The 144,179-nt window shown below is 36.4% G+C and overlaps 2 protein-coding genes and 1 pseudogene across 5 annotated transcripts; 2 read left to right on the forward strand and 1 right to left on the reverse strand.

The window, feature by feature from the left end:
* Positions 1-4,523: 4,523 nt before the first annotated feature.
* On the reverse strand, positions 4,524-80,667 carry LOC138239382 (uncharacterized; annotated as a pseudogene).
* Positions 80,668-87,493: 6,826 nt separating this feature from the next.
* Positions 87,494-124,366, forward strand: LOC102693827 (dynein regulatory complex protein 11). Of its 3 annotated transcripts, XM_015354089.2 has the most exons (19): positions 87,494-87,673; positions 88,629-88,956; positions 90,900-91,019; positions 96,553-96,744; positions 98,966-99,037; positions 110,259-110,464; positions 111,323-111,407; positions 112,019-112,150; positions 112,840-112,915; positions 115,271-115,377; positions 116,296-116,382; positions 116,931-116,992; positions 117,410-117,492; positions 120,337-120,444; positions 120,981-121,180; positions 121,429-121,515; positions 121,634-121,811; positions 123,152-123,390; positions 123,715-124,366. In XM_015354089.2, exons 1-19 carry the CDS (start codon positions 87,663-87,665, stop codon positions 123,832-123,834), a joined length of 2,493 nt encoding a protein of 830 aa, XP_015209575.2. In that variant the 5' UTR covers positions 87,494-87,662; the 3' UTR covers positions 123,835-124,366. The 3 variants fall into 3 exon arrangements, with proteins under 3 accessions (XP_015209575.2, XP_015209577.2, XP_015209578.2); XM_015354091.2 differs by lacking the exon at positions 98,966-99,037; XM_015354092.2 differs by lacking the exons at positions 96,553-96,744; positions 98,966-99,037.
* A 2,852-nt stretch (positions 124,367-127,218) lies between these two features.
* asb10 (ankyrin repeat and SOCS box containing 10) lies at positions 127,219-141,631 on the forward strand. 2 transcript variants are annotated; one of them, XM_015354126.2, is made up of 5 exons: positions 127,219-127,668; positions 134,453-134,720; positions 135,131-135,635; positions 138,315-138,428; positions 140,235-141,630. In XM_015354126.2, exons 1-5 carry the CDS (start codon positions 127,350-127,352, stop codon positions 140,418-140,420), a joined length of 1,392 nt encoding a protein of 463 aa, XP_015209612.1. In that variant the 5' UTR covers positions 127,219-127,349; the 3' UTR covers positions 140,421-141,630. The 2 variants fall into 2 exon arrangements, with proteins under 2 accessions (XP_015209612.1, XP_015209613.1); XM_015354127.2 differs by lacking the exon at positions 127,219-127,668 and adding an exon at positions 132,781-133,164 and having other exon boundaries at positions 140,235-141,631.
* Positions 141,632-144,179: the final 2,548 nt, after the last annotated feature.

Genomic DNA, 144,179 nt, shown 5'->3' on the forward strand with positions numbered 1-144,179 from the left:
GTGTGCACATCATTAGCAAATGATATAAATAGTATCTGTCGAGGAACATGGACGCTTACCAGAGAAACATATTTATCCAATGTATGCACAAAACTGCAAAGCAGTGTCATGGGAGAAGCATAAGCAAGCCAGATGGAACATTGATGTGTTTACTGAGCTCTGACCTTCCCCAAAATGTCAACAAATGGTACAAATGAAGGTGTGCAGGTGGTCTACTGGCAAATGGAATTCAAACTTGCATGTATACATAGTTTATATGATATTTTACAATTCAGAATGGATGAGCCATGACATTTGCCTATGAACATTTGAATCCCTAGTGGTCATTCTAACTGAATTCTATGATCTTCCAATTCCATGGCTCTAAAGTCAAAGGAAAAATTTAACTGTATTGTTCAATGGTTTAACATTAATATAATCCTCACAAAGAGGCTGTAAAACATAGTATTAAATCTAAATTAGTGTATTTAATTTTATTATTGTATGTGTTAGAGATTATTTTAATTTGTTGATTAATAAAAAAAATTATATTCTCATATTATTAAAGGTGGATTAATGAATATACTAATATAAGTTAAACTATTATGAAAATTTTAAAAACATTTTACAAACAAGTAAAACACTGAATACCATTTAGTCATGATCACGATATGAACAGTATATCCATTGCTCTTTCTCACAAAACAGCCATTTAAAATGTCCCATTCAAGCTGTGTTCATAAGTTTGAAAGAGGCCATTATTTTGTTTTTGTGTTTGTGCCCTGTGAAGAACTGGCGTCCGTCTGGGATGCATCCCTGCCTTGCAACTGTTGCTTGCCAAGAGTCTCTGGTTCCCCTACTGCATGTACTGGATGCAGTGGTTGGATTATGGATGAATTGACCCCAAGGCCCTTTACTGAAGTTCTCCACCCACCTAGACATTGAACAAGAAGCCAGTATGCACCATTACCCTCACTATAGAACAGATCAGACAGATAAGTAAGAAATTGTTTTACCAAATAAAATAAGAGGAACCTTAGGAAGACTAGATTGTATACATTTAGAGTAGGGTTTAGCCAGGACACAAAAGTCACACCCCTGCTCTTTGGAAAAATACTGTAGGAGTTTTGTGAATTCATCACAATTTATCAATTGTAGCAGAAACTACGAGGTGATTCTTTTATGGCTATTAGAAAATCAATCGATCAGTGACGCACACACACAGATTTAATACACCAGATACATTTATTAATACTTAAATTGTGCATATAAAACATATAACAGTCTGCCTGGATACAGATGGCATACTGTGAGGGTTATCAAAATGCAAAGTAATCATGAAGAGATGCAAAACACAAAGAGATACAAAGAATATACTTCAGTATACTGTACCATTCGTGTATACTTTTTAATTAGTCCAGCCTAATGCATATCACTTCTACAGTAGATACTCAAAAGTAAATACTGTACATTACTCATATGAATTAAATTTATATCAACTTGTGTTGAGGTAACATTTTAATCCTCGAGATTTGGGTTTCCCGGCACAGACACCAAAGACCAGCTGGCAGCCTCTGTTGCGACAACGTCCAGTTGTAGTCCTTTCGGTGTCCTCTTACTCCCGACCAACCAGTCCTGGTGCAGCCTGGAGTTACAAGAAGTTAGGAAGAGGAAAGATTTCTGCTGTCAGCCATGCAAGATAGTGTGTCTCTCTCAGGGACTGTCTAGTTAGCGTTGAGTGTAACTAGGAATTCTTTGTGCACAGGAGTGTCACTCTTTAGGGGGGAGAAACTTGGTTTGCTTCCAGTGTAGCACTACTTCTGAATAAAAATTATTCGTTTTATGATTGGTCGAAAGTTTAGCGGGCATTGAGACCCACATGGGGTTACCATGTCCTGCAGGTCCTTGATTGGTTGGGCAAGGTAAGAGATGAGTAACAATGACCTCTAACATTTAGGACTGCAATCCAGATGTTCCCAAGAATCTCATAGACAGAAGGGCGCCGCTAATGGCCATTGATCATTGTGACAGATGGATCTCTGTCACTGTCCACAGACGGTACTGTACATGACACGAATTATCCAACTTAAGTTACACACATTCATGCATCCACTTTCCATGAGGATGCACACTCAGGGCTAGGCTCGAAGTTTCCCATTAAATACATGCAAAACATTACCACATTCTATTTCAAAATCAGTTCCTGTTATCTGTAGGGACACAAACACAAACTCTGAAGGTCTATCATTATGATTCTGTTTATTTGTACTTAGCTGTGTGAGAGAGCGCTCTGTCTGCTTGTTTGTCGTCTTTTTTCGTGTTGCAGTCTGACTTTCGGGTATGGTGGCCTCATTGGTCCAAACCCGATACCCGTTTTCAGATTGGTTTGTAGCGTCAATGCTGCGTGGTGCATGCGTACCATCACTTTTGCACCTAAGTGCAATTGTGGCTGAGCCATCATTCTGTTTTAAAAGGACTCACTTGGGCACCCCTCCTACCTTCCCTGTGACAATCATGATAGCCAGGCATGGCTGGGCGCATCCCCATTTGGGAGCTGCTCTTTATTAGAGAGAAAACACTAAATCATAAACTACATGGATAGTCTCTTTCTGGCTGGACCACAGAGATGAGGAAGAGAGATGGGGCCTCATTTAGGAAAGCACAGCAACACTTAATTCTGTTATATTATAAGCATTAATAATCCTGTTATAAGCATTGCCGCTACAATACCATGAGTTCTAATGACCAAGAAGTCAGTTTAGTGTCTCATCTGAAGGATTAATGAGAAAGATGTCATCATCCATCATTCTGGGGCATTGGTCTGTAAATTATAGCTCAGAATGGCACACATTTTACAACCTCCGTGGTTCAACTTTGAGCTATAAGAGTTTTTACTCTCCAACAGAAAATACTAAATTGGGACTTAGTCCAAAGGTTCAAAATCTAAAACAAACTAACTTTTGACAAATTTAGTGCATTTCTTGAGAAACAAATCCACAAAAGTGGAAGCCATGTTGTTGAAGCTGAAATGCAAGATTCTTGGCTCAATTAACTAGTAACAACCAAATGGACAATATAGGCCAAATGGCCTCCCCTCATTTTGTAACCTTTCTTTTGTACTTATGAAATGTGTTAAAAGATGAATGTTTTGAATGTGGGTGGTTTGGAGGAGTCTGCCTACACTCTTTCTGTCTCCCCTGCGAGTCGTTGTACTGTAAGTTTCAAAGTAGTTGTAACCTGAGACGATTTGGCAATTCTGAAATGAGTAAATACTGTATGAGGAAAATAGTCATTCTAAATCTTCTAAAAAAGAAAGCTCTGAACCTGGTAAATCATCAAACATGTTTGGTTCTGCTGTAAATTTGAGTTTAATACTATATTAAAGTTAGAATTGATTGATTCTAATATAACTAGGATTTCTAAATATAGATAAAGTAATTATCTTACTAAACACTAAGATACTATGTATCTTACTAAACACTAAAATGTGTTATAACTGCCAGACACATCAGTCCTTGGCCTCCCTCTATGCCATGAAGTGATTTAACACAGCCCCTAGCCAGTTCCTCATAATCTGACATACACTATAGCCCATAGCACTTAATTCAGATAGAACTTTGAGTTTTGTTTGCTCTGCACTGCCTGTCAGGGATCTCTGTTTTTGCTGGAGCTATCGTACTGCATCCTTAGATTTATATTATGGAAATGGTGGGTTCTAGGACAAATTCTACACAAATTGTAATTAGAATTTGTAAATTAAGAAACTATCAATACAAAATCCCTTTTATTCCCCTGAGAATTTCATTTAAATTATAAATATAGAAAGATCCATTGTTAGTAAAACACTGTCATGAAGTTAAAATACATATTTGCAGCAGAAAATTGCCATGTAGATTATAGCTCATCCTCACTCTGGACATTAATGAAAAGATTTCCATCGTCATCTTCATTTTGTACCACATCCATAGCTGAGGCTTTGGGCAATGATAATTCACAAGAATGGCTGTCCTTTTGTCTTCCAATTGATTGGATATTAGTCCAAATTGTAAGACCTTTACCTTGAAGTGAAGTACACCACTTACTACAAGAAATATCACTTGTAGTTTCAGTTGGCTTAGTGCTTTTTTGGTTCTCCACCTTACTTGCTGTGTATTGAGTTGGTTGCATTTGCAGGTGTCTTGTGCTATTGTGGAGGGCGCTGAACTTCAGTGGAGGTTAAGTTGAATCCCTTCTCCTTCCAAAGTAACTTGGATTCCTCTTATTGAAAAGTACTTTTTTAATACAAAGATTGATGATAATGATGATCACTTTGAAAACTTTTTTTTCTTTCCAGGTAAATACTGTGAGTGGACTATTACTGTATAACACCACTGTAGTGCACAAAATACAGGGTATCTAATGTCTCCCTTCCAGCATCAAAATAAACAGTACTTCTTCATCCTAGTGTTAATCCCGCATCAGCAGGGTCCACTTGTCGGCACGCCCGTCTCCATTTGGCGTGGTCATAGGTGTCTTCCGGGGCGACATACACTTTCCACATGTCTTCAGTCATCCAATCCATCCACCGCTTCCTGGGCCTGCGGGCTCAGTCGCATCGCTGTCCATGCCACCATGTGCTCGCCACTTCTCATCACATGTCCATACAATCGCAGTCTTCCTTCTAGCATTTTCTCCGTTATTGGTCCCACTCCCATGCGTCGACAGACATCGTCATTGAGGACGTGGTCAAATCTTGTTAGGGCAAGACACCACCAGGTCATCCTCATCATGCCTGGAAGCTGCTGGCCAGCATTCCGATCCATACAGGGCGACAGGACGGACAACGGTCTTGTAAACTTTGGCTTTGAGTCAGTTTGCCATCTGGCGATCGCAGAGAACGCCAGTGACCTGGCACCACTTCATCCACACCGCGTTGCCTCGGCCCTGGCGTCTGGGAGGGTGTTGCCGTCGCTGCTGATGATGGAGCTGAGGTATTTAAACTGCGGCACTTCCTTGAGGTCTTCACCGTTGATGCTGATAGTTCCATCAGTTTGAGGGCCACACTCGATGTACTCGGTCTTCTTGGTGTTCAGCCGCATTCCATGCTCTTCCAGTCAGATCTTCAATCTCTGCATTTGGTGTTGGAGCTCTTGGCATTCTTCATCCGTCAAGAAGACATCGTCGGCGTAGAGCAGCAACCACGGGTAAGGTGGCTGGAGGTCGGCCGTCTCTGTGTCCATGCAGAGCGCAAAGAGCAGGAGTGAAAGGGCTGATCCTTGGTGAACACCGACGTTTATGGCGAAAGGCAGTGAAGTGCCCACCGGGCCTTGGACGACGCTGGTGACATTGTGGTAAAGCAGCTGGACCCATTGGACGTAGGCCTCGGGGACGTTGTGTGATCACAAGGCATGCCAGATGAGCTCATGTGGGATCCGATCGAACGCTTTCTCCAAATCAAAATAAACACAGCACAATGCCATTAAAATTGGGATTTTTTTCATTGGCCTCATGACCTTCAATCATTTCCTAAACACACAGACCTAAATCAACCCTGTAGTTCCATTCCCTCAATTATACAATATCTGTTTTTTTTTTTCAAAACGTTTGAGTGATGGTTTCTACTCCACTTACAGGAAATTTCTAATCTAAATGTGGTGCCTTGCAAAAGCAATCAGACCCTTCCTATGGTAATGCCTTTACTGAAAATAGAAAAGGATGCATAAACCTTTTTAAAATATTAAAATCAAAACTTGAATGATCATACTGAAGCTTTCTGAGGGCAAGATATATTCCAGTAAATGTCAGCAAAAACTAAACAGAACAAAATTAATTATGTTGAATTCATAAATATTCAGACCCATGAACTCACTATTTGGTGGAAACACCTTTCATGGCAGTTAAACTACAGCCACAAATGTGTTGGATAAGGCTCTAGCAACTTTGTACACTTTGTATTGGCTTAGTGCATGTCTTGCCAATACGTTTTGGCATAATTGCTCAAGCCATGTCACGTTGCTTGGGGTCACTTATGGACAGCAGTTTTCAAGAATTTCCACAGATTCTTAAAAAAGTTCAAGTCAGGATTTTGACTGGGTCTCTCAAGGAAATTAATTCTTAAGCAACTCTGGTGTAGCTTTGACCTTGTGGTTTGGTTTATAATCCTTCTGTACTGATAAATTGTTGTCTCACTTTCAGGTTTGAAGCAAGTTTTTGTTTAAGCTTTGCCAGTACTATGCTCCATCTACAGTACAGTATGTTTTCATGATTCTTTACAACCTCCCAGCCTCTGATGATGAGAAGCAGAACTATAACATAATCCTGCCACCACAATGCTTGACAGTAGGGATGGTGTGGACTGTTTGATGCACTACTGTACAGTAAATTGGGATTATGTTGGATGTAGCAATTTATTTTTCAACTGAAAAGTACTCATTTTCTCTTGTCTGATTACAAATGTTTTTGCCACATGTGCAGTATAATCTAGGTGATTTATTAAGTCCCCATGCAGGATGTGAGATGTTCTTATTCAATTCCATACAATCCTTTGTGATTGACTGGGATAATGTTCACCCATGAACATTTTCTCTCATCTCAGACAATGGAATCTAATTAATTCAAAATTGCTCTGAGCCTCACATTGGCATTTCTGACCAGAACCAGTTTTCTTCTTGTCCAGCTCCTCACTTTAGATTTGATTAGATTACATTAACTTTATTGTCCATTAAATTTGTCTCAGGTTTCCCAATTAGAGATCATACAATTAATTAAAATATACCACATACCACTCATTAGCAACCATAAAAGAACACATACCAAAAGACATAAAAAGCATACATTAACAGATAAAATCAAATCATAACGCAGATAGCTGGTACAAACAAATAAAATATCATGAACAGCTTGTGTTCAGTACTTGTATGAAGTATGGGATAAAGGACTTTTTCTAACAGCTCTGGGGACATGAAACGTGGCTTGCCAATCACCTTCCCAGCAAAAGTAACTATTCTAGAAAGCTTGTTTCTGCACTTCATACACAGGTTCCCATACTATACTGCTATATTAAAAGATAAAACAATTTCTACCACGCTGTTCTATGCCACCTTAAGAATGTACTTGTTAATGCCAAATTATTTTAATCCTTAATTAAAAGAAGCACTGACTGGCCTTCTTAATGATACTCACATTTTTTGGGTTCAAAAGTAAGTGTCTTATAAATAAATGTTCCTAAATATAAAAAAATGTTCCACTCTGTCCACCTGCTGATTATTAAGTGTGACAGGATTGAAATTACAGTTTTCTTCAATAGTTAGTTGTGAAATAAGTTAATTTTTGTTTGGCGCATTCATTTCCAAATTACTTGTCTGGGACAAGTTTTGAAACTGTACATTCACCCGGTCAAAATATGCATCCTTGTATACTGTATGTGATTATATTTCATCAGAAAGCCTAAAAGAGCCATATCTTCTGCATCTTTGATCAGTTTATCATTAGCACTATAAACAGTTCTCATTTATATAAACTGAAAAAAGCTACGGCAACAAAAAACAGCCCTGAGGTGCCCCTGTACTTAAATCCAATTAGTCTGAGTATACTCCATTAAAACAAAACCCTCTGAGGATGATCCAAAAGAAAATCTTTAATCCAAAGAATAAGACTGCCAATCACATTAAGCATAAGAAGTCTTTCTAAAAGAATGTCAATTTGCATAGTTTTAAAAGGTGAGCTGGAACATATGCAAATGTCTTTGGATGTTGAGGTTCTTTGCTATTCCATCAACTACAGTAAGAGTCATATCCTCGGTCACCCTATATGCCTGATAGGACAGTAAGGGATTAAGTTGGTCTCTTTCAGTGTGGATGTAAGCTGGTTGATAAGCACCCTATCCATGCACTTGGCTAGAAGTTGAGTGAGGGCTACTGCTCTAAAGTCCTTAAAAAGTGTTGAAACTGTAAGCCCAGGTAATGCTGTTGATGTTTTTCATAAGTTTAGAACAATGCAAACATTAATCTGACTCTGAAGCTGAGCAAGAACAGCTTTAAGCTGATAAAAACACAATTTGAGCACTCTACCTCTTAAGCCGTCAGGCCCTGGTACTTAATTAGGTTTAATTTTAGAGAGGCAAATTTCTACCTCCCTCTCAGATAACTGAATGGGATCAAAACTTAATGTTTGATTACAAATATTATTGCATTATATCCTTGAATCTCTCACAATAAATCTTACTTAATTCATTGACAAAGTTTTCATAATCTAAAATGTTTACATTCTGCTTCTTCCTCTCTCTGCCTATCATTGTATTAAGCCCTTCCAGTGCTTGCCTTGCATTACCTGTGTAGAACCTTTTCCTGTATCCTTAAACTCTACCCTAGCTCTGAAAACTTTACATCTAAATTCCCTCTTTTTGCTTTACCACATCCACCCCTTTCAGAAATTCAACTTTCTTATCTTTCAGATACTTCTACAGCTCTTTTGAGAGCCATGGTTTATTATTAGGGAACATTTTAACAGTCTTAGTTGGAATAACTGCAGATAACTTCTTAAAGGTGTCTGTCAGTTTATGGGGATCACAGTCCAACTAACAAACTTTGGGTGTTCTGCCAATTGGTAAAGCACGGAATCAGGATTCTGTAAAATGGCTTCGGCAGCTTCCTACTTATTTGGTCCCAGTACATAAGCAAGAAAAATAGTAATTCAACTCAAGTGGGAGATAAAATGGTCTATGGAATTGCATTGCCCAGACATTATCAATAAAAATACCAAATCCTCCTCCGATGGATTTCTGTGAAGATATTCTGTCCTGGTATGCCCGAACAACAATGTAGCCTTCAACATTGACATTTGCATTGTCCTCATTATGTCTAATCTCAGTAAAATAAATCACATTGCTCTGATGGAAAAGATCATCAAATTTCAGATGTGCTCTCATCTTATCCATTTTATTAATCAAAGATCTAACATTTGAACAGGTTATGTCTCCTCAACTGATTTCTCAAAACTCTTCTCTTTGATCTCTTTTTTAAAGTTTTTTTTTTTAAAGTTTTAAAGTTTTACTTGCTTTTTGCACTTGCTTTTTGGACGATTTAAGACAAGGCTGGGATTTAGTTCAACAGCATCTATTTTGTCTCTTGAGTACAGAATAAATGTTTGCTGGTACAAACTGACACCATTGTCCCTGAAAGTTCTCAAAAAACTGTATAAATGAAAACAAACAATTTTGATACAAATTGTTCATACTTGTATCAAGAACATCAAAATTATATTAAACACAAACACACTCAGCACAAAAAACATTGTACTGTAAAGAGCAGCAGAGCCGCACCCCTGCCATCGCAAATTACAGTTCACTCCCACCATTCAACCTGCAAAGGTCTGGAGGGATAGTCTGATTTAGGCAGTATGCGGTTGTCTACAACTTCTAAATGATAAGCCTTTTTGAAATGTTTCATATGCTTATCTCCTGATGTGCAGCCTTTAACCTTAATTGTTTTGAAAGCATCTTCTTCATGGTTGAATCTATGGAAATTAATTTTGAAATGGAATGTGTATGGAAGATACACAAGAGAAATACCATGCAGCACCTAATACAGTACTGCAGGTCAACAAAGAATTTTAAAATCATTCCTCTAAGAGAATGGTAGCCAGTACATGTTTTCAATCACAGGGGAGGAGAAATATATTTGGATTTTTTAGACTTCACCAGAACTTGAACAACACATTTCTGTACATACTGTAGTTTCCCAATAAATTTATTGGATGATCAAGCTAGCACAGCATTGTAATAGTCTAGCAGAGAAAAGATTAAAAGTGAACAATTTTTTATCAATGAAGAGTGTAATTTTGCGACTTGAAGGGAAGAACCAATTAACATCATCTCAGACTTATTCTTGTTTAGTTGTGGATAGACAACTGTATATCTTCAACACATTTGATTAGTACTGAACAAGCAATTTCAGGATTAGGTGATGTTATTCAGGTAGATCTGAGCATCATCAACATAACAGTGGAACTCACCACTATATTTTCTGATAACCTGGCCTAATGGCAACATACTGTATAAATATCGAAAAGGTAAGGGCCAAGGACTGAGCCCTGAGAGTCTCCAGAGATGACAGTGACAGGATCTGTTTTAAAGTCACCAAGGCTAACAAATTGTTGTCTGTAAAAAAGGTAAGACTTAAAGCACTGCAGTATATGATTGTTATGACCCACATAATGTTCCAGTCCGTTAATCAGAATGGTATGATTTACATATAGCTGAAAGTTCTAATAGTATGAGAAGGGAGGGAAAGCCAGCATCTGCAGAGATAAGAAAGTCATTAAAAACTTTCACCAAGGCTGTTACAGTACTTTGGTTCGCCCTAAACCCTGATTGAAAGATTTCAACAAGAAATTAGACATGAGTAACCAATTGGGACGCTACCACATGTTCTGATAGGTTTGCTAAAAATGGTAGTTTTCAAATAGGCCTAAAATTTGAAAATTAATATTGATTAAGGCAAGTTTTTTTTCAAGAGGGGAATGCTTTCATCCCTTTTCGACTGTGGATGAATTAATGAAGTAAATAGGAATACGTTTATTATAGTACAAATAATAGAAGACAGTACTGAGAAATACAGAACTTCATAAATGGAGGATTTACATCTAGATGAGATAATTATGTGCTCCTAAATTAATTATGGTTTGCCTAAGTTAATGTTTTGAATCCATGCATTCCATTTTCTTTGATATTATCTATTTTATTTGGTTTTGAAAGCGTGATGTAGGTTGTGTATATAACAAATACTGTATGAATTGCTGTTTACACTATGAGAAGAGTACGTTCTGATGCTGGCACAAGATAAACATACATGAAGTCCAGACAAGACATTTTGCAAATGAAATAAAAACTTCTTCCTGCCAGTAGATATATGGTTAGTCTATTAATTATTTGAAAAAAAAGTCAGTAGTCATTGAAAAACGAGGTTGTAATTTAGTAGAACCATTTATGTCTGTGTATTTTTATTTTAATTGTATTGCACATTGTCCATTTGGGAATGGCAAAACAGATATAAGAGCTTGCTTATAGATCCCTAGTGTTTCTCAGTAGTGAAAATATCAATAATTAAAATGTTTATACAGTCTTTCCAGGACTGGATGGGGTTGCTTCATAAATAAATGTAAAGGTGAGGAAAATGGGTTCCTTTGTCTATGCCTGGTAAACTTTCTTCTTTTTAAGTGAAATGCATATATATAATAGACACCTCAGAGCACATTTTACTGACAATTCCTCTTCACAGGCAGCTGACAACAATCAGGTTATTGATGTCATTAACAACATTAATCCCAAACAGAGCTTTTGGACTCTCACCTCTGGCCCTTTTTCCACCAGTTGATTATTTCATTAACCCAGTAAACACAGGTCCAACCTCACCCAAGGAGAAATTCAGGTGCTCCAGACTCTCCGCAACAGAGATGATATTGTCATCAAACCAGGGGACAAAGGAGGCATTGTTGTGGTGTGGCGTAAGGACCTATATATCTTTGAAGACTCTAGACAACTAACTGACACTTCTGCCTACTTCCCTCTCCAACGGGACCCTACCACTTACTACCAAAAGGAAGTGGTTTCCACTGTAGTGGCAATGCTTGTTAATAAGACAGAATTAAGCATTGGTATGCGGTCCTAAATGAGGCCCCATCTCACCCTCCATCTTCACAGAGAAAGTATTCATGCAGGCTGATTTAAGATGTTTTCTTTTGATAAGGGACAGCTCCCAGACGGGGATGCACTTAGCTAAGCCTGGCTATCATGATAAATGGTCATCCATTGGCGCCTATCAGTCTAGGGAGTGCAGAATGGACATCTGGACTGCATTCTTAAGTGTCAAGAGTAAGTGACTTATATCTCACCTTGACCAACCAATCAGGGACTGGCAGGGCGTGGTAATACCACGTGGGTCTCCAATGCCCGCCAAACTCTCAACCAATCAGCACACATCTGGGTCTTGATCAAAAAGGGAGCGCAAGCTCAGTTCTGGGCTCTCCTTGGCCATTTTCGCGCATCCTCAGAGACAATCACGTGACAACTGCTGTTGTCTGCAAAGGGACTTGGACTTTGTTCTAAGCGTGAGGCCGAGGATCCCGTACGTACTCAGAATTCTACCAACATGAATGCTCCTCTTGATCAACGGCAGCCTACAGTTGGACCCTCGTCGACAACCTAAATAGCTTATTCAGAAGCAGCGCTGGACCGGGAACGAACCAGCTTCTTCCCAGGCAAAAGAGTGACTTGTGAGGACTCGCGGTCACACTCTGTGCATAGAGACTTTCTACTAGCCAGCCGGACTGCTGGTAGATCCCCTCGGAGCAACAACTGCCCTGCGTGTCGCAGTCAGATTCCTCCGCCCGTCCTACTCCGAGCTACACCTCGATTGGTTGGCCGGTAGCCAGAGGACGCCGTGACAACGCCCATTGGACAACCGCTGGAACAGAGGCTGCAACAGAGCCTGTCAGCTGGTTTGGTGTTCGTGCCGGGAAATTCCAAATCCATACACAGTGGATAAGTAAACCCCATGTTCTACATTGCGTCTCGAGAATTCAATTGTACCTCAACACAAGTTGTTATCAATTTAATTCATGAGTAATGTATTTACTTCCGAGTTTAGAGTAACAGTGGGTAATAACACTGATTAGCGACTTGGTAACCGAACATTATATATATTGACATGTATTCTCTGTTGTGTATCTCTTTGTGTTTGCATCTCTTCGAGATTATATACCTTGTATATTGATAACCCTCACAGTAAGGTCCGCCGCTCGTATCCAGGCAGACTAGTATATGCTTGGTGCACAGTTTATATTAATAAATGTATCTCGTGTATTGAACCCGTGTGTGTGCGTTGTTAGTTGTTCTGACGATTGATTTTCTAAAAGCCCCAACGAACAACCTCGTGATTACTGCTACAATTAATAATTGTCTCAGTAAACCCATCAAACCACTACACCACCATCTCCCTTCTTATCAGCAGTAAGGAGCTCCCCCAGGAGGCGAACTGGTTCATCATTGGACATCCGCAGGTATCTCAATTTTACCTTCTCCACAAAATCCACAAACCGGACACCCCTGGATGCCCCATCGTATTATCATGCAACTGTCCAACTACTTACATCTGGGCCTTTCTCGACAGCCTCATGAGACCGCTGGTTGAAGGTCTTCTCTCATACATCAAGGACACCAACCACACGCTCCAACTTTTTAATGATTTCCAATTTCAGGGCCCCGAATGCTACATTTTTTCTATGGACATCATATCTCTTTACACAGTTATTCCCCATAATGAAGGCCTTACAGCCCTCAAGCACACGCTGGACAAATGCATGGATTCATACAGCTATTTCCTGTATAGCTCATTTCACCGCAAACACACTAAAAACTCTCTCCCTTTTTCACAGTTCCTTCAGCTACGACGATTATGCAGCAACGACATCGACTTCCAGAAGCAAGCCCTCAAAATGTACTCCTTTTTCATCAACAGAGGATACCCCAGCAGTGTTATTGATAGGGCCCTTGCCGAGCCAAAAACACCCCTCGGACCATCAACTCAATCAGGAACTCCTGCCGTAACAACCGCATTCCTTTGGTGCTTCCCTACCGCCCCAACACACGTCCTATCCCCAGGACTATTAACGACAACTTTTCCATCCTACAGGATGATCCCTCCATTGGGGCCCTCTTTTCTGACCGCCCCATCATCTCATATCGCCGACCACCTAATCTGCGCAACCTTCTTGTTCACAGCTCCCTTGACTGCCCTCAGCAACCATCCACACCAGGCACTTTCCCTTGCAACAGAGCTTCCTGTATCACCTGCAAGTACACATCTAACACCAAACTCATTCAAGGCCCCTCAGGACAATTCCGGATCACCCAGATGGCATCTTGTACCTCCAGCAACCTTATTTACTCTATCTCTTGCAGTAAATGTCCAGCCATCTACATTGGAGAAACAGGAAGGAGACTTGGAGACCGCTTCAGAGAACATGTTAGGGCTGTGAAGATCAAAGATCTCTCCAAGCCCATTGTTTCACATTTCGCCTCTGATGGCCATGACCACTCTAATCTCTCCGTCTCTGTTCTCAAAGACAGTTTTCTGAACTCATACAGTACATCAGAAAGACTACAGAAACCAAAATTATCCTGCAGCTAGGATCACACCTTCCCCCTTCTCTTAACAACAGACTACTTTCGTTCTAAATTTTCTCCGTTCATTGGAGGTTTCATTTCACACCTCTCTACGCCTATTCTGTCTTCACACCTCTTGATTGGCCTCTCTTTCTGTCCACTGCACCCGCCTCTCGCTCCTCCTGTCTTCCAGCCTTTGTTCTCCCCCTACATTACCTTTGCTTACTGCCTTGTCTTTCTCACACCTGAAGAAGCCTCCATGGCCGAAACGTTATGTTTTTTCTTCTTTTTTTTTCAGCATGGAACAAACCTATTACTTGTTCCTATATAATAGACGTGCTATTGAACCCAAGGTATATCTCCTTAAAAACATTTGGTGTGAATACACAGTGCTTAATTTCCCTGAAGTGAGGTTAGGAAGGTCGATGTCAAATAATTAAAAAAAAATCAGTAGCCTTTGGGCGTGTGTCGGAAATTGGTTTACTGTGTTGTTAGAGGGAATCCCCCTGCATTAAGTAGCTAACATATGCTCTAAAAAACAAAACATATACAGTACAAAAATCATGCTGTGGGATAGTCTGCAGGTAAGACTGAATAATTGTAACAAACTTTCCAGTTTCTTATTTTAACACACATCTCCCTTCTGCGTTGTGAATAGTCTGCACTTTTTCAATTACAACTACAGAATATACTTTTAAATATTGGAAGAATTGTTCTTCAAGTATATTGTTAAAAATACTGGAAATGCTCAAATGAAAAAAAAATCCAAACATAGCATTTTGTTAAAATCATACACTTAAGATATAGAAGAAAAAGAATGCCACTCAGTGTTAATAAGTGTCCAACAGGAACAATGAAAAAAGCAGGGCACGCACTCTCGACGTTATTAACTATGATTCAATCAACTATATTTATTATGATTTATTAAATGCTGCCAATATTCATGCCAAATAAGCCTCCATCAGCACATACACGCTTACCTCTTATAACAACTAATAACTTTTAAATAACAATACAACAATTTGCTAATAACATACTATCCATTAATCCATTTTCTAACTGCTTGATCCAATTCAGGGTTGTGGAGGAGCCGGAGTATATCAAGAGAAGCATCAAATGCAAGACAGATTTTCCACAAGCCAATTACTGTAACTCACCAGTATGTTTTTCATATATTGTTCAAGGTATCCCATTAACTTTTTCTTTTAATAGTTTGTTTCACAATAACATTTGTGTACTATAAATGAAACAGAAATGGATACTGGAAAATGTCTTGAGATGTCTGCAGTGTGTTTTCAAGCAACCTAATTTTATGTATTTTATTGAGAGGATGTCTGTCTCCTTAAAAACCCATTATCTGTGCCGCTGTTTTGACCATAATGTAGAAGTACATATTATAGCTAAATGTAATTCAATATTGCAGTCCCTGTTTAAGATTCTAATAAATAATAAATAAAGTGCAAATTTAGAAGGTATATCTGTATAAAATAACAAAACACCTGATTTATAAATGATTTCAAGCAGATCATTTTATTTATAGATTTTTTAAAATGTTTGTTTTTCGGAATACAATTGGAAAGGTATCTCTTGTTCTCCTTGATTTTCTCTTTCCTATTTTCCCCCAAACAATAGGTCCATTAAATATTTTCTAAACATTCATAGGTCATTTGAAGCTTTTTGTCCACTTAATTATTTAACGACAACTAACATATGAAATAGTGTCATTAACTGCTGGTTATCGAGCAAATAATACATCTACTGTACAGTACATTTGTCAAGGCATAGGGTCACTTTACGTTATGTTCACTTTTTGAGAACTTTGTGAAAAGTGAATTGATGCATGTTTTTCTCTTGACTGTTAGGCCCTCTTTGTTTTTGTTATACTGTTCCTGTCAAATAAAACAAATCTTGGTTATATTTCCAACCTCTTCAAATTGATCTAAGATTGATCCAAGCAGGGCTTGTTACTGTAAACTAATTCACAAATTTAAATGAAGGCTGTAAATTGGCAAGATACACCCTGGATGGGACACCAGTCCATTGCAGAATACATACAATATAAACATGCACACACTCACACCAGGGCCAGTTTTCCCAAAAGTCAATTAATTACTTTACTGGTATATCTTTGGACTGTGAGAGGAAGCCAGATTACTTTGAGGAAATCCACACAAACACAGGGAGAACATACAAACCTCATACAGATAGTACCCCAGGTCCAGAACTGAGCCCGTGGTCCCAGAGCTGTGAGGCAGCAATGCAAAATACAACCTATGAAATGTTACATAAAACAATACCTGTAAAGTCATTAGATTCTAATAACTGCAAAAAGTGATGAACACCCCCAAACAAAGATGCGTGAAAATTTAATCTCATTACCATGTTTCTTAAAGTCAATACTAATGTGTTTATTGGACATTTACCAAGTATGTCTGCCACAAGATATAATATCATTTTGACAGCACATGTACATCCCACTTATCAGATGTGGCTCATGTTGTTATGGAAGCTGAGCCCATTTTTGATAAGGGGATTTTTGACCTCCTGCTGTGTCCTGAATTACACTGGGCAAGCTGGTATTTTCTGCATATACAGTATATGGACATTACTCAATGCATCTTAGCTCCTGGCAATGCATGTTCCACTATTTCATAATTGAATGAAATATTGCTAGACCAATTTGTAATGATTCAAACCAGGTAATAAATACTGTACTTGGGACAGTTTTTCTTAAACAGGAGCTCTAATACATAAGAACTTCAGAGCAGTTATAATGGAGAGGAGACCATTTGACACTTCTAACCTGTTTTGATAGTAAATAGTAAATGATATCATTTTATCTAGCCATTTCTTGAAAGAAACCAGGATATCAGGGTTACAACTCTTTGAAGTGTTTCCTGTTTCTTGGTTTCAAATGCATGTCAAAACAGTTTCCCTGGATTATGCTCCGTTGTTGATTTTAAAGACAGTTTGAATATTTGTATCAGATCCCTTTCTAGTCCTCTCTGATCAAGACTACAGGGGTTTAGTTTCTTTAGCCTGTCAGTGTAGGAAATGCCCAAAATGTACAGTATGTCTTCTTTGGAGAAATTCTAGATCATCAATATACCCAATCTATATTGTAAACCAATATTGTTTACTACCTTCTGTTCATACAAAACCCTACACTTGTCTGCATTAGACTTCATTTGCCAGGTGTTTTACCTTGAATTACATTTATTCTGTTTTAATTTCATTTTCTGCATCTACAATGTTTGCTAGTCTACCTACTGTAGTTTGTTATCTTCTGCAAGTATGTCTTGATAGTTCATATAAATTAAGAAGAGTCATCCTAATACAGATCCCTGTAGTATTCCTCTTACTGCATTAGCTGATTTTGAATAAGCAAACCTTTTCTATACTCTCTGTTTTCTCTTTAATAAACAGTTCTCAATCCAAACCCTCATATTTAACTGAATATCTGCAATTTGAGAATTAATCATTAAAAAGAACTTTTTCAAAATGTTCATATTTTCATATGCCTTGTGTGTATCCATTACTGTTGCTGCTTGTTCAGTGAACTCTAACAAGCTGGTTAGACAAGACCTACCTTTCCTAAATCAATGTCGACTATTTCTCAGAATATTATTTCCGTATAGATAATCCACTAGTTTAGTTCTAATATTTGTTTCTACAGTGTTACATATAATTGAAGTGAGATTTATTGGCTTATAATTACTTAATTTAGTTTTTTCATGCTTTTTAGGATGAGTACTATATTAGCAATTTTTTCGTCTCTGTGCACTGTCCCTGTTTTAAGTGACTGTTGGAAGAATTGTATCAGTGATTTCTGAATTTCATCTCTTGTTTCCTTGAGTGCAATTGGCAAGATACCAATTACCATGCAGGTCCTGTGGATTTATTGATCTTGAGTGCTTCTTGTACCAGAACCACTTCTGCCTTTTCTATGGCTACACTATTCAATACAGAACTTTGACTTTCTGCTGCCTGAGGTATGTTGTTGAAACTTCCTTAGTGAACAGAGTGAAATACTAATTTAGTACATCAGCCATTTCTCTTTCATTGTCTAGAATTTTCCCCTTTTTTATCCTGGGTATATTTCACTTCATCATTGCTGCTTCATTTGCTGTTGAAGTAATGAAAGAACATTTTATTATTAGTTTTAGCCTCCATTGCAATGTGCATTTCAATTTCTCTATTTGCCTTCCTAAAATCTTTTTTTTTTAATCAGTGCTTGCAACTCATTGTGTTCTTTTTTTAACTGGATCCTGTTGTTTTTTATTGATAATTTTCTAAATTGTTTTCTTTTCCTTGCTGTTGTCTTAATTTATTTGCTTAACCATTTGGTGCCATTTTGATATTTTAGGATAGATGTTCAGATTCAAGGTAGATTATTGCATTAAGACGATTTGTAATAATCTTTCTGTTGTCTTGACCAGACAATAACCCTAGCAGCTTAGGCCTCTGTGTAAAGCACTAGGAATACCATTGTAAGGGATGGCACCATATTGCAAGTCAGTAACACAGACCAGGAGATCACAAACTGGGTCCATTCTCAACCTCCATAATGATATATGGTCCAACACAGCTCCTTTCATGCTTCTTGCTCCATGTAGAGGAACCTTTTTGGTTTTGCATAAATTTATGCAATGGAAAAATTAATTTCAAAATCAACATCTGCATTTGGTGGTCTACCCCTAAAATTATAACTCTAGAATGTTTTTTTTTTTTAATGAGTCTAACCAATGTAGATTCAGAGACTCTTGATCCTTTAGCACAATTTCCATAATTTAAATACTCTTTTTGATATACTGTACTGAGCTATACCTCTCACTCCTTTGTCTTTCATGTCTCGCTGAGACAGTGTGTATCTGTTAATGTTACATTCTTCTCTATTTTCCTCTCCAAGCTGACTCGGATTAGCTCAGATTGGTTAAGATTCACAACTGTACAATATTAAATAGATTGCAGGATAAATGTTCAAATATTTTCATTCCGATTAATATTGTAAATTGTGCTGGAGATGTCATAACCTTGGAAAAGTGGACGGTCTTGTTTCTTTTATGGTCTGAAAGAAAGTAATGTATCTTTCTTTGTTTCTGAAATAATACAATTCTATAATGGGGTATCATATTTTAGGGAAGTTCTAAGTGTTGATATGTTAATTGATGCGTTAAAGAATACTTTGGTTTTCTGCAAAATAATAGTGGAAGGATTAGTGAGTTGGGGTTATTGTTGGTTATTATGAAAGCCTCTGTATTGTTTTTTGCTGAAATAACATTTCATTTTTTTGTGTGTGTTTCCCTTTACTTATGCATTTTGTATGTTTTTTGTACATTATTTTTTCTTTGTTGCTGCATATGTAAACACCAGGGTCAGTGTATACCTGACTATTGTTCTCTTCTCTAAGTGCACTGAGAAGCTCAATAATGTTGTTTTCAAAATCATGTTGAGAGTAATATCAGATGGTGGGTCATTCTTCTCAAGGTAGATGCATTTAGGACAAGGATGTGGGCTGACTGAATTTTAATGAAAATGGGTCTGACGTGCAGGTGTTAGAGAAATACATTGAGATGCTTTTGATTCTGCCAATGACATGCTACAGTATATATAGAAGCAAAATACTTTACGAGAAAACTAAATTCTTCTGTGAGAACAATTAACAGAGATTTCTCAAGAGATTACTCAAGAATTCCTCCAATGTGTATTTAAATTAATTCACCTTTAGAATCATAAATACCCAAGGTTAATTCCCCAGGATTGCTGCAAATTCTTTCTTAGATTAGGATTGACATCACTAGGCTTCTTTTGAAAAAAGGAAGGCATTAGCATTCCATATCTTTCCCAGTCTAAGAGACATTACCCTTTCTGCTTTGGCAGCTCTGCTGAGGAAATGATGATGAATAGAATTCAAAGAAAGTCACTTCTTTATATAAAATGGTAGTTAAAACCTAGGACACAATGTGCTTCTTTAATTGCAAAGTTGGGAGGTAACATCACATTTGTATGCATAAATCCACCCATTTTCTAATCACTTTATCCAATTCAGGGTCGCAGTGGAACTGGAGCCTGTTCCAGCAAGCATCAGTTGCAAGGGAGGATACACACTGGATGGGACACCAGTTGTATGCATACAGTAAAGCAAAATATTTTAAATGGAGAGAATATAGAGGTTTACCATCTATAAGAAGCTACAGTACAAAACAAAGGGACCATTGTAAGCAGATGTCTTTGGGTAGGAATTATACCATTTAATTCCTTAATTTGTTTCCGGTTGAGGGGGAATGAAGGTGCATCTGACTGCTGCTCCTCTCACCATTTTCTAGTTTTCTTGTTTTTATTTTCTTAATATGTTTTTTTCTTTCTTTGTCACATTGAACTTGAACTTGAACTTGAACTTTATTGCCATATGTAACCGGTACTGGTACAATGGAATTCTTACTCACAGAAAGTCTCTCGATTGTAAAACAAGTGTAAAAAACAAAACAAAGTGCAAACAGTGCATCAAGACAATGTACAAACAAACAATAGACAATGTGCAAGTAAACATGTAGACAGTTTGAATGTAAACAATACAGACGTGTAAACAATGACTGGAGATGTGCAATAGATAAGAAATCATAAAGAGGTAGATGGTGATGGTGTAGGTGTGGTCCGGGGGGGATGGCTAAATGTGTTGGCCAGTCTCACTGCTTGTGGATAGAAGCTATTGAAGAATCTAGTGGTAAGTGTCCGTATGCTCTTATATCTCTTGCCTGAGGGCAGTGGGGTGAAGAGCTCATGCCCGGGGTGGTGACTGTCCTCTGTGATGGCCAGAATTCTACCACGGCAGCGGTTCTCATAGAGCTGTTTAATCTCGGTGAGACTGCAGCCGATGATCTTCTGGGCCATATTGACCATTCTCTGCAGTGCCTTTCTTTCTCACGAAGAGGTGTTGCCATACCACACGGTGATCCCGTTGGTGAGGACGCTCTCGATAGTGCAGCGGTAGAAGTTCACCAACACATGCATTGGCATCCCCCATCGCTTGAGGCACCTCAAGAAATAAAGGCGCTGCTGAGCCTTCTTCATGATAGAGTCAGTGTTCACAGTCCAGGTTAGATCTTTAGAGATGTGAATTCCCAAAAACCTAAAGCTGGTGACTGTTTCCACTTCCGTTCCATCAATACTGAGTGGGCTGTGAGTGTGTGGCCTGTGTCTCCGAAAGTCCACTATTAGCTCTTTCGTTTTCTTTATGTTCAAGTCCAGGTTATTGCTATGACACCACCTAAGCAGCTGTACAACTTCATCCCTGTAAGTGGACTCGTCATCATCACTGATCAGTCCTATTATAGTGGTGTCATCGGCAAACTTGATGATGCGGTTGTTGCTGTGTCTTGCTGTGCAGTCGTGAGTAAATAGGAAGTACAACCTTGGACTCAGACAGCAGCCTTGTGGGGTTCCAGTGCTCAGGGTGAGTGGTGTTGATGTTTTATTGCCTATCCGCACCACCTGTGGTCTCTCGATAAGAAAGTCCAGCAGCCAGTTGCAGACAGAGTTGCACAGACCTAATCCCCTGAGCTTTGTCACCAGTTGACTGGGTATGATGGAATTGAATGCTGAACTGTAGTCCACAAACAGCATTCTCACATACGAGTTCTTAGTGTCCAGGTGTTCCAAGGCTATATGCAGAGCCAGGGAGACAGCATCATCCACTGATCTGTTGTTCTGGTAGGCGAACTGCAGGGGGTCCAGGGACTCTGTGATGGAGGAGTTGATGTGTGACAACACCAGCTTCTCCAGGCATTTCATCACCACAGATGTTAATGCTACTGGGCGGTTACAATATCTTTTCATTCACCACTGACTGTAGCCATTTATTTTTCAGCTTTTTGTGCTGTTGAACTGAGGACTCTTCAAAACCACCTGCTGCTCCCCTGATCCAGGACTTCTTTCCTGTTTTTTTTTGTCACAGCATCCTAGATTCCACCAAAATACTCATAAGTGCCACGATCGCTCCTCCTCCTCTTAAGGGCCCTCCAGCTCTTCCTTGTTTGTCTTATTCCCTGCACCTGCCCCTTGTTCCAGTCTCCTTCCTGTCCCTTTGAAAGCCAGACGCAGTCGCCAATTGTGGCTCTGCATCTGATTTCCACATCATGCGAGCCCAGGACCTGGTTGCTCTTGGCTCCATTATGCTTTTAGCTTCCTGCTCCTGCTCCTGTTCCCCCTGCTGGTCCCGACCCGGAACCTGTTTTTAATCCCTTGTTTTGGATGGATTACCCGGCCATGGACTTTTGCTTGTTTTTTTGGATTCTCCCTTGGACTTATTCTTTGGATTGTTTGCCAGGGCCACACCTCCCCGAATAACCAGCACTGCATTTACATGTCCCCCTGTTTTCATCCCCGTATTCCTGCATGACTTTTTCCCCACTGTTTCCTCACAATTCTGGATTGTGTTGTCCACATAGGGTCCGAAAAGAACTGTTCGTTACAATAAGGTTCTCCTCACTGCTACTTATACATCTTAATATCTACATACTGTATTGATACTGCAGTGATATTGGGACCTTGTGTCTACTGAACTATATCCACTGCAGCTCTGGTCGCCATTTTCTTTCTTCATCCACTAGAGAAGTTACTGTCCTGGTTTATTGGCATTAGGTTACTAAATCATCCCTCTCCGCTGTTGACCTGAACAACCTACTCTCCCTTCCATGCCTGGATCATAGTGTGCTTTCCAACAAATCTCTTGGCTCACTGAGACCAACAGGAGCAAGAATACTCAACACCTGATCTGTGAACATCAACAAGGCTGTTGTACTAAATAGCCTCATCACCAAAAAAAAACATTTTCTTGTGCTTGACTGAGACCTGGCACAGACATAACAAAGGTCTCTTGTTTAACATAATTGTCCCTCCAGGTTAATGTTTGTTTGATCAATCTTGGCCTTCTGGTCATGAGGGATATAATTGTTATTTTTAATCTCCTTTACTGTGAAAGTTAGTGTCTTGTTTTAAATGTTTCTGTCCCCCATTCTGTTATTATTGTATTAATACAATAGTTAAGCGATTAAGCAGAAGTGGGAAATCCAAAAACCAAAACCAAAGAGTCGACACTGCGAGAGTCCAGACAAGGAAGAACAGGTACTAAGGAGGAACAGGCTGAAGGTGAGCTCAGAAGAGATCCTAATACCAAGCAATGTTTCCAGGTAAACTGGGGGTTTAAATAGTGAAGGAAGGGGGTGTGTAAGGGAAATTGGATAATGAGGGCTTAATTGAGACTAACTGCAGCCGTAACAGTTTTTAGCCCAACTCATCACCTTCCCTGAGCTCTTTCTATTTCAGACTCAAAACCTTCTTATAAGAAGGGCTTTTATTTCACTCTTTTCTGTGTCTGCCCCTTTGCTTTCCTTCTGTATTCTAGACCCTTGTTGTAACTATTTAATTCTTCTATATTATTAATGGTACTGTAATAATAATTCCAATACAGCCTCAAATTAACCATTAACTCCACCATGCTCAAAGAGATATTCAGTGTCTTCAAAATGTTTTATACCCTTCTCTAGACCTGGACTCCATGGTCCACATAGTTGACCTCACAGACAGAGTTATATGCATTTTGAAAACATGTGAACCACTATTACTGTTGCGACAGAGGTCATTCAACAAATTGTGTGACTTGTCAAAGTAATTTTGTTGACCTGAACTAATTTACTTTAGCCATAGCAAAGGGGTGTACAGTATAGCTGTGATTTTAATTTTATGGTTTTACTTTGCAGTTATTTAATATGCATATATTTACTTCCTTTCAACCATTATTGTACTGTTCAAGCATTCACTTTAAAAAATTTATTCATATCATATATTGCAACTCAGAAAAGTGGGCTGTCATTGGATGGGGGTGAATACTTTTTTAAGTTATTGTACATAGGGATTTCTGATTGTAATGTGCTAGGTCTATTTGTTTTTATGAAAGCAAAACTTTACAGGATAAACCTAATTTTGCTACACCTTGCCTTTATTTTGAATGTGGATTTGTGTTTTTGAGGTTTACAGTATCTATACTGTGAATGCCCTTTGGGTGTACCGTGTACAGCTTTAAAGGGTTGATAATAGTTGTGTAGCATGGCTGACACAGCCCCATCCTTAAAGTAAACCCATAATACAATATGTATTATGTATTATGTATTATGTAATATGTGCCTCAAGCGATAGGGGATGCCAATACATGTGTTGGTGAACTTCTATCGCTGCACCATCGATAGTGTCCTCACCAACGGGATCACCATGCAGAGAATGGTCAATATGGCCCAGAAGATCATCGGCTGCAGTCTCACCGAGATTAAACAGCTCTATGAGAACCGCTGCCGTGGTAGAATTCTGGCCATCACAGAGGACAGTCACCACCCCGGGCATGAGCTCTTCACCCCACTGCCCTCAGGCAAGAGATATAAGAGCATACGGACACTTACCACTAGATTCTTCAATAGCTTCTATCCACAAGCAGTGAGACTGGCCAACACATTTAGCCATCCCCCCCGGACCACACCTACACCATCACCATCTACCTCTTTATGATTTCTTATCTATTGCACATCTCCAGTCATTGTTTACACGTCTGTATTGTTTACATTCAAACTGTCTACATGTTTACTTGCACATTGTCTATTGTTTGTTTGTATATTGTCTTGATGCACTGTTTGCACTTTGTTTTGTTTTTTACACTTGTTTTACAGTCGAGAGACTTTCTGTAAGTAAGAATTCCATCGTACCAGTACCGGTTACATATGGCAATAGAGTTCAAGTTCAAGTTCAAGTTCAAGTCATTCTGGTATTACTAATAAACAGTAAAATCTACTATATATATATCCAAAAATATATTTTGTGTTCAATCCAGCAATTTCAAGTAATTCTAAGAAATGGAACATATAAAGTTTTATTTTAAGGCCTCATATTGGCTTCAGCAAAATATCTGATATTATTATTATTATAACATTTTGGAGAGCTCAGTGTTTCTCAGAGTTCATGCACTTATTGCCTCAAATGAAAATGCACTATTAAAATTTACACTCTATAATTTAAAATGAATAAAATTCAGCTTGCCAGCCCACTTTAAACCTTTTGCAATCATTAATGATTTTCCTAGTCTAATCATAAGACTTTTGAGTTAAACATAAAGAATATATTTGTCCTTGTACATTTAAATGTGTACATGGAATGACCCAAAAATAAAATGGATATAATATTGTACTTATCATACCTGACTGTGACTTGTTCACCAAAAATAATGGCCAGTCAGATCATAGAAAGATGCAGGATGCCAAAGATAAACTAGAGCAAAATGTTACTGGTTCACAAAAAATACCATACCTCTCTGCCACCTAGGTGTAGCGGCGAGGCTTATTAATAAAAAAGAATTAAGTGTTCTGAGCCTTCCCAAATGAGGCCCCATTTCTCTGTTCATCTCTGTGGTGCAGCCACAGAGAAACTATTCATGCAGGCTGATTTAAGGGTTCCTTTGATAAAGGACAGCTCCCAAAGGGGGATGCACTTAGCTGAGCCTGGCTATCATGATCAATGGTCATCCATTGGCGCCTATCTATCTAGGGACTGCATTCCTAAGTGTCAGGAGTAAGTGACTCATATCTCACCTTGATCAACCAATCAGGGACTGGTAGGGCCGAGTAACCCACGTGGGACTCTGATGCCCATGGAACTTTCAGCCAATCAACGAGCTGAAGTTCCTCCAGGTAAAAATAGGCAACACAGAGAGCCTGGAAGATTCAGTAAGATTCAGAACGGATTCAGGAGAATTCTGTGGACAATTCTAAAGGGAATTCAAAGGAGAATTCCAGGCCAGGACGGCCCAGGAGCAGAAGGCTCCCAAGGGCAGAACATTCTCGCAGCGCGCCTCCTGACCATCCTGAGACTCAGCCCGGACAACCACGGAACGGCCAGTGTGTCCGAGTGCCAGAACTTTCCTTTGTTCTAAGAGTCTAGAGCGGAGGTTGCCAGAGAGTAACCAGAGGATCCACCCGAGGTTAGCACCAGCAGCAGGCCTCGTGAACAGGTCGGAACTGTGGACAGCTGAATCACTATTCAGAACTAGCGCTTCATCAGGAACGAACCGGTCCTCTTCCTGACTTGCTAGGACCCACAGTCATCTTTTCTCCTGTACACAAACTTTGCTAGTTAAAGCCAACACTAACTAGCCGGTCAGTGAGCATCAGCAGCGCACCGTCGCAAGCCGCACAGCACAGCCTGGCACCAAGCCAGAGAGCGCGGATTGGACAGCAACAGCCTGCAACTGTTCCTTTGAGTCCGCAGGAGATCTGAATCCCCAAAGATTGGATGAGTATTCAACTTCACTGCATTACTGCTCGAGAATTCAATTGTTATCCCAACCAGTTGATATCAATTTAATTCCTAAGAGTTATGTACTTGTTTTGAGTATCTAATGTAGAAGTTATAACCAAGTTCATGTACGAAACGGTCTAAATGAATGATATACCGAAGGTATGTTCTCTTGATATATGTAACTCTTTGTAACTGACTGAATATATACCTTTTGTATTCTGATAACCCTCTCGATAAGATCTGTTAGGTTAACATGCATATTCTATGTATTAATAAATGTATCCTCATGTATTAGTACCTGTGTGTGTGCGTTGTTTGAGTTATGTCGCATGGTTGGATTCTAAAGCCATCAAAAGAATCAACTTTGTGATTTACTGCTACAATTAATAATTGTTCCAGTAAATGCCCAAACCCTACAGAACTGGTGCCTTCAGAGAGCCACTACATTTAATTTTGCTATGGTAACATTACATATTTGGCATCCCTGGGCCGGCTATGATTACATAGGTCAGGCTAAATACTTAAAGTCCCATGCCAGGTCCCACCTGACAAACAGGCAAATCCCATTTATCACAAGACAAGACTGTGGATCCACAACAGATAACATGTTAACAAACAACACATAAATAATTCACAATAAACAATTAAAATTCAAAATGGTAGGTCACACAAGCCATGTGACAAGGACAATAACATAGCTTTTCATCACGACAATCACAAATGTAAATTGTTTGACTGTAAAGCAAAAACATAACACTTTACTTAATTATACCACTTTTTAAGGGAACCTTAGTGTTCTCAGATTTTAGCTAATGACTATACCTGAACAGCAAAATTGCAATACTCTTTTTTTTGTTTCCTTTTGTTTCCAGAATTATGATAATAAATTACTTTTGTTAAATCCCAATAAAGGCTAAAACTTAAATTATCTATGAAATTACAGATCTGTGTTCAGACTTTTAATGCTCCATGGCTTATATGAAGTTTGAGCAGTGTGCAGTACCAGTAATCAAATACTGTGAAATTCCTTTGTTTTTCATAAATCAAGGTGAAGCGATTCCCTTTCAGCCAGGGCTCATACAGTACAATAAAATAACTCCTATTACCAGAGGTTATATTGTGGAGCTGTAACGGTGTGCAAACTGAAGCAGAGGTAAATTTCTTACTCAAAAGACAAGAGAGAGAAATATGCATGGCTCTATAGTCAAAACGGTGTGTTGTTTCACTCTTTTCTTTTTGGTTTGGTCTTTACTTCACGACTACTAGAGAACAAATACAATACTGCATTGATATAATTTGGTCACCTCCTTTGAAGGACCCGGATGCTCTCCAGATATCAAGGTACATCGCATGCCAACAGGATGTGGGCAATAGGATGAAGTTATGAAGACTTGGGGATAAGAAGGAGAATTTAGGAAAAAGTGTTTGCATGGAGTAACTTAGAAAATACCTTACTAGTCATTGAAAGATGCTTTTGATACACTGCAAAGTAATCACTCTGTAAATACTAAATATTTACATTAGCTATATACTGTTGATGCTTGTATAGCTTGAAATGAGTAAAAATAGGTTTCCCCGCATAAACCAATGATCCACTTTTTTGTTTTAACTGCCTAACTATCTTAATAATGTTTTACTGGGGATATCAAATTATTGTGCCCACAGGGCTGAGGGTTACATATTTAAAGTGACAAAATGAATCAGAAGGACTAAATTGTAATTATATAACCCCTCACTGCAGGGACTTGTATGACTGTCATTCAGCTGAATTGTACCCTTACATTGTCTATTTGTACAACACCGTAATCATATTTGTTTTTTTTAATTAATTAAAATTGAAGGCTACAGTATAATAATGCCTTTTAAGATAGGATTTAAAAGTGCTGACTGACTTGCAAGATCTGCTGTGGTCTAGTAGATGATTCCACAGTTCCAGAGACATGTACTTAGAACTTAAAAAAAATTCAACAACAATGTTAATGAACAAATGATATGTAGGTGTATAGGGAGTTTGTTTCCACCATGTTTATTATTCCTCTATAACTATGTGTGCAAGTGAGACTGCTAACCTTCCCTAGAGATGAATTCTTATCTTTTCTAGGACTGGCAATGAGTGGATGCTTTGAGAATGTAACTGTACTGTACATGCAGGAGGTGTTGCCTACTCCTGGCATTGCAATAAACATCCATTTGGGCATAACAACATATTGTTTCCTCTTGAGCAAAACTTCAATTTACACCAGAAGAACACACAGCACTTACAAGTTCTATAATATGTATTTCTCTAGGTAAACACTGGTCTCTGAACCACAGAAATAAATTTCCTTCCTGGAATTGTCTATCCACTTGTCTCATAGGTGTTGGCAGACAGCTGCCGAATCACCTCACAATAATATGTCTGCTTCAGTTAAAGCAGGGACATTAATGTGAAGGGCAGAACCTGATGATACAGGCTAAACAGAAACTGAAAAACACTGCAACAGTTTGTACCTCAGTAGTACCACAAAGAGAAATGGAAGGATCTCTTTTGAGGAGAATTAGATAAGGGGGACCAGGATTCGGCTTGCTGACTCCTCGAGAAAACTGGAGGAATGGGCTTCAAATGCTTATAATAACTTATTATAATGATTTGAACTGCAGCTCTTTATTCTTGCACTAGAAATTTAGAAAGCATAGCTTCTGATTTTTCTCATATTTACAGTTTGTGTTGTGAACAAAACATAATACAGTGTGAATCTTTAGATTTTCTTACAGATACACATTCTATTCCAGAAGTATATTACTCAAGTCTTTATGTCGTGTCGTAGCCAAGTTTATAGAGTTATATCATTAACTTAACATGGAGGTCCTACACATGCGAATCTCTTGTCTTAGGATTCCTACATCCTGTTTTACTGTAATCTTTGTCTGAAAAATTGAGAAACTGTGAAACCCTGGTGTAAAAACCTTCCCAACTTGGCCCCTAATCTGCTTTTGTGTCACTGGATTCCCCTGTAAACCTAATTTTAAAGAATGGGAGACGGATACTGAGCATTTCACTTCTAACTTCAACCTTCAAACTTACAGGAGAGTCAGCTTGCTTTTCCCTTTAAACCTGTGGAAAACATTAACATTTTCCCTAGTTTAACTAAAATCCTTAACTATTGTAACCTTAGTGACTTTCCCATTAGACTTGTGTACTGAACTACAGTTGCAGTTGCTGTCTTGTACAAAAGCCAACAATTTTCTCTCCCTAACTTCTCTCTAATCCACACACTCTCCACAAACTATCACAGATGGCCAAGAGACAGTCACATTCATCTAATCAATTAAAAGTTTTCTCTTTTTGTTAGTCACACAGCAAGTTAGTGTACACAGCAACTTTGGATTTTAAAATAAATAGTATTACTCAAATATTTTTTCCACATAGACAGCACTTCAGAAAAGAAAAGCAGCTTTTAGTCCTGTTTTCTTTTTATATGTATTTTATTATACTGTGTAGTGTGCTCTCTGAAGGCACCAGTTCTGTAGGGTTTGGGCATGTACTGGGACAATTATTAATTGTAGCAGTAAATCACAAAATTATTCTTTTGATGGCCTTAGAATCCAACCATGCGATATAACTCAAACAACGCACACACACAGTTACTAATACACAAGGATACATTTATTAATACATAGAATATGCATGTAAACCTAACAGATCTTATCGAGAGGGTTATCAGAATACAAAAGGTATATATTCAGTCAGTTACAAAGAGTTACATATATCAAGAGAACATACGTTCGGTATATCATTCATTTAGACCGTTTCGTACATGAACTTGGTTATAACTTCTACATTAGATACTCAAAACAAGTACATAACTCTTAGGAATTAAATTGATATCAACTTGTTGGGATAACAATTGAATTCTCGAGCTGTAATGCATTGAAGTTGCAGACGGTGTGCTGCTTCTGCTCCTGGGCCGTCCTGCCCTGGAATTGTCTCGCACCCCTGGAATTCTCCTTAGAGATTCTCCTTTTCAGAAAAGTCCACAAAATTCTCTGTGTTGCCTGTTTTTACCTGGAGGAACTTCAGCTCGTTGATTGGCTGAAAGTTCCATGGGCATCAGAGTCCCACGTGGGTTACTCGGCCCTACCAGTCCCTGATTGGTTGATCAAGGTGAGATATGAGTCACTTACTCCTGACACTTAGGAATGCTGTCCAGATGTCCATCTGGCACTCCCTAGACAGATAGGCGCCAATGGATTACCACTGATCATGATAGCCAGGTTTAGCTAAGTGCATCCCCATTTGGGAGCTGTCTCTTATCAAAAGAAAACATCCTTAAATCAGCCTGCATGAATAGCTTCTCTGTGGCTGCACCACAGAGATGAACAGAGAGATGGGGCCTCATTTGGGAAAGCTCAGCAACACTTAATTCTTTCTTATTGATAGGCCTTCCCGCTACAACTGTATTATTAGTGCAGAGTGGAGGTGTGGTCTGATCACTGGAAGGATTTAAACCCTCCTCTGTCTCTCTTCAGTGATCCAGCATTGTTGTGTACAACACTCCACTCCTGAGCCTCCTTCCAGCCTCCACCCGGAGCCCTTCCTGTTCCTGGTTTACAGTTCTCTCAGGCTTCACTAGGGACCCCTGTCCACGGCTGTGCTGTCCCGAGGCTACAGGCTGCTGAGTGCAGAATAAAGGCCAGGATCCCGATTCAAACTTCAACTCAGCCCCTCAGCCTGGTTTCTGGTGTGCCTAGGAAAGCCTGCCCTGACAGTGCACAATGCCCCCAGAGAGCATGCATATTGTTTAGCCCTGCATTGGCAAGCATCCTGGATGACTGCCTGAATGTGAGTATCCTGCTAGGCCCACAGATAAACCCCCAGCCTTGTACTATGCTCCAGAACACAGAACAAGGCACAGCTCTGCTGTGCTACCCTGGTGGCACCCCCTTTTACTGCACTTGCTTCCCCGACACTCCTGCCCTGTATATTTCAGTCCCTCAGCCCATCTGCTGGCATTCCAGGTATTTCCAGAGGGCTGTCCACTGCCATATGAATCCAGACCAAACCTGACGAGTCCTACACCCCATGGGGCCCTTGAGCCCAGACCCTGAACACAAGAAATCCAGTTCCTGGCTGGTAGCGCCTGGTTGTAACATATTCATTGTGTGACACATACAGGGGTGGTCTACTGTAACAGCAATCTTTTGGCAGGTTTAGTTCTAGCTAAACGTCTTGTGTTTCCTCATTATATAGTCCAGCAGTAAAGTTAGTAACTAGATCCAAAACAAGTCTCTACAAAGTATTTTTCTACGCAATCCTTAACGCTTAAAGTGGCTTTCCCAAATAAACCATTTGCCCTGTTACATTGCATTAATTTAATTTACTGTACATTGCTAGTTTTTAGCAGCATCATGTTACACCATTGCAAGTGATGTACAGTGCCTTGCGAAAGTATTCGGCCCCCTTGAACTTTTCAACCTTTTGCCACATTTCAGGCTTCAAACATAAAGATATAATTTTTTTATTTTATGTGAAGAATCACCAACAAGTGGGACACAATTGTGAAGTGGAACGAAATCTATTGGATTTTTGAAACTTTTTTAACTAATAAAAAAATGAAAAGTGGGGCGTGCAAAATTATTCGGCCCCCTTGCGTTAATACTTTGTAGAGCCACCTTTTGCTGCGATTACAGCTGCAAGTCGCTTGGGGTATGTCTCTATCAGTTTTGCACATCGAGAGACTGAAATTCTTGCCCATTCTTCCTTGCAAAACAGCTCGAGCTCAGTGAGGTTGGATGGAGAGCGTTTGTGAACAGCAGTTTTCAGCTCTTTCCACAGATTCTCGATTGGATTCAGGTCTGGACTTTGACTTGGCCATTCAAACACCTGGATACGTTTATTTGTGAACCATTCCTTTGTAGATTTTGCTGTATGTTTGGGATCATTGTCTTGTTGGAAGATAAATCTCCGTCCCAGTTTCAGGTCTTTTGCAGACTCCAACAGGTTTTCATCCAGAATGGTCCTGTATTTGGCTGCATCCATCTTCCCCTCAATTTTAACCATCTTCCCTGTCCCTGCTGAAGAAAAGCAGGCCCAAACCATGATGCTGCCACCACCATGTTTGACAGTGGGGATGGTGTGTTGAGGGTGATGAGCTGTGTTGCTTTTACGCCAAACATATCGTTTTGCATTGTGGCCAAAAAGTTCGATTTTGGTTTCATCTGACCAGAGCACCTTCTTCCACATGTTTGGGGTGTCTCCCAGGTGGCTTGTGGCAAACTTTAGACGAGACTTTTTATGGATATCTTTGAGAAATGGCTTTCTTCTTGCCACTCTTCCATTAAGGCCAGATTTGTGCAGTGTAAGACTGATTGTTGTCCTATGGACAGACTCTCCCACCTCAGCTGTAGTTCTCTGCAGTTCATCCAGAGTGATCATGGGCCTCTTGGCTGCATCTCTGATCAGTCTTCTCCTTGTCTGAGCTGAAAGTTTAGAGGGACGGCCAGGTCTTGGTAGATTTGCAGTGGTCTGATACTCCTTCCATTTCAAGATGATCGCTTGCACAGTGCTCCTTGGGATGTTTGAAGCTTGGGAAATCTTTTTGTATCCAAATCCGGCTTTAAACTTCTCCACAACAGTATTACGGACCTGCCTGGTGTGTTCCTTGGTCTTCATGATGCTCTCTGCGCTTTCAACAGAACCTTGAGACTATCACAGAGCAGGTGCATTTATACAGAGACTTGATTACACACAGGTGGATTCTATTTATCACCATCAGTCATTTAGGACAACATTGGATCATTCAGAGATCCTCGCTGAACTTCTGGAGTGAGTTTGCTGCACTGAAAGTAAAGGGGCCGAATAATTTTGCACACCCCACTTTTCATTTTTTTATTAGTTAAAAAAGTTTCAAAAATCCAATAGATTTCGTTCCACTTCACAATTGTGTCCCACTTGTTGGTGATTCTTCACATAAAATAAAAAATTTATATCTTTATGTTTGAAGCCTGAAATGTGGCAAAAGGTTGAAAAGTTCAAGGGGGCCGAATACTTTCGCAAGGCACTGTATGTTACAAGTGAATTAAACTTCCCCATAAAGCATAAAGTTTTTTATTACATATAATAAAATGACTAGACATTGAATTATAATATATTATAAGATATACACTTTTGTATTCATGAGACAGTCCAGTTTGCTCAGTGTGTAAAAAATAAATACGAGGGGGCATTCTCTTTACAGCATAAGTATGAACTGAGTCAAAGACATAAAACAGACAGTGAAAAGCTATACAGAGACATGGTTCTTGAAACAGCCAGCAGATTTAAATATTTTCACAATTTAAACCCCAAGAATGAATCAAAGTGGGTAATATCACCAGCATAGCTCTAAAAGTTAAACTGTTTTGAAAAGTTGCACATGTAGCAAGTTAATTTCAAGTTAGAATTTTGTCTTGTTGGTGTGAGTGTGATGGGCTAGGCTAGCACTCTGTTCACCAATCGACTGAGCAAGACTTGGAGTAGAGATACTTAGTAAGTACTCTGCTGGTTCAATCTGGGAAGGTGTGGGGTAGACACCTCACTTGTTGATAACACTTGTTGATCCCGTTGATAAAACTTGTAGATAAAACTCAGTTGTGCGGCAACTATCCTTCCTTTGCAAAAGATGAGAACAGAGAACTGCACCAATAAACTCATTTTTATGTTAATTTTCAGGATTACGTTAAACAATTTAATGATTTAAATAATTATTGTTAACTTCTCTATTTATCATTTTTACAGTATATGGCATTGTGTCTATTCCTAAGGGATTTGCCTAATTACCAGGAAAGGGAGGTATTTACCCTGGATTGTAAGTGAATGAAATGTAATAAATGACTTTGTCAATTGTTGTTATTGTTGTTATTTTAAAGCATATTGTTACTGTGTGCAGCATAGGAACCACATAAATTAAAGCTCAATTTCACATTCAAATAATTTCCACCTGACTCATTCATTTATGAATCTGTAGAACTCTGATAGATCACTGCGATATTTTTTTAGCATCTTTATGGAAGTCATGGTGTATGCTACACTTTACAAGCACTTGGGGAAATCAGTTCTCTGGCTGTGTTTCTAATAGACTTTCCATGCTGGACAAAGTTCACAGAGAGGTATTTACACAGTATTTCCATCATAGGCCTAGGATTATTTATGCTTACAAAATAGGATTTTCACTAATTTTTGAATTCTACTCTCTTTGCCCTCCTGAATACAAATAAGGGAATCTTAAGCTCACATTTAAGGGGATAGTAAAATACAGATCTCAAGTGAACAAAAGTGTATACAGTCTGCAAATAATAAGAAAATGTTGTTGCAAAAAATTGATTCGCAGAAAATACCAATGATGTGAATATAATGAAACAAAAATCATTATCAAGGTCCATGTGTGTTGAATTACTTAGTCATTACTTTCCAAAAGGTGCATTCAATCAAAGCACAAAGCTTTACATTTGTTGTATCTGTTACAGCGATGCAGTTTGTATAATTTACACTTTAATACACATACTGTTGTAGTGGTTTTGATGGGTTTACTGAGACAATTATTAATTGTAGCAGTAATCACAAGGTTGTTCGTCGGGGCTTTTAGAAAATCAATCGTCAGAACAACTAACAACGCACACACACGGGTTCAATACACGGGATACATTTATTAATATAACTGTGCAACAAACATATACTAGTCTGCCTGGATACGAGCGGCAGACCTTACGGTGAGGGTTATCAATATACAAGGTATATAATCTCGAAGAGATGCAAACACAAAGAGATACACAACAGAATATATGTCAATATATATCGTTCGGTTACCAAATCGCTAATCAGTGTTATTACCCACTGTTACTCTAAACTCGGAAGTAAATACATTACTCATGAATTAAATTGATAACAACTTGTGTTGAGGTACAATTGAATTCTCGAGACGCAATGTAGAACATGGGGTTTACTTATCCACTGTGTTGGGATTTGGAATTCCCGGCACGAACACCAAACCAGCTGACAGGCTCTGTTGCAGCCTCTGTTGCAGCGGTTGTCCAATGGGCGTTGTGACGGCGTCCTCTGGCTAACGGCCAACCAGTCGAGGTGCAGCTCAGAGTAGGACGAGCGGAGGAATCTAACTGCGGCGCGCAGGGCAGTCGTTGCTCCGAGGGGATCTACCAGCAGTCCGGCTGGCTAGTAGAAAGTCTCTATGCACAGAGTGTGACCGCGAGTCCTCACAAGTCACTCTTTTGCCTGGGAAGAAACTGGTTCGTTCCCGGTCCAGCGCTGCTTCTGAATAAGCTATTCAGGTTGTCGACGAGGGTCCAACTGTAGGCTGCCGTTGATCAAGCGGAGCATTCACGTTGGTAGAATTCTGAGTACGTACGGGTTCCTCGGCCACGCGCTTTGAACAAAGTCCAAGTCCTTTTGCAGACAACAGCAGTTGTCACGTGATTGTCTCTGAGGATGCGCGAAAATGGCCAAGGAGAGCCCAGAACTGAGCTTGCGCTCCCTTTTTGATCAAGACCCAGATGTGTGCTGATTGGTTGAGAGTTTGGCGGGCATTGGAGACCCACGTGGTATTACCACGCCCTGCCAGTCCCTGATTGGTTGGTCAAGGTGAGATATAAGTCACTTACTCTTGACACTTAGGAATGCAGTCCAGATGTCCATTCGGCACTCCCTAGACTGATAGGCGCCAATAGATGACCATTGATCATGATAGCCAGGCTCAGCTAATTGCATCCCCGTCTGGGAGCTTGTTTCTTATCACAAGAAAACACTCTTAAATCAGCTTGCATGAATTCTTTCTCTGTGGCTGCACCACAGAGATGGAGGGTGAGATGGGGCCTCTTTTAGGAGCATACCAACGCTTAATTCTGTCTTATTAACAAGCATTGCCGCTACACTGTAATACATTGTGCTATTTTTTATGTATTGTCTGTATGATTGTGTATATGATTACACAGCCCATCATTTAGAAAATGGTTTGGAATATTTCAATGTCGGATTTAGCACTCTCTGAAAAAGACACAGAAAGCAAACACCAGCCTGTCACATAGAGTAGCCTAACATAAAATGATCAAATGATCATGTCATTCAATGTATAGATTACACACTGTGCATGAAAATGAGATATATTCTGTATAATATATATATGCCTTAATCATGTGATATTAATGGGGTGCTTTGTGTGTAGTTATGTTCTTGCATGCTATATTGAATTTAAAATATAAGAAAGGGTAGAAATGAGAGGAGGCAATTCATCCCATCTAGCTCCTACAGTATATCTAGATTGGGTACTCATAGCAAGTGATATATTTCTGTATATACAGATAAATATACTATCTTTGAAGTTTCCATTTTTTCAGAAAAAAACACCAAATATAAGCTTGCATTGTGTTCTAAATGTAGTGCTTGCAATAAAATCTACAGTATATTTTTGCTTTTTACTTTTTCACACACAGCAAATACTGTACATCCCTTTTGTTGCTCAAGTTGTTGTTCTCTTATCTCTGCCTATAAAGCAACCAGATTTAAATGATGTCTGTCTCTCTATGTCTAAATTAGAAGTTTTACTGAATGACAGAAGTTGATTGGAAGATGGGATCATTGAGTGAGAGGTCTCTTATAAATGAGGATCTCTGAGTTAATTGGATGTTCAGCCCCAGGTAAGAGACATATAATTTACATGACCTTTTCCGGGAACTGATATATTAGGTGAAGATGCACAAATTAATTATTAATGATCAGATATGTTGTTTGAAAAATATTGATACATTTCTGTGTCCATTAAGCTCATTATCTAAAGTACAAGGTCATTATTCTACTTATCTTTAGGTAAAACTGCAAAATAATGTATATATTCTAATATTATTTCTTGAACTTTACAGTAGTCACGCCAACAGGGGAGAGGTTTATAACAAACCTGAACATTTTTCAGTTTTGTTGTTCAATGTTCCTTAACTAGAGATAATGAAGGACAGAATCAGTAAGCCAAAATATAAACTTACAGTATTGCAAAGCATCCAAAACTGCAGTTTAATTGGATCATGAGCAAAATTTCACAGAGGACGGTTATGAATAAGTTTCACTTTATTCAGCCCTACAAGTTAACAGGAGAAATCATTTACAGTAAGTATTTTCAGCCAAACACAAAGATTATGGCCAAACCACATGACCAATTACTGTACCTTGTCATGAACAGTTTTATCCTGGATATGATATAACATGATCCATGAAAGAGGGTGGAAAAAAGTAATAATCTGAACAATAACAATTAAGTTCCGACAGCTTTGTTGCTAGGCACCTTAAAAAGAGGTCATGCAAAGTGTTATACTCTATTATATTAACAAAAAAATGAAAAAATGGTGATCGCAACGCAACTCTCACTGCTACTTCCACTTTTCCACTGCTTCGAAAAACAATGATGAACAAGAAAAAGAGGAAGACAAAGAAAAGAAAAGGGTGTTGGGTATACTGGAAGCTTTAAGCCTTTATTTGAAAATGATTTATATATTATACAGTACATATACTGTATGTCATGCGTCTTCTATTATGTCTTTTGATTCCACATTCATTTTTAAAGTCTCCCTCGGGGCGAGTCGCACAACAGATCTGATAAGAACAAAGATTTAGTCTTAGCTTTTTTAGCACTTTTCCGTGGCCCTGTCAAACCTTTCACACCATCATGATGTCAAATCAATTTACCAAAGCTTGGATCTCTTTCAGGAGCTGTGGGGGGGGGGTGAAATGGCAGTAGTACTAGTGAAACTGGTGCTTCATGTCTGGATTGAACAGATTTACCCATTGTAAAACATGTTGTTTCACCACAGAGGCTCCTCTGAGCCCACTTGACAACTCGGTGTTACGTAAACTGGTTCTATAACCTGAACCTTAGAATGGTGTCAAACAATCTAATGTCTGAAGGGGATAAAAGATAATAGTGATCAAAGGTTTCTTTTCTAAATCTATGTATACCTTACCTAGAATGTAGCGAATTATTATCAAGATTTCATAACAGCAACAATCATTTATTTCTCTTTTGTTACTAATTTAAACCAATTCAGAGAAATATCATATTTTACAAATCTAAAATGCAAATGGTTATACAGTATGCATTGTTACAGTATATCTCATGTGTTATATGTTATAACATTGTTACATTGTTATATGCTATATGTATATTTGTATATGTTGGAAAGGGGGTCTGCTGAATTTCATAACGCATTTTCAGTTACTAGCTTGATAACCCTATTCTGAAGGTTTGAAAAAGAGAATGGAACAAAATGGACTGGATCTTGAAAAAAAGTAAATGGGGTGAAAGATACAGAAAATCAAAGGAATTCTAATTATTTACTTACGTTAATTATCCTCACTGTGAAATCATTAAAACAGTCATAATAAAGCATACATATTTAGTGACTAGTCCACGTACTGTACTGTATGTCTTCTTGTATTTATATTGTGCAATATTATACTTAAGCTTGTGCTGTGAGAGAGTGTTTCTTTCCAATCAGGCTTGAAACCAGATTCTGTCCTGGTAATCTGAATCCTGAAAGAGTATCAGGTTAAGATTTGTATTGTTATAAGAGAGTTTGCTGTCTTATTTATTCAGAAACTTTGATTTCAAATCTGCAGGGTAAGTATGTCTCTTCTATTTTAGCAATGCTTTTGTATGGAATAGGGAATTTGGCTCCGATTCATTTGTGAGCATCTGTTTAGAGAGGGAGATTTAGTTCTGATTAAGATCTATTTTGTTCTCTCTTTTTGAAGTGTTAAGGTGTTTTCTGAAGGTAAAGCCCTGGAACTCAAATCCATATAATAAATCTGAAGCATCCATAGATTAAATTATTCAGGGACAAATCTTAAAATTTAAATAAAGAGCTCATGTATAATATGTTTAATGTAGTAGTAAGTGAATGTGAAAATGCACAAATTTTAATATTACACTAAAAAGAATTGTCAGCAGTTGGAGTTTATCAAAGAAGAATGTCAGGACATAATTTATGATATAGATCACTGGGCTTCACTACATTTAATTTAAAACAAAAGTTTGGTAAGAGTTCAACACCTAAACAAACCCTCTTTTGATTACCTACAGTATGTATAAATATCATGTTTCTTGCTTCCTTTCTTATACTTTTCAATTTCAATTTCACATTTGGAATTTACTCTTACCATACTAACTCCATTTGATCTGAAAGTGAAACCAAATTGAAAGCAAAACTACAGCTAAGGGTTCCTCAGAATACCTAGCACTGAACTTTTCATTCACATTAGTTTTTTTGGGAAGCAAAAACTCTGGAAAAAAAATATAATTTTATCTTGCAGGTAAATTGTACTATAAAATTTAAACTGTTTATCTAATTATCATCATATCGGTTCTTGTAAAAAACACAGGTTTTAATGCAGTGCAATTACAAACAAAAAACATGCATTATGGAGAGAAAAGTCAATTAAATGGAGGAGTTTCAGTGTTTATCTGATTCAATCCACAATAGGGTCTCTTTTGCAGCACAATAAATCATTTGACAAAAGCAGATTTTCGTGGGTTTAGATTTCATCAGGAAAGCACAGTGCAAGTCCTTTTGTGGAATGTAAGAGCTATTTGATCGAGCTACGCTTCTAACTGCCTAGGCTATTGAATTCCAGAGGACATTTCTGCACATGGAATAATAATAAGAGGAAAAAACATTTATTCCCGTTGTTTATAACTTACGTTGTATAATCATCCATGGGGATGTATGCATGAAAGGATTTGTCAACTAATAGAATCTGGATATAACCCTGTAATTCTGAACTACTGTGCAAACTGACTAGCTGCAAGAGGGATAAGGGACCCCGATTTCCATGTATTCCCTATATTTGGGAAGTCTGCCATCCTGTACTTTTTCTGCAATTTTACCTCATGTTGCCTAGTCCTTAGATTACCTTGCTTTACTAAACTGGATAATTAATAGTCTTAATTAACACCTGCCCATTACATGGCACACACAGACACACACACACACTAATATCAGGGCCAATTTTATTGGAGGAAATTAACCTGGAGAAAACCTACACGAATGGGGAGAACACACAAGGGTCATGCATATAGTATTCCAGGAACTGAACCCAGAGCCCCAGCACGGCAAAGCAACAATACTAACCACTGCACCACCATGCTCCCCTTGTTTAGCTAAATACTGTATATATTGAAAACCTCTTTAGTACATTCAGAAAAGTACTACATATTGCTTTTAATAAAAGTCACATAATCATTTAATGCTTTTTCTGAGTTGTCATAGTATATATCTACTTTCATATTTCAGTGCTGACATACTGTAGAAGACATTGGCTTAGCTCCACCACACATTAATGACATATTGCTGCCCTGCACTCTTTCACATGACCCTTAAGAAGGAGATATTGGAGACCACGCTTGTGAATGTTTTTCAAGCTGTGTTTTAAGACTATGGCAGGCATTATTGTAACCTATTGGAGAATAGAGGTCAGCTGCAAAAAAAAAAACAATAACATGAATCTCAATAAATTCTCTACTCAGAGAAATTGCTGGGTTTTTTTTAGGAATTGCTGTCATGATATTTTCACCTGTTGCTTTTTGTAATAATGTTTCTTTCTGGCTTTATGTTACTGTACCTTGCTCCTTGCACTGTCATAAATGTCTCTTTACTTAATAAATGTTTTAATTTAGGACTTTGTGACCAGGTTCTAGTTGTCCTATGGAGGCCTAAAGAAGGAGTATTAATTAAGATCAGACAACTGATAAGAGTGAATGATTTATCTATTTTGCTCATCGCAATTTTTTAAAATAAAATATTGGCCTTTAAGCCAAAAATGAAGAGAAGGCCTGATTTTTTTTTCAGTATTATCTTAGTAGTATTATTTACTATCACTTTAAATATAGAAAATCTTTTTCCCTCCTCCTGTGTAAAGTGCTTTGATATCTTTTGGGATTAAATGCCTATCTAAATGCAATAAATGATATTGATTAATTAGTGATTCTTTTTTCAGCCATTACTGAGGGAGTCTGGCTTAATTGCTTATGTTCCACATATCATTATTCACTTAGTGATTAAGCTAAAAGAAAGAATTGGCCTAGGGGTAATAATAAAGAGTTAAATAAATTAAAGTATTTTTTTTAAATAAATAAATATACAGTACTCACTCTGGGTTCCTCATTTGCAATTCCTCGCTTGACCGCCTGATGCAAAACAAAGACCACAACTTCTATCAGCATCAGAAACTACCAGAGGACTGGCACAATGCTTGTGGCAGCTTTTTTTGTGCTATCAATATGCTGCACTAAATGTACTACAAATCACTAGTCCTTTGCCCCCAAATAAGCATTGCCAATTTGTGACTGTAGCCCATAAAAAAGTCTTAAAAGTCAAGCAGGCAAAGGTTAGGAGAAATCCTTAGAAACAAAAATTGTAAGAAAACAGTTTTCTTTTGGTAGACCAGTACTGTAGGTGGAACCAGAATTTCCAAAGCATATGGGGACTCAGTGCTAAAGGAAGTGCCATCATTTGGATAAGACGCTGAGCTGAATTCCTGACTTCTTGGTCATTAAAGATTGTATGACATTGTTCTTATGAGTAATGGTATTAATGCTAAAGTCCACGTTAAATTTCACTGTGGTCTAGCAGACCTCAGTGAAACAGTCCTCTTAAAAATTGCCCTTTAATTCAGCTGGTGGAACAATTTCTCACTTCTTCATTTGATCTGAGGCTGATAGCACATAATGGTTGCTGCACATTACTGAGGTGGATGCTTCACTTCTGTGGTGTTTTAAGTGGGTCTCCTCCTACTGTACGGTAAGTGTAACGTGCTTTGGGATTCCTTGGGATGCAAGGTTCTGAGTAAATGAAAAGGAATCATTATTGATTATTGATAATTATTGATTCCTTTATCATTATTTATTATTATACTGTATATGAATGTATATGAATGTGGTAACTTTCACATTATTACATTATTTATACTTACAATATATACATAATAAGTCTCACATATTCTGATGCTCTGAAACTGCAGAAATAACTACTGCACTAGAAATTTACATTAAGAAGACAAATGAAAACAATTACACAAATTACTGCTAAATGAACAACACATAAGAAAGAAAGGTTGTGAAAAAGAGGTGGTCATTTGGCTCATCTAGCAAGTCTGGTTATTAGTAGCTAATTTATGCAATGCACTCATCCAGCTATTTCTGGATAGAATCCAGTCTTTAAAACATTGCCTGATATCTTGTTCTAGACACCCACAATCCTTTGCATAAAATATCATCTCCTATTTTCTGTCAATTTCTTTCTTCATGAAATACTGAGTGAAATATTAAAGACATCTGCAATTACCTTTTCATCATCTCCATTATTATTTGTGAGACATTTTTCTTTACTGAACTACTCTTCTTTTGCTGTTGTAGTACTGATAAAATGTATTTATTGTAACCTCCACCTCAGTATCCTTTTCTGTCTTTTTCTTGGTTTTTCTGGTACCCTTTGTTCTGCACATTACAGCCATTTACTTTAACTGGATCATTTTAAATAATTTCTTTCTCCTTCTATTTTTCTAAATTGATTTATTTAGACTTGAGTGAACTGCATTTGTATTTTACAGTGCTTGATTTACTTTCTCTTGGGATGAATCTATTCTGTGCTTCAAGTAGAATGCCTTTCAAAGAATTGCTATTCATTTTCTGATTTAAATTCTGCCTTACCCCATCCTGCTTCTTTTAAACTTGTCTCTTTCCTTTGTTGTCTGTTTTGCTAAAATTGCTTTACTGAAATTGTTAACCTTTGCTTTGGATTCTACCCTCAAAATATAACATATTACAATCACAATTCCCTTTGTTTTACTTATTCTGTCATGATTGCTTAAAAAAGACTAAAGCGATACAATAATTCCTGCTAGTTGGATTTTCTGCCAAGCTGAGCGAGAATGTTATCCATTGCCATGTCTACCAGTTTCAGTTTCATGGTTTAATGTTTTTTTCCAACCAACATGAGGAAAAATTATTATACACACCAACATGAGGAAAATTATTATCTCCAATGATAAACACTTCTTCCTTTGATGGAAGCTCTGGAGGCATGACAACATCCAAACCACATTCATCCCAGCTGTTCTAAATCATAATTATTCCTGACTTAGTTTCTCAAAAGGATATATATCATAAAAAAATCTTTCTCTTTCCTCATGCTTCCTTCCATCACCCCATCTCTATCTTTCCAGCCACCCCTTGGTTAACATCTCACTCTGCATGTCCTAGTCCTGCAGTCAGGGACTGGCCCTCAGCCAAGTGGATTAAGACAACCCTCACTGTAACTAAATACACCATTAAGTATCCTTAAACTTCTAATTCCTAGGAATCATTTTCCTCCATAATTGTATTTTGTGGTTTGTAACAAAAGTCCTGTATCTGCTAAACGCTCACATTATTACGGTTCAGAATTATTTAAAATAAAAAAAAGATTACATGTAGGGTGACTAATGGCCTGTATAGTGAATCTCAGTTTTGCTGAAGACAATTTATTGATGCTTTTGCCATTATTGCACACACATTCTATTTAACGTTATTGGTTATTCTGTATAATTTAGGGCAGCACTTTGGCTCAGTGGCTAGCATTGCTGTCTCACAGTACTGGGGCCCTGAATTCATCCTTGAGTACAACCTGTGTGGTGGTTGTATGTTCATGTTCATGTGGGTTTCCTCCAGGTGCTCCAGTTTCCTCCCCCAGTTCAAAGACATAGTGATAGGTTAATTTTCTTCTGTAAATTTGGCCCTGATGTTAGTGAGTCTGTGAGTCTGTGATGGACTGGCATCCCTCCCAAGGTGTATCCTGCCTTGTGCTTGTTGTTGCCAATTTAGGCTATGGCATTCTCCTAGCCATGTACTGATTAAAGCGGTTTTGAAAATGGATGGATGATCATGTAATTTACCTTTGAGTTTGTACTTGTTTTCAATCCTTTTGTATGCTTTGTCTGCAATGTATTTTTACAACATCATCTGTTTAACAATAATGAAGGAGAAAATTATTCTGAATGTCTACAAATGTGGTCTGCATTTGGTCTGCAGACCTTTAAGTATGCTTAACAAAATATAAATCAAATGTGAACCATTTATCAAATGTATTTGATGTGTTGTGACATCTGGAGTAAAAAAAACTCTAGGTACTTTCTTGACTTGCAAAAGGGCCATACCTGCTTATAATATAGGCATAACTTTTAACTTAATCCTGCACATAAGAGGTGTAGGCACAACCTGCTTGAGCAGAGACCACTGTAGATCTTTATTGGTCTGCTTCCTACCTAGTACAATTCTCATAGCATTTATGTGTACTAAGGAGAAGGTCAAAATTCTTCATTTTTTGCTCATTACAAAAATAACTTAATCACAAAGAAAAGGATATATTTTCACAGAATCTACAGAATATAATCCACAAAAAATATAAAAATTAAAACAAGATATGCAAGATAACATAGGGAAATATGAACTATATTAAGCACCTTGTGATGTAGGGGTCAAAAGTTAGAATAGGGGGTATTCACAGAGAGATTTTGTTTCTCTGACCCATTAACCCACCCCCTAAGCTAATTTCTAATGCACAAACTGTGCCAGAATGTAGTTAGATTATTAATAGCCTGGCTTTGAACAGCTCTAATTCCATTGATCAAACGCTGTTGTTATCCACTAGCTTAGTAATGTTTCTTTTCTAAGCAGCTGACTGGCCTGAGTATATTTGACAGGGTATAGATATATAACACTGCTATAAATCAGTGCTATGTGACAGAACCAAAGGCATTTGTCACTTCAAAGCATTTATCATCTTTTTGACCAGCCTGAGCCCACTGTCTTCTTTAAGACTGCAAAAGCTACATTGGTGAAAAGCAGAAATTTAAACTCCAGAAAACTCCAGGAAATATGAATTTACCAGCTACCAGAATTTGTTTTTTTAAATATGAACAGATTTGGAAAAAAAACATTTAAACCTTTTCTTCATCATCTTAAAATTATTATTCTTTGACATATCAACAATTAGGTGTTATTTTATGGTTTAAAACAAGTAGAAGTTCTTGGAATCTTTTTTGCAACTTAGTATAATAATTATTCAGGGACACAAAGTATATACCTTTGGAGTAGGGTTTATAAAACATCTGAATCCTCTCAAATATTCCACTGTCTTACTGTCTTGCAAGTATGTCCTCAGTTATTTATTACATTTTCTTAGAAATTAATTTCAAAAGACAGAGCTATATATTTTGGAAAAAAGAGAAATAAAAGACGTGCTTGTTTATGTAGAGTATTTATTTGTATATTTATAATGGATTTCCATATTTGTATACAGATGCAGCCATACAAAGTGAGCGGTACAGACACGTACCGCAGGTAATTGGCTGCGGTATCGCGTATCATGATGCATTATGACGCGGTGCGTGATTGGTTGACCGACAGGGGCACTCGTGGTCCGTTGGTCTGTCGTAGAAAGACTTACTGTAAACGTCTTTACTGTGCCCATTGTAGATATTGACTTTTACAACTGAGGGGGAAATCTTAGTAGCTGAGCATAAAAAGAATAGGAGCATACTGTAAAGCGTGTGAAGGCCATAAACGATATTAATTTTGGAACATAAACATACAGTATATAGCTGGTCTTGGTACTTTAAAGAAAAAATACACACCAGTATTCCATTTCTCCCTAAACATTTTAAGCTTCGAAGTCTGTAACTAACGTGAAACCGGAGTCAACAAGCGTACTTTTAGAATTTGATTAAAAGGGAATATAATATGGAATCGCGTATCTAAAGAATTTAATAACAGTATGATTATATTCGTGTGCTGCGACAGGGCTGTGTAGGGCTGTTTCGCCTGCCTGTTCATGCGAGCTGTCTTGTAGCCTACTGGTCTAGGTGCGTGACTAACAACGCACAGGTTGTGTGTTTGAATCCAGCTGGTGCTGAACTTTTCTTTTAACAAACATTTCTTCGAAAAAATAGAATAGCGATATTATGGACAATCAATTGACTTTTATATTTCAAAATATCGCAACATGATCGATTCTAAGTCATTTTTGATAACAATGAATAGTCACCTTCTTCCCTTCTGGCAGCGGTTCCTGCTTCTATTGTGTGTGTGTACAACAGAGTAAATTTTTATAGAGAAATGGAGGCTGGACAGTATGCGTTACAATATAAACATTTATATTGATTTAAATCGTGTTCTTATTTAAATCGCAAACGCGTGTTTAATTATGTGTTTTTTAATCATAATCAGGCTAATGCATTTCTACATTTTCTGTATGAACCAGCTTAGAGGTTCATACAGAAAGACAGCTTGTGTTTAAATTGAGTGTAAGGTAATTTATGCTTCTAAAGTCATGGTCAGCATTTATTATTGTACTGTGCTGTTAACTTTTTCTGTGCCCAGTCATATTATTTTATAGCGTTTTTATTGCGTTATTAAATCCGGTGGCGCTGTGTGTTAGTTTCCTGACTCCCATGTCACATGGTCTGTGATTGAAACCTATGGAACTATGACTTTATTTTTTAACAAACATTTCTTTGAAAAAATGAAACGTTTCCCTTGGTCAGAGATTAAATAAAACCTCACTCGCACCAAACAAATTTATATTTCTAAATATCACGACATGATCGAATTTAAGTCTTTTTAATAACAATGAATAGTCACCTATGCGTTACAAAATATACATTTATATTGATTTGAATCGCGTTTTGATTTAAATCGTAAACGTGTGTTTAAATATATGTGTTTAAAGGCGATATACTGTATAAAAGCGCTGATTCCTATGGAGTGTGTCCGCCGGGGATTCAAAAAAATTATTTTAAATAGGCTGATAAAGCTTAGACTACTGTAACTGTATTCTAGGCTCTATTACAACAGAACATTGGACAATGCAACGTAAATTGCAGAAATGCACTTGGAATCTGCCCAAGCCCTCCTACAAAAATTATTTAAACTGCGACACTGATCATTCATCTCTAAATAAACTTTATTTTATATAGTGTTTTAAGCGAATAGGTAATTAGATTGCTCATAAACTTAATTGCTTTTTCTACATAAACACAGCGTGATTGCTCGTATTATTATAAACTTTCTTGGAAAAATGTATTTTATGTAAACCATGTTTGCTATTAATTCATTTAGGGCTAAAATACGTTCATTGTCTTCCAATCGAGTCGAGTTGACATTGGAAGCTTGCCACACCCAGACTGTTAAACCAACGCATTAGCACGTCAAAGCCCATTGAGGGCATTGAGCCAGTATTGGCTTTAGTATTCCCCCCCTCTCCCCCCAATTCAATTCAATTCAATTCAATTCAAGGTGTTTTATTTGCATGACAGATGGGTACAAGCAGTGTTGGGTATGTATATTGTAACGCTTACTGCCGACAGGCACTGTGTAAGACCCGGCGTACCAGAGCAGCGCACCGAGGGAGCGTCTGCATTTGTAACTTAGTTTTTAAAATTAGTCAAGCAATATGAAGCATCTCCTTTTACTTTTAACTCCCTTAAATACATTGAGCACAGCTTTCTCACCACTTAAGATTGCTTTTGATTCCATCCTTACAAGGGAAATCTTCTGCCCCTTATGCAAAACCAAACCCTCCTCCCATCCCAGTTTACCCTCTTTATCATCCTCAAAATCTACCTCGATTTTCGACTTAAAGCATTACTGCTTACTGGGTTTTTGAGGGGGAGGTGTCTTTCTCTGGAAATCTCGCCTGCCTCCACTACTCAACCCCCTCCCTCCCGGAGTGCTGGCTGTGACCACCCCTTTTGAAATCAGAAAAAGTTAACAGCACAGTACAATAATAAATGCTGACCATGACTTTAGAAGCATAAATTACCTTACACTCAATTTAAACACAAGCTGTCTTTCTGTATGAACCTCTAAGCTGGTTCATACAGAAAATGTAGAAATGCATTAGCCTGATTATGATTTCCCAGGAGGTCTCCCATCCAGGTACTCACACCTGCTTAGCTTCAGTGGGTTGCCAGTTGTGAGTTGCAGGGTGATATGGCTGCTGGCTGGTCTACTAGTAACTCATAGCCATTCACAACAGCTGTTCACAAAGCACTTCAGTGTTCTGCCAGGCTTTTGTGGTGAAATAGAATAGAATGAATATGAGTCATACCTCTGTACTTCCAAAGCAATTAATTTATCCAAAGTTTATGGATACGGTTGAACATTACACATAACAATTCACACAGCTTGCTGAGTAGGGATTTTGCCTATTAGCAGAATTTCTTGACACTTCAGCAAGAAGATTAGGTCACAAGCAAAGATGTGCCTGTGTCTTTTTTCAGGCCACAACATGTAACATTGAACAAAAGTTTTCAATCTTCAATTTCTCTAGTATATGTCCAGAAGTTAAATTTTGGAGGAATTTCATTGAAATAAAATAATCTCAATACTCTACATTAGAAAGCTAATGTCTCCAAATGCAGAAGACTGATGTGTCCTTTAATGTGAAAACATTTGTTTTGTACTGTACCCATCTTCAAAATAAAATCTCATACTTCTGACAAAAATGATAAGCAGTTACAGTAGCTTTATACTGTACCTTGTATTGTCTGCAGCAGCAATTTCAGTGAACCATCTGCCGCCATATCATATCTCGTGCTTCATGCATGAAACACACATTTGCATGTTACCTCAAACTCACATGCTCAACCATTTAAATCTCTCATAAATTCATCCAGGCTTTCTCCTGCTCAAAGGAAAAAAAAAGTTGTGACAGATAACTAAAAGCAACAAACCCTTGCAAGGTTATTAAACACTTTATAATTTTAAAGTGCACAATCTCTGAAGTTCCCTTTAACTTCAAAATAACCTATAGTCATTACAGAGTGTGGAACGGTCCTGGTACTGCCCTGATATAATACTTAGCATACCTATCAAACAGAATTACCAACTGTCTGCCTGGTTTTTGTGCACTTGCTAGTTTCCAATAAATAAATATATAAAACTATTGTTTATAGATTTGAGAGAACAAGTGTAGGTTTTAATGATATACAGTATGTGTATGTGAGAATTTTTATATGCTGTACACAATCCTTTGCCGGTAATTAATAATAAATTATTGTTATAGTTCTGTCACTTGCAAAAGTGAAAGTTGAAAAAGATGTCTGGCACTTGTGTGAAGTACTTACAGTATGAGTGTAGTACAATGTCTGAGGTAGGCATGAATGACTCAGCCATGGTGTTACCAAATTATGGAATTTGTTTTGTTCTTAAAGGGTCGCTTTCATGAAGATATGTTGCAGATGAAGAGCTCTTCCTTGCTCAGAAAGACAGGAGCGGTAAACTATGAGCTCTACTTGCCACTTACAATACCAACAGTACCAGCTAACTTTAGTAGTGACATTTTCATGGATCTTTTTAACAATAAAATTTACAACATCAGACTTCAGACACAATTAAACAGGCCTCAAAAAAGCTCAGTATTTTCTCTCTTGGCCTGACTTTTTTAATGTCTGAGTGTTAGAATCCATGTTGTTGCTGGTAAGGGAACGGTAGGTGCTGTGATTGACACAGTCAAAGCCTTGTACAGAGATACCATTGTAGCTGTTTGACAGTATTTTAGATGCCCTTAGTTAAAAGCATGGGAGGAAGTACTGCCAAGGGGAGGGGGGGGAGCAAGGATTTTTTCTTTGAGTTTGTGAGGTTATTTTTTGTTATATTGTGTTTCAGAAAGCAAGAAAATAAAATTTACTGTATGATAAAAAGAGAAAGAGCTGGAGTAGATCCTCAGATCAGTTTGCTACCAGCAATCAAACAAAAAAATGGAAAGAATTGTCTCCTCCTGATTGGAACCTTTCTTACTGTCTTATAATTTATCAGGCTACCTTTTAATTTCCACTGAGAGAAGGAAGTCACTTGTCATGCAGCTATTTTATTCTTCATTGCACAATATGCTCTAAGTTAGCAAATGAAACATGAACACTTATTGAAATAAATCAAGAATACGATTAACATGAATGTATAAACATCCAAACTATACTTTATCACATTTAATTATTGGGTTAGCTTTTTATTGAGCCGAAATGTTATAAATGTGTGAACGTCTGTAAAATGGAAATATTTATATTTTTCTCTTTTCTGTTACCTGCCTGACAGCATTTTGTATGCCATTCTGTACATTACTGGAAAATATTAGACCCAACCTAAAGAATTCATGGGGGTAGTGGGACACAGTACTGCAAAGAGTCTCCTAAACGGACAGAGCTATTAGTACTTATGTGTTTGAGTCTGGAGAATATAGTAAACTCTAAACATTAAGGGAATGCATGGAATCGGAAAATATAAATTGCATAGTACACAAGACTTAACTGGTTTTATTCTAGGAAAGCAGACAAGACTGAGTCATGGGACTCAGAGGATCCAAGGCTAGACTGAGTATAATAGGCTTCGGGCTTCTATTGTGACATCTACTGTAAATTACAGAAATGTTAAAAGTAAACAAAATAAAGTAACTAAAATGTGGTCTGAAATCACCCCTTTAGACACCCCTTTTACTTCACTGGTGTCAGATATGAAAGGCAATAGTCTCCCGTTCTGTCTGCTGTGTGTTCCAGCAGAGGGACTCCCTGTAGCTGAAAGGGGCAGAGTAACGTGCATGCCCTCTAGTACAGTTTACACGTGCATGACTTTAAAAGCTAGCAAGACAGGTTTTGATTCACATTAGCTGGCGAGCCTTGTTAAAAAAACTAATGATAATGTAACATGCCTCTGTTCATGAACAAAGTTATACTGAGATTTCCTAAGATACGCGATTAAAAAATAAATAAATAAAAATTTGAATCTCCTGCTGAACACATTCCATAAGAATCAGCGGTTTTACAGTATATATCGCCTTAAAGGTGGCTTCTCAAAACGCTTTACGGGATAAAAACAACCAGAACAGCAGCAACAACAATATTGTATTTCATTGCACTTTGAAAACCAAGTAATAACTTAACTATACAGTACGTGCAAACGTTTCGTATGTTGCTGTCGTGAATGCCTGCGTACCCATAAGTATCTTATTTGCCTTGAGTCTGTCTACAGTATCTCTGTCCCACTACCCCCCTCTCTCCCTCAATTCAATTCAATTCAATTTAAGGTGTTTTATTTGCATGACAGATGGGTACAATTCTTGTTGGGAATGTATACTTTGATATTTACACCCGGCGCGGCACCAAGGGAGCGTCTGCATTTATAACTTGGTTTTTAAAATTAGTCAAGCAATATGAAGCATCTCCTTTTACTTTTAAGTCCCTTAAATACATTGAGCACAGCTTTCTCACCATCCTTACACAAAGCAGAAACTTTCCAATGACTCACAGTACAAGTGGAAAGATTACAGATTTTAATCATCTTTAATTTTGTCTTTAATTTTGCCTGTGGAGTGTATCTTATTAAGCTCTAAATTGCATTTTGAGCGCGGTTTTTGACTTTTTTTAAATTGCATTTTGGGCGCGGACAGCACATACAAGGGTTAATGAACTGCGCCAAGAAATTTAAAATAGTATTCTGTAACGCAACAGGGGCTCAGGCGGGCGCCCTTGCCGCATTAGGTCGGCCCCTGCACCGTCCGGGGCTCGAACCCGGGACTTCCGCGTCTCTCTGCAGCGACCTAGCCCCGTGAGCCAAAGAGAGATCTCTCCACAGCCCAGTAGCCGTGGTCCTGCTATCACAGGGAAGGGCGGTGACGTCACCCACTCTGGTACGCCGGCTCTTACACCCAGTGCTTGTCGGCCGTAAGCGTTACAATTCTTTAGGTGTGAGGGTAGGAGTGGACCGCAGCAGGCATAATCAGCAAACCAGGAAAACAAAGAACAGGACAGGTGAGATGTGTATCCAGAAAGCGAGTGATCAGAAAAAGGAAATGGAAAACGCAGAAAAAGGAAACGCTTTACAGGATAAAAACAATAACGACAGTAGTGGCTGGGCAAATGATTTTTTTTAGCGAAATACAAAATGAGATACTGTATAATGATGCGCATGAACAAAGGTATACTGCAATTTTCCTTAGATACGCGATTAATGCTTCGTAGGAGGAGGCGCTCTTTTCCTCTTGTCTAACAGTCTGTCCACAAACAAAACATTCCTGTTAGACAAGAGGAATTGAAAAAAAAACAATTTTGTCAATGAAAACCGGTGTGTGTGTCTCTCTCTGCTGGATGTCCCTCTCACAAACTGCTGAATGAATAAAATAATTGTATTGAAAACGCGTTTGCGATTGTCTGGTATTTAATTAGGTCCCTTTTAACTGTTTTTCGATCCACTGTATTGCTTTGAGATGCCACTTTTAAAGGCGATATGTAAAATAAAGTTTTTTTATTATTGTTATAGAGAAACATGATCAGATTTTCCCTGGTTCAGAAAAAAGATCTAAAGTGCTACACATAACTTTCTTAATTCGATGTATTTAAAGCCATGAACTACTGTAGGTGTCACATAACATTCAGAAATACAATCACGTATTTGACAAATAAAAACGATTACAATCTAATCCTTCCACGTTTGATCCCCAAATCCCAAGAAATATAAATCTTGACGGGTAGAAAGCTATGCTGAAAGTTTATTAAGATACTTAGAAGACAAAGATACTGTATCATTTTATGTTGCATTAGCCTGATTATGATTAAAAAACACATATAATTAAACACGCGTTTGCGATTTAAATCAGAACACGATTTAAATCAATATAAATGTTTATATTGTAACGCATACTGTCCAGCCTCCTTTTCTCTATAAAAATTTACTCTGTTGCACACACACACACAATAGAAGCAGGAACCGCTGCCAGAAGGGAAGAAGGTGACTATTCATTGTTATCAAAAATGACTTAGAATCGATCATGTTGCGATATTTTGAAATATAAAAGTCAATTGATTGTCCATAATATCGCTATTCTATTTTTTCGAAGAAATGTTTGTTAAAAGAAAAGTCCAGCACCAACTGGATTCGAACACACAACCTGCCAGTTGGTAGTTACACACGTAGACCAGTAGACTACAAGACAGCTCACATGAACAGGCAGGCGAAACAGCCCTACACAGCCCTGTCGCAGCACACGAATACTGTTATTAAATTCTTTAGATACGCAATTCCATATTATATTAGCAGAAAAGCTTAAAACTACCACTTTTTCACACGCTATTTCACATGCTAGTTAAATACTTCGATGCTTAAAATCGTTAGGGAGAAATGGAATACCGGTGTGTATTTTTCCTTTAAAGTGCCGATTCCTGGAATCTGACTGGCTGACACCCCTCTGAAGTGGTTCCATAAAATCTGGTATACGGAAAAGAAAGCGTTGATAAATACAAGTGTCTTTTAATACACTCTTTGCTGTGCTCTTGAGGATCCTTGTGATATTTTAAGCTCTAGTTGAATGATAAGTGTCGCATTTTAAATCATTTTTGTAGTTAGAAATTATGAAACGCCCTGTTAAAAGCAAGGGAGTTTTTATGCCCGTTGAAGTAAAACAAAATGCCTGACAAAGTATGGCTTGGACAGATTCCAAGTTCTTGTACAAATGTGCTAAAGAAATTATACTTTGAGTATACAGCTTGTCCGAAGTCATCCATTATTAATACTATTAGTAATATCTTCAGTAAAGGCTTTGATGCATAAATATTTCTGATAAAGGTAGGTTGTGTACTTTTGTCCAACTGAGCAATCTTGCTTTCATAAAATATACCAACATTTTAATGACTGATGATTAACATGCTGTAATACACAGTTCAAAATTAAAGGCTCAAATGCTGTACATGAGAGGTTAAGCTCCCCCTGGCGGTTTTACAAGGCGACGCTGGATAGTTAACCACGTGACACCACGTTAGCTGCGTGATACCGCGTGATACTGCGACACGCCCACCGGGGTATGCCGCAAAATACCTCACCCATTTTGAATGGCTGCATCTGTATACTGTAAAAAAAACTCATAATAGGCATTAATTCAGTATGTTTAGTATTTTGTGCTTTTCTACTGCTGTTCCAGATTAGATGACCTGTAGATGATCAGATATATTGATTTTTTTTATTCCTTCCCTTAGAGAAACCTTTTGTATAACTACATTAAACACAGTACATGCATTAAATACAGCTGAGCTATTGTCAATGTCTAAAGCACTGATTTATTAATGAATAAATTACATACTGTAAATGCTGGGATTAAGAACCATTGGGGTTTTGGTCTATTGGCCAAAAAACAATCAATCTTACCTTACCATTTTAAACATAAGAAACTGAAATGCTCTTGTAAATTTTAATGAGCTTTTGAATCCTTAAGCGTAAGACATCTGAAGAACTTGCAGGCCTATAACAGATACCACTACATCAATAGAGGGTTTAATGAAATGATAGCACAGTGTGTATGCTTCATAAATTTTAAACAGCGTCAAATATTTTTATTTTCACTTTGTCAAATAAGAGTCAGGAACCAAATTTATTTAACTTGAAATGTAACACAGAGAATATGTCACACCCTCTGCAGCCAGAGGGCGCTCCTTCTCTGTCCTGTCCCTAGTTTCCGGTCTGCTGTCCTTCCGGTCCCTCTCTTTCCCTTGGGCTTTATATTTCCGGGTCTTGCATTCTGTCCTCGCTCAGCATTGACGTTCGGATGTCCTGAGACCCGCCTAGCACAGGGCGCCCCACATCTGCTCCCTGAGGGCATAGGTCTCGCTGCTGCACATATGGGTCTTTTTCCGCTCTCCTGCTCCCCACGGTTAGTCCCTTTGGACGTCCGTGACAGAAAACAAGGGTGATTTGATTACAGTTATGTATTTAGTGGAGTAACACATGGATCTGTACTAAGACTCTTCTTAATTTATACAGTAATGTTTATATATTCATATATTCTGTTATAGTTAGTGAACTAGTATACAATAAAAAACAGAAGGATTAGCAAGGACTGTAAAAGAAACAAATGAAATTAAAGAAAAAATATTACATGGAGTTATTCACGGATGCAGACATCTAAATGTCAGTCGGTACACTGCTGCAGGCAGTGCAGTATCCCAGACAGCAGTCTGTCATGTCTTTTTTTAAATAATCTGATGCGGACTGCTGTATGCTGCAAAACAGTGAATCTTTAAAGTGCCGCAGTTGCATGTGGTTGACAAATCAATACATTATACACACCATCATACTGTATTTTAGGGAGAGTAGGTCCCTTTTTCTGGCCATAAAGGCCCACAGGGAGTGGGGGGCAAGGGCCACCATTTTTTTTACTAATCCGACACTGGAAATGGAGGTGATGTGGTCAGCATCACACTCTGGCCACCCTAATACCCCCAGAAGGATTAACCCCTGGTACTCATTTGGAAAGCAGGCTCAGTGGACCTAGGAGCCATCTAGAAGGAATTAGAGCAAGTTACATCACTTGCCACTACCTGGGATTGAATCTGGGACCTTCCAGTTAGGAGCTAGACGCCCTGTTATTACACCATACATATATTAAGTTTATTAACACTTACCTGTGCTAATCATACTGTATGCATACTTGAGACAATTTCATTAAAAACAATGATTACATTGTTGAGACAGGATTTTGTTACTGCGTTACACATTAGTTTACTATTGTATAGATATTTAATCAAAATGTGATTGTATTGGTAAGAAGTTAATACTTTTGCAAAAACACTGCAGATTAAACTTCATTTAGCGTGTCTGAGTACCCAAATCACTTTTAGCTCTCCTATCTACCACAACCCCTAAGATAATAATGTTTAATAATACTAATCCAAACATTTATGATTAAAAAGGAAAAGAAACAAGCAATAAAAATAAACATGGTAAGTACATATATTTCAACATTTATTTTAAAATTAAAAAAATAATTCCTGGGAAGATAATTGCAGAGTTTTGCAGCCAAGCAGCTGAAAACTTAATCTCCCGCAGAGCAAATGTGTAGACTGTTGACTGCAGTGTAGGAGCCGAGTGAGCAATTGAAATATTACAGACCCAGGCCTTTCAAAGCTTTTTTTTCCTTACAAGCAAAAATGTTTAATTGATGCTAAACATCACAGGTAAACAATGCAAGTAATACGATATTATTCTCTAGGATAAGAGTTACTGTATCTGTTCATAGGAACTATTCATGTAAAATCCACAGCAATTAATTTTGACATACAGTAGCTTGTTAAAGATATTTATAGAAAGATAAGCAAGGAATAAACAGTACAAAATCAAACTTAATCTCCAAGGGAGAGAATTCACCACCTTGTGGTGGTAATATTTGAGCAGTGGAGGGCACAGGAAATTAAAGGCAAGAATAGGTAAGCAGATTAATGCATAATACAGATTCAAGAGAGGAGTGAGGGGATTATGGAACTAATTAACACAGGGATTGTCTGTGGTACTCCTGATACTGTAGCCAAAATGTATTAATATTTTTCATGTCATAGCTGTACGGAGATCTTAGTATTCACTTCATCACAAATCTATTATACAGTATACGTTGTTTTAACACGTTAGCAAGTTGATGACCTTTATGGTCACAAAGCAGCCTGGCAGAGTGAGCACAAGAGAAAATCCCTTTCCACGGAAAAGCAGCTTTTCAAAAGTCAGCAGTTTCTATGATGTTATTTGATGTGCCTGCATGTCAATGGAACAAAATTGGAATTGCCACGCATTATAAACTTTAAGTGGTAGTCTAGAATTGTGTACATGTATGTGTTTAAAAAGCTAGTTGCCAATCTTAGTGATTACTGATCACATTATGTTTTCAATTACCCTGAAATGTGCATAAACTTCAAAATTTTCCATCTCAGGTTTAGACCTACAGTATTACATTTTATATGGGGCTGCATTTGAAATTGCATTTTATATTTGTATGATTACCACAGATTTTAGTTCTATGAACTCATCATATTAACACCTTTACGTACATTTAGGTTCTTCAGGAGGGAGGACAATAAGAATATCCAGCTTTGAATTATGTTGCTTGTTATGTACTACAACTAGTTGCAGCTAGTTAACTCATTCTATCCTAATTAAAAAAAACAATCTTTTTATGATAAATATTTTCTTATTTTAATTTTCTTTGGAAATGAATAAAACTCACAACTGAATGTTTACACAGTAAAATATTCCTCATAATACAAACACCTTGATAGTCTGAGAAAGCCACAGAGCTTATTTTAAAGACTGTAAGACTGTAAGAAAATGTTCATTTTGAAATTCAGGAAAGCTTTTCAACATGCTTTCTCCTACTCAAAGCCTTTTTCAATACTGTAACTTGTAACTGAATTCATAAATATTTTTAAAGCATATTTATAAGAAAAAACAGAAAACAACAAACCTTTTTAAAAAAGAATACCCCATTTCATATTAACTGTTGATCCCTATACTATATTAGTTTTATTAACCATAGGCTACATAGACCATCAAATGCCACCTTACTTTTTTTTCAAATAGTGACAAAAAGTTCATTTTGAAAAACTGCAGGATTCCACCATCAGGAATGCAATGCTACAGTATGTGAGGTTATTAACAGTACTCAGGTTGTAAAACTGTAATTCCAGGGGGAGTGAAGATGAGTGTTGTTATTGCAGTTCTTCACTTTCTGAAATGTAGTAAAAAATCATGTGGCTGATCAGAAAGAGATTTATTGTGGCAACACAGCAGAAGATGCAAGAGCCTTTGTTTCATATTACATCAAGTAGCATCCAGTTAAATCCACCCTAGCTGGGCAAGCCACGGTGCTCTTGTAGTCAGCAGGCTGCTGGATTGGTTTAAGAACTTCGGCTGATAAATGTGGTGTTTAAATCATTTATGAACTCACAAGTTTGTTTTTCATCTTTATTTTTATTCCTTCATCTTTATTTCTGAACTAAGTAAAGGTTGGCTAATAATTTCCCACCTTTTGTGTTACTGTGAAGTGGACACCAAGCCAACAAGTTGTGTATGTTGATCCCTTGGTTTATTGCAAACTAGTCACAAATTAATACATCCATCTGATATTACTTGCTATAATATAAAAATGTCCATGGGGAAAGACAGTCTGAGAGAAAAATAATAAATGTGTGTTTTCATAAGACTATAGACCTAATGATGGGATAAAGTCCAGTATTTATGGATACTGATCCCAGAAATTGTGAATTAACTTGGGATTGGGGCCTCTAAACTAAAACCATTTATAGTAATTTCACAGTCAATGTACAATGTTACTTCTACAATAATAAACATTATGTTTATTCATTGAGGATCAGTGAGTGTGAGTCTTTATATTTGTTCTAAAGCTACAGATATTAAGGAGACTCTTATCCCTGCTCTTTCCTGGCCAATGAGCACATCAATGTCCGTGGCTATTCTCCTGTCTTCCAAAACATCAGGCATGATAGGTTTTATTATCACAGCCTAAGAAGAAATTGTATTTTCAACACTTCACCTACTGGAACATTTTTTGTATTTGTTGTTAAAAGACCTGGCATTTGATTACTTTCTTGCACCCAGTAGCCTGCTTAGTGAGCTGTAAAGTTTTCTCTTGTTTTGAACATTTACAAGAACAATACTAGCAACCCCTTGTGGCTCTGCCATTTGGCCACTTTCCAGAATGAATAATGGAAAGCATCCTGTGTTTTAGCATCCTCATTGCAGTATGTACTGTACTATGCTCTTCTAAACCAGGTGCAAACTTGAATTGAACAGTTGACCTCTGCTTGCCAGATACTGTATGTACAAATATCTTGACTACAAAGTTGCAATTGGAGAATTCCCTCTTTCAAATAAATGCTCATGATCTTTACTTCTGTGGAATGACTGACACATCTGAAACATGTCTCTTCTGATGTCCTCACAATCTTCTGCTCTGTATCTTTCGTCCAATGAAATTCAACATCTTCATTTTCTCCCACTGAGATGGATGCTCACATATATTTGAAGGTTAATCTCCTGACCTATTACTTTTTATTGCTCTACTCCCTCTTACATCCCTTTGATATTCCCTCTTAACATTTTCCCTTTTGCGTTCTTTGCACCCCCTTAGCTGGCCAGACAGTCAAAACATCCAATCATTCTATAGTTTCTGTTTTCTGCTCCTTATCCACCTTTGTTCCTCATTTGTGGAACTTACCCCTCCCTAACTTTTGATGCCTATTCATGTCTTGTCTGCTTCCCTTGATTCTTGGATTTATTGACAACTGTATTTCTTCTTTTCAATACCACATTATATGCTACTGTACATAGTATTTTTATCATAGTCGATTGTACACCTTCTTGCTTTGTGTAAATTCTGAAAACATTTAAATCTGTTAAATAAATTTAATTAGATGTATTAAGAAGCTACTAAATCCAGGCAGGGAGATGTTAATATCCCTGGTGTGAGTGTGTGTTTGTGTCTGCATGCTCTGAGGTGGACCTGGCCACCCACTTAGAGTGAATCCTGCCTTGTGCCCATGGCTTGGTGGGATATGCTCCAGCTTCCCAGCAACCCTGAATTGGATGAAAATTGATTGAATTGCATGGATGAATGGATGGGTATTCTCCTTGTCCTTGTCAGACTCACATCTTTTAGAACCTCGTATCGTCCAAAATCTCAGGTGTGTTTAAAGACCTTTCACCAAAGCAAAACTCTAATTCAGACAACACATTTTTAGCCCATAAAAAATGAAGTATGTGTTTCTGGTTTAGGTGTTAAATTTGGAGAAAAAAAATATTATGCAAATGAATAATAAAACAAAAAAAAATATCACATGTAAAAATAATTATTATGTGCATTGATATCATTATGAATGTCATATCGTTCCAGTGAGAGAGCATAGGTGCCACCACAAGAAAATTCAAACCACTAAGTTGCCTTGCTTCATCTCATGCTTCTTTTATAAGGAGGCAACCTTACCTGCTGTTGAATAATTTTGAACTGTGCAAACGCATTGCAAACCTTAAAATGTGAATAATAGTTCTGATGCTAATAAGGAGACTAGAAGAGATGCAATTAAGTAATTTTTAACAATCATATTACACAATGCTATTTTTCCTGTTTTGTTGCTCTGTGTATTATTCATACTTACATGTAGGTAGGCTAGCCACCTGTACTTTTCTGTTGTTGTACTGTATATCTTTAAAAGCACAAACACAAATTATTGATTTTCTTTTTAAAACGGGCATTAGAGACTGTACTTCTGGTAGTATCATCCTTGGAGCTCTCAGAAACTTGTGAACTTTTCAAAGATAATTAATTTTCAAGTGGATTAGTGTGAGAGGATGAGTGCAGAGTATTCTGGTAGGTGATGCACATTCTGTTTTTCATATCCCATGACAAACTTTTATCTCTCTGAGTTGTTTGTAAGAAGAGTGGGATGAGTCTTCAAAGACATGGCTCTTATTATATTTCAGTTTTGCTGCTTTAATGTTGAAATAACAAACCAGTATGGCTGATCTGAACCTGCAAAACCCCATCAATTTATGAATAAAAAGTAGGGAATAGTAAAGAGACATATTTTTATAAAACACAATTTCAAAAACGACATTACGGTACTCACCAAACGTATTAATTAGAATTAAAATGCCCACAAAAAGTCTTAATATGCTACAGTTACTGACCATGATCTAATTTCATTCTTAACACTGTATTTGAAATATAATGCTAAAATAATGTTTTATATAATATTATTATATTAAGTATTAATTATTATACATTAAATAATTATATAAATATTATATATTGTATATAATATTCTTATATTGATAATATGTATTTAAAATACTAAAATAATATTACACATAATACATAATATTTACTTAAGATACCTTAAAGAGTAGTGTGGTGGGTGCCTGTGTTTGTGTGGGTTTCCTGCTGGTGCTCTGGTTTTCTTCTCACAGTCAAAAACATACTGGTTGCTTAAATGGCTTTAGGAAACTAATGGCTTTAGTTTGTGTGTACCTGCCCTGAGATGAATTGGTATCCCATCCAGGGTGTACGCTGCCATGCGCCTGTTGCCAGCTGGGAAAGGCTGCAGCAGCCTCGCAACACTTAATTGGAAGAAGTGATTAGAAAATGGGTGGAAGTGCTAATTTTTAAATTAACAAGTAAACATGCCTTTCTATGCCCAACCATGCAGAGCACTTGAGACACCAGTACCAGGCCTGTGGACCCAAGACCAACAAAGTATTAGATTTAAAATCTGGAATATAATATAGTCTTGCTATATTGAATGGTGGTCCCTATTTCTGTCATGCCAAAACGTAAAACAAGCCTTTTGTTTTTATCAGGCTTAGTTAAAAGATTCTTGAATCTTTTTTAAATGAATTATCCTTAATTTTCTCAGGGATATTTCTTGCAGCTTCAAGTCATCTGCTTTCAATAAAGGGAGGTAGGAGAGCTAACAGACCCAATTTCACTGACTTTGCCTCTGTCAGTGCAGTAATTGCCTATGTTGTCCCTACAACTAAAGACTAAATGACCACTCATTGCAACTAATTAAATATAAATGGCGTTTTAATTTGTTTTCTTTTCTTTAGGTGAGCAAGATGGGAGAAGTGTGAGGTATTCACTCACAACCTACTGCATCTAATGTAAACACAGTACAGTGATGAAAACATAAAATATTTTCTTTTAATGTTATATTTTGGATAATTTATTTAATCTCAGAGAGTCCTCTTATTTTACAAATGCCATGGCTGTGGGCGTGCTGTTAATTCAGTGTTGTAGTGGGAAGTGGGAAGTGAAGGGCTGCTGCAAATGGTTAAATAACACTATGAATGCTACATGTATGGAATTTTTTAAAGAATGGCTAAATGAGGTTCATGGATCTTATTTCCAACAAGAGAAGAAAAATAGACCATAGACTAAAATAGAGTAAACTGTACATGGATTGTGTTCATATATGGTATGAATATATATAGTGACATTACTTCCTAGAATCCTCTTTTGTGAAATTATAAAATGGTGATTATGCTATACAATATGCTATTCAAAACCTGAATCCTCAAACTGAAGACTTTCAAGGGGAAGATAAGTTACAGTAAATGTCAACAAATTCTAAACAGAAAAAAAATTAAATATGTTGGTTGCATTAGTATTGAGACCTGTGAAAGCAGGAAGCATCTTTGACAGCAATGACAGCCACCAATCCTTTAGGGCAAAGACTCAAAAGAGGATTAAAGTTAGGACTTTGAATGGGCTGCTCAAGGCTATTCATTTACTTATGTCACACCACTCCATTTCAGTTTTGGCCTTGTGCTTTGGAAGCTTTAAAGTAAGAAAATGTGAAAAAAGTGCAAGAGTCTGAATGCATTTGCAAGACAATGCATATGTTTGTGTACAATATTCACCCAATATTTAAAATAAACGAAGTTAAAATGTAACTAACTTTAATGTATGTTTGCATGTAGGCTAGAGAAAAGATAACCTATTTATTTCAATAGATTTGTACTTGGAAGGAGACTATGTTTGAGCATGGAAAGGTACTAAAATCCTAAAATATACTGTAATGTGACAGCCTTTTCCCCTAAACATATGAGTGCAATAATTGCTTATAATAATATAATAACTGAAATTGTTTTTAATGATGTTTTGCATATACAGTATTATATTATTTAATCATATCAAATAAGACTACTCAATGAAGATCTTATTCAGTGTTACAACACAATGACAGTTGTGGTAGAGAGGAACATCAATCTGCAAAGGAACAAGCAGAGACTGAAAAGTTGGAAGAAAACACTTCTTCAGTTGTAAATACCAGTTAATTGTATTTTACTATCATACAACAGAAAATATAGAATATATATACAGTATATGTAGAATACAGAGATTCACAGTTCACATACAGTACATAAAAATTTAAACTTAGCTCAACAACAACTGTTAAGGCTGAAACTCAAAAGAAATGCTACCTTTTAGATTGTTGTTAAAATATTTAGTTTCATTCCAGAACTGGGTCAAATACAGCAGTGATATGACAATAATGTGACACTTGCCAGGGGATTTAATTTTATTGAAAACGGGCCCTATGGGAAGATAAGAGTTGAAATAAGAATGACAGGGGAACAAAGTGGCTGTTTATTCACAGAAAACCTTTAATGACTTCAGCTGCACTGGGAATATTGTACGTGAAAGTTAAGAGTTATGAAAGACCAGAATAAGAATCTGGTGGTATGCACACGAAAAAATAATTTTAAAGTAACACCCCTCAAAGGGACTGATTTCAAAAGCCTTACTACATGTGTCAATCACATGGCTAATTAAGTCTTAGAATCTATAAAGATGCACATTTTCAGGCCTATTCATTAAAGTATTGTTCCACAGAACACTGATTTATCAGAATGTATACAGTAGTTTCAGGATTTAAAATCTTTTATCATGCTTAATAAATGAATGATGTTTATGTATGCATTATACAGTATATTGCTTTTCTTAAGTACTGTGTATTATATTACCAAAACGTACTTTGACATACAGTACATTACAAGTTATCTTCATGGTAACTTCATGGAGATTTGTGTCAGAACCACATTTCCCAGAAGTCTTGGGGAACCTACTAGTGGAAGACAATTGGTCTGGTGATATTTAAAAACCAGGACACAGAGATTTACAGTTGGCCATCAAGCTCCACTATCCAATCTAGGGGGAAACCGGAGCCTCTGAGATGTTCTGCAACAGAGTGAGAAGGAGAGAAAATGAGGGTGAATCTGACAGAAAGATAGACATGTGGCCTTTGGACAATTACCTTTTTTATAGGTGAGTTTCTAAGACTTGTTTTGAGACATTCTTTTTGTGAGTTCCTGAGGTTTTGTAAGAGAGGGAAGCCAGTAAGCAGCTATTTGTAATGAAGGATATCAGAAGTGATGTCAAAGCTCAGAGGGAGACAAACATTTGTTTGTGTTTTTTTTCCTCCCTCTGTAAATAAAGATCAGTTTTTTTTTTACTTAACATGTATCTTTGCATGTGTCTGTTACCAAAACAGACTTGGATTAATGATGCAGAGTATGAAATAATATGATAGGACAATGCAAAACACAGTAAAGTGGAGTAAAACCCACTGTAATGAGTTATGCATGGATGTGTATGGTAACATATACTGTAATACTTTTCTTGGAGAAACACAACAAAGGAAATATAAGAGCATTGAATAAACAGAATATACATTTACCATTATGAACACCCATGAAGTAGATGTCATTGTCAGCTGTATTTGAAAATGTTTCACTTTATTTGTGAACAAGCTGACATTGCATGTCAGATTAGCTGAAGTAGACATAAAATGCAATCCAGTGGTATATTTAAACTTGCCTTGGAACATTTACATCAGAAATAAGATATGGCAAAATGTCTTTAATAAAAAATGACTAGATATATGTTCTGTGAAATATGCAGTATTTAAAATTCATTGCTTTATGGCATTTGCTACACAGCTTTTTGTGTTATGCCAAGTTGTAGTATGTAATGCATTTTGAGATAATACCCAATAAAACTGTGCATCAAGACTTAAAAGAAGAGAGGTTTAAAATAATATCCAATGTGAAGTTTTCAAAAGGATTAATCTCCTTTAACATGCCACAGTAACCCTGACTGTCACAAGGACCTCTCATCCTCTGGCAGGATGAGACATTGATGGAACTAAGCCCAGTGATTGTAGACTAGTGGGATCTGAACTAGTGAACTGAAGATCACATGCTGAAAAGATCTGCTTGAGAATGGCATTAGGTGAACATATACATTTGCAAATTTTATAAATTATTAATCAAAAAAGCATGACTATAAAAAATATTGCAAATGTTATTGTTCTATGCGATGTTATCTGTGTATGGTGAGAACATGTTTTTTTCTTATTTCTTTAGGGGTATAAATAAATCTGGGATGCTCTATACATGTCTTGCTCAGTAAAAATGTTTCTACACATTGTGAAAATAATGACAAAGTGTGTAATAGAGGAAAAAATTGCCTAATAGTACTTTGATTTACAAAAGATCACACACTGTATAAATATTGCAAAATTGCTGTTTAGAAAAGAAATTATGCAAACTGAACTAAAGTTGCATAGAAAGGCTTTCACATAAATCATAAGAACACAGGGAAAAGGTTAACATACTGTATTCACTTACACACCATGCTAATGAGAAACAATTAATTTAAACAATAACAAAATAAATATGCCATACATCTTAAATACTCCTAAATAAATATACAGTATAAGTCTATTCCCTGGTTTCTGGCAATGGAAATATTTACATTCCATTACATACTGGACATATAGTGCACCCAAGCCCAAGCACTTTCAATCTGCAAACTTCCATTCTTTAGAGTGAACCAAATATTTTTAATTAAAACAGAAAAAAAACTAGCATCTTTAATAGAAGAGTAAGAATAAAATTCAAAACACTTAATATCTGATTTCTTTTAGTAAAATTTGCTACATTCCTGCATAAAAAATATTAAATGTTTTAAAAAAATCCATTTGGAAAGGTCTATAGAAGCACATTGCTGCCTCGTAAAGGTCTTTATACCCATTACTGGAAAGGAATGTCATGATCATTGTCACGCACGCTGGGAACAAAATTCTTCCTTGTGGATATCAAAAGAAGTCACTCACAGCCTACAGTTGCAATGGGTGACCACAGCATTCTCACGAGCACTCACCTTCCAGTGGACTGGGTGAAAATGAGATCAGGCCACTTGTCTGTTCATCCAGCTGCCCATCAATTAGATAGCACATCTTCTAATCAAGCTACCCAATTATTCATCACATTTCAGGCTCGATTCAACACTAGACTGGTGCTCTGACATTGAGTTACTGAGAGCCATTTGGCAATCAGCTCAGCACTCTAAATCCATGGATTCATTCTGTAATTGAAAGCCAAGACTCATCTCTGCACCACTCCAGTGGAGACACCCGGCTGCCTGATCCTCTTGGTTTCCTCCCAAAAACTGATTTAAGATGCCCAAAGCCCTTTGCTTGGATTCCAGCCTGTCTGGTCACCCACAAGACCGCACTCCTGGACACTGTGGCATAATAGATCACAATTAAACTTGTTATAAGAAGATCTTCAAGATGTATGAGAAATGTGAAATATAATATATGACATTTCAAATAGAATTTCTGTTGTCTTGTTAATTAGCTCTTTCCAAAAGTCAATTTGGCTGAAAAACAAACAAACAAACAAATATAATAGTGATGTTTGATGTTAGCAGCTCTAACTGAGGCCATATTTACAGAAAATGAAACTCATCAAAGACTTGTAGATTGTCAGCTGCATATATAATGTAATATAAAGTATTCTTATTGCATACATCCATTTTCTAACTGCTTTACCACACACAGGATGGCTGGGCAACCTCTATCTGGTTGGTTGGGTGGCCTTTACTAGCAAGCGATGGATGCAAGACCAGATGCACGTCCATCCAAATGCTTACCCATCTTAAGCCATATACAGACACCGACATGCACACTCACACCAGGGCTAATTTTCCAAGAAGCAAAGCCTGCTTGTATGTCTCTGTGGGAAGAGGCCAGAGCACCCTGAGAAAAAACATGCAAACACACAGACAATATACAAACTCCACTCAGACAGCACCCCAGTTCCAGAATTGAACCCAGGACCCAAGTGATATGAGGCAGTAATGTTATCCACTGCACCACCATGCCAACATCTCTATGTGTTTTGTAGCATAAATTAGAATTTGACCGAATTACTGCAAAAGCATTTGTAGCCATAAAATGAACTCTTTTGAAATAAATAAGGCGCAGCATTTTACTATAAAAAATAAATGCTGTTATATTTAAAAAACTCAGTTGTTAAGAAGTTTCAAAGCTCTACAGTCCCAGACATAAATCCCATTAAATTAATAAGCAAAGTTGGGCTTTCTTTTCTCCAATTACTTGTTTGGAGAATAAATGTTATGTGATTGCTTGTAGTACACATCTCTTGATTTCTGTAGACTTTCTAAAGCAAATGCATGTAGTTGGACTCATACTGTATATCTTATAAGTATTTACTGTCTGCAATCAATGGAGCTACAGGCAGCTAGGTATACGTATACTGTACAACGTTTTCTTGATGCAATTATGAGAGCAGACCATCACTGCTTGTCATTTTCCTATACACTAAGTGATCTTATTACTCCATCAACGCCTTAAGAAGAAGAGACAAAATAGACTAAATAAATTGGAAAAGGGTTAAAACGGTCATTGTACTGTATTTTACAGTACTTACACATTGAGGTGCCCCAAATGTTGTAAAAATGATAAAAGTATAGCAAGGCAGAGGTGAAATAAAGGATAAGATAAGAAACCACTAAGGAAACGAGTTAGCTTTGTAAATGATCTATCACTGTGATCAAAGACCAAGAATTAAACTAGCCATCTTTTGCTTAAATACTGTATATGGCATGTTAAGTAGTGTTTTCCTGTCATAGAGGTAGGCTCCATTAGGGGAAAACATATACAGTATGCCCTACATCCACAAGCTCTTCTTCACACTGTCACATGCCAGAGTTACTCACATAACTCAGCAGCAGGATAAAACAAATATTCCAGAGTGTACACTTATTCCATTGCATTCATTCAAGTAACAGAGAGGTTCGCTATGGGGAAGCTAGTACAACAGCAAATAAACCAGACCACCAACTGAATCCACACAGGTCAAGCACAATATGAAGTGTAATCAACAGGCCAGACTGCTGAGCTGAAAGCTTTACCCTAGGGATTGTGTAATCCTTTAATGAGTCTATCAAGCTCACCTTGATACACTCATCACTATCCCCATCTCAACAGAATGAAAGAGCCTAAAAGAGAAGCACGGAACTCACAATCCAGACAATATGTTCTGGTCTAAATCAGAATAACACAGTGATTGAAGGACTTTAATTGGGTTATTCTTTAATCAAGGGCCACAATCATCTATTGAGCACCTGTTTCACCTACCACAGTACAAAGCAGCAGTTTCTCTTTTTTTCACTTGAGGAAAGCAAGTACCGTATTGTTTTAAATACAGTTTTCTGTTGGATTAAACAAAGAAGGCCATAGTATTTTAACAAACAAAATAGATTTTGTTTATACGTACAGTATACAGTATGTTTTAAATTGAGCTATTAAAGAAACTTTGGACCTATACATTATCCAATGAAACAATCCAATTAAACCATTAACCACAATTAATCCATCTGTTATCAGAAAACTACTATTCATGGGGAGAGTTGTAAAAGGCCAGAGCCTGTCCTGGATGCACAGGGTGTAAGGCACGAGGAAGAGCACAAACCTATCCCACCTGGACATGATGCAAGTCCAGTTCATTGCTGATTCACAAAGAAAAGGCCAATTTATGATAGACAGTGATACCTATCGTGCATGTCTTTTGGAGCTGGTAGGAAACTGGTGTGACTGGAGAAAACCCACAAACATACAGGGAACAACTTGAAAACTTGAAACTTGCCCAGTAGCATAATGACTTATAGCCATGCTACCATAGTACCCTCATCCAGTCAGTCACCAGTCAACATCTGACTGCCAATTAAATTTCAAAAGTGGTTGGCAGAGCACCAGCTGGTAACAGGGAGGCCTGGGTTTTGGACAGGGATCATTCAGTTTACCATGCAAAGCAGCTGCTGCCTCTGAAGTACCTGTAGGCTTGGTGTGACCTCAGTTAGGAATAGGCTGGTCCTCCAGTCTGCATTAAACTTTCTGTAAGATTCTGTGGAACTTGTGCTTGAGTCTGTCAAAATGATGAATAACACAATGGGTGGATGTTTCAGAGGACCTTCATTTTTCTCACTAGAACAAGAGTCATTTGTGTGAGCCAAGACATTAGGACAAAAAGTACAATTCGGTGGGCATAAATTGGAAAATACAAAACAGTTCTTCCCTTAAACTCAATTATCTTCATATGAACTAATACAAGATGCCTTTCTGCCTCAACTGACTGATGTCGCATCTTTCTGCTCCATAATTACAGTTTTATGTTTTGTAAATTTGTAGAAAATTCAATATTTAAATGAACATGCAATATAGACTCTTGGTGTGCTTGTGTGTTAAATTGAAATGACCCAAAAAAAAAGGTTATGTCTGAAGTCTGAGTTTAATGAGAATTACAAAAAAAAATTCCTATATTGCAACTGCTGAGATTGTAGTTTGCTTTGAGGAAGGTACTGATAATGAATGAAAATGCTAGGTCCACTACTGCACCTTTTGAAAGGTAATTTTCACTGAAGAGGCTTAAGCATTTTCATAGTTGGATGGGTCACCCATAAAATGAGACTCTAAATGAGGTTGCAGGGCTCCATCTATTAAAATATTTTAATCAGACCTTTGCAGAATGGTCCATTCATCTCATGACCACAGAGGATGACAACAGGCTTGCAAATGAATGTGTTTTATGTTTCCTGTCATAGAAAGCACATTTATATAAAAACTGCCCATTCAAAGATTAAAATTATCAGCAATACCCCTAAATATAGAGTGAACAAAATATTCATGTGTGCCATTGACACCATTCCCTGGCACTGTTCTGGTTCACATCTTCTGTTTTTTATGCCCATACTTAAAGCCTGGCTACTCATGCAGCATACCAGTATGGTTTCCAGTGAATAAAGGGACCCTAGATGCTTTACACTCAATTCCAGTTTCATATTCCCTTATACTTTCTACACAATCATTCAACTTTTAACCATTAACTAAATAAAACCTGCAGAAACCATATATTATTTTTCCCTCACATATCAAGTAAGAACTACTGTACATTATCTTTCACCATTGATGCTGACAGACATGTAGCTGGGAAAGATGTTTATTAAAAGCTGTTTCCAATTATCCTAGTTGGGAAAATAGCATCTTATCAATCCAACCATTCATCATCAGACAACTGTGTATTGCTATTAAGCTTTTCCTGGAACATGCAGTATCCTGGGAGCATAGCACAAGGCAAGACTACATTCTGGAGAAAACAATTTGTACATTGTAGTCACCCCAGTAACAGGATCCTGAGGCTGGAATAAAATCTGCAACCTGCAACTACTCTCTAAAACAGAACTAGATGATAGTGGAACAGTTTGCCATGATACTTTGTTTTCCTATCTGATGTATGAGTAAACTTAACTTATTACGACTCACTGTGAAAAATGCTGCACAGACATTGAAGACTGCTTAACGTGTCGAAGTAAAAACCAGATAGCAAAGATCATAATATGATAAACAATGAAACAGTTGGTGAAGACAAACTGGATGTCTGGACTACTTAGTTTATTTAGCTTAAGTAACATGTTTGTATGTGGACTTTATGTAAGAGGTTTTCCTTAAAATGATTTAATGAGACCATGACTGCTCAAAAGCAAGTGATCATGTGTGCACACAGAGAAATGTATAGTATCTGATTTTAACCTAATGTATCTGTATTTTTTATTTTTGTTTAGAAATGTACTGTACATTAGACTTGTGTTTTATTTGGTAGTTAGGTTCCTGACATAGTGTGTCTACCCACAATTGTGTATAAACAGAACATCCTCCTTGGACCTTCCTATTCCCCTCCCTTAAACAAGTAAAATCAATTGTTAGTTTATTTGTATTTGTATGTACAGTATGTTATGTAAAGTATTATGAAAACAGTAATACAGCAAATTGAGTACGGTACAGTATATGGAATAGATCAAATAAAATTTAATAATAATAATATTCAGGAAACACAGCTAATGCATTGCTCTCATCAGCAGTCTCCTCTGTGTCTCTAATGCATGAATCAAAAATTAATTCCTGCCATACATACTTGCTTAATTGGTCACTGTCATCCCACCCCTTTCAGTTCTTTAAAATCTATATTTTTAACTCCAAATCTAGCACATTTTTTTACTTGCCTTTCCCCTTAATATTTGGTTAACGAGCCATATTCAGGGTGATGCCACAAGAAGCTCTGATAAAGCAAGCACTGGAGAGCTAAAGGCTCTGTAACTAGTTCCCTAAGCATAGCTCAGGGGTGTTGTGCCAGATTAGAATTTGTGACATTTCTTGCAGTACTTGATTTTTCTTTTGTTTTTTGTCACTGACCACCTATAGTATACATGAATTGTGTGAAATATTTTGCATAAAACATGAGTCTACTCTACTTATATTTTCTGCTGTCATGTTTTAGCAAAATTACAGGGAAATGGACACGTCAGAAGAGCTAATTACAAAGTAATTAGGTGTGTAGATCCATTGTGAGTAGTGCAGCCCTAGGAAGATTTTCCTTCTCCTCTTGATAAAAAAGCCAAAGGGGTGCCATTCTTTTTTTGACACAGCTGGGAGTGCAGAAAGAGTTGTTGATACCTTTTTAGTCTCATGCTGACATGCTGCTCAATTCAATACCTAAGGTGTTGTAGTAACAAGGTTAAGTATATAATTACACTTAGAAATAATTGTACATGTAAAATTAAATATTTAATTAAATATTTCTAATGATCTTTATGTTGCCATGACAAAGCAATTTAGAATCTGTGTAAATATCAGCTACAAGGGAAAACATCTTTCACATCTGGAACTCAGGCAAGGCAATGGTAAAGCTGCGTTCATTCCAAAACTCCCTAATTATACAATACATTATGCAGTTTGGTTTCCCTCAATCTGTTACTCCCTTTCATTCCAGGACAATAGGTTAGAGTTCACTGTCCATCACCCAAATAATGATCAGCCAATGAGGGACCTGCAAGGTGCATACCAGGACCATACCTATAGAACTGATAACATTCTAACCAATCATCAGCTGTGATGTTATTCCTTAATGTAATGTTTTTTTGTTTAACACACTGGCTTCACTTCCCTTTATAACTATCCTGGCACTCTGACATTCCCAACCACTTTACTGCAAGCAGTCAGAGTCAGTATTCAGACCAAGATATTGTTCAGCAGAAGAAATCCTGTGTTTTAAATTCAGGAAAAAGCTATAGCCAGCACAAACCAAGTTTCTCCCACCCATCTTATTTGCGGCCAGACCCAATCAGACAACTGCATGCAGACTGTTTTAGAGACAGAAGTTCAGCACAACACTAACTTCGATGGAGCTGTTCTCTGCAACATGCTTCTATCTCTTTTCTCTGTACCGGAACATTCTATGCACAAAGTAAAAATCTGAAATGTCAGACTATGGACCAGCCCAGCTCTGTGTCAATGGGAAGTTGAAACTCATCAAGAAATGTTTAGCCAACAGATCTTTGAGTATTACTTCTTTATTCATAGTATAATTCTCCAAATTCGAACTATTATTCCAAAAATGTTTGATACTTTAGTTCACAATGGAAAATGCATATTTACTTGTATGTGATAATATAAAATGTGATTTTACTGTGTGAAACGGATAAATCATACAGTAGACCATAACACGCAGTTATTAACTCTTATCTTGGCAATCCCAGAGATAAGGATCAACCTTTCATAATGCAGCAAATTGACTCACCAATATATTCTGTTACTCAGGAACAAGTAATAGGTTTATTTCATGCTGAAAAGAGAAGAAAGAAAACACAATGTTTCGGCTGTGGTGCCTTCTTAGGGTGTGAGTGTGTACTATTCTTCTTCGGGTGTGGATGTATACTATTACTCTACTTGGTTTGTTATGCATGTTTTGATGTTGTATCTGTAGGGATGCAAGGAGTCACATCCCCGTCCAGTGAAGGTTTGAGATTAGTTTAATTGTAACAAAAACGGCCATTTCTGGAGAACACTGAAGGAAACACAAAACATGTATTCTCACAGTTTTTCACCAAATTGCAACACTGTTACAAACAGTTTTATAGTTTGAGTCCGCCATTTTATTGATATGAGTCGGGGTTAAAGAATTTATATTCTACTGTAAATATTGTCTAGTGGCTATTCTTGATGATGTTATCCTGTCTTTCAGCTGAAGTTTCGTGTACAGCAGGTGTTTGTTTAAAATTCCCTCAATCCAGATCAGGAGAAATGACCCCAGGCCAGAGTCACATTTCTACAGATCAATAAAGCATATGTAGTGATTTAGAATTCTTCTGTGACACTATGAATGATGCATGATTGATTCCTAACAGTCATCAGCACTCTCACAGTTTACTGTTCTTATTTCTAATTGTCACAGAAAATTAAAAACCCACACATCATGACAGGTGAGCAAGGAGATTGAGGTCTATAGTCTAACCTAGCCATATAAATCCACATATGATGGAATTAGGCTTTTGTACAATATATCACATGTTTTGGTGCTTGTTATGCTCTTCACAAAAAATAGACCTAATCTATACCATAAGAAAGGTACTCATGCTATCACATAGCCAGCCTTTCATAACTAGTCAGAAACAGTGTACAGTAGTAGGGAAACAAATAGGGGTTAATTCCACACTGAAAAGTAAAAATGTATTTTTCTTTTTCCTTTACATGTTCAGCACAGAATTAACCACAGCTTGTAACTTCTGTGACAGTCTGGCACGGGTTTGGAGGAATTACTGTAAGTCACTTCACAGGATGATAATAAGACCTGAGTTTTAATGCTAAGAAAATTCACAAATCTGGGCCTGTGTAGGAATCCAAAACAAATTACAGACTGCTTAGGATTTCAACAACAAGTCCTCCACAGTTCCTCCACAAGTCAAGCAAAGCAGGAAATAAGGAGAAGGTATAGACACTACCTAATAAACAGTTTACCCTGCACACAGTTTACCCTGTAGCACTATAGCACAGTTTACCCTGTGCTATAGTGCTACAGTGCTACACAGGTCTGCTGCCCTCAAGCACATACCCCAGTTCTAACACTACTTAAAGGCACTCCCACACCTGTTAAACATCACCCAACAGCAAAAGAACTAATTGATTTACACAAATTAATTACCTAATTAAAAGTCACCAACAATCAAGTAACTAATTGTGTCAATTGTCAAAAAACTACTTTGCCTTTTCCAACTTTACAGCTCGCATCTTAACATAGCTTTTCAATCTAACCTCCTCAAGACATGTCCCTGTTGTTTTATTCCCAAATTGTTTCAATGCCACTGTCTCTTTGTGTCCACAATGACATCTGGGTCTGCTACAAAAATCCCTCTGTCTGATACTTGCAGATACTGGTGGACTTGCACCTGTCCTTAATTCTACTGTAGTATTTCAGAATAAATATGTCAGGAAGATAAAGTAGAAGAGAACGAAAATACTGTATAAATGCTCTGGGATATATTTAGGCTAAAAGAGTAAAAATGGTTTATGATACAGTACACTGCAAAGGATACATGACAGATTGCCATGTTAACATATTTAACAAAAAGTAAATATTTTACTTTTTAGAATTGCCTGTAACATGAGAAACAGGTATTTTTTGAAAGATGTGATTACATATCTGTCAAATTGAACATTATTTTTGCTATTATTTTGTTTGGTAATTCTATTTCTCCTATGAAATTCTAAAACTACAAGGATATAGAGCACAGGCAAACCACGTGACAGAATAAAATATTTTCAGTTTCAGTTCTCCACTGTGGCAGGCAGCTTGTGAAATAATTACTTACACAAAATATACAGTGTCCAAATCCAGTAACTGAGATTTTCTGTAACAGTTATGCAATTCTAATAGCTACTCTTAAGCTGTTATGACTTGATCAAGTTGAACCTAGCTTATTATCCTGAAAAAAAAAAACCTGTCAAACTGACATTTTGCCTAGCTTCCTTCTCAGAAAACTTCAAGGATATGTCTTAGGGCTCTCACTATTTCTTTGGTCTTCAAAGTAAAGTTAAGCTTATGATTGTAGGCAACAATTTTCATGGTTTCATCAAAACTCTGACCATACTGTATGCAGTATATATTTAAACTTAGTGCTCCATACAGATAATAAAAACTGTATCAACCCTTAATATATCTTAGTATATTGCAAGGGTGACACCTAGTGCTATATTAAATTATTACTTCTCTCTTTTGTATGTCCTTTTTGGGGACTATTTGCTTTTAATGACAGTCAACACAGACCTGGCAAATTATTATTATTTAGAAATGTAATAGTGTCTTAAAAAGAGTGAAGGGCTCAGGAATCAACAGACAACATGCATCTATCCATTTCCAATGATTTCGTGTCTTAATTTTTAACAATAATATTTTTTGCAACTGTTCTAAAACTTTTTCTTCTACTGATTTAACAATAATAAAATAAGGAAATATTAGATCAATTAAGTATTTTCAAATAAAGAAATTTTAAATGTTCAAGTCGACATCCACACATAGTTCTCCGTGTGTAAAAAGCATAATTCAACCCTTAATAATACTACACTTTGTAAACCAAATACATGTCTTCTGCCTTTGAGAACACTGTTAAGGAATCAGAAGAGTGAAATGGAATGTAGGGGTAGGTATTTCAGCAGATTGCATACATTTATTTCAGTCTGAACCTAAATCACACTTAAAGCTCAGTTTCCAGTTATGAACCAAATATTTAGTTGTAGCACTTCATTTGCCTCTGTCTTATTTTCAATGTAATGTGAGCCCATTATTTAAAACTATCTAATTTGCTGTTGGCAGGTGGGTTGTTTTTTTATTTACAGTAAGTGTCAAGTGTTGAAGTGGTTTGGTTCAGCAAATGAGTAAGTAATTAAGATCTCAGGTTGAGAGAAATTAAGAGGCCCATCTGGTCCTTGAGAATCAACAGTAATACTATTGTTATGCAGTTTTCATTGTGATTAATGTATTTTTTACTCAAGTAAGAATTTAATTATTGAAATACCAAAAATGTCTTCTAATTTATGAGGAATGCACTGAAACTTTTCACAAAAAAATAATTTAGGCAAATCTAGGAATACATGTAGATTTTATGTAATTGTTCTGTTGGTATTAGCATTTTCCTACATAAATAGATATTATAAATAATCCCCTTGATGAAATCAGAAAAAAATAGTTTTGCCTGCCAATTCAAATAAGACCTGTATTTCCATAGGAAATAACTGCATTGTACAGATATTTGAAGCTCAAACGTACTGATCTAATGCTTTCAGTTTTTGGAAAACATTCATAAATACTAGATAATATACTACATAATACAACATTCTATTTTTCAATTTTATTTTGAAAAAAAATTACTACTCCTGGCACTTGTTTGTAGGTACTATGTATATTTTCAAAACGCTATACCCATATTCACTGCAGTAAAACTTTTCAAATAAAAACTTCATGAAAGCTGATGTGCTGATAAAAACATTAAGGAGGACAAGGAAGAGCTGCAATTTATTTATCATGCTAGACATTCATGACGGTAATTCTGTCAAACCTACACCGTGCCACCCTGGCACAGTGGTTAGCATTTGTGCATTTGTGCATTGCAGCACTGGGCCCTGGGTTCAATTTCCAGTTTTCTATCGATGTATAGTTTGGTATGTTCTCTCTGTATTTGCATATGTTAGATCTGGGTACTCTGGTTTCCTCCACAGTCCTAAAACATACTGGCAGGCTAGTTGGCTTCTGTGAAAAATTGGCCCTGGTATGAATGTGTGTGTTTGTCTGTGTGTGACCTGCAATGTACAAGTGTCCCATTCTTAATGGATCCCACCTTATGCCCATTGCTTGCACAGTTAAACGCCAGTGTCTCTTGTGACCCTGTACTGGATAAGTTGTTTAGAAAATGCATGGATGCTCTATGTTGCCTAATTAGACAAAAATAAACACATCAAATTTCAATTTAGATGAGATATTAAATCAAGTGGGTTATAAATAAACCCATGGCACTGAACAGAGGTTTGTGATGTAGTAGAGAAGCTACCATCTTGGCTCACAACCCAGCCTCAGAAGATTGACTCATTTTTGAGCCAAGTCTGCCTGTTAAATGGAATAACCTACAGAATGAGACAGAGCAGGTTTAAATGAATAACAAACACTCGGACAAAGTGAAATTCCACATAAGGGAAAGGAGCTATTGGGAATGGCTATAGGTGGAATGGGCTGCTCACATGGGTTCGTTAGGAGGCTTATAAGACCTCTGTTGTAAGGAAAAGAGTTTGAGTTGTTACCTAGGCTCCCATCCAGAAAAAGTAAGGGCTAGCTCTTTCTAGTAATAGATTGGGCTGGCTTACAGGTTTAGGACTCAGCAAGCTAGGGAGATTTGAGAAAGGCTATACTGAGGGGTATCACGGGTTCTGTACAGGCGGGCTGTATGGTACTTCAATTGCCAAGCCCAGTGGAGACTAAATGCTCTACCAAGGAACAATGTTGGGCAGCTTAACCAGGGCTGACTAGATTAGTATCTGGAGAAGTGGGACATTGCTTGGCAAGAAAGCGTCATATCTTCACCCCACAGCTGAGATAGAGGGAGAAGCCTAAATGGCATAAATTGCAACATGAGGACTAAAATCTGCAGATGGGTGGCCTCAGAGAGAGAGACAGAAAGTGGCAAACTAGCTGCTGCTGCTGTGTCAGGCATACAAGTGTTGGCAGTACAGAAGCATCCATCCCCGACCAAACAGAATCAGCCAGGAAAACATCTGGTGAAAGTGAAGTGAGTTGAAGTGATTATTGAAGTGCAGATTGAGAATTGGGCGACATGAAGAATACTCCAGTGCCTGGTGATTATTGAAAACATCTAGTCAGTGTTGTGAATAGAGCCCATAGAAATGTAGTTAAGAATGAAGAGGACAATGCAGTGTATCTGTACCAAAAACCCATACCAAAGTGACAGAAAAAAATTAAAAATGTTAAAAAAAGAAAAACTGAAGATGCTCTAAACATCACCAATTCATCTGTGAAGCATGGTCTGAAATGGATGGCATGACTGCCTCTGGAGCTGGCACACTGTAATAATTTTTGTAATAATGTACAATGGCTGGCTTTGTAATAATGTACAATGCATTTAACATTTTAAAGACAAAAAATGTACACTAAAAGAATAGACAACAACTCAAAGTGAGTGCAGCAACACATATGAAAATAATTATATTAAAGAATATGGTGATCTCATTAATTTGCGGCTGTCATGCAACTACTGTATTACCTGAAATGGCCATATAACCAAAATCTGACATTATGCTCAGAAATTTCCTTAAAAGTAATGTGGCCTATAGTTGTGGTCAATCGTAGTCACTCGGTTGAAGTAATTCAAATAATTAAGGTCTTCTAATCTAATCTTATCTAAAAACTGATCAAGTCTAATTTTGAGTTCTTTATTCTCTGGCACTGCTCTGGCGCAACAGTAGAGTCAAACTTGTGAAAAGAAATATTTATTAACAAAAACAACTGCATGATAATGACCCAAAACTAACATAAAGTTGAATAAATACTAAGTAAAAACATACAAAAACAAAAACACGCATACCAGTTATACTAGAAATAAAAGTATTTTCAGAGGCCTGTTTTACAGACCAAGAAGTCCACAATACTAGTTCTGTAAAGAGAATCCTTCTAAGCTTGACAGGCCAACAAGACAAATAAGACCTGTGTTTAAAAAAAATATTATACAACCCAGCACTAAATCTCCCTTTCTACAATATGAAAATTAAAGATGACACCAGCTTAGAGGAAGAGTGGTGATGATATTCCCCCCCCACTCTGTATCTCCTGTTTCTCTCTCTATTCCCCACTCTTGCCTCTTTGCCTCATTTTCTGTCATTACATTATTATTATTATCAACAAGAGCAATCCACCAGAAAACCCCTTTTATCATCTGTGCTATACTGCCTGTAAACTCACCTAGAGCTAAGCAAACCTCTTACATGAAATTAACATTATTAACACATATAGAAATGAGAGAAAGTGCAAACCACATATAATATATACTATTGTATTCATACATATATAATATAAAAGTATATATACATTTTTGCATTTGATAATCAGTGTTGGGGTACATTTGGGTAGGCTAATAAATGTACTGAACAGTTGCTATTAAATCTGGTAACTCTGGAAGTACAAACATTGAGCTTAAGCATTACAGTATATCAAGAAGAACATTCTACCACAGCAATGATTAAATAAAGAGAATTATTTTATATAACACTTTTAAAAGTAAATTCGCAAAAGGCTTACAGTAAAAAATAGGTTATCATGGGAGATTAAGGTTTTTCTTACATAGATTGGGATCATCATGGCCATCAGTAAAAAAAATAAAATTAATGAATGGGTCTTTATTTTACAAATTTGCAGCAAATAAAAGTTACTTTTAGCTCCACAAGATGTTTAATTGAGATGCTCTATTTCAGATCTGCTTACTGTTTATGAACTATTTTAGTGAAGTATGTTCATAATACAGACCAAAATGCAAAGTGTATGGAGAAAAAAAATTCATTATGTTATGTACTGTAACAGTGTATTTGTATTATAATGATGACAATTGAATTTTTTTACGGTTTCAACAAATATGATTACTGTCCTGTACTTCTGAAAACATAATTAAAATTCATATTGTCATGATTGTAGTCCCTCCGGCTCGTTCACTTTTTAGTTGATTTTGTGCACCTGCTCCCTGTTCCTGCCTCCCTACAAAAGCCAGATGTTCGCTCTGTTCTTGGTTTCCTGAACCACCCGAGTCCGGGATCTGGAGCGCCTGGTTCCGTTCCCCCTTTTTCCCCCCGACCCCTCGCCGGATCCCGCTCCGGTTTTTAACTTTGTCATGTCTGTTTACAACCCCTCGCTGGACTCCGCTCCAGTTTTTAACTTTGTTTTGTTCGTTTTGGATTTATCCCCCGGCTCTGGACATTTGCCTCACCACAGATTTCCCTTAGGATTCCCTTTTGGACTGTTCGCCCTGGACCACACCCCCCCCCTGTTCGTCTACCAGCCCTGTTCCTAGTCTCTTACCTGTGTGTGTTCACTCCCTTCCAGATTGTGTCATCTGCATAGGGTCCTGAAAGACGCTTCGAAAACACATATTCACAATTTCACAAATATCTATATACAAAGTTCTCTTAAGGTGTCAGGAAGTATGGTACACTTAAGATTAAATCAGTATTAAGCTTCTGGGATCATGGTTGGGGGTGATTCTCAAAAGCAAAATGCCTGGAGAAAAAACTAACACCTCACAATGTGGTGGTATAGCCATCTATACCTTGAGGTTACAAGGCTAAAAGACCAGCTTAACAGGTTGTACCAGAGTGTCCCCATTCCACTTCATTACAAGGCACTTCTTCTCAATTTTACTGTGCCCTGTACCCCAGAAGCAGAAGCTTCCTGCTGTGACAGACCACTGGAGGTACTTTCCAATGACTCAATCAGGGTCATGCCAATCAGCTTAAATCTGATAGGGGCCAGAGTGGAGCCAAAGGTGTGACCCTCCTCTTTCACCTCTACCTCAACTGGACAGTTGGCTACCATTTCTCCTTATCTGTTTTGATCCCAAGCCCCTAGAACCAGGCCATGATTTGCTGTAATGTTTTATCTCAGGCAAGAGAAATTGAAGACTTCCTGATTACACAAGACCTGCAGCCCTTAGAGACAAAGCTATGCTCCAGGGCATTTTAATGACAAATATGGGGGTCCACCCTATAACGTAAGACATTTTTCAGATGGAATTGAGGGTATTCTGAGATTGTCCACTTTTTGCTCATTGATTACCACTACCCTCATGTACTGAACATGAGAATGTTGTCTTTAAAGTGATCTAGGGCTAAATCTGAGCCCAGCTCAAAGGAGGTTGTACATTGTGATCACAGTGGTAAATTGCTGACATCCAGTCATAGACATTTATTCAACATCCCTGACTGTACAGCGCCGAGAAAAAGTTTGAAATTTTACTAAGGATTTTCATATATTCTTAAACAAAGTTTTATTTTACTTTACGGTTACTTTATGGTGAGATATGACTTTATATTAAAACACAGACATTAAAAACACCTGACCCTACACTCGAAGGAGGCTCCACAGTCAAAACATTGTATTTCTTTTCTTCTCTTTTTCAGTATGGTGTAGCGGCGAGGCTTATTAATAGGAAAGAATTAAGTGTTTCTGAGCCTTCCCAAATGAGGCCCCATTTCTCTGTTCATCTCTGTGGTGCAGCCACAGAGAAACTATTCATGCAGGCTGATTTAAGGGTTCCTTTGATAAAGGACAGCTCCCAAAGGGGGATGCACTTAGCTGAGCCTGGCTATCATGATCAATGGTCATCCATTGGCGCCTATCTGTCTAGGGAATGCCAGATGGACATCTGGACTGCATTCCTAAGTGTCAGGAGTAAGTGACTCATATCTCACCTTGATCAACCAATCAGGGACTGGTAGGGCCGAGTAACCCACGTGGGACTCTGATGCCCATGGAACCTTCAGCCAATCAACGAGCTGAAGTTCCTCCAGGTAAAAACAGGCAACACAGAGAGCCTGAGAGATTCAGTAAGATTCAGAAGGGATTCAGTGGAGAATTCTGTGGACTTTTCTAAAGGGAATTCAAAGGAGAATTCCAGGGCAGGACGGCCCAGGAGCAGAAGGCTCCCAAGGGCAGGACATTCTCGCAGAGCACCTCCTGACCATCCTGAGACTCAGCCCGGACAACCACGGAACGGCCAGTGTGTCCGAGTGCCAGAACTTTCCTTTGTTCTAAATGTCTAGAGCAGAGGTTGCCAGAGAATAACCAGAGGATCCACCCGAGGTTATCACCAGCAGCAGGCCTCGTGAACAGGTCAGAACTGTGGACAGCTGAATCACTATTCAGAACTAGCTCTTCATCAGGAACGAACCGGTCCTCTTCCTGACTTGCTGGGACCCACAGTCATCTTTTCTCCTGTGCGCAAACTTTGCTAGTTAAAGCCAACACTAACTAGCCGGTCAGTGAGCATCAGCAGCGCACCGTTGCAAGCCGCACAGCACAGCCTGGCACGCAGCCAGAGAGCGCGGATTGGACAGCAACAGTCTACAACTGTTTCTTTGAGTCCGCAGGAGATCTGAATCCCCAGAGATTGGATGAGTATTCAACTTCAATGCATTACAGCTCGAGAATTCAATTGTTATCCCAACCAGTTGATATCAATTTAATTCCTAAGAGTTATGTACTTGTTTTGAGTATCTAACGTAGAAGTTATAACCAAGTTAATTTATGAAACGGTCTAAATGAGTGATATACTGAACGTATGTCCTCTTGATATATGTAACACTTCGTAACTTACTATATACCTTTTGTATTCTGATAATCCTCTCGATAAGATCTGTTAGGTTTATATGCATATTTTATGTATTAATAAATGTATCCTCGTGTATTAGTACCTGTGTGTGTGCGTAGTTTGAGTTATGTCGCATGGTTGGATTCTAAAGCCATCAAAAGAATCAATTTTGTGATTTACAGTTACAATTAATAATTGTCCCAGTAAATGCCCAAACCCTACAGAACTGGTGCCTTCAGAGAGCCACTACATTTACATTTCAGCTATGATTACAATGGAAATAACCTTTACTTGTTCCTTTGCAGACATTTAAAAAAAATACAAAGAGAGAATATAATTTAACTCATCTACCTAGTTTGTTTGCTAATAGCTATGCTTCCATTTTTAAAGATTTAAAAGTACTTTCTATAGTTTCCTCTTCATTGGGTTTGTGCTTTATTGTTGATTCTGAAGAAGTCGGTTATCAAATATTCATTCAATTTATCAAATAACTGATTGAGAACATCGATTCCTGAATCACGTGCAACTATATTCTTCAAAACTAAAGAGTTTCAGTCTTTTTAGTCTATCAGAGTATGACATTACTTAAAGACACATTCTAAGAAGGTATTTGTCTTTGGAATAACACTTCTCTGGAGTGATTCCAACAGTATATTTTTTTTAATGCTGACTATAAATAGTTTCTTCTAGCTGGGATTTTTTATGTTATCTATCATAAATAAATTGTATTCATGAGCATATTTTGGAGAAACTCAAAAGTGGTGTAACTCATGTAAAACATGGGAAACTAAATAAAACTACTTGGTTCAGCAGTCCCTTTTATAGATGTCTGCTCCATTAGTAATTTTCCCATCAATGGGTATTATGGGTATCTTGAGTGACTGTTAGAAAAGGATTAACAGTCTATGAATAACATCTTTTGCTTACTTAATTACAACTGGTAATACATCATCAGACCCTGGGGATTTTCTTATCTTAAGTACTTCTAATACCTGTAAACCTTCTGCCTCATCTATGCTAATACGCCTTAATATAGAGCTTCATTTTTGCTCAGCCTGAGGCATATTGTCAATAACGTCCTTGGTCAAAACCTATGTCAAATATTCATTTAATATATTTGCCATTTCCCTTTCATCCTCTGAAGGTTTCTCTGAAACACTTAATCTTTTAAAGTTCTTTTTATTTTTGAATCCTGAAAAATCTTTCTTGTGGCCTTCTTAACATCCCTTTTATATGTGTGTTTTTAATATAATGAAAACCCCATTCTTACTGGACGTTGTTTTTTTTTCAAATGTTTTTTTTTTCTTTATATTTTAACTGATTTAATAAACAATTTATTTTGTTGCCTTTTTGTGGCCTTTCATTTATCTGCTCAGGGGAACTTTTTTTTAACTCTTGCCATCTCTTCTCTACTGATTCTGTATTCATGCTATCCCACTATATTTTTCTTCAACACAAATTACAGACACAATTTCATTTGATATTTTCTATTTAAATATTTTTATTTTATATTTGTTCTGTTTTCTTAGTCTGTCTTGATTGTTTGAAAAGATTAGATCAATGAAAACATTGCTTCTTGTAGTTGCACTGACAAACTAAGTGATAAACCAGAAATTAGGCATGTTAAAAAGTAAATTGTTGGACAAAAAAACACCATCTAAAGGAACAAGCAGAAATTAATTCTACAATAAAAAAATGTGAAAAAATAAAGTCAGCTGTGTATGTATATAGTTCTTTAAATAAGGAACAAAATTATGAAATAAGACTTTTAAGTTGCAATTAAAAGATAAGTTTGTTGTGGTTCAAAAGCAAGATATGTTGAACTATGCTACTTGTAGAACTGTTCCTTATGTGTTGTTCACATTCCCAGATATATGAAATTGTGTTTATAAAGAAAGGATAAACTTTCTTTTCATCAAAGCCTTTAAAGAACAGTAATTATTGTGTCAGCAGATAACCTTAGATGTTTCATTAACATATCTCTGCAACAGTGGCATTAGAGGTGACAATGTGATTTTTTTTCTTCACTCAACTATCACTCATATTTTCATATTTCTTTTAGTCACATTTTCAGAAGCACTGCTTTCTTATTGTAGCTGAAGTTGTCCTTGTTGAAGCATATTGTTTAGCTTGTACAGGAGCACAGGGGGTCAAATACTGTATCTTACAGTTTCTTGTACATTTGTCATACAGTATTTCCAAATGTCAAGAGTTTTAAACATGGATCAACCTGAGGACAAGGACTAAGTAGGCCTATTCCTTGTCCACCTGAGCACACCTCCTTTGTGTGTTTCCTTGTAGTTCTCTGTCAAAACCTCAGCTGCTGCAGGGTGGTTTGCAATTGTGTTACTGTGACAAGATATATAGAAGCTTCGCAGTCAGTCGAATTATTTTTGAAATTCAAACATGTTGCTAGGTGAAATAACCCAAGATGCCAACTAGTAATGTTACATTCAGCTGAGGTCATGGGAAAGATATATGTATTTAAAGTGTGAAGTGCTTTTTTTTATCCACAAGACTGTGAAACATTTTATATGTGTTATTCTGTTTAGTGTTTACCTCTTAAAAATAGTTTTTGTTGAGGTTTATTGAGTTGCATTACAGTAGGTCATCTGACAGCTTTTCTTTATTAATATAGCTATTTTTTACTTTATTTTGGGAACTAAAGTCAATGAAACGAGTTAATACAGCACAGGCGGAAGCATGGTCAAAGCCAAGCAAAGGTCAAATCAAAAAGACAAAAACAATAATCAATGTTGGGAGCAAGCAAGGGTCAAAACCAAAGGGCCCAACCAAACACAGCGGCACAGAACAAGTGCTTAAGCTGAAGCAAGCGTCAAAACTGAGCAATGATCGAGGAGAGAAATCAGTTTAAATGGCAGGCTAGATAAATAAAAAGAAACAGGTGTGGATGATAATAACTGACCAGATGCCAGACATGATCATAAGAAATTAACATAATTTGGAATAATAAAAAATTTCAAGAGAAGCATGAACATGGTTACAATTAATAAATAGAATTTAATATAAAATAAGCTGTATATCTGACAGTCAGAGGCAATACCCTCTGTCGCTTGCAGGAAAATGAAATAGTCCATTGTAACCAAGATAAAGAAAATGTGTTTCAAGGTTTCCTAATTATCCCACTCTTACTTTTCCTTAACTTATCCACTGAATATTTGAATACTGAATATCCCATCTGTAGAAGTTTAGGCCTCATCAGGTTAGTTTGTTTTTATTCAATGTAGGTGTCATGGATGGTGATCCTTAAATGCAGGAACTGCTTTTAAACTTTTAGCTTTTGTACATGATTACACCATCTAGCAATTATAATAGTGCCAAGGATTCCTTTTTCTACTTGCAAAATGTTCTTTTTATCTCCCATAATCATCACTGCACCAACGGACCAGGAATATAGTCTTCCTAATATTCCATTTTATTAGCCTATCAACCTACCCAACACACAAAAAGTAGCTTCATAACACAACAATTTCTGTAACTGCCCACCTGACAAACTTTTGCCAACCAGCACAAAAACACTATCGACCCCAGTTCCCAAAACCTACTGGACCCAAAGTAGCAGCTCAGTATCTCCATCCTATAAAACCATCTGCAAATGGTGACCTGGAGTGCCTCCTTCCTCCACAGCAAAGAAACTCTGTGGTTTTAAGCTTCTCAATACCGGCCATTCTGAAAAATGTTGTCCCTTATACAATGTGTCCCTCCCTCCTACCCTATTTTCCTCTACTGTCTCTTTAGAATCCACATCCATTCCTAGATGCTGTGGTGAAATCTGTGTTTCCTCCACTATTTTCTGTCTCTGTGTGCCCTGTGATTCCTGATGACTGGGGTTTTTGAAGCCCCCCTGATTCTTTTCTGGGGGGGTGGTAGTGACCATTTGATGTCCTGGGTGTAGGTAGAGCTGGCTGTTTGGGGTTCATTGATCAACTGGCTATATGAGGAAGGCCAGGTCCCTGTTATAGAGCCCGGCTCTCAGTCTGAGGCCCAGTTAGATGTGTCTCACAATCCCATGATTGTCACCTCTGAACTGTGTGGTAAACAAGTGTCTGTGCGAAAAGAACCTTTAATCAAAGAGAGCATGAAGAACAAGAACAATCCACCTTATGGATACATATTTTACATGCTGCCACATGTCTACATTTTTAGTTGAAATATATGAGAAGAATATTTGTATTTACACGCTACATAATCCCAAACCCATCAAAGACCTTTCTTTTGTGTCACATTTCTTTTCACCATTACAAATACATGGGGCAATTGTATTATATGCTGCACATTGGTGGTGGTGGAGGGGAGTCTCCATTACCTGTAAAGCGCTTTGAGTGGAGTGACCAGAAAAGCGCTATTTAAGTGTAGGCAATTATTATTATTATTATTATTATTATTATTATTATTATTATTATTATTATTATTATGTAAAATTATGTTCGTTTACATGGATTATTTAAATCACGTTTCCTTATTTAAAGCCGCTCATTTGTGCTTCCAGTTTAGCTGTAGATTTTTTTTCAGCACCTTTCGTGTTAAGTTATACAGTATATGTTATACAGTAGCAACGTATTTCGTAGCGAAATACTATACTACAGGGTTATATAACCGGACATCTCGCATTAACTCCAATTCGCATCACGAATCCTGATAAGATAGCGAGTTAATTTATTTTAAATGACAAATCTGGCTACTCTAGTTAGTCTTCTAGAATTCAAAGTAAACAATAAAAATCCATTGCTTCCTAAATGTTGCAAGACTGGGTTGAATAAATTGAAATAGGAAAATTACGTATTGAGGAAATATGCTAATTTTAAATTAAAACATTTGGTTCATCATACGGCAGCTATAAATTCTAATTATCGTTTCATGTGACTTTTACGATGCGATCTGTTTTCTTCTAACCTGCCTGAGTTTATTTTTGCGTGTGTGGTGAGGGGGTTACCTGTGCCTTAAAACCTGATTATGAATTTCGGGCAGGCGCTGCTGGGCATCTTAAGTAGACGGAAGGGCCTCGTTTCCATGGAGCTAAGTAAACATAAACAGACCAAGGCAGAAGCAGCACGTGTATCGAGTTTGGAAAGAAACTGAAGTTTTATTGACTTAGCAAAAGACCTTTCATGTTTGATAAGATTAGATAACTGCGCTGTTATTAAAAGGCATTTTGTCGGCGACAGAAAAACGAGGATAATTTATCTACTCAGTCGCCGTCATGTCTCACAGGTTTGTACGGGCGCCTGGATGTAACCTGGAAGAGCTATACAAGTGAACAGCCAATAATTCATGCAAATGTTTGGATAAACTTGGGTATAAATACAAACCCGAATTGTTCTCCTTATGACATAATACTTTTAATTTCCCTTTTCATCCGCTCCCTCACACTGTTACATTTAATTGCTAGGTTTGGGAAACAAAGCAGCCTTTATGTTGGCTATACATTAAATAATTTATAGTATGATATGCATGCAGAAGAGATTGAAATACAGTGTACGAAAGTTTCAAAAAGATCAGTTGTAATATTAAAGATCAAACGATTAATAGAGTTTTGGATAAAAAAAAACGTTTTTTTTCTCGCTATTATATTTTGTTCTCTTAAGAATTGTCATAAACATACATTAACAAGTGACGCTTTAATCGTGTAACGCTTTATTAAGCGTTTTATTAAATAACGTTTAAAATAGTTTTTGAATGGCTACAAACAACATACTCAATATATTCTAAGATTCTTGTATTCTCTTTCCAAACCATAAATATTTAACTAAATCTTACTTTTTATCTGTTATTTCACCTTCATGCATGATGGTCTACTTGGCTGAAAACTGGATCTCTGTTGTTTTTTTTTGCTCTTGGCATATTAACACATAGCTTTTACATTCACTTCATATACGTCAGTCAACTGTCTAGATCTATACAAGCTACCATATATTTAGTGTTCTTATGATGCGTGCACTGTGGTTATGTGAAACATTGTATTATCATCTATATATATATATCTTTCATAATATATGTCTAATATATATTCTATACATATTAGGTTTCAATTCAAGTTCTTGGGAAATGGAAAATGAACCTGGAAATTGCATATGTCATTGATTTTACAGTATTATCTGTTTCTGTGCTACGTGCCTTCATATGTTAAATACGATTCATTCTATTAGATTGTTGTCTTTTCTTCCAGAACCTACAATAAACTTTGGGCAGATGCCCATGTAGAGCTGTCCAGCCTGCTAACTCAGGAGCTGCCTGCACAGCCTCAAGGCCCCGAGAAGGACAGAGTGGTTTTTTTCCAGCGTGTGGCCACTCTCTACGTTCGGTATATCCAGATCTTCCGGTCACTGGAGGTGGCATATGACCAGGTGGTGCATCCCCAGAAGAGGCGTGTAATTCGGACAGTGCTGGACGGAGTGATGGGTCGTGTGCTGGAGCTCAAGAACGAGATGGTGGAGAAGGAGTCTTCTGAGTATCACTACATGGATGACATCATCCAGGACCTGAAACTGACGCCGGTGAGCTGGTTCACTGTCACTTCATGTGTGTGCTCACAGGCAGGAAGAGGAAGGGGACACCAGCCCAGGCTTAATTGATTACAAAATACAAAGTACAGAAAAAATATATTTGCTGTTATTAAGCTAGGAAAGCCATGTGTCCTTCACGTCATTTTCAATATTGTTGAAAAAGCATTTAAAAATAAAAAAATACTGCATATACAGTAGGCCTATACAGTATATCAAATAGGAATCACAAAAACTTTACAACCAACATTCTTACAAACTTCTGTGTAAAAGCCTACAATAACATGTAAGTGCATGTTTAAGTTGCCAAAGTCATCGGATTGAACCATGTGTTTGTCTACACATTGTGGGCCTTTAAAATAATTTAAAATGCTGAATTTTAGGGTAGGCATAGAGATGGTTCATCATGGAGCAATGCTAAAGTAAAGCTACCGGGGCAGTGTTTCATGAAAACAATTTGAGTAGTGTGGTTTTTGGCTATTTTCTTACTTTTTGTGTTTCACTACTATGTATAGTGTAGTAGTGAGTTTGCACTGACTTTCTTGTAGAAGTTGTAATTTTATTTAAAATGTCAAACAATTTTAGACTCCCATTACATCTCACTAAAAATTGATTATTGTACTTGGTAATTTTATTTATATTTATTTTTATTGCTTTTAATTAGGATTCAAACTCCTTACTCCATATAGATGGCAAAATAATATGAATTAATGTATAAAAAGATACAAAATCTGGTCCAGTTTCATATAATTTATAAAAGATTCTGATATTAAGTAAAGCATTTGTGTAAACTGTTTTTTAAAGGCTGCACTAATAGGGGGATCCAAAGCATCTGAAATGAAGAAAACAAAAATATTCAGAATGAAGCCGCCTTAGGCATTGTGTTTGTAGCCATTCAAGGACTAATTGTTAAAGCTGTTTTCACAGATTATTAACAATAATGTGAATATCAAAAGTACTTTCACAGCATCTGTATATTTATTTTCATACATTTAATATCTTAAACAAAGGTGAAACATTTTTAAATTATTTTAAAGTACACTAATCTTAATTGCTCCAAGTGTCCTTTCTATGCAGTAGCAGTGTTTTGGATTTTCCACAAGATGGCATCAGAGATAAACTAATCTGTTTAAAAGTTCGTTTGGGCTGAAGATATATCTTCTATATTCAGAAGTATTTTTTTCATTTAAATCATGTAAAAATTGAACATTTTTGATAAATAGTTTATCATTTGAAGTTTGAGTTTACACTTTGCAAGAGGCATTGCAAGAGACAGGAACTGGAAATTGAATAGAAACTAGTAATGTCATATGTAAAATATAAATAATAGCACACCATCATTACAATATTTTTTATACAGAGCTAGGCTGGTAAAGATGTGTTACTGTTATATACTCTGTTGTGTGGAAGCGTTATTAGACACAGTCTAGAGCTACATAGATAACATGCGCCTATGTGTATATTGCATGTACTTCTGCAATTTACTCTTGGAATCCACTAGTGTTTTGCACAATTCTTATGCTTTGACTGTTATTAATACAATTTAAATTGGATGAAAAGGAACTAAGCTGATTATTTAACAAGCTTTAATTTATAATAATCAGAAACTTAATTATTAGGTGTTTCTTGACATTTGCAACATTTGCTCCTCTTTACACATCCATCGAGCTAAAAGATAAAAAAAACACAGATATCAGGATTAACTATATTAACTGGATTATTTTCAAATGTAATAGCCATATCATCATAAAACTGTTTGTGCCTAAAAAAGGAAAAACAGACAGTAGAAAAAACCTGAAAAGTAGAAAAAAATGAGTTTTACAATTGCATTGTAAAATTATTTTGAGTTGCATAGGCTTCTGTACACAATAATATACTTGCATTTAAGAATTAAACTAGTGTAAAGGAAAATTCCTTATTGTCTCAAACAATTCTAGGCAGAGATTGAGATTCCCATTCCAAAATACTTCATTGGTGATCGTGCTAAGGTCCTGCAGGACAGAAAAGAGATGTTAGCAAGAATTCTGGACAAGATTACAGTGGTGGAAAAGCCCAAAGTAAGTCTGAAGTTTGTTTTTCTATGACTGGTGAATTCTGTTAACTATTTAGAATTTGTACTTAATGTTGCAATATATTGCTACCAATGTATAATCTAGGCTACCCATATATTTTTTTACTGTATCAAAATTCTTTCAAACAGTGGTACTTCTTTTCAACTAAAATAGATAATATTTCGGAAAGTTAAAAAAAACTTTTAGATATTTAAAATATATTTTATTCTAAATACTGCTAAAAATCAAAGTTAAACTCTTCCACCAGTCAAACCTAATAATCTCTGCTGTCTTCAACTACAAATACTCCTTTTTAATAATGAACTTTGTTGCCTGAGATTCTGAGCAAATGAGTAGTACAGTATGTATACTGACATGACGGTTCATATTGGAGATAAAAGTAACTCAGATGTGAATGTCTGTGTTATGTATATTGTTTGATAGGAATGGGTATCATATTATATACAGTACATTTTATTTACAAAGCACCTTACATAAAGAATAATCTCAAGGGACTTGACAAATGTTATTATTTCCTTACTAGATGGTCTTATCCAGGGAGTTTTGTCCGATAATACATAAAGTACATATAACAATATAACATTCAGATACAGCTGGGAAGTAAAAATAAATAACAATGAAAAGCAAAACAGTGAGGTACATGCTAGAAGTGCCATGTATACATAGCAAAGAAGAGAGTGAAAAATATATTGAGTGGCAAAAATGTAGGTAGTAATCATAGATTACAGTGAAGAAGGCAAGCCATTGAGCAGAGTGCAGTGACAGCTGGGAGTAAAATGTTCACAACTGTGTCAGGGAGATTGCAGGTGCACTCTAAATGAATGTGTCTTGAGAAGATGCAGAGATGTGGTGTGGGACTGAGCAGTTCTGATTTAAGTGGGTAGTTCATTCTTCCACTGCAGAGCCAGGGATGTGAATAAACAGGGCTTGCACAGTAGGTGAGGTAACAGACGGTCTGGCAGAGAAGAAGAATCACAGAGTTGGGGAAGGATTGGATTATAGGGAGACATGAGGGACTGGAGAAATATTGAGGAAGAGTGGATAAGAAAGCAGAAGGTAATTATACATGTTTTGAAATAAATGTAAACAACTAGGGAGCCAATGGAGGTATTAGAGTAACTGCATGGCAAGAGAGAAATGAGGCAGAGAAAAGATGGGCTGTGTAATCTGAATGAGTTGAAAAGGATGAATAGCACTGGTCAGGAGTGGAGTTGCAATATCTCATGCAGTAAAGCACCAGGATTTGAACTAGAAGTTGTATACACAAGAAAGTGAGGAAGGGAGGAATCCCGCAGATATGGCTTGAAAAGAAGCAGAACATTAATTTGATTGGAAGTGGAGGAAGGAAGAAAGAATTACACTCGGGTACCTGGCAGAGGAGGCAGTCAAGTGGAACAGAGCTGGCGAGGTCGATAGAAATGGAAGAAAAGAAGGTCAGAATTAGATAGCTTTAGTTTGAAATGACTAAGGGAAATAGTAAAGAGGCAGTTGTTAATATGCGAGATAAATACTGTATATCAGGTTAAGGAAAAAAAGAAGATCTGAGAAACATCAACATAGAAGTTGTATTGAAATCTGCAGGAGGAGATTTAAAGTCCTAGGTCAAGGGTGTAAAAAAAGAACAGCAGGAGATCCAGAACACAGCCTTTGAGGACGTACATACTGTACTGTATAGCATTTTTCAGGCCAGAGACCAAGCTATAACAGGATTCATAGAGCCTGTGATTGCAAAACAGATGAAGAACCAGGTTTAAACAGTGCCTAAAATTTCTAGGTCAGTACATATAGTTTAGTTAATAGTCTCAAAAGCAGCCGAGTTTTTACAACAGCAGAAAACAGCCCAAGTTGACAGGAGGGCATCACTAATTGAAAGAAGAGTACTTTCAATAGAGATTGTTGAGTGAAAGTGGTGGTCAAGCAGCTGAGAGAGGTACAGTATGTGGAGAGCTGGGAATGTGATGCCTGTCTGTGGTTTTATTTTTTTGGACAACTCTTTTATTTATATTTATTTAAACACCAACCCCACAGTGGAGAAAGGACAGAACAATTACATAACACAACACATAGATATTTTCCTGTGATACAAAATGTTCATTGCAGTCATTTAGTTAAAAAAAAGAGAAAAAGAAAAAACATCCTTAGAAAAGGCACATAAAACATTACACCATCTACGCTAGTACTGTATATCAATATAATTATTTCAGGCCACCAATGCAGCGGTAGAGGCCAAGTGCAGCTGAGTCATGACTTTCTGGAAGCAAAATATCATGTACTGCAAATATCCTAATCACACACAAGAAATAACAAATAACTGGCGCAATTCAACTCTTCAGTAAAGTCCTCCCTGCTAAGAAATTCTCTTATTGAGCACTGATAGTGTTAATTGATAGTGTTAACTAAGTGTTAAGAGAAACAGAAATTCAAGGGATTGGGGAAGAATAGTACCAAATGTATAGCCCACATATATCCAAAACACAATCATTTTGAACCACTCCCATATAGTGTAAATGAATTCCCATTACTTGGCCATACTGGTAAGTAGAATCTGTTGATAACCTATCTGGAATTCTCCTAATTTGAATACTAAAGCATATCTATTCTAACCATTGATAGCGGATGTGTGGTGAGCGAACTGGCACACTTTGGCTGCCATTGCATCATTCAGATGGGGGCTACACAATGTAAGTGGAGGAGAGAGTAAGTGTAAAACACTTGGAGTGTCCAGAAAAACTCTATATACAGTAGGTGTGAGGAATTATTTTAGCGTACAGGACTATTCTCTATTCTTCGCTCTCTATACAAAATTCATAACATTAGAAGTGGCTTAATTGTTTGAGAAATTTATGTTTTGTATATTGAGGAAATAACCCCCACTTTAACTGACATATATTCAGTTATAAATCCAACAATTCCCACAGTGGATGTGGACATATGAAAAAGAAAAAACACAAGAGATTATTTAATTTGTAAGTCCTAGAGAGAATGGAGGCAAGAATCATCAGATATGTTCTTCAGAATAAAGAAACACTCCTTCAGTCAACCAAGGAGAGAAAACAAAGAGATGAAAATTAGTCACTGATCTGTAATTATGGCATTTTGTGTTCCAAATTTGGAAAAAAAATAATTTCTTCCAAAATAAAAAGGTGTTAGTTTCCAGTTTTAATTTTGGCCAGTGCATTATAAATTTTAATAATTAAGTATTTGGGGGTTCCATTTGTGGGTTTAGATGGAGTTGACAGAAGAGAAGAAAGATCAAAGTTGGATATATGTATATATTATATATTTATATGTATGAATATTATATAAATATATGGCCAATGTTATATTTTCCAGACCTGGTGTGCTATCTGCGTGGAGTTTGTATGTTCTTTCTGTATATGTTTGGGTTTCCTCTCACAGTCTAAAGATATAATAGTAGTTAATTGGCTTCTGGTGTGAGTGTGAGCATGACTGTGTTGTCTCTGTGTTTGTTCTGTGATGAAATGGTGTCCCATCCAGGTTGTACCCCACTTTGTGCCTGTTGCTCGCCGAAATAGTTTCTCCCTCCTTCACAACCTGAAATGGATACAGAGGTTTGGATGAATGTAATGTTTTAATTTAATATACATAATTATAAAACACATAATAATCAGAAGAAAAAAAAACAGAACGAAATGCAATTATGCAACTGTTTTGAAATGATAAATTAGAATGAACCATTTAATAAAAATATGTTTTTAAACATTATTAATAACATAAACAGTGTTTGTGTCCTTGATATCAATGGACAGTTTGTCTCCCATTGTACACAGTTTAGTCCTTGGAACTGTGCAAACTTTCTTTTTTCCACAGAGCACAGGTTCTGATTTGGTTTGCATCTTTGATGTGCCACCAGTGATGATGATTCACTGATGCTATGAAGTCAAGCGTTTTTTATTGAGAAAAAAAACCCTGACTTTTTGTATTTAAAGTTATGGGTCTATATCCCTGAAAATGAGATTTTAACTGCACATCGAACTGGATCTGCCCTGCTTAAATATCTTGTCACCCAAGTGAAGAGATCTGGCATGCCCCAGAGAACACACTTAAGTTTGCCTCCAGGCTGAATCAGCCCCAGCTGAGGATTGAACTCACAACCTTCTTAAATGCTTTTACCATTCTCTTGTATACTCAGCATGGCAAAACTTCCATTTTGTGTTTATATATCTTATTTTTCAGAAAATGTTTGTGTTTTAATTTTGGATTTTTTTTTCTTTTTGAACTACACTGAAAAAAAAAATATTTGTTTCTATTGTGTGTTTTCACATCCTGGTTCCTAGCGACAAGTCATAATTGGGCACATTTCTTCAAAAATATCCATCTTCATGCCATTTGTCTTTTATCATGTCACAGACTACAAAGTCAGGTAAAGGAGATTTGGTACAAAACCCTCACCTGTGGCATCAAAAGATTGCTCTTACCCAAATTGCAAGTACCACTGTTTTCCAGGAGCCATAAGAGTTCTGGTTAATTATTCCCAGCCTTAACCTCAGCAGTACTCAGCCAATTCTGTACCACTGCCTGGGAAATCCCATTCATGGTCACCTAGTGCCATGAGCTAGTTTTAAACTTGTGCCATCTGTATCATAGAGCTGAGTGACTTTACTAGAGTCACTCACTAACTCCCATTTTTCATTCTAAAGTAAACATTTGTGTAGGTTGAACAAGGTACTTCTAGGTAGTGCTTCTTTGCAACTGCATTTTCCTCTCAAGGAGTTTCTATTTATCAGAAACAGTTGCATCATATACTGTATATGAGTTATTTCTATAGAAATATTTGCTTTATGTGAACCAAAGAAAGCTACAAAGAAGTACTATACAACTGTAATGTAGTACAACTATAAAGCAGAGGAGGTTTCAAGGACCTCTTGCACAAAACTTTATAGACATTTCTGTAATTTTTGATTTTGTGAATTGGGATTTTGGTGATTAACAGTGGACCTGTAAGAAAGGTTGCATACAAGAGGAGGCCAATGAGCCCACCCACAGTAGCTCAATGGGCTGCCAGGGGCTAGTTCAATAAAAAAAAGTATTTAGTAGTTTACATATTAAAATTTTCTAGGTCCGTTTGTTCATCACTACAAAGATTCAGTTCTTTTAGCTTGACAGAATAACATTTTCCTTTAAGCCTAGGATTCTCTCTGGTTTTTCTTCTCTGGACTGATTTTCTATAATGTTGTATCCATAATTGTACACAATATCCTAAATGGGATCTTAATACTGAATTTTACAATTTTAACAAAACATCTCTTGATCGAAATTCTACACTTTTGATTATATATCCCATCATTATATAGTACAGTATCAGAGTAATATCTGATGCTATTATTACAGTATACAGTATATGCTCTCTGAAATAGACAATATTACTTTATTGTGTTTGTAATATATATAACTTTTAAATTAATCACTTTCTGAACTAAGAGTAAGATTTTTATCATTTTCCTTCAAAACCCCTCACCCTTCAAGTTGCATTCAAATATTTGTGGTATCCTTGAAGATTTTTGCTGTCCGCCCCTTGACTCTTGAAGAAGCCATCAAACTGATCCAGGTGTCAGAAAGAGCACGACAAGGGCGGCTCAGGGCTAAGTTCATGAAGGAAATCCGTCATGATGAGGAGAGACAGAGAAGAGCCAAGGATAAGGATGTGGGATATGCAGGCATGGATCAAGCAGCAATATGCATTCAGAAGGTGAGCAAAAACAGAAGTCCCACATTGAAATGGGCCGTTCAAATTTATCAATAATGTTTGCATTAAATTAATACCCAAGTCTAGTTCAAGATGTGTACTTTTTTGTTTTTCATTTTTCTTTCCTTACAATTTGCTAAAAACATCTGTGAATATGATTGTGACTAATGAAATTTGATTTAAATTTGTTTGACAAAGCTGTCCACACCTGTGATGGGGAAGCATTCACTTCTTCTTAAAGAATACTTGTATAAAACTGAAATATGGTCATTTCTTACAGGTTTGTGCCTTAGATATTACATGTAATTGATACAATTAATTAATCCTCTCAAAATGTGTTCATTTATGTGTCAAAAATATGTCTTACAAAAGACCACAAACAATGCACAGTATTAGTCTCAGAGAAAGTGTACGATCTACCAATAGCTTATCAGAAGGTTAACATTCACACCATGTAATGGACTTTGCTTTAAGATCTCAGTACATTAAGCATTGAGAATAATTAGTGGAAACAGTAGTATCGAAAAAAGTATTCAGATTATGGTTTCTCATTTTGTGAAATTACCGTATTATACATTAATATTTTATTCAAAATCTGAATTCTCAAACTGAAGAGTATTAAGGATATGATAAGTAATATAAGTAAAAGGAAAGAAAATAATCAAATATGTTTGCATAAGTATTCAGACCTGTGAACTTTATATTTGGCGGACTCACCTTTGACGGCAGTTACAGACGCAGTTATTTATGGGTCGCTACCAACTTGACATGCTGGTTTTGTGAAATATTTGCCCATTGTTCTTTGCACATTTACTCAAGCTCTCTCAAGAAGCTGCTTGGAGATCACTTATAAATGGCACTTAAGTGTTTCCATAGATTCTCCATAGGATTCAAGCCATTCAAGATATTTCATTTTAAGCATATTTTTACCTTGTGGGTCGTATTCCTGTTGAAATGTGAATTTTTGTGCCAGCTGTAGGTCCTTTAAGATTTCCTAGTACTTTTGTTGATGAGACGCTAAACCTAATTCTGCCACCATCATGTTTTGTTTTTTTTTTCAGTTTCTTACAAAATCCTCTTTTTAGAGTGCCTAGGATATTGTTGTCCCATGGACCTTTTCTCCCATCTCAGCCAATGTAACTATTTCAGTGTTGCTGTTGGCCTCAGCAACTGTTTCCTCCTTGAATCACCTTACAGAAATGGTGTATTTACTCTGATATCATGTGGACTGTTATTTTATTATTGCTATTATTGCACTCTGTGGCTCTCAACCTATGGTTTAGCTTGTTAAGATAAAGTTATGCACTTAAGTTAAATATGTGAATTATCTTTTTATTTTTGTTTTTTGCTTTGAATGTGTGGAGTAGGTTGTTGTACCAGTGAGGTGCCACTCCACTAGGTGAGGTCATTGCAGGCCCAGCTGTACCTTATTTTCTCATACATTTACTTACTTTTTTTTCACATAATTCTCAGCTTCAACCACAGACACTATGGCACATACTCACCCATACCAAAGTCCCTCTCTGTTCCAGAAGTGGAGATATGTCAGGCATCTTTTGTTGCCAGACAGCCAGTGTCTGAACAAGCTGTCCCTGCTGCCCTTCTTACACAGTTGGGGTTCTTGTGTCTGCACTTTATGTTAATTAGGCAAAATAACAATTGTTTGTGAAACACAAGGTGTAGTTATCAGGTGTTGACTTTCTATTAACTCAGCAGGTTCCTCATTGGTTGGACATCTCTTGGGTAATGGGCAGTGACCATTGACCCATTGTCTTGAGTACCAGACTGCAAAGAGCCATGCTGCACCACATATCATTAGAGATTTTCAGAATTAACTCAGCTTTACAATGACCCTGTCTGTGTTAGTGACTTCAGCTACATTTTACGTTTAGTCCCAAGTGGCTTTGCCAAGACGACAGAAATGTTATTAAAAATTAAAAAACGTCATTCTTAGTGTAATTATATGCCTTGCCACTACAGCTGCAATGGTTTGTTTGCAAAATGTAACAATTCATCACCAGAATTAAATGCTTTTAAACACTGATCAAACACCTTCCATTGCAAGCAGCAATGGAATCTCATTGGCTTATAATAAAATAAAAGTTCACTAGTGCTGAAGAAATCTCATGAAGCTGTTAGTCATGTTTAAAAAATGTCTTAAATTACAGTATACACTTGTCTTTCACTAAACTAAAACAACATTATTTGAACTATTTTATATTAGGTGTGGAAAGGCTTTATACAGCGTAAGAAAACAAGGAAAGAAAGAGAAGAAGAGTTGATCTTTATTGGCATGGTGAGTACAACACAGAAAGGTTACAGACAAGAGTGGGCCATCAAAGCCCATTGTGCACATCTTATATTTAATTACTTTCATAAACAAACACCATATGAATAGAATGCATACTTATTTATCTATTAGTAATATTATGTTTTCTAGTATGCCATAAGGGTTATTTAAAGAGTTGTTCTGCTAAAGCAAGGTCTTGAATAATGCTATACGCAACTATGGTTTTCCTTTTAAACTATCTGATGAAGAAAGAATCTGACTTTTTAATGACTATTTTAACTATAATATTTTTCCATTTTTCATACATCTTTGAATGTAATCAAATATAGCTTAACATCTATCTGGTATACAGTATTCAACTGTTATAAATTAAACTAAAATAAAAGAAAACACTAGATGGCAGTAGTTTATATAAGAGCCACTAAATGCATGCTTTATTATAACATTCAAACCCAGAATTAGCTAAATTTTAAATTCTGAAGATTTTTAATTTAATACTGTCATCTTAAATGAAAAGTAGTATTCTCCATAATCTGATGTGATATACTGTAGTGACATGCTGAAATGCATTCTGCCCTTTTAACTCACCATATTAATTTATATTTTCATTATTGTTCAAAACATACTCCTTTGTTGTAATTTTTATTGAGGAAATATATTTTTATCAATTTTATAGTATATGGTATAGTAAAAGTATAGTACAAATACAAACTGATTTTAGAATAGAAGAATAGGACTTCTTGTCTGTGAGCAACCTAATAGAAATTACCTAATAGAGAAAAAATTATTCCAAAGGCAATCTGATTTTTTTTTTACGTCTTAGATATTTTTAGGAAATCACCTAGGAATGGCCTTGGTAATATCATGAGCATGAGGATAGTGGAGTGCCATTGAAGGCTTCTCTATTTCCTGTGTACAATCTGCATTTCAAAACAGTATCCTGTCTACAGAAGTCTCGGAAGGTTTAGTTCTGATGGCAGCAATGGTATTACTAAATAAACGCACTTTCCTTTATACAATGAGGAACCGAAAGAGTGAATCCATTTTGTTTCCATGTGGATCCTCGGTCTCTGTTCTCAGGATTACTATCTTTTATATTTTCGATTTTTTTTTAATATTTGGGCCCATCAACACATTTGATTGTAGCTGATTGATCCCAAAATCCATCTTTCATCAAAATCAAAATCAAAGCTTTCATCTTTATAATAACACATTCTAGAAATACATATACAGTTTTCTTTATAGATAACTGACTTCTTGTTTGTCTAAATCATTTATTGTACATTTTATTTCTATATGTTATTTTTTTATTGGAATAATTTCAATGTGGTCTAGCTTTAGAAGAAAAAACTCATTCATACAAATAGTTGCCTGCAAACAGCTGTTAGCCTAAGAAATAACGCAGTATACGGTTGTCCTACCTGATGATGGCTATTCTCTTAAGTTTTACTTTAATCTCTAATCACTATTAAAACTGTATCCTCTTTTTCTTTATCATTTTTATTTACATGGATACCATTGAGCCAAATATATATTTTTTTTATTCCAGCAAAATATTTTACAGGTACAATATTAATATGTACTTCTAGATCAGTCAAAAGTATATAAATACTTATAATAAACATTGATTACCGAACAATACAACAAATAAGGGGTAATAAACACAATTTAAATAAAAATAACCAAAAGGAACTAATTGTAGTACTCTAATCAGAATCTAATGGATTTTTAATTTTTTTCTTACTTGTTACTATATTTTATTGTTAATTTTCAACTCATCCTTTTTCTGTCATCAGAGAAAGAAGTCAAACATCCCTTGCTAATGGTAGTATTTAGTGGTCTTTTTTCTGTTTAATGATGTTCCCTTTAAATCTTCTGGTATTTTGCTAATGATACAATATCTATGGATATATTACCGGGGGTATGATGGAATCATTAATGATGGTGTTTTAAAAATGATTATGTTGATAATTTTGATTTTGGTTTCATTCTCTTTTCTACATATTTTTTCCCTCTTCTCCTTATAGTAGTCATTGTTGTCTCCTTTTGAAAGAGTGTTATAAACACATTATGGATGGATACATTAGTGACTGATGCAGCGCCCGGGCTCGCATTGTTTTTGGTGTGAAAGTGCATCATTAGAAAATGTTCCACTTGGCGGGGAAGCGCGTATTAACTGCGCTCGCAATGAAATGAGGTCGTGATAGATTGTTAAAGTTATAGAAAGCCATTAGGTTGAAATATGAACCTCTCAATTGTCATAATGAAGCGGGGGGCTATTTGCAGAGCGATCAGTGCGTTAGGAGACAATTGGAATCCATAATGACAGACACAATACATTATAGGCAGTAAGTTTAGGGCTTTAAGGTAGAAGAAGTAATCATATCTGCAAAGGATGTTGTTACAGAGCTTCCATTAACCTATGGTTCAGGGTCCTGGGACTCCTCATTTATGTCAGAGCCCATCTGAATATTTGCACGGTGAAAAGTAAGGAGGGCAGGAGACAAATCTGACAACTCTCTCAACATGAGCTCTTCTCAAAGAACCTGCTATGAAAATCCCTGAAGGCTTATACAAGGGCAGAACAGTCTAAGATCTATATCCGTTCAAGTCTTCAGGTTTGCAGGAACTGGATAAATAACATTATAAGGTCATTTCCGTAATTCAGAATGTACATTTAATGAAAGCAATGGATATGTTAGCATACAGTAAGTACTGTATATCAAGGAGCAGAAACACTCCTCTAAGTCTGTTTCCTATTCATTCTTAATTGAATTTGATTTTGGTCATTTTTTTCAGATCATTTTTTATTATTCGGTTACTGACATAAGATTAGCTGTTAGAAGTTTTTATTATAAAAGGTGTGGAAGAAAGTGCTGAAGAACATTCTTTAAATATCTAAATTGCTTTTGTAAGGAAAGGGAGCAACTACTCAGTTTCTTCAGCTCATTATTTCAAAAATATAACTAATACTATTATTTAACTGAAAAATGTGTATTTTCTGTGTTGCCAAGTTGTGTGTATACAAAACATTTTACTGTTTTATTTTGTAGAAAAAGGGCAGCACGATGGTGCAATGGTTAGCATTACTGCCTCACAGCACGGGGGCTTTGGGTTTAATTCCAGAGTTGGAGTGCTGTCTGCTTAGAATTTGTATGTTCTCCCTGTGTTTGCATGGGTTTCCTCCGGACGCTACAGTTTCTTCCCACAAACCAATAATATACCGGTAGTTTAGCTTCTGAGAAAATTGACCCTGGGTGTGAGTGTGTGAGTGTGTTGTATGTGTCCTGTGCAGGACTGGAAAACAATCTTCCTTCATAGACTTGATTATTAAGTCAGTTTTTATTTACAATTATACTGTATATTTATACTGTGTGTTGTTTAAGAATATTTCTGGGATTTTTTTAGTTCAGATTTTTTTTTCCCAAAAGTATGTATTTGTATTGGACTTTAGCAAAATACACTCAATATATGAGAATATGACTGTTATTAGAGTTCAGAAACCTTTAGTTTCTTTAGGATTGTGTTAGGGATAAACTGAAACTGAATTTTCATTCTTTAAAGTGTGCTCAAGAATATAGATTCAAACACTCAGCACAAACAAATTATATTTTTTGTTGAGCTTGCATGCATTTTTTCTTCCATATTTTTCGATGGTGTAGCAAAACTGTGGAAACATAAAGGATCCCCTTCTTTTTACTCTTATAAGTTTTTTTTCTCAAAATTTATGTTCTTATATTGCAATCCACTTAATATAAAGACACTGCAAAGTAATCATGATTGTTCACTTTAATAAAGATATATCTACATATACTAAATATATGCCACTTACTGTAGTTTTTATACATTAATCTAATGTAGTCCAGCTACTTTAATCTTTAAAGTGAAATTCTCAGAAGAATTGAAGAATTAAAGTAGTATACTTTTGTGATTAAAAAGATTTAACAATTCTTTACTCTGACTATAACACATGAATATACTGTAATAACAAGTAAATAATCATAAGAGAGTAATTAAAGATTTATTTGTGCTGAAAAGAAAAGAGACGCAATGTTTCAGCTGTGGAGCCTTCTCCAGCCTGAAGAAGGAATGAAAGGAGGAATAAACCTTTACTTGTTCCTTTGCAGCTTATGCATACTGACATAGCTACAGTACCTACTGTACTTGAACTATCGTAAGAGAATGAAATCTTTCATGAAATGAGATGAGCTCAAATGTCTGTAGAATGTCAGCAAATCGAAACCTTTTTGATAAATCCTTCACCTTTCATTGTAAGCAAGTTTATACTTTTTCCAGGCTGCTTAAAGTTTTTTAAATTAAATTAGCCTCTACTGAAAATAAAGGTGAATGTAATTAATTTGGTTTCTCTGATTACTGCTTCCCAACATACTCAAATTAAAAATAAGAGACACAATCAGCAGGAACTAATTGCCTAATCACACTAATAAAAACAGGATACTCTTAAGCAGCAGTGAATGTCCAGTTCTATCACTATGTGACCTTGTTGAGGTTTACATGGAATATGTCCCTTTAAACATTTTCTTTCAAAAAGAAATAAAGGAGGGAATTGGGGGGTGGGGGCAAGAGGGGTGCTTGTGGTTGTTGTTGTTAAGAAACTCCTGGTTCTTCTGAAAATTGAAAGCCTTCCATTTGAGAAATGAATTTATTTAAGTCACTGTATTTTTTTCCCATTAGTAAGTGTTTAGTTCAGCGTTTTAAATAATTGCGTTACCAGGAATGATATTTAAAATGCATTTGGGAGTCAATGAGGCGGGAAAGTGCCTACATGTTTTGCTGATGACACCCGGGCCATTTGGAAGACATCAAAGTAGAGAGGAGGTAGCCAAGATGCATATTATAAACTCATTATGGATATCATTTAAAAGGACGCACTTCAGCAACAAATACAATATTCCCCGTCTCTCTCTGGTAATGTGTGTTTGCAAAGTCGAAACTCTTTGATGCCTTCAGTTAATGTGACATCTATTATCGAACTGTAAAATCGAATAAATTGCATTGATTTCCATATCAGCATGGTCGTTAAAGTATGGAATGGACACTATTATGAGAAGATGTTTTCGGATGGGGATGTGCTAAAAGCATAATATCTGTAGGATATAATGTCAGGAGTGTTTCTAAATCTTAAATTCACAGTTTTCAAATTTAGTTTTAAAGGAATCTTGAAACATAAGCATTTTGTCTCCACTGTTTTTATTTTTAATGTAGTGAAAAAAGAGCTGACTAAATGACCTGGAATGTTGTCCTAGAATACTTTTCATTACTGGCCATATCAGTACAGGAGAAAATGAATTTGATGTCCCATGCTATGAAATCACAATGGCAATGTCCAGTATTCCACAATGGGAATACTGGACATGTAGCAAAAACATATTTGCAGAATTATTCTAATTGTTATTGTATCCAATTGCAATAAAAAATAATCATTAGAAATCATTCTGAATTATATAATATACAAATGCCTTTACTGCTGTATCTTTCCAGTTATGGGAAATTATTGAATATATTGGTTTTAATAAACTGGGTATATGCATAATGTTGTCATACTATAGATAACTGTGGCTCTTAATAAAACAGTTTATCCCACTGGATAAATGTTTAGTATTCTCCTCTATCTTCTGGGATGCTGTAGAAAATACACTTTCAGTAGCTACATTTCTCATGTTTTAGTATGTTAATTTACTTCAATGTGAATAAATATTATTGAAATGTATGGTTTTTGCATATTTTAATTGGGGTCATGATCTTTGCAGTTATGCATGACAAAACCTTAAATGACACTGCACTTAAAATGTGAGGGATAAAAGCCTTTGTTAAAATTAGTTTTACCACTAATAACCACATGACTTCTGCTGAGTGAAAGGCACTCTGTTTGGGTTATAGGACAGTTCACAGTATTAAAGACTAGCAGTGATGTATTTTTTCATACGACACTTACATGACTTCAGCTCACTGTATGCCATGCTTTTAGAAATAATTATTCATAACTTGCTCTTGTGATGTACTGGGTTGTAGGCTGTACCGAATGTTTCCCTGTTTGATCACACAGGTAATGATAAAGTGTAGACAGGAGGGTACAGGCCAGTTAATATGAGATAGTGCAAATCAGATTCAACATAATGCATAGCTGATTTCATCTCATGTTCTCATCAATGAAGAAGAATTCAGGCAACACAGACCATGAAGTTGGATGATAAAAGAGTTCATATGTTTGTCAGGGCAGTGTTGAACTACAAGTTTGCCCCATACATGAATAAGCTTTAGTTAGATGAATGAATACTTATCCCATCACAGGTTCACTGCCATTAAGGGTACCTATTTCTGTCCAGTAGCTGATCTGGTTTGTCTTTAACCATACAGTACCACCCCAATAACCATGATTTCTTATTTCATTGGAGGATAACAGCAGCTCCATTTACATAGATTTTGGCCATTATGGTTGGGTGTCTAATGTAGCCTGACTTCTGTGCCCTTGTAGTCTCTACTAGTCTTCTGTACCAACACATGGAGTTAATAAAAATCTTTACAAATTAGAGGGGCTTTTAGACGTATTTGGTTATTCAGCTTACACTAATCATCTAGCTTGTTTGTTTTCTAGTAACTATTTGAGCCTAGGATCTCATCCAGTTTTGTTACTTCCTGTATCTTTGTAGCATGTCCTACTTTTAGAACTTAAAATCTGTTGCAGCATTAACTTATAGCAAAACTCAACACCCAAATTATTTCTTCAGTTCATCACTTTGTCAGAAGAACTGTCCTTACTCAACATTATGGATCTTTAAAGAACGTTTTGTGATCTGATATTAAATTTCTCCTTGCACTCAACATTCTTCAGAACACCTTATGTTTTCTGTCTCCTTATCTCAGCTACACCATTCTGCTTGTATCTTTTCCAGCAGTAAACTCTCTTTGGTCATGTATTCCAGCTAAGCTGTGTGCACATGTGGCCTTAGGAATGTCCAACATATAAAACATTCTAGGCTGTGCTACAATTTGGGAAGGAACAGTTAAAGCATGAACCATGCTGGCAAATAGAGCTGGGCAGTTCAAGGATTCATTCGCTTTGACCAAATCATTCTAGTGAATTGAACAAATCAATTAATGAGAATAAGCAGAATTTCAGAAATCAAGTCAGATAAGATACAGTACAGTAAATACTAAGTAAATGCCAAACTCAACCATAGCATTGATATGAAATGCATTAATTTTGAAGACTGTGCATGAATAATTAATTTTGCTGTTTATATCAGGTGGATCCATTGAATTATTCAATACTAATAATGTGACAAGTAAAGGTTTATTCCATGCTGAAAAGGGAAGAAAAGAAACGCAACGTTTCAGCCATGCAGCCTTCTTTGGGTGTGTCGCTGGTTTGGTGAGAGAATGGGGCCAGTAGCCCAGGGAGGAGGAGAAGGGATGACAAAGATTTAGAGATTTAGATTTAGAAGGCATAGTAGGTTGCAGCAGAAGTAGGCTCAAGTAGTTCAAGTAAGTAGCTGCGTCAGCATGCGTAGGCTGCAAAGGAACAAGTAAAGGTTTATTCCATGCTGAAAAGGGAAGAAAAGAAACACAACATTTTGGCACTGGAGCTGAAACACACACCCAAAGAAGGCTCCACAGCCGAAACTTTGCATTTCTTTGCTTTCTTTTTCAGCATGGAATAAAGCTTTACTTGTTCCTCTGCAGTCTATGCATGCTGACGCAGTTACCTACTTGAAAAACATAATATTAATAATATCCATAAATATTTATGTCTTTAGCTTTGAAATGCCCAAGAGTATTCCCATAACAAAATGTTAGGTTATGTTGTTTTTATTACTTTATCAGTTTTCGATTATTTTTCTCTCTGTTTAAGATTTATCTTTGATTTGATGTGCTCAGAAATAGGAATTAAAAAGTTGTCATGCAACTGTTACTTTTTCTTAGTTCTCTATTTATGATTTATTTATAAATTAAAGCCAATTTACAGTGGCACTCTTTTAAGGTATCATTTATGTTTTGCTGCTTTCTATCCTGTGCCCAACAAGCAGGCTAAACTCTTAAACTGTAAATTGTCTATGCATGATATTTCTTCTCAGATGCTTGAAAAAATATTATAATGTTTATCAAACTGCAGGTACAGTATGTATCTTTCCACGTGGAAGAAGGAAAAACACTGAGGCTAATCTAATTTTACATTATATCTTCTAATTTTCCATTTAGTTTCATAAATGATTAAGTCTCATTTAAGTAATTATTTCTCTGAATATGGTTTTCAGAGGCACTGTGTCATTTGGTACTGTATAAACCTGATATAGGGGAATTATAAAAATATAAAACTCAATAAGCTCAATACAATTTAAATGTAGGCTCCAAGAAAATAAGTATATAATTCTGCATTAATTGAATTTAAATAGCTAGTTCCTAGCAGCATTATACGATGTTGAAGAATAAGTGTTGTTGTGCCATTAAAAATAAATACATTTTGGTCATGCTAAAGTTTAACACATTTAATAAACCCTGAGGTTACTCAGAGCACTGACGTTTGTGCTCATGAGATCCTGCAGATTCCTCAGTATATAAAAAAAGTGAGTGAAAATTACTTCGATCTTGCTTCTTTCCTCTAAACGTGTATTTTTTTTCTAAGCCAGCCTTATACAATCTGACATTACTAATGTGAAACAGTGCACATTGGAGAACACACTACATCCTTTCACCTTGATGACATTGGCCCTTCACAGAGTTCCACCTGGCTGCCGACCATCCTGCCATTTATATCTGTCCTCTCTTTCCCCACCTTCACTCTTTTGCGACTTCAGCAATCCCTGCATTCCTCTGTCTTTGTCATGAAGGCCCTTGCCAACCCCAGCATCTGCACTATGATCCTTGCTCCTTTGGGTATTCAGGTTGCGATCCAGGCAACAGGTCCCTCCAATGCCCCCAGATACAGTACCTACTTCACAATATATCTGCATTTCCCCTTTCAAATTCCTCATCCACTTTTTGCGATTTCTCGTATTTTCTAGTAACCCCTTCCTCACCCTCACACAAAACAATATTCTTCAGGGCTTCACGCTCTGAACTATCCACTTTCACTGGCTAACTTGGAAATATTTCTGAGGCTTCCATCGGACTTTTCACATCCCGTTTTCTTCATTTCATCTTGCTTATCCTCATTCATATTTTATTTTCAAACTTCATAACTTAAGAATTCTGCATCTCTGTAATGGGGGTTACAGCATCTTTGTTGTCACAGGCAGGTTGTCATTCTCTCGTACAGACCTGTTAAGTCGTAAAGAAAATTAACTCTGATCACACCTGTACTCCATCTTATTTATGTATCAACAGAAGACAAGTTTCAGTTGTTATTTTTGTATTTATAGAATCCTAAGAAATTTACTGAAAGACTTCCATTCTAAAATAAATTAATGGGAGTGCTGAGGAAAACTAGTTTTTAAAAATATAACTTTCCCATTTACTTTTCAATGAAATGCAGAACCACATGTTTTATGACCAAAGTTATTCTACAGATTGTTATTAAAAGAATAAATAAGTGGTTTAAAATCCACTGGGGCATCTACTGATACTAGTAAATGCAAATTGTTTCTGGGCTTTGCCATATTTAAGCTTATATTGCATTGATAAACCCTTGAGAGTTCAGTTAGTTGAATTTTCTATTTATCTTTGGTTCTGATGTTTAGGAATGATCTAAGAAGCCTATCACCCTTTAAGTATACTGTAGCATTTTTTCTGTGGTTGTGATCCATTAGCAAGGTATTATAAAAAAAGATTTGTTAGTAAATTCTGTGCCCACTGTGAAATAATATTTGTAATTAGAAAAAATGAAAATGTTCATTCCTTCTAAGTGTATAATGATGTATTGTAATGAGGGATTTAACTTCTTTGGTTAGTTGAGAGATGATACAGTATCTTTGACCATACATAGTAATTGTAAATTATTTTTAAATCAATGATAACTCATAGGTTAACTCATAGGATAATGCTTTGTAACTGTATAGTAGATAATTGTGATTTAAGAGGAAGGAACTAACAGGACTGAAGATATTTTGAGTTTAGAGTGGTTATTATTTATATATTTTTTTTTTATTTTAACTGTATTTTAGTCTGTTTTACTGTATTTGTTTTGCAAATATTCCCTGACTATTGTTCCACAGTTAGAAACAGAAGTACAGTATGTGAATTTAACATTTAATCAACAATCAATTATTACATTCTATAGGGAAATAAACGGATCCTTTGTGTATGTAAGGAAGCATGCTAAACTAGTGCCACTATTTTCTATAAATGTTAATCTTAATTTTTGTAAGAAATAAAGTATTGGTAATGTGAGAAAATAAAACAGATAAGCAGTTAATGCAATAATACTTATAGCCTAAAGCAATATATTTGCCTGTCATTTGGTGTGCCCACCTGCTAAGTTTCACAATGGTGAACAGCAGTTTGAAGTCACCTGGTGGTTTAATAATCACTTAACGTAATTTAACAAATGTACTCCAATCTGTGTTGAAGGCACCCTTATGATTATTTAAGGAATCTTAAACAAATGCTTTCACACATTTCTACTAATAAAATAGTAGTAAAATAACTGTGCATAATTAACAGTTTTTGCAGCAAGAGAAACTCCAGGATGTAGTTATATTCTTTCCAAATGTACATTGTGATTTATTGCAGTGATATTGCAAATCTTGTCAAGTTCTACGAAATGCTTCGGACCCATTCATGTACTGTAGGATGCCTGTTTCTAATGGCATGTGTAGTGCTGTATCTATAGTTAAAGTGCAGTATTAAAGAGGTCTTTAACAGAGTTTTGATACTGAGTATACTGAGTGTGTACCCGCATTGTGATAGCAGGTTGTGGAGACAGTCTGCTCAGGATCGTTGGACCAGAGGCTACAGAATTCCTGTTGCAGAGTAATCCGAGACTAGATGATTGATGTAGGCAGGTGAAAGATGTAGTGGTCCTATCTGTACAAACACCCTCGTTTTTGCTGTTTTCTGTTGCATTTATTCCCACTTTGACAGTTCCTATAGAAATCAAAGACAGGCTTTTCAAATGTTCATTAGCAGCCAAAGAATTGAAACTGAGGGGTGTTCATATAAATACTATGCATTTATTGTCAGTTTACTTCTTGGAGGAAAGTTCTTTCAACTTCCTGGACATATATTTTCTAATACTTAATTTTCTTTTTTTTTTATTTTGACCAAAAAGTCTCTGGGTCCACAACACAACCACACCTCTTCTGCCATGAAGACTGCCCAAGTCACTGAAGGGCAGAGGCGTCAAAAGCAAGAAGAGCATGAGGAGGAGTTTCAGAAAACTCGAATCACCATTAAAGACAAGTTGAGGGATGTGGAAGGACCTGACATGAAAGAGACCATGAAAGATCAGATCCGCCAATGGTTTATTGAGTGCCAGTAAGGATGATTTTCAAAAGTGTCAGCTCTTGGGGAAAGTGACAGATTCCCTTAACTGTTTCTTTTTTTGTTTTGTTTTTTCCAGTTCTTTTTTCTGTTTTGTTATTTTTGTTTTGTTTCTCTTGGACATGGTACATTTATGTGTGTGTTTAAACATAAACAGTGCTGAGCAAAAGAATTAATCCCTTCCCAACGATGATCCATTTTGTTCTGCACATTTTTTAAAAGTAAACATTTGTAATCAAGCTTCTTAAACTGGACACGTTCATGGGCGGAACAAGTTAAAAAGTCAACTGTAAGGCACGCAGTGATTCTGGACGCAGGTCAGAAAAGATGTGTACAGGGAAAGTAATCGGTACTACCAAAGCCAAATCACTAGATGAGAAACGAAGTCGAGAACAGGTTCCGAATTCAAGGCCACTAGTAAGACTACAAAGAGCAAGAGAGGAAATGCAAGGCAAGAAGTTCCTAAGGAGCTACCAATACCAAGCAATGAGATGAGAGTAGGAGAGGGTTTAGATAAGTCTGGATGTGGAGGGTGCAGTAACCAGTGGGCTGTCCTGATTGGTTAATGGCTCTGATCTGCGGCGTTTGCGGGGATTGCCTCCATCTGGTGCTTGACTGGGGCGAGATCGTTTGTGTGGAGGATTCCGATTGGCAGCAGGTGTGACATCAACGAAATTACAGTGAAAAATCAAAATTAAATATGTTGATGGGACATCATTAGAAGGGCTTGAATACTTTTCAAGGTACTATATGTTGTTCAGCATATAAAAACCCTATTCTTCTGTTTAATTAGCTTTTAATTGATGTCAAAATTTATTTGCAGCACCTCAAAACATTTCTCTTTTTTTTAAGTGATGCAACTGGCAGCTTTCCTGATTATCCTGAAGATGAAGATGGGGGTTCTGCCTTGATTTTTGCAGAGAAAACGCCCCAGCAGGTTGGTAGAAACTGTAACTTGAATTTTCTAATCCAACATTGTGATTTATTTTTTATATTAGCAGTAAATAACCTCTATTACCCTACCTGTGATTTATAAAATATTTTATCAGCCAGATGTGTTGTTTTACTGCACTCTCTTAGGTGGCAGAGTGGTGCAGTGGTTTGCATTATTGCCTTGCAGTTCTAGGGCACTGGGTTCAATTGCTGGCATGCTATCTGCATGAAATTTGAATGTTCTCGCCTTGTTTGCGTTAGTTTGCATGTTCCCTGTGTCTACGTAAGTTCACAGTGGGTGCACCAGCTTAGCTTCTGATAAAAATGGCCCACATGTGAGTCTGTGCATGTTTGTGTCTGTGTGTGTCTTGCGATGGATTGGCATCCTGCCCAGGTTGAACCCTGCCTTGCTCTCGTTGCTTGCCAGGATTGGCTCCAGCTCTCTCATGGATGGATGAAATCTCTTGATTTAAGTCAGTCATCTTTGTTTAAGTTAGTTGTTTTGTATCTTTTTTTATTCTGTGTTAATGTAGGTAGTCTGAATAAGTTTAGTAATGATAGAAAACAAAAGAAAATATTTTATAATTGATCCTTGACTGCTTGGCTTCATTTTAGTTAATAGAGGAACTGGCGGCCAAAGAAGAAGAAGAAGCCAACAAAAAAACCAAAGGAAAAGATGACAAAAAGGACAAAGGAAAGAATGAGAAGGGAAAGAAAGATAAGGATAAGAAAGGGAAAGGAGAGGAGGTGAGTATGTTTCAGATCAAGAGCAATAAAGTTGCTTATTGTTTTGGAATCTGTTTTGGAAATGTTTGTCATGACTATTGTTGGCCAAATCTAGTTATGCAACAAGAGGATTTCTATCTACAAGGGTCTCCATCTACAAGGTTCATCCTTGTTTTCAGTTTGAAGAACAAAAAAATAAGCTTGAAACATAAATATTCAGCTCCATCAAACAAATTGTGCTTTTACTTTAAATGGTCATATAAATCTTTTAGTATATCCCATAATGGGTGGTGGACACTACACTGGCTTTCTTGCAGTCTTCCTTAACATTTGCAAAAGCTCCAGCTTTCACATTATGTTTTAATATTGCACAAAATAGTTATGCTCATCAAATGAAGTAAAACATACTGCGGAGTTCATTTTCTAACTGTATTGCCAAATAATTGGTCATCAGTCAAATTTAGCATGTCACTCAGATACTTAGAATGCAAGCTTCTTTAATTTTGTTGGTCCTGATGCTGAAAAAAGCCTGTGGGGCTTTGAGAAATGACAGTACAGTATTTCTGTTTTTATCCTAATGTCCATTAATTTATAAGCAATGTTTATGTGTTTTATTAATGTGTGTAAAGACATAGTAAAAAAAAACGAGACAAAAGAGCAGCGCAGAGAAATTACAGGATGCATAATGTTGTTATTATTTTATCTTACAGGAAGAGGAACCTGGACTAAAAATGTTTCCATCTGCTTTTCTGTCTGAAATTGAAAATGGACATACAACCTATACAAGTGAGAAATACAAATCTAGAATCTGCATTAAATTTCCCAAAAAATGTAAAGTAAGCTCAAAATATTTGAATCATTCTAGAAAAACATACATTCGGAATGTATTGTAGTAGTTACATTATAAATGTTAAAGCTCTGTTTTTCCCTCTTTTGGCATGGATATACCATATAGTCAAGATAAGTTAGATCTTACCTTGAAATTGACTGAAATATAAAAAATTAACCCCTGTATAACATTCAGGAGAGATCCCATATCTGAGGCACAGATAGGATTTTTAGTACACAACACACAAATAAATGATTGGACCTCTCATGATACTTGAACTGTCTTTCAACATCCAATGATGTCTCTTCAACAAAAAACAATTTCAAATTGATTAAAGCACATTGGTTTCTGTCAGTTAGCCTTAAGACATTTTCTGATAGAAAATCCAGTTGAAATATCTACACCAATAAAACATTATTTCAGTCATTAGAAGAATGCACAGTTGAAACTTTTGCATATAGTAAAAGAAGAATGCATATTCAATATTCAAATGCAAATCGTATAAATTGTTCTAAACAAGACTGATGACTCTCTGATGGCTTAGATTTATAAACTCTCAAATGAAGCTGTGTCAACCTATCAGTTGAAATTGTTCCACATGGTACAATAAAATTAATTACCTTGACTTTAAACAAGTTATTCATTAATAAAGTACAAATTACTTTGATAAATAAATACATAACATGGAATTATTTTATTTTAATTTGTAATGATTCCCTTTTCAGAAAAATCTGCAGACCTTGCTGATTTATTTTTAAAATATTTTTACAAATAACCACAATTGAGTACCAAGTAAAAAGACTTAATGCAATAAAAAAAAACTTTTTGTAAAGTTTTTTGAATATATTGTAGAATATTTAAATGTGGGCACTTGAGAACTACAGTGCTATATAGGTGTATTCACACTCTTCCAGTGATGTGCTGTTTTGTTTAATTACAAATTACATTTATTACATAACTTTTAAACTCTTTGCTATGGCAAACCTAACTTTCTTTAGGTGCACAAAATTTAAAAAGTCATAAAATAGGTGAGTGGCATTCCTCTTTGTGCAATAATAGTGGTTCACACAATTTCAGAATAGACATACTGTGCCTATCTCTACAAGGTCCCACTGTCATATAGTGAATTTCAAGCGCAGATGAAAAAATTAAGACCATTACACTTTCAGAACTCAGAGCTATTGTTGTAGAAAGACACAGATCAAGACAGGAGTGTAAAAAATAGATAACCTGATTATCCCTTTGACCATGGCAAAGTCAATCATTAAGATATGGAACCAACCAGACACTGCCAAATCAGGCTATTCCTCCAAACTCAGCAGCTGGTGAACAAGAAAACTAGTAAAGGATGTAACTGTGAGGCAAACAGCATCTTTAAAAAACCTATCATTTCCAATGCCTGACATGGGAATAATGTCCATGAGTCAACAATATCGTGGTCACTCCACAGAATTGGCCTGTTGGACCATGCGGCAATCTCATCTCAAATCCCGCTTGGAGTTTGCAACAAAGCAAATACTGTAAGTGATACTGCAAAGATGTTGCAAAAGAACTTAATTCAACCTTTACATGTGGTGCAAGCCCAGCATAATGCATCACCCTTCCAACCCCATATCTACTATCAAGCACTGTGGTGGTAGCACTAAGTTATGGAGCTGCTTTTCATCAGCAGGGACTGGGTAGCTTATCTTGATTGAAGATAAGTATGAAAATAGATGAAGCAAATATTAGAGGAAGACCTGCCTCAGTCTGCTAAAGACCTAAAACTAGAAAGACAAATTACCTTTCATTAGGACAATGACCTAAAGCATGAGGACACAGATACACTGAAGTGGCTTGACAAGCTCAAAGTGAATGTCCTTTGATCGTGCCTGAGCTAGTTTGCAAAGGAGAATGAGCAAAATTTGCAGCATCTTGGTAAGCAACTTTATACAGACTCATTGAGAAAGACTCTCAGGTATAATTGTTGCCATAACTGGCCAAACCAATATATTTTAGTTTTCGGTTTTCTTTTGCTGTTTCTGCTGATATTAACATTTTTTACCACTGAACATTTTGATTTGAACTTTCAAATTTTAATTAAAATATTTTGAAATGTTTATACACGATTTGTAATTCAGCAAAATTGGACACTATTGTAAGAGTGTGAATATTTTTTAAATCCAATGTAAATACCATATCTAAACAAAAATGCTGTGAGAGTTGAGTGTAGCATCTGTAGAGTATGGAAAATGTGCATACATTACATCTGCTTTACAATTACATTTCTTGTCTGCTACAATAGCATAAGACCTTTTCTTTTCAATTTCCAGCTGTCTGGGAAACCCGCAATGAAGCTAAGAACTTCAATCAGAGGCATGAAGCTGAGCTGATCAAAGAAGAGAAGAGGAGAGAAATCGAAGATGAAATCAGAATTCAGGCATGGGATACTCCATTCCAGAACTTTTATTTTGATATGATCTTTTCCATTTTTGCTGAATTCACATTACCTCTGCAGTCTACATTTTCTTTAAAACAGATAGGAGCACATGAATAAATCAATTTCTTAAAAAAATAAATCATTTTTAGAAGTCTTAATGAAGAGCCACATATTTTGGGCATCTTCAAAAAGGCAATAGCTGTGTTCAAGCAAGCTCTGTAAATGTTTAAATCAAGACAAATTCGTCTGTTGGTGTTTTGTCTGTTTTAATCTGTGTTTCTAAGATTTTAGGAACTGAAAATCACACTAAAATGAATTGAATTGTCTTTGAAGAGTTTTGATGAGATATATATATATATATTTGTTTCTGTTGATTCATACTATAATAAGAGGCATTAAAAACATCAAATATGTATTGTAACAAAAGGCATTTGTCATGTTTTTAATGCCTTCCACTATACAGTATTTAATACTATTAACACATATTAAAATCTTGCCAGTTTGGGGGCTTCAGCCATTTAAAGCATTGTTTCAGCTGAGCCCTATTGTCCAGACTTTACTGGTTTCATGTCTGGTCTGCCATTAGCTGACTGTGACCAAAATTACTGAGCAGGGGTATTCAATTGACAAAGAATCACCGGGGCTCAATAGGATAAATTTATACAGGATATTCTTAGCTTTGTGAACACCAGTGACCCTTGTGAACTGCTAGCTGCAGATGAGCTTGCAGGGCTGTCAATGAAATCTGCATCACTCCACAATCAATACCAATCAAAGTTAAATCTGCTGTGGACCCCATGAGACTTGTGAAACTGTGAGAGCAGTGTATTCAAAACTGGGAGAGTATCAGTTCAGTGTTGTTTGTGCATGACACTGTGTAGACTGCATTTGAGTGGGCTTTATTTTATTCCTTATTAGGTAGATGAGCTAATGAGACAGGAATTGACCAATCTGAAGTTGGCTGTGGACAAAGACAAAGGAGGGAAGCCCAAAGGCAATGCTAAGGTAAAATGTTAATTTGTTATTTTGCAAAGGCAATATTTGTTATTAATATAATTCTTTAAAATTAGTTTAGAATTGGTAATAAATAAGTTTGTATTACTTAATATGAATAGTTGATTTTGAATATTCTAGTGAGATTTTATTCTCTTTCAGAAATTCCCTGAAGTTATGAAATGCAGCATCACAGTCATTTCTACTGCTCACAACTAGATTTTAGCATTTTTTAACATGGAAACAACTGTAACAGTTTCAAAACCTTCACGTGCACCTTACTTAAGACAAAATGCAAATCTCATACTCATCACTAAATTCACTGTACAATTAAAATTAATAGGCCTATTTGATCAGGCAACTCTGATTAATTAATTAGTCTATTTAGTTAGTATAAAAGGGCAGGCAAGTGACAATTGTAATGTTTTATTGATCAACAAGATGGATCAATTACTAGCAATATAGATTTTGACGTTCAAAGATTTTTGTGACTTAAATTTTGAATTTATCAGTAGCTTATTATTTTCTTACTGCAGTAACTGCATTTGTGATTTTTTCAGAAAAAGAAAGGAGGAAAGAGTGGAAAAAAGAAAAAGAAAGACAAAGATTTGACAGCAGACAGGTGAGCCCATTTGTAATATTAAAATGAAAAAAAATTGAATGTGTCTACTTATATTGGTTGTATCTACATAAACTGCAAGCACTATTTACCATTTATATATTGTGTTCACAGTGTACACTTTTGGTGTTGTTTTGCATACTGCACATTTTATTCAAAAACAAGGAAAAGACTAAAAAATTTGTTATAAATTATTTATTGTGGGATTATATTTACTTTGTTACTATTACAAAGCATTGTCTAATACTCTATGTTAGGTTATTCATATTATTAAATTAAAATTGTCTTTATCAAATGAACGGGCTACTCATATTAGCAAGGCTTATAATTACAGTAGTGTTACTTATGTAAATAGGACCAACTCTTTTTTTAGTGGTGTCAAATCTGTTGCATTTCTCTTGATCATATCATTGTTTACAGGAGTATTGAATCTTTATATCAAGAGCTGGTGGAGCAGGGTTTGCTTAAACAAGCTCAAAAGGTTCAACTGGAGGACTATTTAGGTAATTATGATTATACTATCCTGTTATTTTTATATATTTTTGTTTCATCCATATTTCTCCTTTCTCGTTCTGTCACATATATTGTAATACAATTATAGGAAGACAATAATCATAGACAACATGCTCAATGTGTGAGAAGCTGTTTTTTGTTCTGCATTTGAACAAAACAATAGCATTCCTTAGAAGAAGAAGGTTTACAGTTAAAACTGATTCCTCATACTGTCTTTTGGGTTTCACCATGATTGTATACAGTAAGTAAAACCATAACATTCAGGAGTGTTATATTATGATGGCTTTCATATTATCTATTAAATTGAACCATTTTAACCATTGAATTTCAGCTTGTTAAGATGTTATAGTAACATAATGTAAGCAGAAATGCTGATATGCAGAAATGACCATTTTAAAGAGAGGTCATATAATGCAGCATAATAGAAAATGTGTGGTGCCTGATGAATAATGTGACGCCAAGTAAGCAGTTATGGGTTCTGCTTCCATTTCTTTTTCATTTTATTCTGTGTCGTTTCCAAACAGATCACTTTCATTATATCACATAAAGATAGTCATCATCACTAATATATGAAATCTGGATGCCTTGTACCAAAAAGAGCTCTACTTTCAAATGGGTACATTGGCACAAAATAAATATATATTACATACAGTATATAAAATAATATTTTTAGAAAATTAAAATTGTCTTTAAGTGGTCTGATTTCTTGAGAGAATACAGCATTCTGATTCGAAATTGGGATTATTGAAGCTGTCACCATAGCTTGATTATTTATGTTAGATCAACTTTTTTCTTGAACTTTTTGTTATTACTTTTTTGTAGTAATCACATTAGAGATTACTGAAAGATTTAAAACTGCCCAGTCTTAAGAAAAATACACTCAATTTGAACATACTCTCCAGTAGTATATATCTATTACAAAATGTCTAATAAAGCCAGAATAGACAAATGATGGTATACCTTGGCACATAAAGGTACACCTTAAATAGTCATTTGGACAATTTGATGTTGGTCATTTTCACAAAATATACGAAGTCAGTCATTCACTTTGTTGGATAGCATTAGTTATTAATTGGTGTGGCTGTGTGGCATTAAATCCAGCAGCAAATTTGGGATTTCAGTACAAACTTAAATTATCTTAATTAAAGACTGACACAAAAACCATACACTGTACTCTGTACACCCTCATTAATCTCACGTTGGTGTTACCAAGTGTGTCTCATTCCACTGGTGTGGGTTTCAGTGTCAGTGTTAGCACAGCTCTCAGACACAAAGTCCCACAGAGTTTGCCTGCAGGAGTCCTTCGAGAAAATGACAAATGAAGTAAACAAGAAGCACAGCAAGGCTTTCCCTGTTTCTGCCTCTGCACAAGCTCTGCTTCCTCCTTCTTTCTCATTTCCTGCTCTCACCATTCACCCCTCACTCTTGGCCCTTCTTTTTCTTCTCTTCTCAGTAGCCCCCTTGTCCAAGACACTCATTCCACACTTTGTGTTCCACCTATTTAACCTGGATGCATCTCTTCTCACTTAATCTCCTTACCTCTACCTCCTTTCTTTAAGGCCATGCATCATAAAAGGTATTCTCTGGAATGGCTAGTTGGCTTTAATTAAAGCGGGGATCATATCTACAGTCCATCCGGATTTGGACTTGCTCTGTGATCAGCCTCGATATCTGCTGATAACTCCATGATAACTCTTATGAATTTAACGTTCTTGAAGTAACTTCCCATTCTCAGTCACTTCTCACTGTTCTCTACCAATGTCCAGTTCTGCTCACTAAATCCTCTTTTGTTCCCTTTCCTCCCTCTCTACTCTAATAATCTTAAACATCCACTTTTATAATTGTAATTGTCTTGTAGTTGCCATCTGTATTAATTCCAATCCAACCCTTTATGTCAGCTCTCTTCTTTCTGTTCTCTTTCTCTTCTTTCTGTAAACTTAAGTTTGCCACACCCAGTCATTTTACTTACAGTACATCATCTTCGCTCACCTCATCTCTAGAGGAGATCTACAGTACACAGCCCTCAGCCTTTCATTTCTTGCTATTTTTCTTATCTTTTTCTTTAGCTCTCACTGCTGCCAAATACCCCTTTCACCAATCAATCATATTAGTCTTCTAACAATCCACTATTTTTTTATGTATCTTCTTATCCCTCCTCCCCCCTCCTCTATCTCAGATGATGACTTTACTTCCTTCTTCTCTACAATAGTTGAGATCCTCAAGCTCTTCACCACATCACCTCTATCTTCACACTTGCTGACCTAGGAATCTCTGGCACCACTTTCACATGGATTACTTCCCAGATCAATATCTGTATCTGAGTCAGTCTCCAAGCGTGTCACCAAACCTCAATCCTGGTTACCCTACTATTCCCTATACACTCTACCTAGGACCACTGATATTCACTTACAGCTTTCATATCACTTCTATGGAGGTGATGTTTAGGTATTCTCTTTTCCTTTCCTCCTTCTAATACTGTACCTTTGTTCTCTGCTGTAATAATGCCTTACCTACAGTATACATACTAAGCCCTATTGATCTGTGTCTTTCTACGACTTTATCTCTGAGTTAGGAGTTTTATTCCTCCTTAGTCTCACGAACCTCTATTATTGCACACAGTTAAAGAGTAATAAAAAGTAATTTTCTACACATCAACTAGTTTAGGTTTGTCATGGTGAATACATAGGAAATTAATATATTAGCGTATATATACTTAACTGTTGCAGTTGTTTCTAAATGGAATTTGTTGTTGTAGTTCATTGTTTTTTTTTCTTTAAATCAAATTAATTTAAGATCTAACTTAAATTGATTGTTTTTTTGTTTTCTCTACCTAGGTGATTATAGCTACCTGGGAACAACACTGCGCCAAACAGATATTGAGCCAATGCCTTCTCTGTCTGATGTGCGACAAGTCATAGCTTTGTATGCCGTCATACCCTTAGGTATTTAATAACATCACTTGTTTTGTATTCAATGAGTCCTGATATTGTTTTTCATCATAATTACTGACTGACCCAGCGAAGATTCACTATTGGTGTGATAGGATGTTTTCTTGCACAGTGTACCAAGGTTTAAAAATATGAAACTTTGCCTCAAAACATTTACATGTAAAACTTTTAAATACTATATAATTCTTTATATTGTTTCACATTATAGCTTCCAAGAAATGAAGTTAAATAGTTGTGTGGGTTAGGTAATTGATATACTGTATGTATATATAACATGCTTTTCTCTTAAAAACATTATGTCATCTTATACAAAAGTTTCTACTGAAAATTACAAATAATATTTCAAATTAAATATATATGCACATTTCTATTACTCTGGACTAGTAAATATGTACCTTGAAATCCTGTAAGTACTCAGATAAATTAAACAAGTATATAGCATTAATATTTTCTTTTGATTTTTACTTTATTCAACACATGTTTTATCACATTAATGAAAGTTAAATACATGTACTGTAAATAAATAACAGGCTCTCAGGCTGTACATGAAAAGGCACCATTGGTGAAGGCGATCCTGTTAACTGGCCCCGCTGGTGTGGGCAAGAAGATGCTTGTTCATGCCATTTGCACTGAAACAGGTGCCAACCTCTTCGACCTCTCCCCTCTCAGTATTGCTGGGAAATACCCTGGAAAGAGCGGGTTACAAATGATGTTGCATATGGTGTTTAAGGTAAGGTTCTGAGACACTATTGACTTTAGTTTTTTATTGAAAACCATAGTGTGCTTTTTTAACCATATTTTTTTACCAAATTCAGCATGATTCTGCTATGACCTATGCACTAGTCTTAAACCTCCAGTATTGTTAAATGCTACTGAATCTTGTGTTCTTACCCAACAAGTCTCTGCCTTAAACAAGTATTTTTTTATTATTATTAGTTTTGGATGTCAGTTTTAGGTTGTTATTATGCATTTTTTAAGGTTGCCAGACTGATGCAGCCTTCTGTGATATGGATTGGAGATGCTGAAAAAATGTTTTATAAAAAAGTCCCCAAAGATGAGAAAGAGGTAAATCTGAATTGATCAATTGTATTTGCATAACATTGCTATTACATACTCTGTGTATCAAGTTATTATGGCAAATAACGTTTACCTTGAACTATCTCTTTTTTTGTTTTGTAAACAGTTAGATCCAAAACGCCTTAAAAAAGATTTGCCGAAGATTCTAAAATCTGTTAAAGGTGAAGACAGGATTCTGATTGTTGGTACATCTCATCAACCTTTCAATGCAGATATAAAGTCCCTCTGCAAAGTCTACAGCAAAATCATCCTCATTCCACGCCCGGACTATGCATCCAGATATGGTGAGCCCATTAATTGTCTGCTACCACTGAGCTGCATTCAGCTTAGATACACAGATTGTTTTTATTTACTTTTATATCGTTACAAAGGGGGGGTTACAAAAATGGTAAATGTCAGGAACTGACTGAACAGTTTAGTCAATAAGTAAAACGAATATTCATAACCCCCAACTTGTACGTTATTTCTGCAAGAAAATACCCGAGTGGTTGTTATAGTTAGAGAATCATGAATTCTTTGTTTTCTGGCACAGCTTTGGTTAAAAGAGTAATAATACAGGCCGACTTGGTTAAACAAATGTTTATTAACAATTACAACACAAACACTACACTACAGAAAACTAAACATACAACACACAAATCTCAGTATTTACAAATTTACAGAGGCATTTCAGAGGCATAGCATCCTAACCCAGAATGCTACCATGTATTAAGGTCTTAAAAAATTCCTACCGAGGCCATGAGGTCTTATAATTAAATAGCTTGCAATACAACCTGCAGTTAAATCTCTCTCTCTGCTAGCCCAGATGACACAGAATAAACAGAAGCCTATCTCCCTATTCTAAAAATGCACCCCTTAACAGGAAAGGCCATTTTTAACCAAGATATTATTGACTCAGGAAATCAAGTTTCCCTAAAAACACAGAATAGCCAGCTCTTCCTAGCAAGGTTCAAATACTTAACTTTACTTGGGCTTTGTCTGGATGGTCATGAAGTAGGGGCTCTTGCCTGGCACAAGCTTCAACTCTTCCAGATTCCTCTCTCTCTTGCGCTCTGACTTTCTTTATTATTCTTTATTATATTATTTTCCTCTTCTTCTCCTCTGTGATCTTGATGTGATCAAACTTCCGGACTGCTTATTGACAGTTAATCATTTATCCACAACTTAATTAACTAGGTAAACCAAGGTAAACATTATGATTGCTTTCCATCACAGTGTCTGGACTCCCTACATCCCCTCTGCTTTGAATCTGGAAATGTTTACAATGCCATGCCACACTTTATCTAAACTCTTAGCTGTAACATACAGTATATACTGTATACAGTACATAGGGGTTTATACACAAGACATCACTGTATAGAGAAAAAATCTGAAATACATGGAAGTTTCATAATTGGTTTCCCGAGATATTCCTGACAATATACTTTTCCATTACATATTGTAGGATTCTTTAATAAGTTAACAGTGTTTAAGGATAAAAAAATGGGAGATCAGCATAGAAATATTCATGATACAGGAACATTCTTGTACTGTACTTAAAACAATTCAGTACAATTATTTAAAAATAAATAAAGTGTTATGTATGTGTACATTATTAAAACACTTTCTTCCTTTGATATCCTAGTTATGTGGGGACAACTGATAAAAGAAAATGGTGGTGAAGTCACAAGTGCCTTAGACCTGAGCTCATTGGCTAAGATTTCAGATGGGTACACGCAGGGACATATGGTGCAAGTGGTCAGAACAATTCTAACTGAGCGCCGTATACAGCAACTGGCAAAGCGACCCTTGACAGCCACTGAATTTGTTGCCCCCCTGGCCAAAATTGACCCTGTGTTTCAAGATGAAGAGGAGGCATTTAAGGTAATAAAGCCAGTTTCCATTGGGTCTCTCTGGTTCTTTTGTTTACCTTTAATTCATGTTTTATAGACATACAATATACAGTATGCTACCAATACTCATTTGTTGGATTTTAATATCTTCAAGTAAATAACAAATATCCTGTAATTATTTAATTTCCAAGAGATGCTTCTAACCCTATACAGTGCATAGTTGTTTTTTTTTACATACTGATATTTTCCATTATGACAGATCATGAGTTGTACCATTGTTGTATAACAAATAGATACTTTATTACAATTTATCTAAATTTACTGATTTTAGATCACATTTTTCTTTAATTTCCAGAACTGGTATACTAAAACTCCTCTGGGAAAGAAACGAGCAAGAGCTGCATTAGGGAAGGAAGGTGAAGAGGAAGATCAAATTAAGGGGAAAGGCAAAGCAGGACCCAAGAAGAAAAAATGAAAAGCAGTGCTGTAGCACAAACCTGTCATTTCTGCTGAATCATAAAAATTAGAACATGCATTATCTCACAGTCATTACCTTTTTTCATCTGGCTGATTTTGTGTTTTTGCTTTTTTTTTGTTTATGTGGGCGTATAAAGTAAAAGCAAATTAGTTCTCAATTACTGTTTTATCTTCAAGTTATCTTTTTTGAAATTGCACTTCAAATTGCAATAAAATATAAGGCTTACAAACAGTCAGAACCTAATAATATATATTTAAAAGTATATCACAATATTTGAAAAGGTCTGTTTTGCTCAGTTATATTCATGTGATTCTTTTCATAGTTTGTAACTGAATCAGAAGCTCTTTTTCCAGTAAGTTAAGGTTAAGCAAAGTATCTTTAAAGAATGCTTATGCACTATAGATCGGTTTTAATCCAAAGTCTTTGTCTTTCTCATGGCATTTATTTTAATCAATTAAACTTCTGTCTTTGATGGTGTAAGTACTTGTAATATGAATTTTAAAAATATAACAAGAACACAACATCCACATTTCACTGAGCCTGTCCTTTGGACAATCATGAGTATTTTTTTCTCTTATTATTTAATATGTAGCCAATTGGTAATCAGACCTTGATAAACTGACACCGACATGCTTTGTCAGCCCCCTAGAGGACTAGTCATTAATATTCAACTGTTTATCCTGGCTCACTGGGAAGTTCGAAGCTCGCTCAAGAAAGAAGTGTGTAACCAGAGTCTTCGTATTTTAAAATTGTGCAATATGTACTATGCAAAGCACAAGACAGTACTTGATATTAAATATTTACTAGCATATCTTAAGTATAAGATCAACATGCAAGTTAGAAAATGAATGACCTGTGGAAAAGCCATGTCACACATGTATTTTATTATAAGAGCCTTTTTGCAAGCCACAGTGAATCATCTTTTTTTTCTGATATATGTTGTACCTGTTTTAAACGCTAGTGAGTATCTTTTAAATGAAGCCAGCTGTCTAGCTTTTTCATGGTCATTCATGAATTGTTATGGTACAGTATGTGTTCAGGCTGGTAAACAGAGTCATTGATCTAATTATGTCATTTTTCAACAAGTACAGTACCAATCAGTGTTAAAATCAGTTTAATTTTGATTGCCAAACAAAATGTTAAGTTGGAATACCAAAGATAAAAAAGTGGTTATAAAATGAGTGAAGATTAAATTTAATGAAAAATAAGGTAATGTGTGGAACAGAAGAAGTTATATGTGTTTGGTATCTTTTAAGGTATGTAAGTGTATTATGGTGGTAGCATGATACTGTAAATGATGAGCCAAAATACTCATTTTATGTATGTCTCTGTTTGACATTAACAACAGCATGGTGTAAATGCCTTGGGTTTCCATTATAAATGTCTTAAATTCAACAAAATAATATGCAATTATCACAAACATGACCACAGTTACATTCTCAGACTGTTAAGGGATTCTATCTTAACCCTGAAGAGACATTTGTATACTCTGAATCAGGGAGTGTCCACATTTTTCATTAATAAAATGATCATGTAAGTTTAATCGATTGGACATGATGAGCTTCAGCAGTAGAACCCAGCCAAAAGGAAGCCCTTTTGTGTGCCTTTATCAGTTAACAGTCAGGTAAATCTCTAAGCAACACTTTACACTAAAATTATCTGATTTTTAGAAAATAGGTTTTGTTTTTTTCTTCATTTTTTGCTTTATACGCTAATTCTGAACTATACAGTACTTTGCAAATGTTTTCACTCCCTTCCATTGATATCCCATTTTGTTAATTAAAAATGATACAGTATATACACATTTTAAAGGTGAATATTTGTCATCAGAATGCTCAAACACAACACTTTTATGAGTTTGCTTTAAACTATTTTCAACAGTAAAACTTCAGTATTTAGCATTCAAGAGAACATTCATGTTTTTACTAAAAATATTAACTTTAAAAAAAATACTCTCACTCAGAGTCCTCCTCTGACTGATGAGTTATTTTATTAGAAAGAAGGAAACTTCTTTCTAATCACAACTCAAGATTTTATCATTCAACCTAAAGGAACAACCAAATGGGGCAAATAATTTTGCAAGGCACTGTATTTATGTACACATTTCTGGGTTTAAGTGATTGTCATGAAAGATATGACCTGTATGACTGTAAATTAGTTTAATAGAACTATTTAAATCTTATTTTAAATGAATACTGTATTTATGCTGCCCTTGCTTGTCTGTACCCTGCTCACAAGGGAGAATACCTAATTCTTCAGACATGTATTGATATGTTCATGTGAACAATTTACAGTATAGTGCCTGTATAATGTTTACACTTCCTTTCAAAATGTTCATTTTTTACTTCAATATAGCCTGGAATTAAAATGCATTAAAACAGTTTATTTTTCTACACATCCTACTTTAAGCAAAAAATATTGGAAAATTAAAAATTCCAATAGATTGGTTGCCACTTACTATATGTTCAATTTATTTATTGGGTTCTCAGGCAAAACAAAGAATATTACATGGTACCGTATACAATAAATGAACAAATGTTAACAACCATTATGGTACGACAGACTTGTTACCTAAACAAACTGTATAAATCCAACATTAATATAAACATAGGAAGAAAGGAGAAAAAAAGGAAACCAGAGGTGTGAATGAATGAACCAAAGGGAAACGAGCCTGACTATTTTAATAGCAATTTAATTAGGTTAATTGTGACTAAACAGACTTTCTAATAGGATGTTTGTTTTATTCTTTTCACATATATTTTCAGTACTTACATTTTTACATTCACATTTAGAATTGGGTTGGTTTTGACTGTGATGGACTGGGATCCGATTCATGAAGTATCCTCCCTTAAACCAATTGTCTGCCAGTTAGGCCACAACTCACTGGACTAAGCAGTGATTGAAAGTGGATGGAGAATGTTTATATATGCAGAGAGTCTAATTCATTCTCTATACATACAGTTGTAGAATCCAATGTCTTATCAGTGTCTCCTGGCATGGTGAGTCAAATTTACCTTTGCGACCAACTATTCATGAACATCTTGCTGTTGGATTCTTTAGTTCTCCCTTTGGGTTGAAAAAGTAGATGAAAATGAAGTAGTAGGTCAGAGCATTAAAGCAATCTATATAATGGGATGGTTGCATTTTGTGACATTGGAGGAAACAGTAGTAAATAATCTTTCTACATCATGTCTTTTTCTATTATATTTATATATTTTTACCTTATTTTTTCAGGTAAAATAATTTTCCATTAATGCCTTTCTGTAGTTATCCACACATGTTGTATTGTAAAGAAACAGTTGTCCTCTGTAGCAGCAACTGTAAGTAGCACTTAATAAATACCACGTGAAAAGTGGTGTATAAATAGCACCTCCCAACAAGCAAAGGGCCTGTCTGATATTGCATATCAAAACAAACCTTCGGAAGTGGAGGAGAACGTGTTGAAGTTAATTAAGAAAAGGCCTAGAAAATAGTTACACCAATAAAAACAGAAAAAAGGCTCGTGGGAGAACATGTCGCATAACAGTTTTGTCTTCACCTCCACGGCATTGCGCTCTTTTCGGCTAGAAGAGGACCTGCTGGAGAGGCAGAAACTCAAAAAAAGACTCACAGCCCCACTGGTTAACGGCTATCTCCTGAGAAAGGAGGGCAGACAACAGGAGAAGACAGGCCCAACAGAACCACCAACAGTATGCCGTGATCTGGTGGTCCATAATGCACTTTTCACAGGGGATCTGGAGACCCTACAGCAGCTCTTTCCCAAAGGAAGTTCAGTGAACTTCATAATTGAGTCACGGGGGGAGGACCTGCGCTGGGTCAGCAGGAATCTTGGTAGGATGACAGTTCTGCATTTTGTTCATTCAGTTTTTATTCTGTAGGATCTCAGTAAATGGACTTCTCATCTAAAGTGGAGTGGGTCTACAGATATTTGTAGATTTCCAATCAAATATCTTCTTTAATGATTTACACTTTTGCTGTTCCTACACTATGCTCATTAGAAGCTATTAACGTTTTCATTCTAAAGTATTTCCTGCAGTGTCATATTGGTTGGACTTTGGGATTTTTTATTTGTTTCCTCACAAACTCAGTTACTTTGATGGTTCTAACTGAAATTAAGCATCTCTTTAGATCCTTACTTTGTGCACTTCTGTTCTAATTGATAAAACCATAACAAGCCATGATGTCCACCAGCAGACTGACTTGATGTTTAAATGTGGTTTAGATAGGAATGTATTACAAGGGTTAAAATTTGGATTTCAAAAGAAAACAACAGTGTAATTAAGCCTATTCTCAAGTGTAGGTGTCATGTAGTGAAACTGGATTTTAATTCTAACCTTTTGCAGAGCATAATTAGCAACAACGAAATTACCCAGGCATAGAAGACACATTGATTGCTGTTACTCTTTGTTTAAAACAGCTTTAAGTCCTCCAATTATTAAATAATTTTGCATATTTAATACAAAATTTCAGGACATTTTGGAAAAAAAGAAGAAATTCAGGTGTTTGACTAAATGTTGTCTCTTTAGTATAGGAGAATGTTTTATTCCTGGCATAACTGCATGTTTTGATCCTCTGATTCTTGGAATTTTTTATAAGAATTTTGTCAGCTATTATGACCTATACACAAAGACTTATTTTACTCAGAATTTCATATGCATCTGCATTTGTTTCCTCTGATCATTTCCTTCACATCTTTGTGATTTGTTCAATCCTTCCTTTTTAGAATTGCTTTTTTATTGTAGACCTGAATGTTCACTGAATGAGTCTAATGAGAACTCTGCAACTGCTTTCTCAGGGTTGCTAGAGTAAACCATCTTTTAGGAAGTGAAGTTGAGAATTCTTTGATTCAAATCAGTTGGCACAGTAATCTTTAAGCACTGTTTGCACAACTTGTAATACACAAAAATGTTCCCTCGTATACCTGCTTAATTCTTTATTATTTATATCTGAAAGTTGTTTTATAAAATTGCATCACTTCCACATCTTTTTAGTGACAAGAAAATGTCAGTAAAGAAAGGAGAGCTTCATTATTAAGGATTTTATTGACAGACCCAAAACAGTTAACTCTGTTTTAATTATTCTGGCTGGCATTTTGTCATACTAAAATCATGTTTTCAACTGAGTATTTAATTCTGTACATCCTCTTACAGGCCAAAATTAAACTTTCATTTTTCAGTCTAAAATGTATAGAACTACTAGTATGCTGTAATTATCTTTACAGTACAGTATGTCTATATTGTACTTTTAATTGTACCTTTCGAGAATTGGGCTAAATTGATATCAAGAGCTTGAAAGACTTGTTTATAAATAGCACATATTCAGAATAACCTAAACAGTCAGCTGACTTGCCATCTCATGCTTTAATAATTTCCACATGCTCTTCCAATGCTCTCATGATAATGTTGTTTGGTGAGCTTGAGTCAAAAGTCATATCAAAGCAAAATAATATCTGCTATCAGATACAGGCTACATAATGTAGGAACTAGTAAAAGGAGAATTGAGGAAGGAGCAATTAATGATTCTAAATTTAGATATGAAATTCACCATAGAAGGTGTATTCTGCTAAATTAAATTATATTAAAAGTCCTTGTAACATTTACAAACAAGTAGTTTTTTTACAGCACCATCTCTACAAAATGTAAATGCAAACATTGAACAGAGAAAAGCTTTCAAACATTTAAAACGTCCTAGTTTGATATATAAAACCTGTAAATCCTATTCCTGAATTCAATGCTATTCAGTGCTTTGTCTGTGTCACTGTATTCAATGTTAAACGTTTTCACTTTGACAAATGCTTTTCTTACTGATTTTGCTTGCACTGAGTACGCATAAAGTCTACAGGTGTGTGGTAAATGTGAATATATTTTAATAACAGTTTCAATATTTAAATAAAAGAAATGAACACCTTATTGGATTATAACTACATTGATGATGGCCATCTTAATTTTTTAATTTAAAGTAATCATAGCCTAATAACTTCATTGACAGCACATAACTGAATTTTACAGTGGACCTTGTACACTACATTGCCATCTAGTGGTGTGATATTTTAAAATACATTTTCAACAATGTATTTTCTGTGAGTGTAAGTCAACATTCGCAGACTCTGGTGAGAAGACCAATCAATCTTAAGCCCTGAATCTACACTATACCCCTTTCAGAAAAGAAGTACATTGAGTGAGCTTAATATTAATAAGAAAATGAAGTGAATGGTGTTAATATTTATGACATACAACTGCAATTATTTGTTTTCTAAATTGTGGGGGAAATGTGAAGGATGCTGTCAGCCTTGACAGAATATTTAAATTTAAAAATTGTCTTTGGTTGCACAACTTTCGCCACAATTTATCCACGCAGTTTATTTATTTGTCATTAAACATACTTAGTGGTTAAATTTCAGATCAGATCATGGTCAGACCAGAGGTAAAAAAAAGTATCTTGACTGTAACACGTTTAAAACCAGGAGGGAGTTCAAGGGTAGGGCAGTTCTCAAGGTCTTATCATTCCTGTCTTATGTCTGATTTAAAAAAATTAAAAGTTTGACTTGTGCTTCACAGAACAACAAACATATGACAAATAAACAGCAAAACACCCTAAAATCTCTTTCAGTATTAGAAAAAAAAACAAGAGGAAAAGGGCAGGCTGCCTCTCTTGTGGGCAAGAGATGGTATTTGAAAGCCATATCTCTGAATGATATTCAAACTGTATTCCAGTGTAGTGATACTGAAAACCAAAACATCATGCCAGGCAAGAAGCATATTCATGGAAGCCTGCAGAATGACTTGCACAAACGTTGTGATCTCAGAAGCAGAGGGCCAGGCATGCCCTAGTGGGAGGTGACATGGACACCATATTCCCTGGTCTACTGTATGTGACCCACAACACTCAAGTCACAATCCCAATACCATCTTTAACAGCTGTGACACACAGTCCACTCAGTATGGAGCTTGTTGTTCCTATATATTTTACACATGTTATGTGAGTGATTCAATAAATATTTAATGACACAGAGACATGCATGATCTTTATTTGTCTGACATCTATTTGGAGGAGAAGATGTGTTCTCTTTTGTTACTTTTTTTTCGTCCATTTTAGTAGAGTAACATCTGTAGAATTTTCTTAAACACTCCAAATTCCAATACATTCTCCACAACAAAATGTTCAGGGAGATAAACTAGGCCATAAATACTCTAGGCATCTTTGAAACAAAATTGATTTATTGATTAATTGATTCAAATGAAATTATCTAAAATCACGTGTGATGTATCTTCCCCTGTATAAATGTTTTGTGATTATAATCTACACAATGTTGTAAACACAAAACAAACCAGCTACTCTATAGCAAATGTCTAGATTCCTGTATTGTTATATATTTTCACAGATTTTCATTCCATTTCAAATTTTATAGAGATAAAGTCTTAGGATTCGGATTAACTCAGTTCTTTTATTACTGTGCTTACCTTACAAAATTGGTCAAACATCATTAAATTTAGATAGAAGTATACTAGCTGCACTTAAAATAAACATTTACAACAGCTCAACTTTTGTTTTACCCTCTCTTTTCAAGCTTTATATATTTTCTTAGTTACTTTAACTATCACCTCACAGTCTGAAGAACTGAGCTAATCACCCCCCGATGTTGACAACACAAATGACTGGCTGTAACAGCTGCTGGTCCTCACTTTTGAGCACAGTTGCTAAAATTATATGCTGTGCTCTCAAAGGTTTATACACCTCCTCTGCCAAATCTAACCTTTCAATAACAAGACGATATTGAGGATGTGAGGGGAAGCAAGTAAGGAAAAGTATAAAAGATTATAATACATTAAACTTGGAACTGGATTTGCTATGGTAACTGTTCCAGCGAAAGCAGTTTTTCAAACGCCTCTCAACGATTGTGAAGAAGCATTCTAGGAAGACAGTTGCACATCACACATTCTTTGGAAATCCATCGCTGAAGCCTGCACCATAGCCTATGTAACACTTGCACAGCACATAAGCTTCTCTTATTATTTTTTGTAAATCACAGAACCATTTCAGTGGGAATATTTCCATGTATTATTTTTGAAAGACAGTTGTAAAGAAAAATAAAAATGGGAATTTCTCCATTTGCTAGATCATCATTACACAGATGTAACGTTGGATTTTTTTTTGTATCCAGCACAGTTTGTTAATTTGTTTTCTGAATTAGAAGCTTTATATTCCTAAAAAGGTAGGGGTATTCCTCTTGTCTTGGTAAGAGTGTTTCAGCCAAAGTAAGTGTGACCATCAGCCAGACAGAATTATTATTATTTTCAGCTACAGTACATGTACATATACAGCATAGTGAGTTAATATATGGTTTATAGTTGCATCAGAAACATTTTTCGAAAAACAAATTCTAAACACATTCTTGTCTTGGTTAAACTTTTTCTCTTGGCTTCCAACAAATAATTATTTTTGTCACCATCATTTGGCCCTTACGTTATATTTTTTTTTTGCTGTGCATCCTTCTTCAGAGCGCTTGTTGTGTCAAGTGCAGAAATATTTGACTGGCCATGGCATAATTGGGATCTTTGGAGAAACACTTTAATAAAATCATCAGCTGCTGATGAAAAAGAAAATGAGTCAGACTTCATTAGTAACATTTCAGTATGCTGCATTACAAGTAGGAGGAAGAAACTGATGCCAGATAATAGTGGATATACAGTATACTGTATATAGCTTCAGACTTAAAAAGAAATCCTGTCTTAGTCTAGTCTGCTTGTTGAGCCAAGATCTTATTCTGAATTGCTAAGTAATGATGACTCAAGACAAGGTAAGGCAAGATGCAGCATTCCCACTGTCACAGCATTTTACACACTGATATCTTTCTCGTGACTGAGCCAAGTTAAATATCATATTAGAAGATTCCTTCCCTAAATAGAAGCTCAACAGGCAAACAAACTTCAGAAGTAAAAGAGCTTTCCCCATGGACTGAAGGACTGATTGCCTTTTTTTTTAGGTTCTGTAAACAAGGGAAGACAGATTCCTTATTGGTCTTTTTTATATCTGGGTATATTGCATAACATTTTGTGGAATCATCTACTTTTCTTCCCCTAATCCACTACTACAAGAAGGACTTTTTCAGGCAAATGGGTCCGAAGAAAAATATTCGTACTGATGTTATTATTACTGCAAAAGCCACTGGCCATGAGTTGCAATACTGGAATGCTTTGCTGGTTGGTGATGAACACACCATTATCAGTATCATTGATGATCCAAAGCTGAGACAGATACAGTGTGCTATATTTGATACAAGCAACATTGAAGAGTGGAAAAACTACAGATTCAATTACAGGGGTTTGCGTACGTGGCAGTATTTTTCTTTGTCAAAAGAATACAAAAAAATGGGTTCTGTATGTTTTGAAATTCTCAAGAGTTGCTCAACTGTATGTTGCAGAGAGATTTGAATTTGCAAAGTTTTTTCAAATATTTACCCAAAACTCTTACTAGCTAAAGGATCTGTGCATCTTACCTACAGTACTTTCTTAAATTGCAGCTATTTTCAGATCTCAAGATCATGTCTGCATTAAAGCAATCAATTCATTTATCTTTATGATGTGATTATAGTCTTGATTTGAGATTATTTTTAAATGCATATCTCATAAAGCACATATAAATGAATGTATTTTGTGGTGTTAAAACATAAAACAGCTTTACCTGTTTTTTTAATTTAGGATTGCCTTTCACTTTTCTACCCAAATCAGAATTTTGTTTAACTTGACTTTTTGGTTTAGATTTGAACTGATCTGTGAGAACTTGATACCACAAACAAATGAGACTGGCATTTTCTAGATCAATCAACTCTAATAAAGTGCAAGAAAGGGATTTCATGTTTAAGTGTTGGGCAGATGACCGACAAAGACCAAAAAAGAAATATCACCAGAGCTTCTAAAACTCAATGCAAACTAATTGTTGTTATTATTGCAATGTTTATCCTATTCCGGATTGGTTTAGGAAAAGTGTGGAATTTGATCTGGGGAGGAGGAAGGGTGCAATTCCTCCTGATGGTTTTTCTAAAGTAATGCTTTTGGAACTCAAATCACAATAACAACAAAACCCAAATAAATGCAGAATTCATTTGCTCATTATTTAATCTAAATGAAACAATGGGAGGAGCAGCGCAGTGGTAAGCAGGGCAGTGGTTAACATCACTGCGTTGTACTCCTTGAGCCCTGGTTACAGTTCCTGGGGTGCTATCTGCATGGAGTTTGTATGTTCTCCCCATATTTGGATTAGTTTAATCCAGGTCCTCTAGTTTCCTGCCATTGGCCAAAGACAGGTTGATGGGCTTTTGGGACAATTGGCCCTGGTAGGAGTGTTTGTGTCTATGTCTGTGTGTGCCCTGCAAGAGGCAGGTGTCCCATCCAGGGTGTATCTTGCCTTGCGCCTGTTGCTTGGATACACTCTGGATTCCTGTGAGCCTGTATTGGAGTTACAAAATAGATGGATGGGAGTATGTTCAAATAGACTTGAAAGTAAAATGTCACAAGGCATAAACATTCCTGTGAGATCGAGAACGGTCAAATTTCAGCCCTGGTTTTCTGTGTGAACTGATCCTGAATGTAGAATGTTGCTGTCTGGTCACTTCCAGGTATTTGGTCTCTGACATATGAGCAGGAGTTGACAACACCGTTGCACATCACCGCAGGCCGTGGATACACCGAGTGTCTTAAGCATCTACTGATGAGAGGCGCCGAAGTGGACATGGCCCCAGGAGGGAAGACTGCCCTACACGAAGCATGTGAAAACAGCACTACCGAGTGTGCCAGGCTGCTACTAGCATACGGAGGCAGTGCTAACAGTGTTACTGAGGATGGCTTTATGCCTCTCCACCTGTGTACCGACCCAGAGTCCCTCCAGTAGGTATTTTAACTTCCCAGGCCTTTTTCTGCAGGCGCACACAAGACTTGTTATTATTGGTCCACATTTAAAATATATCCCTATTTAATCTGCAAATGAAATGTGTTAATTGCAAATGAAATCAACTCTGCCTTGGAAATAATATATATATATACTTTAAATTCTTATTAAGACAACAACTAAGCCAATGTGTTGTGTTGCCAATTTTCAGTTAATACATAACCTGATTTAATAAAATACATTTTTAAAAACTATTCTCTAATAGTTTCATGAACCCAGACATACAGTTTTATAGTTTTTTGAGGAATAAAATTGGACACAAACGTGAATAGCATGTAAACAACCCCAAACAAATACCATTTTTTGAGTATTCCTAACTTAAAATCTCTGCACCTTGTTCACAAACTAGGTGTGCCAAACTCCTGCTTCAGTTTGGGGCCTCTGTTAATGGACGAAGCCTGGAGGAAGATGACACTCCCCTGCACCTGGCGGCTCGTTATGGCCTTCCTGGGCACATAGACTTGTACTTAAGATACGGAGCAGCCATTGAGAGAAAAAACAAGGAGGGGCAAACACCACTCAACGCAGCTTGCTCACAGCCGCAGAGCGCTAGCGAGCTGGAGCAATACTACGAAGTCTGCAAGCTGCTGGTCAGTGCAGGGGCTGACATTCATACCTGTGACCAGGATCGGCAGACCCCTTTGCACATGGCCTGCAAGTATGCCAACCCCAGTGTGGTGGACCTGCTGCTGCAGAACAGGGCCAATGTCAACATCATGAGCTACAGTGGCAATGCACCCATGCACAACATTCTGAAAGGTGTGGCCTACAAACTGGACCACCATCCAGAGCGCATTGTCCGTTCACTTCTTAATTATGGCTCTATCCGTGTTTGGCCTGGGGCACTTCCTAAGGTAGGCCAGCTTTCCCCTTTATGATCAATTGAAACTAGGCTGTGCCTTTTTTAGTGTGGTTTCAGTAATGAAAATAAAAAAGCTGTATCCATAAAAGGCACAAATGTTAGATAAAGTAAAAATTGCTTTCCAGTTTAATTTTAAGAAATTTCTACAATAAATCTTGGTCTTTCAGTCTTTAAACCTTCTTTATTTTGCTCAGTTTTTTCTTTCATTTTTTTACATTTAAAATAAACAATATTCAATATTCAATATTAAAATTGCAGAAACATAAAGGATGATGGTGTAATCTCTTCCATACACTCCCGCTTATTTCAAACAAATTGTCTCACTCCTAATTAGGTAGTGTTAATAAGAGATTAATTAGCGTTAATTGCTGATTTTCTCTGCTAATCCCCCGGAGGGAAGCCCAATCTGCTCAGCTCTCTGAGTGTTTAATTATTTGCCACATTCCCAGGGCTTTTTTCCTCCTTTCTTTTTTTGCCGTCAGTTGGAGAGGACCAGACAGCAAGGTAGTGTTCAGGGCAGTCTAAAATTGATTTTAATATTTCTTCATGCTGGACATCCTGCTCCAGGAAGACAGCCACTGTGTGGAACTGTGAATTGTAGAACTGAGGCTGACCCAGGTTCCCCTGCCCAGGGTACAACATCAGGAAGTGGCATTGGACATGGGATCTCCAAATAAGTTTGTCCCAGAGTTCCTGTCATCTTAGGAAGTGTAAGATGCAATTAGATCCACACATTATTTTCTCTATTGGCTACTTTAGTTTGTAGGACTTCATACTTACTGTTGTTACCTTCATATTAGAATGTATTCACACCGTTACAGAAGTACATAGTTTGTTTTTAGGCCACATTGATATGTTGAAGGGAATTTGTCATCTTGTTCTATTATTTCAGTGATAGAATGAAAAAAAAATTGTAATTACAATTATTAAAAAATAATGAAAAAAACATCAATCTATATTGTTTTTCAAAAAAAATAGTATTAGATATTACTATTTTCAGATATTTATTAAATGATTTTGGTTATTTTCTGGGGTAACTGATCATCATTTACTGACTGAGATACACTCGATTGACTTTGTTGCATAAGCACTAAATCACTTTAGTGATTAGTGAGAGAGCTGATTGGGCACTAGTGATGAGGTGATTTAACTTTTTAAATGTGAAACCTGGTGAAAATCAGACAGACGACCACAGAAGAGGACTAATATGCCCCATTTAAACAACAACATGGGTATGATGAAAGCTGGACTAATTCAGTGCAATGTCTCTCACTATCTAGGGCTTTTACAGCCAGCAGTTTTTAATCATAGGAATTAGTGGCAGTCAAACAGTCTGTCCTTAATAGGCCAGTTTGTGTGGAACAAGAGCAATGTCCTACTCAACAGGAACACCAGAATGCAGCAACCACCACATCACCAAAGCAGATGTGAAGAGGTGGCTTAACACTCAACATTTGCAGGCCAGACAACCAGAGTAACAATGAAGTCCACTTCAGAAACAAATCAAAAGTTTTATGCAGACCGCTCTGATGTACAGTATGTCAGACTGGATATGTAAAACATTATGCCTATTGCTGTGTACATCTACACTGATCAGGTCCTAGGGCCTCACTTTTTCTGTGGGCTTATTCTGAGATAGCATTTTTTCCAGAAGGACAAAGCAAATCTATTATCTACAAAGTTTATTGGAAGAGATCCCACAAGGCTGTGTTGTATCTTTGTAAATTGCTGTTCTAAATCATGTTTTATATGCTCTTTAAAGCAAGCAGAATTTATTCCTTCAAAAGATAAATGCACTACAAATTTTAATTTAAAGATGATTCAACTCTTTCCTCATTTTCAAACAATAAAGATATTAATTTTTCTTTAAAAGTCATATTATATGCATTCTGTGCATGAGCTTGCAAAATAGTATTTGCCCCTTGTCTGTCCTAGGTAGACTAAATATCTAACTGAGCACACACGTTCACAGCTCATATCTTATCCTGTTCTTGTATTCTTCTTATTCTTGCACAAAAATAACAATAATGAAAGTGCCTAAGGTTATCTTACAGTATATAAAGTCAGTGAAACGACTGTTTCAATGCTAAATGTTCCCCAGTCCCTTTCAAGCAGCAATTATTTCTGGTGCTTCAGAAATGTGAACAACTTTATTACAAATTGATCCTAGGCATTTGTAAAATATTGATGTTTGATTGAAAATAAAATATATTGGAATCAAATTAATTACCAGTAAATATTACTTTCAAGAGGAGACACCCAATGTATTCTGTTGAAATTATATGTGAATCCTTAAGCAAAATGAAGATGCTTAACTTGTTTAGTCTCGCTAAAATGTTGACTTTGTTGAGATCTAATTTAGGTCTTTGAAATCCTGATCAAATATTCAACAATGGGTCCTAAACTGATACTAGGTTCACAAGATATTTGTGGTTATTAAGCAGATAAGCTCACTTACAGGTAAGCAAGCAACTTGTTTCACTTTCTAAAATAAATATGCAAAAGCTTAGGTGTCAGTCAAGAGACCTCTGACTGTCAAGAGAGTCAGTCAAGAGCTTGTTTCACAAAGTTTTGGGGTCAATAAACAACTAGTAGCTTAATGCAAATTAAAGGTTCTGGAACTTTTACTTATAACAGTAAAACCTTTTTGCTGTTTTGTAACCTGTTTCAGGTTCTCAAATACTGCTGTACTTCTCCAAAAACCATTGAGGTCCTGCTAAATACCTATGACCGCCTCAAAATCACAGACTCATGGACTGAGGCTGTTCCTCCTGAAGTTTTTGAGGTAAACAGACAAAATAAAAGACAAAGGCATTGTAATATTGGAATGATTTTCTAAAAAAAATGTAAAGTAGGAATAAGATTGCTAGATAACAAGAAAAGCTAGCGGAATTTTTCATATCGTATGTGGTTTCCTTTAAGTATGTTGAGGATATTTTGTGCTTCATTGGATTTTTTGTTGTACTTATGAAGACATTTGGAAATTACTAGGTTTGAGGATACCAGGCTTACGAAACCACATATTTATTTTCTGATTTGACAGTCAGATGTAACTCTGCAAGTCCATGTCTCTAGTCTTTTCTTGTTGCTTCCTGCTTTGTAGGCATCTCTCTGTCTTTCTATCATTCTGGAGTGGAATGTCCAGAAAAGCACTATATAAGTGTAAGCAATTATTATTATTATTATTATTATTATTATTATTATTATTATTATTATTATTATTATTATTATTTAAAAATAATAACAATTCCTTACACTTTTCTGGACACTCCAATTAAAGCACTTTACAGTTAATGGGGACTCTTCTCCACCACCACCAATGTGCAGCATCCACCTGGATGATGCCACGGTAGCCATAGTGCGCCAGAACGCTCACCACACACCAGCTATTAGTGGGGAGGAGAACAGAGCGATGAAGCCAATTCATAGATGAGGATTGTTAGGAGGCTATTCAGGTAGGCTGCAAAGGAACAAGTAATGGGTTTACTCCATGCTGAAAATAGAAGAAAGAAAACACAACATTTCGGCAGTGAAGCCTTCTTATTAGGAGGCTATGATTGGAAAAAGTCAATGGGAAATTTGGCCAGGACACCAGGGCTACACCCCTACTCTTTTTTGAGAAATGCCCTGGGATTTTTAATGACCACAGAGAGCCAGAACTTTGGTTTTACATCTGATCTGAAGGATGGCACCTTTTTACGGTATAGTGTCCCCGTCACTATACTGGGGCATTAGGACACACACAGACCGCAGGCTGAGCACCGCTTACTGGCCCCACTAACACCTCTTCCAGCAGCAACCTTAGTTTTTCCCTACTGACCAGGCTCAGTCCTGCTTAGCTTTAGTGGGTTGCCAGTTGTGAGTAACAGGGTGCTATGGCTGCTGACCAGGGGTGTCATTTCCAGTGATTCCATGACCAGTGATTTCTGGGCTGCTGTGAGAACTATGTAATTTACTAACCCTGTGCGGGTTTCCAGATGAGGTCCGGTAGCTGAGGTATCCAAGGCAGGCGACAAGGTAGAGTTATTCCAGGCAGGGTCAAGTCCAGGTAGTACACAAAAAGAGAGGCAAACAAATCCGATAAGGGTGAGACAAGAGCGAGAAATCCAAAAACCAAAACCAAATAGTCAACGTTGATAGAGTCCAGACAAGGAAGAACAGGTACTAAGGAGGAAAGGCTGAGGTGAGGTCAGGGGGTGGAAGAGATCCTAATACCAAGCAATGTTACCGGGTGAACCAAGGGTTTATATAGTTAAGGAAGGGGTGTGTAAGGGAAATTGGATAATGAGGGGTTAATTGAGACCAGCTGCAGTCATAATAGCTGCAACTCTAGCTTGGCCTGCCTCCTAGTGATTTTCCATCAGCCCCACTGAGATTGTCAAACTGTTCTTTCGCATGCCTTGGATCTCAGTGCAAAGTGCACAGGTTTCCCTCTAGCTGCTCTGGTGTTCATATAAACACCTGATGTGCTGTGCTTAAGCTTTTTTCTGTTGTTGGTAGTTTGACAACAATCTTTTTTTTCTCACTGTAAAGTTTCCATGCAATAGATAAACATCCTCAATTAATCATCTTTGTGTTTTCTCATTTCTAGGAACATTCTTACTTTTATGAGTCTCTGTTTTCCCTGGCCAATACACCTCGCTCTCTTCAGCATTTGGCACGGTGCAAGTTGAGGAACCTTCTGGAGAAGAAGCTGCGCCTGGTGGTCTCCGAACTTGGCCTTCCCACTTTCTTACAGAACTACCTACTGCTGGATTTCAGGGGTTATCTTCATTGAGAACCTATTGCAACAATTCCCTTAAAGCACACAAGTACTTGCCATAGAAATGTCACTCCTACATATGTGTGGTGCAGTAGCCACATAATACTTTTAGATTCTGCAATATTGTAAATACTCAGCTAAGGTATGTTTATAGCAATTATCGTAACTAAATAACCATAATAAGTGTACAGATACCTTCATATCTTGATGAACCTTTAGCACTTAATGCTGACTGCTGTTATGAATCAATTTAAAAATGATTTTCTTTGGAAATATGAGTAGTTAATATAAAGTTCGTGATATTGAGATTATGCTGTGTTTTGGATCTTAAAAGGCTTTTTAGTCTTGCTAAAAGATTGACTTGAAGGCTATAAGAGCTCTTCTGTGGGAGGATCTGTGATCTCTTGGTGGAAACTGGGTAGCTTTAGGTCTACAAGGAAATGAATGAACTGCAGATGTATTTGTATCAGCTTTTATTAAAAAAAAGGCTAAATTTTCCCTCTTGAAAGGGTCGGTTCTATAAAATCATGATGGACCCCAATGCATAATTCTGATTTTTTTTCTTTTTGATTTTTAATTTTAAAAATAATAATTGAAGGAGCTGTTTTGAAGTTAAATAAATTTCTGCATGATTTTGTTCCATATTTGCAAATTTTTCTTACATTGTCTAGTCCATTTTAATTTAGTTTCATAAATTGCTTCTGATTTATTGCTTTATTATCCATCTACAAAAGGAAGATTTTTTTATATGTTTATGGTTAAATTTGAATAAATGTAAGTACATTGAGATTTTTTTTGTTCTCATATTACAAGTTTTACTTCTTTAACATGATAAAATGAGATGTTCGATCTTGCATAATGTTTGAAATGTTCTTATTGAATTCAAGTAGATATTCCCTTAAAACTGAAAACTACTGAGCTGAATTAATATTTGCTCTTCTACTTTTATAAAATTTTAGTGTGACATCAGAATAAAAATATTCTGTTGCCCAGATAAATAGTTAGCTAATTCTGGATGACAAGGTCTACGGGTTCAACAAAGCAGTGTATTATATGAAAGAATTGTGTGTTTAATGCACATCAGGTGTTTTGAGTGTATGTATTAAAATTAGATCAAACACTCATAACTTTGGTTTTACAGGGGACTTTATAAATAATAGACAATGTAATGATGAAAAGTATACATATTCTAATGGAACAAGTAATAGGTTTATTCCATTCTGAAAAGAGAAGAAAGAAAACAACATTTCAGCTGTGGAGCCTTCTTCGGGTGTGAGCTTTTTTTTCCTTTACACCCGAAGAAGGCTCCACAGCCGAAATGTTGTGTTTTCTTTCTTCTCTTTTCAGCATGGAATAAACCTATTACTTGTTCCTTTGTAGCCTACGCATGCTGACGCAGCTACCCACCTGAGCTATATGTTCTAATGCTATTTATGACAGAGATCTTAGAAGGAACAATTTCCAGAGTTAAGGTGTTTTTTAAAGCAAGCAGCTACTATGTATTCTATGTATTATGGGAATCCAAATTCCCATAATGAATATTAGCTGTCTGTGGCCATTAGCTTTGATTTTATTTTTACGAAGTGGCAGGAAGTCTGTTTAGACTTCTGTGCTTTCTAACAACAAGCTAGATGATTAGTTAGATATGCAAACCACAAGGGGGTGGTGTTGCCTATAATTCATACCTGAAGGGGTAGGAAATACACCAGAAATAAAGTGTAAACTGTAGTGTATACAGTTGTTAATTTGTAAAGCTTGTCAGCTTTGTTTTTCTCACTTCAAAATTACATCCAATTCAAGATGATATATGAAAATAAATGTGGTCTATGATTTTTTTCCACATACTGCATTTTTTGTCTTCTAAATTCAGAATATCATACAAATGAAATATTGGCAGAGTCTTGTGGTGATTAAATAACTTTTTCAGTATGGCTGTGATAGTGGTTGTTCCAATACAATTACTTAAACAATCATTACTAGTCTTCAAATCTTGACAACAGGGTCTTAGACCTAAGCTCTCCAGTCCTGAACCCCAGATCTGGTATGTTTTGCAGGTTTTTGAATTTCCATTTAAAGCTACAGGTTCTGAAGAGCTAGGAGATGATGTTTCATTGGTTCAATTAAGCAGAAACTAGCTAATTTTTTCATTAAAAGCTGAGCTGAAATGAAACACTTTAGATGCATGGGACTTTCATCACCAATCGTAAAATTGTACCCAGTGGCCATTGCTCCCTATATTCTAATGGAGGTTAGAATTCCCACTGCTATCCATAGTGTCATGGTCAGTTCCAACAGGGCTTAATAAAGTTTGACATCTCAGAAACAGACATACTTCTTTTCTGTTTTCTTTGGAGCAGTCTCATTTCTTCCTCTGGATCCTACATATTGTCTTTTTTAACCATGAATCAAACATTCCTGATAAACACAATTTGGACTGGTCCTTGACAACAATCAGTACAAATTGTGAATGTGGCCAATATATTTGTTTTGAAGGTAGCTCATGTTGAGTAACTCCCCGATGATAACCTATACCATTTTCAGTACCTGCTGAGTCCAATAAAGGGATGCAGTTCATGCAGACAATGGGTGCAAAGAAGCACACAATTTGGATAGAATACCAGTCTAATGTAGTCCTAATCCAGAAAGCATAATGGAATTAAGAGTCAGGTCAAATGCAGTCCCTGAGTTCATTGAGTCTGACACCAGGGTGTTGCCTTATGTTATGAGATGTTTTATGAGAAGCTGGCAGATGTGTGGAGTAGTACAAGAGCTCTGGACTTGTAAGGTTTAGTTAATTCTGAGTGTTGTACAGTGGTTGTACTGTTGATCAAGGTGTTTCATGTGCCATTAAAATACCCTGCAGTACAAATACAAGTTGCTTTGGATACGTGTCATTCAAATAAATTAATGAAAATGTGTTGGTTTACCCACAGAGCTACTTATGCATGTCATTTCTATTTCATTCTGTCATTTTTTTTCTGTCAGTTAACGCCAGATGTAATTGTGAAATGGTATCATAATGACATCAACAATGACACATATCATTCACTGACTACCTGAGCAGTTACAGTGAGGCCAGATGGGGTACTGTCAGAATGACTTTGATCTTCCAAGTGCAAACTCAATGTAGTACAATTAAGTTAAAAGGGTAAAGAAAAATAATTGATTCTTGGATACAGATCTTCTCTCTCCTTTAACAGTTGTTGAATAAGTGTGATCTGTATGTTTGTTTTTATTGAAAATGAAGAAAGGAGAAACACTACATAATATAACATTTTAGTCTCCTTAATTTGTACATTGATGAAATTTTGGATGCACATAAATTGAATTGTATCTGATCCTGACATGTATGCCATATATGGTGATACATTTCTTTTACCTTCCAAAACAGACCAGCAGTGCCACTTCACTAAAGCAATTTTCACCAAACTGTTATATTCTCAAAAATGGCAAGCCATTCCATTATACACTATAGTGATATCTGCACAGAGATGACAACTCAGATAGCACAATGCTTTTCATGAATCATAACTGTAAAAGTAAATCAACTAAATCATCTTAGCAGAAGGCACAGTTTAATTACCACAATTGCCTCTCTGAATTAATTCAGTCTAGTTTAGAAGAAACTTGAATGTTCTTATCTGGACATTTAAGAAGTTTGAAACAGATTTCATGTGATAAACTACAGCTCTGCTTTCTTCTTCCATTTCTAAATATACAGTTCTCTACAGTATGTATCTTCTACTTCACGCTGCAAACAATGGAGTCCACGTG

The sequence above is a fragment of the Lepisosteus oculatus genome, chromosome 6 (genome assembly GCF_040954835.1).
Source record: "Lepisosteus oculatus isolate fLepOcu1 chromosome 6, fLepOcu1.hap2, whole genome shotgun sequence".
NCBI lineage: Eukaryota > Metazoa > Chordata > Actinopteri > Semionotiformes > Lepisosteidae > Lepisosteus > Lepisosteus oculatus.

Coding starts and splice junctions, on each gene's coding strand:
- LOC102693827 (XM_015354089.2), top strand. Junction 91,020..96,552: donor CAGTGGTGGAAAAGCCCAAA/GTAAGTCTGAAG, acceptor GTATCCTTGAAG/ATTTTTGCTGTCCGCCCCTT. Junction 123,391..123,714: donor ATGAAGAGGAGGCATTTAAG/GTAATAAAGCCA, acceptor TTTAATTTCCAG/AACTGGTATACTAAAACTCC.
- asb10 (XM_015354126.2), top strand. CDS start 127,350: ATGTCGCATAACAGTTTTGTCTTCACCTCCACGGCATTGCGCTCTTTT. Junction 127,669..134,452: donor CTGGGTCAGCAGGAATCTTG/GTAGGATGACAG, acceptor GGTCACTTCCAG/GTATTTGGTCTCTGACATAT. Junction 138,429..140,234: donor TTCCTCCTGAAGTTTTTGAG/GTAAACAGACAA, acceptor TCTCATTTCTAG/GAACATTCTTACTTTTATGA.